We start from the raw sequence: 132,492 nt of genomic DNA on the forward strand, positions 1-132,492 counted from the left end.
TCCAAGCCAAGCCAGCCAGAGTCTTGGGGAAGGAATGCATTTAAAGTTGCTTTGTTTCCACCTCTCCCTCCTTCCCAGCATCTATTTCCCTTCCTTCCTGTCTTGCAGCTCTGAAACACTGGATGTGCATGTCTGGCGGCTCTCAAACATCGGACATTTGTTCTATGCTGCTCTTACTTAAGCAGGTATGGCCACTCCAAGTTAAAGTTGCTTTCTTCCCACCTCTCCTTCCTTCCCTCCCACAATCTATTTTCCTTCCTTCCTTCCTGCAGCTCTGAAACATTGGATGTGCATGTCATAGAGCCAGTTTGGTGTAGTGGTTAAGTGCAGGGACTCTTATCTGAGAAAACCCGGTTTGATTCCCCACTCCTCCACTTGCAACTGCCGGAATGGCCTTGGGTCAGCCATAGGTCTTGTAGGAGTTGTCCTTGAAAGGGCAGCTGCTGTAAGAGCTCTCTCAGACCCACCCACCTCACATGGTATCTGCTGGGGGTGGGGAGAAGGTAAAGGAGATTGTGACCGCTCTGAGACTCTTGAGTTTCAGAGTATAGGGCGGGATAGCAATCCAATATCATCATCATCATGTCCGGCGGCTCTCAAACATCAGACATTTGTTCCATGCGGCTCTTACTTAAGGTTTGGCCGCTCCTGTTCCAAGCAGGGCATTTGTATTCCCAAGCTCCTAAAGGCGAAGCGAGTACAAGGCGCGAAGGCGCTGGAGACATCCGCGAGGCGCGGCCAGGGCCCCCTGCGCCTTTAAGGCCTCTCCCTGGGCTTTCCCCCGCCCCCTCGGAGCGGCGCCCTCGCTCTCCCCGCCCTCGGGAGCGCTGACATCAGCCTTCAAAAGGCCAGCCTTGGGCGTGGAGCGGGACGCCAGACGCAGCTCGCTTGCTTGTTTGGGCGCCCCGGCGTTGCTAGAGAGAAGCAGCCCTCGCGGTGTCTCAGGCGAAGGTAAGCAGAGGGAGGGGCGGCGGAGGGGCTGCCTGCCGGCTGGCCTCCCTTCCTTCCCCGTGTTGGACTCCTTGGGCCGGCTGCGCTTTCGGAATGCAACCGGCTTTTGCACGTGTTCGGAAAACTTTTGCAAAAAGTTCCTTTGGAGCGGGTTGGCGGCGGAGCGCCGGAGGGTTTTTCTTTTATGTGCTTTTATAATAATTTTTTTGTAGGTGGGGGCTTCTTTCGGTGCATCAGCCCCACGTGGGGATCGAGGGTATGTGTGTGTGTGTTAAGCAAGGCAGTCTTCCTCCACGCTTTTCCAACCGCCCCCCTTCCCCGACACTCTTGTCTTCTTTCGAGCTCTTCTTTATCGGGTAGCTTCTTGGGTGGTCGCGGGGAGGGGAGGAGGGGGGTCTTCCGGCGGGGAACAGCGCGGGGTCAGACACGAGGGCCTGCTCGATCCGGCATCCGGTTTCCCACAATGGCTGCTCGGATGACCTCAGCCTGCCCGAAGCCGCCTCCCGCCCCTTCTCGCACTCGCTCCTCCAAGCAAGCCGTAGTCTAAGATACACCATCTCTAAACGTGGAGGCTCTCCAGGTCGCTACAGTGGGGCCTGGGAGGGGCCAGGCCCATCCTTCCAACCCCCCCCCCTCCAACTATATGGCCCCTCCATTGGAGGACCTCTAATCTGTCCCCTTTGCTCACCGCCACTCTGAACAAGTAATAGCATCGTTGCAGGTCTTTTTGCTTTTTTCTCTCCCCTTCCCTAACCTTGGGGAGGGACGGTGGCTCAGTGGTAGAGCATCTGCTTGGGAAGCAGAAGGTCCCAGGTTCAATCCCCGGCATTCCAAAAAAGGGTCCAGGCAAATAGGTGTGAAAAACCTCAGCTTGAGACCCTGGAGAGCCGCTGCCAGTCTGAGAAGACAATACTGACTTTGATGGACCAAAGGTCTGATTCAGTATAAGGCAGCTTCATATGTTCTTGTAGAGCAAGGGGCGGGGGGGGGGGGGGATAGAGGTCTCTATCTCTCTGAGAGAGGGGCACATAAGAAAAGGGTGGGGGGAGCAGAGCTGCTGTGACTGTCCAGGCAAGAAGGGGGGTTAGCTTGTGGAACTCAAGGCAGCTTACAGTTTTGAGAGCCCTGGGCTGCCAAACTGGGTGGCCCTCCCAGCCCACCCCCGCAAAACAAAATCCTGGCTGCGGCCCTGAGGCTCTCTGCTGTTAGGTTGCTTTTCCATGTGTGTACTCATGGGGTCCCTCATACAGCTGACCTAGGGGGTTTTGGGGCAGGGAGTTCCCCAAGCTCTAGAATTGTGTGGAAATCCCTTGCCCTGGGCAATACTCCCTCTAAGCTGTGGAGTCTTGTCAGCAAAAAAAGAAAATGCTGCTTTGTGAGCGAGTGGCGTGAAAGTGGGTGAGCTTCTGCGTGAATTTTTGCGCTCTGGGGCCGTTTGTCCTGAGCCGAGACAAAAATGTGTGAGCTGGAAGCTAAAAAAAAAGGGTGAGCTAGCTCACACTGACTCAGCCTAGAGGGAACACTGGTCTTGGGGTGTGACCCGATGCTAGGTTGGTGTCTGTATTCACTGGCGTAAGCCGCCTCTACTTAAAGGGAGGGGGGGCTGTGTTGAGAATAGCCTGATGAGACAAGAACCAGTGGGGGAGAAACTGCTCTGACAGTGCTACGTGTGTGTGTGTGTGTGTATATAGCTGTCTCCTTGTGATGGATGGAGTCTTTATGAGTAATTGTCTGCCTGTTCGAGTGTGGGGGGGAACCACTTCCAAGCTGCCCCTCTCCTGGATGTGGGTCTCTCGCAGACAGAGCCGAGGCGTGTCCTCAGCTGATCTCTGGCGGGCCTGGAATGCAGCTGACGAAACCTGGGGAAGGGGAGAAACATGTTTTTTGGCTCTGCTTCCTACTGCAGAGAGAGAGAGGCAGGACGGGCCCTAGACTGTCTGGTGCCCTGCCCTGATAATGTCACTGAGTCACCTGGGGGGGCACCCAATTCAGTGCCCCCCAGAAGTCTGGCACCCTAAGCAATTGCCTAGTTTGCCTAGGGATACAGCCGGCCCTGGAAAGAGGACTGAGCTGTTTTGGTCAGCGGATGACTAAAGCCAGAGGGCTTGGAAACGGCTGCAATTCTGCAAATTGCTTTAGGGCAGGAGGTAATGTGAATATTTGTGGTTGTGGCTGGGAGAGCTTATGGAACTCGCGGCCACAAGATGTGGTTGAGATGGCCGACTTGGCGTGGCGGTTAAGAGTGCGAGCGGAAGTTCAGGTGGGCAGAGCTTTTTCTGACCCCCATCGGGGCTGAGAAGTTGCCCCAGACGCTTGAGAGATAGGTGGTCTGTCCCTGTCTGTAAAATGTGGGGATTAACTGTGAGGGGCCTACCTCACAAGAGTGTGGCGAAGGTGTCGAGAATGGTTCCTACAGAATGTAGGAATTGTAAGTCATTTAGAAAACATTTTATTTTTTGTTTTATTGTTTGACTTTCTCACTGGGACTCAAGGCAGATGACACTGAACGAGACAATACAATTGGCATTCAGTGAGCAATACAGTAGAATTAGAGTTGTAGAACCAACCGAAAAAAATCTAAAAACAGAACTGAAACAAAGCATAAGTCTTTACACACATTAAATGATGTGGAAATTACATAGTAGGATCCTCGTTTTGGCAAGCTGAACGCAGTCGTACAAACCACACTCCCTAATAATTTTTCCAAATTACTTTGTGACTCATTTCGCACAGTGCAACTTATTGCCTGTGTAGAAAAGCCCTCTTGAGTAATTCAGATTTGCATGGCTGATGGAAAGCCAGGAGGGGGCAGCCTTCTCAGGCTGGTTGTTCCACATGACGGGGGCCACCACAGAGAAGGCACCTGTACGGGCAGCTGTTGATTTTGTTCATTTGAAGAAGAAGAAGAATTGCAGATTTATACCCCGCCCTTCTCTCTGAATCAGACTCAGGGCAGCTTACAATCTCCTTTATCTTCTCCCCCCCCCCCCCCGCAACAGTCACCCTGTGAGGGGTGAGGCTTTCAAGGACAACACCTACGAGAGCTATGGCTGACCCAAGGCCGTTCCAGCAGGTGCAAGTGGGAAATCAAACCTGGTTCTCCCAGATAAGAGTCCACACACTTAACTACTACACCAAACTGGCACCTGCAGAAGTCCTTGCACAGATAAGTGAAGCTGTCGCGGCAGTACATGGAGGAGAGGGGGTCTTACAGATATGAGGGCCCAGGACCATGCAGGACTTTGTGTATGATGGCCACTGCCAGTATCTTAAATTGGGCCTGATAACTGGGCATGGGTATAGGTTTAGCCCTGGGCATTGACTATGGCAAACTATGAAGCTTTCTTGATTAGGGCAGTATATCTGATGCCAAGGAGGCAAAGGGGCAGCCTGCTGCCTGGTGGGGGAAGGGTGTCTAACAGGGCAATTGCTAAATGCTTTAGCTTTGCATAATACCTTGTCTCGGTTTGAATCTGCCGCTGAGTCATGCAAAGTGGCTTTCAGATTTCAGCTGTAACTGTCTACCGTGCACTCGTTTGGAAGCTGTAATTATCTGGAGTGTTCTCTCTTCAGCCGGTATGCAAAAGTTCACCTCTGCACGGTGCAAAACTGTCTTGGTTGCTTTCTTTCTAGCCTTGGCCCTGCCCATTTGCAGTATGGAGCCCACCTTACGGAGGAGTGTTACGGAGATTGCTGCAAGGACAGGAACAGAGTATTCCGAACATGAAAAGCAATAGGCGTCCCACTTCTGTGGGATGCTTTGATCTTGCTCTCTTTGATTGATTGGTAACCCTAGACCAGGGGTGGCCAAACTGTGGCTCAGGAGCCACGTGTGTGTCTTTCACACATATTGTGTGGCCCTCAAAACACCCAACACCCGTTGGCTAGCTTGGAGAAGGCATTTGTCTCTTTAAATCACTTCTCCAAGCCAGCCAGCAGCTTGGAAAATGCATTTAACGTTAAAAGTTGCTTTCATTCCACCTCTCCCCATCTATTTTTCTTTCTTTCTTTCTTTCTTTCTTTCTTTCTTTCTTTCTTTCTTTCTTTCTTTCTTTCTTTCTTTCTTTCTTTCTTTCTTTCTTTCTTTCTTTCTTTCTTTCTTTCTTTCTTTCTTTCTTTCTTTCTTTCTTTCTTTCTTTCTTTCTTTCTTTCTTTCTTTCTTTCTTCCTTCCTTCCTTCCTTCCTTCCTTCCTTCCTTCCTTCCTTCCTTCCTTCCTTCCTTCCTTCCTTCCTTCCTTCCTTCCTTCCTTCCTTCCTTCCTTCCTTCCTTTTATTCTTTGTGACTCTTGTGTTAAAAAGATTTGGCTACCCCTGCCCTAGACTGAAGGGAAGAATTTCTGGACCCCTTGCACCTGATGCGAGTTCTGACCTTAAATTGCTTCTGTAGGGTATACTGGGGGTCGTTTTGTAGAAAAATAGGTGGTGGAGCTCATTAGCATAAATCATTAGCATATGCTCCCCTCCCCCAGCCAAAAGCAACCCAATGCAAGAAAGGAGAGATCCAGCCCAAGCAAGCCTCGTTTGTTTGGGGCTCTCCTGGGCTTTCCCCACCCCAGTCAAAAGGCCAGCAAGCCACCCTCCTCCTAAAATTGTATAAGAAGTGGAGTAAGAGTGGTGCGGGCTTCTCCAGGAGTCAATGAGGGCTGCTGCCGGTGTTGCAAAGCCCCTGGTGGCTGGCTGGCTGGCTGCCTGCTCTCCTAATCCAGGGATTGTTATGCTGCTGCACCTCCTATTCAGTGGACAAGGGAGGGGAGGGGGAGCTGTGCTCCTGGGAGCTCCTGAATCTGAGGCCTGCTGGTAGCCTTCTGGTTAACAGGACAAACTTAACATCTCTACTCTTCTGGGATTACTTCTCTAGTATGGAGAAGATGGCTGCAGAATTAGCACTTGGATGCTCCTATTGCTCTGCGGTTTGGGCTGAAGGCCTTTTCCTCCTCCTACTTCGTGCACAAGTCCACGGGTGGGCCTGGGCCATGCTGCGGATAAGCGCACAGCCAGGTAGTCCGGATTAATGCACGGCAAGTAGGTGCAAAGCCCCACTGGATGGGAGTCTTTGCCTCCACCCTCTTTGCAAACAGTGTGTTACGGGGCCGCCTGCTCGCCATCAGCTGCCACTGCTCCAAAGTAAATATATTGCTTACTAAATGGGGGTTGCAATTGAGTGGCTGCAGTAGAAGCGCTTCCTGCGGAACCGAGCACCTGGCTTTTCTGGTCTGTACAATCTCAGGCTGGCTGGTTGCAAGTCTGAATGCGGTTCTGTGTTTGGTCCATGGGAATGGGGCACATGGAAAGCCTACTTGCAAGGTAGAAGGTGGGATCTTCTTCTTACAGTGGCTTCCTGCATGCAGGGTCTTATTTAGGCATGCAGTGGTGGCCCCTCTGGCTTTCGTGAGTTACTGCTAATTTAAGTTCATCCCCTGCCCCAAATTTTATTAGTCTTAAGGTGCTACTGCATTCTTGCTCTACTGATAGTCAGTCTGTTAACATGGCTACTCACAGGGGTGGAATTCTAACAGGAGCTCCTTTGCATATTAGGCCACACCCCCTGCTGTAGCCAATCCTTCAAGAGCTTACAAGGCTCTTTGTTGTAAGCTCTTGGAGGACTGGCTACATCAGGGGTGTGTGGCCTAAGATGCGAAGGAGCTCCTGCTAAAGTTGCATCCCTGGGTTACTCATCTTGATTTAACCCCAGAATTAGGTCATCTCTGTGCCTGGTGCTTGATGGGTAGTTGTATGCCAAAGGTCTCTGCCCCCACACCGTCTACCCTTAAGGTTTCATTTTTACTGAAGCAAAATACTTAATTGGGTCCTTTGGCCAGGGCTCTGGCAGCCCAGCACTGCTGAGAAGTTGGGGTTCTGTTGGTTTGAGTTGCCAGCCAGGCTGAATGGAGTCACTTCAGATTGATTTCTACAAGAGTAGACCTCTTCAAAATGTAGCCTGGCGCTGCGAGGCAGAGTGCTTCCTGTTTTTGGTCACTGTTTCCTTATCTACATCTCAAGGTGGAGTTTGGGAGGTTGTGTTTACATGCCAACCATACACTCAATCTTGGCTGGAGGAAGCGGTAACTTTGCAAAGGGTGGAAGGTAGAAGAATGCGCCTTTTCAGGGTGGAGTGCTCTAAGCATGTACAGAGTTCTCTTCCCAAGAGCATAGGGCTTATAGCAGGGGTGGCCAAATTTGCTTGAAGTAAGAGCCGCATAGAATGAACGTCAGATGTTTGAGAGCAGCAAGACATGAACATCAGATGTTTGAGAGCCACAAAAGGAAAGAAAATGGATTGGGGGAGGGAGAGGTGGAAAGAAAGCAACTTTAAATGCTTTCATCAACCTGCTGGCTTGGAGAAATGATTTAAAGAGACAGATTCCTTTTCTAAGCTAGATGACAGGGCAGTTGGGGCTTTGAGAACCACACAATACATGTGAAAGAGCCACATGTTTGGCCACCCCTGGCTTATAGGCATGTAGCCTATACCATCTGCCCAGTTTATGACAATCTCTGTGTCTCTCTGCCTTCTGGTCTTGAGTAATTGCTTCTCTAGAGGTCCATGGGAGATGCAGCACATCCTTTTTGCCACATATAGTCAGAGTGCAGGTGTGTGCAGTGACATCATAGGTTTGTACCTAAGCAAGCTGCAACAGCTCTGTTGGCTTCCTTTTCCTGGCACCAGATTCTGGCAACAGGTCAACATGATTGAAAGTGCGTTACCTGCGTGCTTTGGGTGGCAGCCCAAAGATCTAGATCATGGGTGTCGAACATGCAGCCTGGGGGCTGAATTAGGCCTCCAGAGGGCTCCTATCAGCCCCCCCCCCCCCCCCCGAGCAACTGGCTGTCTGCTTCCTTCTCCCTCTCTCTTACTTCTTTCTGCATCACAACTTGCTTTGCCAGGCTTGCTCAGTTGCGCAGGAGCTACAGAGCAAAGCCTATGTTTTCTCCATTGGCTGAGGCTCCTTTATTAGAGAGGAAGGGGGGAAGGCAGAGCTTGCTTTGCCAGGCACTCTCAATCGCACAGCACAGCTACTGTGTCAAGCCTCTCTTCCTTCTATTGGCTGAGGTGCCTCCCCCGCCTGGTCCCCTGGGGAAGGAAGGAAAGATCCAGAGCTTCATTTGCCCAGTTCCCTGGATCCCATGGGAGAAATACAAAGAAAACACCTGTAAATTAAGATCAATGAGTGCTAATGTTTTAAGTTTTTTTTTTTAAACCCCTTTAATTGTGTTTGCATCCTTTGTAAAGTTTATATCTCTGCTACCTAATCTTGAATAGGTACGCACATGGCCCGGACAAAAATGGCCGACCCTACAAGGTTTCATTTATGTCAGATCCGTCCCTCATAACAAATGAGTTTGACACCCCTGATCTGGGCAAACTCCTTTCCCCAGCTTGGCCACCTTTTTGTAGTGACAGTTAACTCAATGGAACTTCCATGTTCGGGAGCACCATGCTGCAGAGTGTTTGATGCAGGCACGAAGACAGGAAGTTGGCTGCCTTCGTGCCTGGCCGGTGACCCTCCCTGGAGTCCGTGTGCTGCCGTTGAGAACAGAGTTCTGGACTTGACAGTCTCTTGGTGGAGCCAAGTAGTTCTCAGGCAATTATCGCAAAGAACAGGTCGGGTTGCTAAAAACAATAGCGTGTGTAAATCAAGAAATAACTTCTTTTTTCCCCCTTGCTTCTGGCTTTGGCGGCCTTCCACATCGCATCTTCCTCATCTCCCCGCTCTCCCCACCCCCCCCCCCACGTCTTTTGGCAAACCGTCATTGCGGTTAGAAAACTGTGTGAAGGGAAGAATGACGACTTCACCCTCTAAAAACTCTTGTTCTTTTACTCCCCTTGCACTTAAAAGGGAAAAAATGTAGCAGCTTTTTGGGAACTGGGCCAGGATCATCTTCTGCCTCTGACTGCTGGGACACGCAGGCAGCCCCCGCCTCGCCCACCTCCCTGAAATCGGTTGCGCCCATAAAAATAACCACCTAATAAAGGCCTTGCATGCCAGGTTGCTTTGACCCTTGTGCTAGAGTGTGGGCTCTGCCCCACTTCTCTTCAGGGCCGTGGGTGACTTGGAAGCTGCCGCTGAAGAGCTGCCTGTAATCCTGAAAGCTTTTTCACAAAAACAAAAAGCAAATGTATATTTTTAACTTGCCCCATCCTGAGTTGTTGTGTAATCTCTTGAAAAGGAAAAATATTAGAGCAGAGCTGTTTGTTGTGAGGGCCAGATATGACATAAATGAGAACTTGCCGGGCCATGTGTGTGATGAAATGTAATGCCAGGTAACCGACACAGACAAACACAATTCAAGATTTTTTTAAAAACTTAAAATAAAACATGCTTTAAAACATTAGCACTCTTGCAATATTGTGTTTATTTAACAGTCTCTGATAACTGACACCTCTTGTTCTGAATTATTGCATCAAAAACTGGAGGCAATGTCTGTGCTGTAGCAATCTTGGGTATGCTGTTCAGGTGTGTCTCTGTAAATTGTAAACCTACTTTTGATTTGCTTGTGGGCCTGATCCGGCCCCTGGACCACATGTTTGACACCTTATATTAGAGCCTTGACTCCAAGGATCTGAGTTTGAATCTCCCACTTTAAAGCTCTCTGAGTCGCTTCAGGCCTGTCCCTTTCTGCCTTGCCTACCTTGCAGAGGGGGTTGGGGTCAGGGGAGAGGCACAGCTGTGTAGTCCTGAACCCTTCAGAGAGAGGCAGATTGAAAACAGAGTGGTTCCGACAGTAATGTGAACTAGGAGATCTGCGGTTTTCTTGGAGGAAGGAGGGGTGTGTCTTTTCTAAGTGGTTTATAGGCTGCTGTTCTGGGTTTTTTAAGAAACCTCAAAGCTTGCTGTATGCAAAAGCAGCACAGATGAGAAGCAAGGAGGGCCAGCGGATTTCCAAGTGATTTTTACCTTTGAAATCCATAAGTAGTTTTAAAAGGCGGCAGAATAACTCAGCTGCTAAACGGGGGTGAGGGTGGTTTTGATATCAAACATATCCAAGTGGGCGGCCGTGTTGGTCTGAAGCGGTAGAACAAAACAGGAGTCAAGTTGCACCTTTAAGACCAACAAAGTTTTATTCAGAACGTAAGCTTTCGTGTGCTCCAAGCGCACTTCATCAGACGAGGAATCGGGTACAGTGAGCAGAGCTCTAGGCACAGATCTCCTGGCGGGTTTTAAAACGTCAATTTCAAGCGGCCGATGGAGTTTTTAAAACCGCTGGGGACTAGGGTTGCCAGCCCCCAGGAGAGTTGGCACCTGGAGATCTCCTGCTAGAACTGTTGGCCTCCAGACGCAACATCAGTTCTGCTGAAGGAAATGGCTGCTTTGGAGGGCAGATTGTATGGCATTCTAGCTCCCTGAGCCCCACCATCCTCCACCAACAAAATCTCCAGCTATTTCCCAACCCTAGCTGGGAACTCCTGGCAAAGGGGTGGCCAAACTTGCTTGATGTAAGAGCCACATAGAATAAATGTCAGATGTTTGAGAGCCACAGGACAGGGAGGGAGGGAGGAAAACGGATCAGGGGAGAAGAAGAAGATATTGGATTTATATCCCGCCCTCCACTCCGAAGAGTCTCAGAGCGGCTCACCATCTCCTTTATCTTCCTCCCCCACAACAGACACCCTGTGAGGTAGATGAAGATATTGGATTTATATCCCGCCCTCCCCTCCAAAGAGTCTCAGAGCGGCTCACCATCTCCTTTCCCTTCCTCCCCCACAACAGACACCCTGTGAGGTGGGTGGGGCTGAGAGGGCTCTCACAGCAGCTGCCCTTTCAAGGACAACCTCTGCCAGGGCTATGGCTGACCCAAGGCCATTTCAGCAGGTGCAAGTGGAGGAGTGGGGAATCCAACCCGGTTCTCCCAGATAAGAGTCCGCGCACTTAACCACTACACCAAACTGGCTCTCTGGAGGGAGGGGAGAGGGAAAGAAAGCAACTGTAAATACATTCCTCAAGTCGCCTGGCTGGCTTGGCTTGGTGAAGTGATTTAAAGAGACAAATGCCTTCTCCAAGTCGGCCAGTGGGGTGGTGAGGGCTTCAAGAGCCACACAATGTGTGAAAGAGCCACACATGGTTCCTGAGCCACAGTTTGGCCACACTTGTCCTGCACTTAGCCTGGGCCTTCATAAAATTCTGACTTGGTGTTCCAGTGGCATCTGTGTGGGTCTCTGCCACCCACACACATTGCTGGTCTTCTGGGCCACAGAGGTGGGTCGAGGTAGCAAGGCCCCCTGGCAAAGCAAGCTCTTTCTCCCCACCCTTCCTCCCCAAGGGAGGAGCCTCAGCCAAAGGAGAAAATAGAGGCTTTGCTCTGTAGCTCCAGTGCAATTGAGCAAGCTGTGATGCAGAAGGAAGCAAGAGAGAGGGAGAAGGAAGCAGATGCCAGCCAGTTGCTCGGGGGCCTGTTTTGGCCCCCAGGCCACATGTTTGACACCCCTGAATTAGTGGGTTCTAGATAAAATCAAGCCTGATCTCTCTCTTGGAGTTAAAAATGATTAAAATGACAAAACTGAGACTTAACGAACATTGGTCACATTATGCAAAAACAAGAGTTGCTGGAAAAGACAATAACGCTAAGGAAAGCTGAAGAGGAAAGAGAAAGGAGGACCCAACGTGAGATAGATTGTCTCCATAAAGAAAGGCACTACCCTCAGTTTGCTAGACCTGAGCAAGGTTGTTAATGATAGGGACATTTGGGGGGTCATTAACTGATAGGTAAAGGTAGGGCCCTGTGCAAGCATCAGTCGTTTCCAACTCTGGGGTGACGTTGCTTTCACAACATTTTCACGGCAGTCTTTTTACAGGGTGGTTTGCCATTGCCTCCCCCAGTCGTCTACACTTTCCCCCCAGTAAGCTGGGGACTCATTTCACCAGCCTCGGAATGATGGAAGGCTGAGTCAACCTCGAGCCGGCTACCTGAACCCGACTTCCGCCAAGATCAAACTCAGGTCGTGAGCAGAGCTTAGGACTGCAGTACTGCAGCTTTACCGCTCTGCACGATGGAGCTCATTCATTTAATTCAGGGATGGCCAACGGTAGCTCTCCAGATGTTTTTTGCCTACAACTCCCTTCAACCCCAGCCATCAGCCATGCTGGCTGGGACTGATGGGAGTTGTCGGCAAAAAACATCTGGAGAGCTACCGTTGGCCAACCCTGAAAATTAATAGGGTCACCATAAATTGGAAGCCACTTAATGGCACTTGACACATTCACACACACACACAAAACGGTAGACATATGCCTTCTTTGCATAGAGGTCTTGGAAGCATCCTTTAGCGTGCTAACGGTCCATTTCTCAGGTGGCATAACTGAGGCTGATAAAGACTTGTCCATTGTAACAAATTCAAATATCTGCTTGGCCTCAGCTTGTGATGCCGTTAGGCTCTGTTGCCAAGAGTTACCAACAAAACAATCACTGTTGGCATTTTTTTGAGCTGTAAAGCAGGATACACATTAACTTGCCTTTTATCTGTGGCCTGGTGAACATTAACTGGGTTAGCCCTGCCCATGGATCTTGCCAGAATCGGGAGTTCCATTGAGGTGGAAGGAGGAGGGTCAAATGGCTTGGCTTGTGAGCCCAGGGCGGGCATTCCCCCCCCCCCCCGGCAGTGTTGCCAGGTACCTAAGAGTCTTGGAGTCATCTGACACTCTGTTGGCAGGCCAAAGAAGAAGATTGGATTTATACCCCAATTTATACTTAGCTTACAGTCTCCTTTCCTTTCCCCTCCCCACAGCCATGGCTGGCACATGGGAGTAGGCGAGGTAGGTGGCCGCCTAGGGCGCCACCTCGCCTACGTGTGCACTGTTGGGCACCCCTCCCCCCGCCCTGCCGCTCTCTGCTTCCTGGGCTGCAAACCTGGGAAGCTGAGAGCACTGGGACAGCTCATGGCTACGTGCTCTCCAACGACCCCAGCTTCCCTCACAAGGGAAGCCAAGCTCAGAGGAGAAGTGCCCCGCCCGGCTGCTGTTGCCTTAAAGGCGAAAGCAGTTGGGCAGGGCATCGGCATGGCTTCTCTTAGCCGAGCTCAGAGGAGAACGCTCCCCTCCGCAGCCCCTGCTCAGCCTTCTCGGGTCTACCCGAGGCTCTCCAAGACCGCACTGCACAGGGGCCTGCCCAGACCTCTGCTGCACCGCTGTGCTCACCCTCCCTGCAGGTTGGGGTGCAGCAGCAGGGCAGGCTTGGGGGCATGGGGCAGATGCCGGCCTAGGAAACCCAAGGCCCTAGAACCAGGCCTGCCTACAGCAGACACCCTGAGACAGAGGTGGGGCTGAGAGAGCTCTTCAAGAACTGCTCTTGAGAGAACAGCTCTGACAGAGTCGTGACTGACCCAAGATCACTCCAGCAGCTGCTTGTGGAGGAGGAGTTTGGGAATCAAACCCGGGTCTCTCAGATAAGAGTCTGCGCACTTAATCACTACACCAAACGAACTGGAGCAGCAACCCTAGTGAGGCTAGCAAGTCTCAAGAGCTGGCAAGTAGGCTTAATAGGTGGAGGCAACTGGATTTCTCTGCTTCGTTGCTATTAACTTAGCGGGAAATTCTGGGTTTTGCACCTTCTTTTACTCTGCTCTCTTAAGCAGTACATCTAGATCTCACTCAGGCTTGTAATGGGCCTGGTCCACAGACGGAAGACAGCGTTGCTTTGTTCCTAGTCCTCAGTGAGGATTTTACTTTTAGGAAGTGGTTCCTCGGTGGGACAGGCTTCCTCGGGAGGTGATGGGCTCTTCTTCTTTGGGGGGTTTTAAGCAGAGGCTCGATGGCCTTCTGACAGCAGTGCTGTTTCTGTGAATTAGAGGGAGGGCAGGGGAAGATAAGCAAATGCTCAGTTCTCATGGGCCTTTCTTGCTTGCCCAGGATAGTGCCAGTTGCCCCTTAAGGCTCTGTTTCTGTTATTCCAGGTGTGTTCACACTATGTTAAATAACGTGTTTTGCAGGTGGATTTTTACTGTATAAGAATAGCAAAAATCTACAGGCAAAACACATGATTTCATGTAGTGTGAACACACCCTCCGATGCATTACGTTAAGTGTGCAGATTAGAACTGTAGAATTGCTAGAAGTGGGGAAGCCACTGCAAAGGCAGGAATTGGTGTGTTTCCCCCATAGAATCTTCTGAAAGCGCCATCCTATGCTGAGAACATGGCCGCCATGCAGTTGTTTGTGGAGTGGGGTGAACACTGTCATCTCTTCAGAGAGAAACTTTAAAATGGGCAAATATTGGGGCGCTGGGGGCTCTCAGGGCGAGGGTTGACCCCCAGGTCGAAGAAGACACAGCGTGGCCTATTCAGTGACCTCCACGCCCCCAGATGAACAGACCTTCAAGAGCCTCATCCCCCATCCTGAAGAATTTGAAATGGAGCAAATCCTCCCCCGCCCCCATTTCCCCTGCCACTCTGGAAAGAATCGAGGCCCTTTCTTGCGGGGTAGACCTTTTTGGGCCCCACCCTGTATTGCCCAGGCTAGCCCAATCTCGTCAGATCTCAGAAGCTAACCAGGGTCAGCTCTGGTCAGTATTTTGGATGGGAGACCACCAAGGATTGCTACCAGGGTTGCTACAGAGAGGCAGGGAATGGCAAACCTCCTTTGTCTCTTATCCTAAAACCCCCACCAGGGGTCCCCATAAGTCAGATGTTACTTGATGGCAAAAAGGCTTTTGCGGATGCTCTTTTGGACTGCCTTAGAACCTGCCTCCATGACCGAGTTGGCCCAGGCTAGCCTGTGGTCCTCGTTGGCTCTTGGAAGCTAAGCAGTTGGTATTGGATAGGAGACCACAAAGGAAGCAATGTGGAGGCAGGCAATGACAAACTACCTCTCAGTGTCTGTTGCCTTGGAAACCCATGAGAAGAAAATATTGGATTTATATCCCGCCCTCCACTCCAAATCTCACAGTCTCAGAGCAGCTCACAATCTCCTTTCTTTTTCTCCCCCACAACAGACACCCTGTGAGGTGGGTGGGGCTGAGAGAGCTCTCCCAGAAGCTAAGAACATAAGAGAAGCCATGTTGGATCAGGCCAATGGCCCATCCAGTTCAACACTCTGTGTCACACAGTGACCAAAAAAAACCAAGTGCCATCAGGAGGCCCACCAGTGGTGCCAGGACACTAGAAGCCCTCCCACTGTGCCCCACAAGCACCAAGAATACAGATCATCACTGCCCTAGATAGAGTTCCAACAGTATGCTGTGGCTAATAACCACTGATGGACCTCTGCTCCATATGTTTCTCCACTCTCCTCTTGAAGCTGTCTATGCTTGTAGCCGCCGCCGTCTCCTGTGGCAGTGAATTCCATGTGTTAATCACCCTTTCAAGGACAACTGCGAGAGCTATGGCTAACCCAAGGCCATTCCAGCAGCTGCAAGCAGAGGAGTGGAGAATCAAACCTGGTTCTCCCAGATAAGAGTCCGCGCACTTAACCGCTACACCAAATTGAGGAGTTGCTGTGGGTTGGCTGTGATTTGACGGCCATTTCAACCACCTCCATAGCCCATTTTGCTTCCTCCTGCTCTCTCAGCCTCTTTGTATCGAATTCAAAAGCAGCTTCTGGAATCGGCCGCAACAGGCCCCGGCCTGGCCTGACTTTACTGCTGGAGCCTTACATTAAAAGGGGCCTGTTCTCTCGCTTCCCTCCCCAGCAACCTATTAACAAGCTCTGCAGGCAGGCGGAGATCAGAGGCTGGGAGGATATTTTTACGGGCAGCTTTGATTGCCACTGAATTGTGGGTCGCCGTAAAAAGCATAACGGCTAATAAAAATCGCAGCAGCTGCACTTTTGTGCTTCGTCCAGATGTTCCCCAAAGGGCCTTGGGAGGAATCTCTCTCCTCTCGTGGACGGGAAGAAGAAGAAGAATCTGGCGGAGGCAGCCTCTTGCCTTTCTGTGAGGGCTCCCGAGGCACCCAAACGGCCAGCTACATCTTGGCTTCTTCAAACAGGCTACTTGGCCCCCTGGACTTCAGAAAATGAGGGTCCAGCAGGCGGTGGTGCTGGCTGCACAAGCCATAGCTGATTAAAGCTTCATGAAGAGCAGCTGGGTTTTGTCCTGTAGAGCAGCGGTCCCCAACCTCCGCTCCGTGGACCGGTCCCGATCTGTGGCCTGTTAGCAACTGGGCTGTGAGTGGCATAATTATTTCGTTATATATTACAATGTAGTAAGAAGAACCCATTGGATTTATATCCTGCACTCCACCCCGAGTTTTAGAGTCTCAGAGCAGCTCACAATCTTCTGTCCCTTCCTCCCTCACAACAGACACCCTGTGAGGTAGGTGGGGCTGAGAGAGCTCTCCCAGAAGCTGCGCTTTCAAGGACAGCTCTGCCAGAGCTATGGCTGACCCAAGGCCATTCCAGCAGCTGCAAATGGAGGAGTGAGGAATCAAACCTGGTTCTCCCAGATAAGAGTCCGCACACTTAACCACCACACCAAACTAATAGAAATAAAGTGCACAATTGTATCATCCTGAAACCATCTCTCTCCCACCCCTCACCCCTGTCTATAGAAAAACTGTCTTTCACAAAACCGGTTCCTGGTGCCAAAAAGGTGGGGACCGCTGTTGTAGAGTATGCTTATGTACCCAGGTGCTGTACATTCTCTTCCTTGAAAGGTGTAGAGCAGGGGTGTCAAACATGCAGCCCAAAGGCCAGATCAGGCCCCCAGAGGGCTCCTATCAGGCCCATGGGCAACTCACTGTCACCTGCTTCCTTCTGTCTCTCTCTTGCTTCTTTCTGCATCACAGCTTGCTTTGCCAGGCTTGCTGAATCACACAGGAGCTACAGAGAAAAGTCTCTATTTTCTCCACACTGGCGGACCAGCACACAAAGCAGCTTATGTACAAAAGCTCGCAATGCCCAGCCATTTTGTGTTTTCCCCTGGGTCTTAGGCTCAAAGCATTGACTGTGAGATTTCTGTAATGAATGTCAATAAATCCAAAGTAGGTTTGCAGCTTACGGGCACACACTTGAACATCACCTAAACAACCTACTCGAGATGGCTACAGCACAGGCATTGTCTCGAGTTTCCATTACATTTTATGGCATTACATTTTATGGCACACATGGCCTGGCCCGAGAACATCCAATTTATGTCAGATCCAACCCTCATAACAAATAAGTTTGATACCCTTGGTGTAGAGCAGGGCTCGGGAGCCACACGTGGCTCTTTCACACATACTGTGTGGCTCTCAAAGCCCTTGCCACCCCATTGGCCAGCTTGGAGACGGCATTTCTCACTTAAAATCACTTGCCAAACCAAGCCAGTTAATGGCTTGAAGAATCCATTTAAAGTTAAAGTTGCTTTCTTCCACCTCTCCCTCCCTCCTCCCTCCCTGTCTTGCTGCTCTCAAACATTTGACTCTTCTGTTAAGCAAGTTTGGCCACCTCTGGTGTAGAGCTTGGTTCATGGTGGCATAACTTCTGACCCAAGAAAAGCTAACTTGGCACCTATGAATTGGCAAAACATTTTTTTTTTAATGCTGTGAAGTTATGATGACCGAATGCGGTTTGCAAGGTGAGAGGCAAGCAGTGGTGGTTTGCCATTGCCTGTCATAAGAACATAAGAGAAGCCATGTTGGATCAGGCCAATGGCCCATCCAGTCCAACACTCTGTGTCACACAGTGGCCATAAGAACAGAAGAGAAGCCATGTTGGCTCAGGCCAGTGGCCCATCCAGTCCAACACTCTTTGTCACACAGTGGCCATAAGAACATAAGAGAAGCCATGTTGGATCAGGCCAATGGCCCATCCAGTCCAACACTCTGTGTCACACAGTGGCCAAAATTTTTTTATATATACACACACACACTGTGGCTAATAGCCACTAATGAACCTCTGTTCCATATTTTTGTCTAAACCCCTCTTGAAGGTGGCTATGCTTGTGGCCGCCACCACCTCCTGTGGCAGTGAATTCCACATGTTAATCACCCTTTGGGTGAAGAAGTACTTCTTTTTATCCGTTTTAACCTGACTGCTCAGCAATTTCATCGAATGCCCACGGGTTCTTGTATTGTGAGAAAGGGAGAAAAGTACCTTTCTCTACTTTCTCCATCCCATGCATTATCTTGTAAACCTCTATCATGTCACCCCGCAGTCGACGTTTCTCCAAGCTAAAGAGTCCCAAGCGTTTCAACCTTTCTTCATAGGCAAAGTGCTCCAGCCCTTTAATCATTCTAGTTGCCCTTTTCTGGACTTTCTCCAATGCTATAATATCCTTTTTGAGGTGCGGCGACCAGAACTGCACACAGTACTCCAAATGAGACCGCACAGCAACCCTGGATGTCCTTGGTGGCCTCCTATCCAAGTACTGACTCCCATCCTTGGGCTGACCCTGCTTGGCTTCTGAGATTTGGCAAGATTGGACTATCTCAGGCTCTTCAGGTCAGGGCAGAGGGGCATACACTTCACATAAGTCCTCCTTCTACTGAGGGTGGAGTTACTAAGGTGCTGTCCTCCAGTGTCTGGAAAGCCTGTTTATTTAAACTTTTTTTTTTAAATCCGCCTTTCCTCTTGGCCCAAGGTGGTTCTGGTTCTGTTCTAATAATGGAACTGGTATCATCGCAGTTACTGCCCAGTTGCTGAATCCTTAAGGACTAGGTAAACAGGGGTAGCAAACTTGTTTAACGTAAAAGCCACATAGAATAAACGTCAGATGTTTGAGAGCCACAAGACATGAACGTCAGATGTTTGAGAGCCGCAAGGCAAGGAAGGAAGGCCAGATAGGGAGGGAGAGGTGGAAAAAAGCAAACTTTAAATGCATTCTCCAGTCTACTGACTGGCTTGGCTTGGAGAAGTGATTTGAAGACTAATGCCTTCTCCAAGCTGGCCAACAGGGCGTTGGGGGCTTTGAGAGCCACAGAATACGTATGAAAGATATATGGCTCCTGAGCCACAGTTCCGCCAGCCCATAAACTGAGATTCAATCTAGTCTTCCATGCCAGTTTTGACACTCTAAGGTGGGGTCCCCAACCTTTTTGAGTCACCTGGCACCCCTGGAATTCTGGGTGGGTGAGCACAGCCACAAAATGGCTGCCACAGGAGGCGGAGACAGTTGTAGCGTGCTGCTGGAGAAGGCGGAGCCACACACAAGGAAATGTTAAAGTGCCAGAGTAAAGAAATAATTTTTGAAAATATGCTGGGGGAAAAACCCAGGAGCTTGAGAGCCTAGAACCCCAAACTGTTGTGGCAGCTGCACTGAAACAACAGTTATTTTAATCTGCAAGGTCAGTCATATCTCCAGCGGCCTCTCAGAAGCCGTGCTGAGGTAAGAGCCGCATTCGGACCCACCCGTTTCCTAAAAAATACTTGTGGACTCCAGGAAAGGTATGGATGGGTACCCACAGGCACTGTGATGGGGACCCTGGTTTTAAGGTATATTCTTTATCACAGTGTTGTTCAGCTTGCCTCTGAGGCCCGACTTCTTACTCAGGGATTCTGCTTTTAATATGCCTGAAAGCAGCCACTTAAAAATGGGCAGAGCTAAATTCTCCCGCAACTTACGAGCCCATAAACATGGGTCAAGCTCTTCAACCAGTACATGGCTAGGTTTGTTTGTTCCACGTCAGTACTCTGAATGGAAGAACACTTCCTGTTAATGGAAGCTTCTTTGCTTGGTCACCTGGAAGAGACATGGAAGAAAATAAGCTTATTTTAGAAGCACAGCCTTGTGGTGCAGAGTGGTAAAGCTGCAGTACTGCAGTCCAAGCTCTGCTCGCAACCTGAGTTCGATCCCTATGGAAGCTGGGTTCAGGTAGCCCGCTCAAGGTTGACTCAGCCTTCCATCCTTCCGAGGTCGGTAAAATGAGTACTCAGCTTGCTTGTGGGGGGGCGGAGTGTACACGACTGGGGAAGGCAATGGCAAACCACCCTGTAAAAAAAAAAAAGTCTGCCGTGAAAACGTGATGCAATGTCATCCCAGAATCGGAAACGACTGGTGGTTGCACAGGGGACGACCTTTACCTTTTTATTTTAGGAGCAGACTTTAGATGCCTTCTGGCTGGAACATCTGTGACTTTGTTTCAAAGGTCAGATCCCTAGTTCTGTGCTCTTCTGTTAAGAGTTGCCAATCTCCAGGTGCAGACAGAGGATTCTCCTGGTTTGGAGGGCGCCCCCCCCCCCCGCTTCAGAATCATCAGAAAGCAGGAGGGGGAAATGTCTGCTGGGCACTCCATTATTCCCTATGGAGACCAATAGGATGTCTGTTGTGGGGGGTGGGGGGAGAGAAGATTGTAAACTGCTGAGACTCTGATTCAGAGGGAAGGGTGGGATATAAATCTACAGTCTTCGTATAAAAGTGTGACTGATAGTCTAATGGGAGCAGTCCACAGATTGGGGTCACACAGGTGCTAAACAAATTTTTCTTTAAATGTAGGAGACTCCCCAGGTTTGCATAAAAATCTGAAATCAAAAATAAAACATGTAGAGAGGCTTAAATCTCCCCACATATGCCAGCCGTAACCTAGGTTGAAGTGGATCATTACCAGAAGCAGTGCCTTTTCCGTTGTGGCACCCCAGCTGTCAAACATTCTCCTCCACAGTTGCTTCCCACATGCTTGAGCATCTGGTGCTAGATGAAGGTATACTTGTTTTCTGAGGCTTGTGTTGAGGGAGTTGCTCACCTGTTTTTGATTTGTTATAAGTAGGGCTTTTTTGTAGCAGGAACTCCTTTGCATATTAGGCCACGCTCCCAATGTAGCCAATCCTCCAAGAGTTTACAGGGCTCTTAGTACAGGCCCTATTGTTAAGCTCTGGGAGGATTGGCTACATCAGGGATGTGTGGCCCAATATGCAAAGGAGTTCCTGCTACAAAAAAAGCCCAATTGTAAGTCTTTGTTTTTAATCTTTCATAATGTGTTTAAAAAGGTAAAGGTAGTCCCCTGTGCAAGCACCAGTCGTTTCTGACTCTGAGGTGACGTTGCTTTCACAACGTTTTCACGGCAGACTTTTTTACGGGGTGGTTTGCCGTTGCCTTCCCCAGTCATCAACACTTTCCCCCCAGCAAGCTGGATACTCATTTTACCAACCTCAGAAGGATGGAAGGTTGAATCAACCTGGAGCCGACTACCTGAACCTAGCTTCCGCCGGGATCGAACTCAGGCCATGAGCAGAGCTTAGGACTGCAGTACTGCAGCGTTACCACTCTGTGCCTCAGGGCAATTCATAATGTATTAGAGGCCTGTTTTTAATTTTGGTTTGAATTTGTGTAGGAAAAAAGGAGGAAAGGTCCCCTGTGCAAGCACCAGCCGTTTCCGACTCTGGGGTGAGGTTGCTTTCACAACGTTTTCATGGCAGACTTTTTACGGGGTGGTTTGCCATTGCCTTCCCCAGTCATCTACACTTTCCCCCCAGCAAACTGGGTACTCATTTTGCCGACCTCGGAAGGATGGAAGGCTGAGTCAACCTGGAGCCGGCTACCTGAAAACCCACCTTCCTGCAGGGATCGAATTCAGGTCGTGAGGAGAGTTTAGGATTGCAGTACTGCAGCTTTAACACTCTGCACCACGGGGCTCTTGAATTTGTGTAACCCTGCTTCAAATGGAATTTTTCTTAGTAGTGTTTATGGGGATAGACTACTACTGTACATGGAGGTTGAGGATTGTAGCAGTCTTTGACTTTCGTCATGCATTTATCTCCATGCTAAACCACTTCCCTCCAGCCCTTCCCTCTCAGCGAAAGGCTCAAGGCTTACAGAGTGTCACCTATCAGAGCATCTAAGGAACTCATCCTGTTGTGAATGCAGACCTTTTCCTCCGTGACTCCCACTGCTGTGTGGACTTCCTGTCTCAGAAGTTGATCTTAAATGGCCCACTTCCAAATGTCTAACTATAACTCCATGAGCATTGAAAACTTTTCCTTCGGTAGGCTGGGAGTCATTGTGAAACGTGTATGGTGTGAGGGGGAGGATCTACCTCCTTCTGCAAAGGGAGTCCCTTGTGAGCGTCTCTTCCTCTAAAACCGGTTCTAGGAACTGTCCCCGTGCGTAGCCTCTTTTGCTTCCGGAATCTGGGAGTGGCCCAATGCCTTGCTGCAAGGAAGACTTTCTTTTGGGCGGGGGGAGGGGGGGGCTTCAGATCTCAAACACCGATTGTGATATGTCCTGCTAGAGCAGGGGTGGCCAAACTTGCTTAATGTAAGAGCCACATAGAATAAATGTCAGATGTTTGAGAGCCACAAGCTGTGAACATCCAGGGGTGGTTTTGTAGAAAAATAGGTGGTGGAGCTCATGACGTTGTTGATGTTCATTCGCGCAGTCAAGTCCGACTCTGCGACCCCACGAACAAAGTCACGCCAGGCCCCTTCTGTCTTCCACTATCCTCCAAAGCCTGCTCAGATTCGTGTCTGTTACCTCAGTAACGCTGTCCAGCCATCTCATCTTTTCCGTCCCCTTCTTCTTTTGCCTTCTGTCTTTCCCAGCATCAGGGTCTTTTCCAGTGAGTGCTCCCTTTCCATTGGGTGGCCAAAGGATTTGAGCTTCAGCATCTGACCTTCCAGGGAACGGTCAGGGTTGATTTCCCTCAGGACTGACTGATTGGATCTTCTTGCAGTCCAAGGGACTCTCAAGAGTCTTCTCCAGCACCGCAGCTCAAAAGCATCTATTCTTCTGCGCTCAGCCTTCCTTATGGTCCAACTCTCACAGCCATACATTACTACTGGGAATACCATCACTTTGACTATACAGACTTTTGTTGGCAGGCTTATTACATTACTCATTAGCATATGCCACCCCGCCTTCTAGCCAAAAGCAACCCTATGTAAGAAAGGAGAGCCCTGGGCAACCCAAGCCAACCCAAGCAGGCCTCTCTTGCCTGGGGCTCTCCTGTGCCGCCCCTGCCCCAGTCAAAAGGCTAGCAAGACACCCACTGCCCAAAATCACATAAGAAGTGGAGAAAGATTGGTGTAGGATTCTCTAGGGGTTAAGGAGGGCTGCGGGGGGGGGGGGGGCGTGGCAAAGCCCCTGGTGGCTGGCTGGCTGGCTGCTCTCCTAATCCAGGGATTGTTATGCAGCTGCACCTAGTATTCAATAGACAAGGTAGGGGAGGAAGAAGGCGAACTCTCAGAAAGGTTCAGGAGCTGTGCTCTTGTGAGCTCCTGCTGAATCTGAAGCCTGTGAACATCGCATGTAGGAAGGAAGGCAGACAAATAGATGGGAGGAGAGAGGGAGAGATGGAAAGAAAGCAACTTTAACTTTAAATCCATTCTCCAAGTTGCTGGCTGGCTTGGTTTGGAGAAGTGATTTAAAGAGACAAATGCCTTCTCCAAGCCAGCTGACAGGGCAGTGGGGGCTTCAAGAGCCACACAATATGTGTGAGAAAGCCGCATGTGTCTCCCAAGCCACAGTTTGGCCACCCCTGTGCTCAGGTGTTCCTGCCAGAGGTTCATCTTTCTTGTGGTTTTGCCCCACCTGGGTCTTGTTAACATTGGCCTTTCACTGGTGCTCGAAGTGGAAGGCAATCTGAGCGCTTCTGGTTCGGAGGAGAGCGCTTAAATATTTGTTTTCCCTAATCACCTGTGGCATGCACGGATTAGCTCCAGGCGACCAGGCAGGGAATTTTTTTCTTCTCAAAATCAGTTGGCTGTCTTTTATTGTGACCCTCTAGGCATTTGCAAGCTGAAAGGAGGAGGCTGGAATAATATTAGCAGGAAGTTGTGGAAACGTTGCCCCATCTATGTACAAGTTTCCTTTTGAGACTAGGGCTTGGAGTGGGGCTGCTGTTAATTGAGAGCCACCTAGCTGCGAACAGCACTGATTGGTCAGTGCCTGTGTCTGCTGAGGAAGAGAACTCGCCTCTACTGGAGGCAGCTTCCAGATTCAAAGTTTCAGGGGTGGGCCCCGGTGCCACACCACGTTTGGGCCTGGAGGTGAGGGGTATGGAGTACCCCCAACCCCCCAAACCAGTGGACCGAGGGATGAAGCTGAAAGCAAAGCTCAGACACAGATGGGTTAGGTGTCAGGGAGGGCAAGCCAAAAAAGAAACAGGAAACCTGCCCCAAATTTGTGGGGAAGGGAAAGTCATGCTATTTTTGATTCTCAGCTAGGGCGGCCAGCCTCCAGGGGTTTAGGTTTATTGGGTTTATTTCCTGCCCTCCCCACCGGAGCAGGCTCAGGGTGACTCACAACTGGTAAAAGCAAAACAATCACATTACTTACATTATAAATTAAAAATTATGGCCAGGAGATCTCCTGGAATTACAGCTGATCTCCAGCCTTCAGAGATTACTTCCCCTGGAGAAAACAGCTCCTTTGGATGGTGGAGTCTTAATTGCATTATATCCCACTGAGGTCCCTCCCCTCCCTAGGTTTCATCCCCAAATCTCCAGGAGTTTCCTAACCCAAAGTTGGCAACCCGTTTGGCAGCTGAGGGTGAGAAGCAGAGCTTCTCCTCATCTTTTCAGTAGGGTTGCCAGCTCTGGGTTGGGAAATACCTGGAGGTTGGGGGGGGCGGAGCCTGGGGAGGGCCTGCAGCAGGGTATCATTCTTCAGAGCCCACCCCCTAAAGCGGCCATTTTTTTCCAGAGGAATTGATCTGGGCTGCCTGGAGATCCACTGTTAATAGCAGAAGATCTCCAGGTGCCACCTGGAAGTTGACAATGCTACTTTTAAGGTATATTTGTCTTTCCCAAGTGTAGACAGATTTGGCTTCAAACGTATTGAGGGCTAGCAACTTGGAGCCGTGTTTCGCAGCGCTGTTTGAAAATGTAACCCCAGGACACTAATTTGCTTGTCTTTTGAATCTGAGCCACCGCCTGCGATATCTTTGGTGGGGAAAGGCGCCCTTCACATGATCAGGTTCCCGATGTTTGCTGAACCTGAAAGTGGGGAGATCCCAACTGGGCATCGGTGTAGTGCAGGGGTGGCCAAACTTGCTTAATGTAAGAGCCACACAGAATAAACATCAAATGTTTGAGAGCTGTAAGACATGAATTTCAGATGTGGAAGGAAGGAAGATGGGGGGAAGGTGAGGTAGAAAGAAAGCAACTTTAATTTTAAATGCACTCTCCAAACTTCTGTTCCGGAGAAGTGATTTAAAGAGAGAAACAGGGGTGGCCAAACTGGCTGACAGGATGGTGGGGCCTTCAAGAGCCGCACAATATATGTGAAAGAGTCACACGTGGCCCCCGAGCCTCAGTTTGGCCACCCTCGCCGTAGCATGTTCTTGGCTTGGGAAGAACATTCCCTAGCAAGTCCATGGTGTCTGGGGCGGGGTGGGGGAGCTTCACAACGCCAACCTTTTATATAACCGCTGGTCCTTTTTCTTCTCCCCCTCCCCACAGTTGTGGGGCGGGGAGAGAAGGAGGCTGGAAGAAGACAAAGCCAGGCAGTGTTGTCTGGAGAGGTTCCCACAAAGACCTCCCGGGGGTAGTTCTGTCGCCTCTTTGAGAGCCGTTGGAAGGGTAGAAAAGGAGGGAAGGCTAAGGGCCCTGTCAAGGGGCACATTAGAATGGTCCTGCTGCCACTCGTAAAACTTGGTGGAAGGCGTTCACATTTGTACCAGGCTGAAGCCACAGAGGGTAGCTGGCCAGCCCCCATGGGGGAGTGTTCCCTGTTCGTCCTTTGTCAGCTTCTCGTACTGCTTCAATATGCGTTTGTAAGAGCTCGGTGGTTTCTCACAGCCAAGGCCTGTGGAACGGAATTGGGAGGCAGCCTTCCAGTTGCTCCCAAAGGCTTGCTTTTTTAGACTACGGGGCGGGGGGGGGGGGGGCGAGATCTGACCTTGGAAAGGAGCTCTTTGCCTGTTTCTGCATTAGTGGCTGTTGTGAGTGCACCTTAGGACTCTGACCTGAAGCAGTGACTCACTCAGGGGTGCAACAGGCAGTCTCCTCAGGGCAGGAAATTCTGTGGCATCTCTGTCGCTGGATGCCTAAGGCTTGGTGGAAATTGGTGTAGAGCAGAGGTGGCCAGTGTAGCTCAGGAGCCACATGTGGCTCTTTCACCCATACTGTATGGCTCTGGAAGCGTCCACTGCCCTGTTGACCAGCTTGGAGAAGGCATTTCTCTCTTTGGATCACTTCGCCAAGCCAGTCAGCGACTTGGAGAAAGCATTTAAAGTTAAAGCTAAAGTTGCTTCCTTTCCACCTCTCCTTCCCTCCTTCTTCCCTATCTATTTGCTTTTCCTCCCTTCCTTCCTCCCCTCGTGGCTTTCAGACATCTGACATTTATTCTGTGTGGCTCTTACATTAAGCAAGCTTGGCCACTCCTGGTATAGAGGTACCGAAAGTTTCCGACCCAGAGCCCGGGTGCAGCAGGGAGTCTCCTTAGGGCAGGAAATTCTGTTGCATCTCTAACTGGATGACTAAGGCACTGTGAACGTAGCATGGGAAGCTCGGTGCAGAGGTACAGAAGAGGCTGCTTTTCTGCCTGTACTTGAAGCGTCTGTTTCTCAATGCACCCCAATACGAACCAGTGCAGATACACTTCCTGTTCTACAGAAGAAAATTCATGCTGTCTTCAGAATTCCCAAACAGCTCGATGTGCCTCCATCTTCTGTATTCAGCCACTGAGCTTCTAGGCTGATTCCCAAGGCTGATGTGTAAAGCCTAGTAATTTCAGCATCTATCAGTTTTTTATTTATTGGTACCCTGCATTCTCTCACCACTAGGGACCCAAAAATGGCTTACGCAGTTGGGTCTTAGCATTTTTATTCTCACAACAACTCCGTAAGGGAGGTTAGGTTGAGTGTGTGACTGGCCCAAGGTTACCCAGCCAGCTTCCATGGCACGAGTGAGGATTCTAACCTGGGTCTCCAAGATTGTCGTCCTAACAGCCACTGCACCACACAGGGCCTGGGCCTGTGCAGCCATCCAAAGCGCATGTGACACGATGCGGCTCTGTCTCTTGGTATGGCAATAGTAGGAACAGAGACCAGGATGACGAGGAAAATCTTGAATGCCAAGGCAAAACTGCATGGGGGGGGGGGGGGGGGAGAGAAGGAAGTAAAAAAACCCACAACCCAAAACTCCCCAGTTCGCTTGTGACTGTTGATCATGATGAACTGTTTGCAAACTGGGTAGGCTTCACTAGGGAGAAAAGTAGGCATTGGTACACTTTAATGGTCCAGGGCATGGGGCGCCAACGTGGTGCATTATGGTGCCCGCCAATACCCTTCCTGGTGCCCACCCAGTGGGGCTAGGTAGGGCCTTTGCCCGGCAAGGCTTCTGATTGGCCGTGCATATTTTTGCTTTGGCAGCAGCTGCCGGAGCAACACAAGAAATCTTTGCTGTGAGACCGAAGCTAAACTGTTGGAACCATTTTGTGGCTGGCTCCACCTCCTTTGGCAGCCATTTTGTGGCTGTGTTTACAACACCGTGTCAGAATTCCAGAGGACCCCTGGTTTAGGGAAGTATGGTCTCAGTTGCTGGCTTAACTCACCTGCAGCTGAAGTGAAGTGCATTGGTTTGGGGAGGGGTTTCCCTGTCAATTTACTCCGGTGCCTAGATCACTCTAGTCCAGTTGGGGTTGGAATAGATTGTCCTGGGGGTCCCTTCCAACTCTATGATTCTAGGCCCCCTTGGCTAGCATATCTGCATAGCTGCTGGCAGGCTAAAGGTAGAGGCCGCACATCCCTGAGGTCATTCTGCCTATGCTTTGGAGTACTGTGTCCTCTTTCTAATTCCAAATAGCAGGCTTGAGTACCAGGCTTGTATTGTGTATGTACAGCAACATAGAAGAAAGGAGAGAAAGAAAAGCATCGGGGCTAGGGAAGGTTAAAAGCAAGCTTCCTCTCTGCTCACCTGGAGGCAATTTCCACTCACCCCAGGTGAATATCTGTTTGCAAGTCTGGTAGTGCCAACTGGGCCTCTGCCATGTCACTTCTTGGCACAAATGCCCTGCAGGCCATGGAGAGAGCTAGGGTGTGCCAGGACAACAAATGGCGATCTTCCCCACCCACTTGTAAAAGGAGTCCCTCAAAGAAACGCATAAGCCCCAGGGGAAAAGGGGCGTTTAACCGCTCCCATAGAAACCTCCCATTTTTCAAAACCACCGTGTTAGTAAAATGCATTACTGGGCTGGTGGACTGCAGCCATTAAGGGTATTTGTGCACATGGGCGTGTTGCACAGTTGTGGACTAGCTTCTGACCTGGCTTAAAACATGCACGTTTTATCTGTCTGCTGTTTTCACATTAGGCCTTTGCTTTCCCCCCCCCCTCCCTGGGCTATTTTTGGTGGAAGGGTAGCCGCTTGAGGCTAAGGGCTAGGAAAGGAAGCTTTCCACGTTTGCTCAGCCAGTTCAGAGTTTGCAGCATTTGATAGGAAACTTCCCGGGGGCTGGATAAGCCAGCTTCTGCAGGAAGAGGCAGGCGCAGCCTCTCTGCTGTGGTTTGGGGCCGGAATGGGGCTTCCTAGGTCTGGATTAAACTAGCAAATTGGTACAAAAAGATCTTCCCTGTGTCTCGATAGGGTTATGTTCCTGTTGCCTGTCTCTGGGGAGAGGCTGGTCCAGTGTCCTGCTAAGATAGGATGAGAAATCTGCTTGAAACTCGACCTGGGGCTTATTTTAGGTCCCTTTCTGCATTCTCTAGGCCAGCAGTCCCCAACCTTTTTGGCACCAGGGACCAGTTTTGTGGAAGACAATTTTTGCAGGGACCAGGGGGTGGGGTGGATGGTTTTGGGATGATACAATTGTGCACTTTATTAGTTTGGTGTGGTGGTTAAGTGTGTGGACTCCTTTATCTTCTCTTCTACTGAATTAAGATCTATTAGCACCTTAATGTTAATTTTAATGTAACTGCATATTAATTTTACTGTTTTATGTGATTTTATTATATTGTATTGCATTCCTATGTTGTGAGCCACCCTGAGCCTGCTTGTGCGGGGAGGGCGGGATACAAATAAAAAGTTATTATTATATTATTATTATTATTATTATTATTATCATCATCATCATCATCATCTGGGAGAACTGGATTTAATTCCCCATTTCTCCACTTGTAGCTGCTGGAATGGCCTTGGGTCAGCCATAGCTCTGGCAGAGCTGTCCTTGAAGGGACAGCTTCCGGGAGAGCTCTCTCAGCCCCACCCACCTCACAGGGTGTCTGTTGTAGGAGAGAAACGTAAAGGAGATTGTGAGCTACTCTAAGACTATGAAATTTGGAGTGGCGGGCAGGATATAAATCCAATGTCTTATTATTATCATTACATTGTAATATATAATGAAATAATTATACTTGCTAACATTGTAATATAATGAAATATAATTGCTAACAGGCCACGGACCGATACTGGTCCACAGATCGGGGGTTGGGGACCCCTGCTCTAGGTTTCCGATATACAAAACAGGCACTGCACCCCTGAGCCACAACATCTTGGACCCAAGAAGAGACAGAGCTTGGAGTCCAACAACTGAATTCTGAACATGGTGGGGATTACATACATCGATGTACCAGAGCTCTCAGAGGTGGTCCCTGAAAAGGCGACTTTAGGGCACATGGTTTTGAGTCTCAGAAAGTGTATTAAAGGTTTGATATCACAGGTAGCTTTTTTTTTTTAACCTGCCTACATCTCTGTTGCTATGGCTCTGTGGAAGACCTTCAGCTTGGCATGCAGAAGGTCCCAGGTTCAGTCTCTGGTATCGCCAGCAGGAGCATCAGGCTGTAGGTTGTTTGAAGACCTCTACCTGAGACCCTGGAGAACCGCTGCCAGTCAGAGTGGGGCATGGCTGTTAAGTGAGGGGGCCTGGCCTCAAGATGACCCACCTTAGCTACGGGTCCAGTCAAGACAGATCTTAATGGACCAATAGTAGGCTACAGTATAAACAGGGCTTTTTTTGTAGCAGGACTCCTTTGCATATTAGGCCCCACCCCCTGATGTAGCCAGTCCTCCAAGAGCTTACAGGTCTCTTAGAACAGGGTCTACTGTAAGTTCCAGGAGGACTGGCTACATCGGAGGGTGGGGCCTAATATGCAAAGGAGTTCCTGCTATTAAAAAAGCCCTGAGTATAAGGCCGTTACATCCATGTTCATACACATTCATCACTGGTGTTTGGGAATCTGGAGCTATCTAATGGCGGTTCTCTGTGTCTCTCTAGCATCACTTCTACAGACATCTACACACACCATGGCAAACAGAGGACCAGCCTATGGCCTCAGCCGGGAGGTTCAGCAGAAGATCGACAAGCAGTATGACCCTGAACTGGAGCAGATCTTGATCCAGTGGATCATGGCACAGTGTGGCCCAGAGATCGGGCAGCCGCAGCCCGGCAAGGATGAGTTTCAGAAATGGCTGAAAGATGGCACAGTAAGAATTTTCCTTTGCTAGCTTTGAAGGGTTAGCAGTGCCGTGGGAGGTTTGGGGGGGGACGTGCCTTAAATCATCCTCTTGTGCGTAAAAAGCAAGGACTTACGGAAGGTTTGAAAGACAGGTTTCCACTCTTTCCACTCCCTTTCCAGATGTTCAGGGAAAGTGCTGCCAATTTGCAGCTGACTTACGGTGACCCATAGGGTTTTCTAGGCAAGAGATGTCCAGAGGTGGTTTGCCGTTGCCTGCCTCTGCACAGCGACCCTGGGCTTCCTTGGTGGTCTCTCATCCAAGTGCTAACCAGGGCCAACTCTGCTTAGCTTCTGAGAGCTGGTGAGCTTATAGATCCAGAGGAGGTAGCCGTGTTAGTCTGTTGCTACAAAATAGTGAAGAGACCAGTAGCATAAAAACACAAGAGAAGCCATGTTGGATCATGCCAATGGCCCATCTTGTCCAACACTCTGTGTCACACAGTGGACAAAAACCCTAGGCTCCATCAGTGGGGCCAGGACACTAGAAGCCCTCCCACTGTGCCCCCCAAGCACCAAGAATACAGAGCCTCACTGCCCTAGACAGAGAATTCCATCTATACCCTGTGGCTAATAGCCACTGATGGACCTCTGCTCCATATATTTCTCCAATCCCCACTTGAAACTGGCTATGCTTGTAGCATCATTAAGACTTAACAAATTTTGTTGTAGCATAAGTGTTTGAGAATCACAGCTCTCTTCATCAGATGCATCTGACAAAGAGACCTGTGATTCTCGAAAGCTTATGCTGCAACCAAATTGGTTAGTCTTAAAGGTGCTACTGGACTCTTTATCAATGAGATCAGGCTAGCCTGGGCCACCCAGGCCAAAGCACAGACTTGGTAGTGTTCCAGAAAACCTTATATGAGCAGAACTAATGGACTAAACTTCTAGGTTAGCCTGATTTTGTCTGATCTCAGAAGCTAAGCAGTGTCAACCCTGGCCAGCCTTTGGAAGGGAGACCACCAGGGTCAGGACACCGAGGCAGGCAATGGCAAGCCACCTCTGAACGTGTCTTACTTTGTAAATCCCATAAGGTCACCTTAAGTCAGCTATGAGTTGACAAGCAAAAAAAACAGAAAAAAGGACTAAAGATGGTTGCATATGCACCAAGGGTAGTTTCTCAAGCCACTGTTCAATCTTCAAGTGCATGCAGCCAATTAAAAAGCTCCTTTTCTGGAAGTAGGGGGATATGTCACGGATCAGTGGACTTGGTTTGTTACAGCCCCAAAAACCCATAGCTGAGGCCTGCTGCCGTATGAAATGTGCATTCGCCCTGCATAGCAAACAAACAGAACTAGGAAAGTCTGAATCCCTGCCCGCAGACCTTTGTGGTCTGCCAAAAAAGAGCTAGAAAACTTGCATTTGATTTTTACTGCCGTTTAGCAATCATTCTTAGAAACATCATTTCATACGGCCCTGTCGTAAGACGCAGGTTCACCTGCATGCGCTCTTGTGAGTCATAAATTCTTTCCTGAGATTATGCAAGTGGAATCGAGTGCCACGATGCTCTTGCTGGCTCCAGCAAGGATGCAGTAGAACACACCCATTTGCCTTGGCTACGCTTTCCCCGTGCAGAGTTTTATCTCCCTTTTTGTCTGGTGGAGCCTCAGAAGCAAATGTTGGCACATTGCTAGCCATGAGGACTGGAAACCCTAATGCCCTTCTAAATAAAACTTCCAGCTGTGTCGTGGTACTAATTTGGTATAGTCTTTTAATGCAAGAGCCCAGTGGCGCAGAGTGTTAAAGCTGCAGTACTGCAGGCCTAAGCTGCTCACGACCTGAGTTCGATCTCCGGCAGAAGCTGGGTTTTCAGGTAGCCGGCTCGAGGCTGACTCAGCCTTCCATCCTTCCAAGGTTGGTCAAACGAGTGCCCAGCTTGCTGGGAGGAAAGTGTAGACGACTGGGGAAGGCAATGGCAAACCACCCCGTAAAAAGTCTGCCGTGAAAACATTGTGAAAGCAACGTCACCCCAGAGATGGAAACGACTGGTGCTTGCACAGGGGACCTTTCCTTTCCCCTTTAATGCAAAGCACACACGGCAACAGCTGTGTCATTGGCGACCAAGATCAAGTTAACTTATGCCATAGTATTCCCCATCGCTTTGTATGGGTGTGAAAGCGGACAGTGACTCAAGTTGACAGGATTGCTTTGAAATGTGGTGTTGGAGGAGAGTTTCATGGATACCTGGGACTGCCAAAAAGACAAATCGGTGGATTCTAGATCAAATCAAGCCTGAGTTCTCCCTAGGAACTAAAATGAATAAACTGGGGCTTATTCTACTTTGGTTACATCACTGGAAGAAAGAACCCGCTGTCAAAAATACAGTAATGCTAGGGAAGGGGGAAAGTAGCAGGAAAAGACCAACATGAGATGGATGGGCTCTTTAAGAAGCCAGGGCCCTCAGTTTGCACACCTGAGCAAGGCTGTTAAGGATAACATGTTTTGGAGGCCATTAATTCACAGGGTCACCTTGTCATAATTGATTTGACAGCACATAATGCACGCGCACACACCCACGCAGCCCTATTTCGCTTATATGGTTAGGTGGCATGGGTCATTGCGGAAGGGACTTAAATTCTCTGAGTGGGTGTAGTAGGGTCTTGCCTGGCTGCCAGCAGGGGACCATAGAGTTTTTTCTTTAACCAAAATGCTAGAGCGTCCCCATGTAACGTGCCTGGTGTGATTACATCACTTCCAGGTGATGTAATCGTGCCTGGCATGTTGGGTGCTGGTGGAGCTCTTCGGGGGTGGGGCTCAACCCGCCGGCCAATCCCGTGCTGGGGAGGGGGGCGTTGGAGGCCCTGAAATCGGGGGGACCCCTGCTCCCAGCGGGAGGTTGGGAACCCTAGTGTAGGAAGAGGGGCAAAGGTAATGAGATGGAATGGCAGCCTCTCTGAATCCCTGCCCAGGTGCTGTGTAAGTTGATCAACAGCCTGTACGCCAAAGGCCAAGGCCCTGTGGCCAAGATCCAGCCTTCCACCATGGCCTTCAAGCAGATGGAGCAGATCTCGCAGTTCCTGAAGGCGGCAGAACATTACGGCATCCTCGCCACCGACATATTCCAGACGGTGGACCTGTGGGAAGGTAAGGCCAGCTTTGGGGGAAGGGAGAATCCAAGCCATCTAGAGCAGGGGTGTCAAGCATGCAGTTCAGGGGCTGAATCAGGCCCCCGGAGGGCTCATATCAGGCTCCAGAGCAACCGGCTGTCATCTGCTTCCTTCTCCCTATATCTTGCTTCCTTCTGCATAACAGCTTGCTTTGCCAGGCTTGCTCAATTGCACAGGAGCTACGGAGCAACGCCTCTGTTTTCTCCATTGATTGAGGCTCCTCCCTTGGGGAGAAGGGGGAAAGGGAAAGCTTGCTTTGCCAGGCTCTCTCAATCACATGGCGGAGCTACTGAGCCAAGCCTCTCTTCCTTCTATTGGCTGAGGCTCCTCCCCCTCCTGGTCACCTGGAGAAGGAAGGAAAGAGCCAGAGCTTCCTTTGCCCAGTTCCCTGGCTCCCATGGGAGAAATACAAAGAAAGCATCTTTAAGATCAATGAGTGCTAATGTTTTAAGCATGTTTTAATTTTAATTTTTAAAAAAATATATATTTGTGTTTGTGTTCTTTATAAAATTTATATCTCTGCTACCTAATCTTAAATAGGCCTAGCCCGACATGGCTTGGCCCAACCCGACATGACCCGGCCCAATAAGGTCTCATTTATGTCAGATCCGGCCCTCATAACAAATGAGTTCGACACCCCTGGTCTATTGAACTCTGAAGGGACAGCCCTGTTAAGTTTATTCCAGCACGAGCTTTTGTGAATCACAGTTCCTGTCTTCAAATGCTGTGAAAAGGAAATTGTTCTGCAAGTTTTTTAAAGAAGGAAATGACCTAGGCCTTTAAAAAATCTTCAGAATTATTTCCTTCCATACAGTTTGAAGGAGTGAGCCCCTGGCTTGCAAAATCAAGATCGGAGGGAGAGGCCATCCCGACTGTCCCAGCAATCAAAGATTTGGTGGGTAGGAGAGGAAGGGCCTTTTTGCTGTCTGCCCCACATTTTTGGAACAGCCTCCTCAGGGATCTGCTCCTGCCCCCCTCACTTCCAGTCTTCAGAAGACAGCTGGATGGTTTTATTTAAGGCTGAATTTAGCTATATTTACTAGCAGTCCCGAGTTGTGATTTTAAATTTTGGGGGTTTTAATGTTTTTAATGTATTTTATTCTGTTCTTTTTTAAAAAAATATGTAAGCTGCCTTGAGCTCCATAAAGAAGAGAGGCAGCTGATGCTTTAAGTAAAGAAACATACATGCTGGAATAGATGTTGGTCTTTAAGGTGTCCCTGGACTACTGTTTTCTTTTTTGGGACATGGTCCAAAGAATGCCTCTGTACTATGGTATTTTGAAGACTTCAGAGGTGAACTGAGAGGGCCAGTTTGGTGTAGTGGTTAAGTGTGCGGACTCTTATCTGGAAGAACTGGGTTTGATTATCCACTTCTCCACCTGCAGCTGCTGGAGTGGCCTTGGGTCAGCCATAGCTCTCGCAGAGTTGTCCTTGAAAGGGCAGTTTCTGTCAGAGCGCTCTCAGCCCCACCCACCTCCCAGGGTGTCTGCTGTGGGGGAGGAAGAGCCAGTTTGGTGTAGCCAGTTTGGTGTAGTGGTTAAGTGTGCAGACTCTTATCTGGGAGAACCGGATTTGATTCCCCACTCCTCCACTTGCACCTGCTAGCATGGCCTTGGGTCAGCCATAGCTCTGGCAGAAGTTGTCCTTGAAAAGGCAGCTGCTGTGAGCCCTCTTTAGCCCCACCCACCTCACAGGGTGTTTGTTGTGGGGGAGGAAGGCAAAGGAGATTGTGAGCTGCTCTGAGACTCTTCGGAGTGGAGGGCGGGATATAAATCCAATATCTTCTTCATCTTCTTCTAAAGGAGATTGTGAGTTGCTTTGAGACTCTGAGATTCAGAGTGGAGGGCAGGATATAACTCCAATATCATCATCATCAACTATGTGAATCATTGCTGATGTGCTTGCTTGTTCAGAGTTTGCATTGACATGTGGAGGCCCCAATTTGAATGGGTAAAAGGAGGCTTAAGTCACTCTCCCGTGTTCTTTCCCTGTTGGGAGATGTCCCCAGGAGCTGCTGTTCATCCTAGGGGGAATTTGCATTTTATTCCAGCTCAACATTAGGAGGAACTTCCTGACCGTTAGAGCGGTGCCTCAGTGGAACAGGCTTCCTTGCGAGGTGGTGGGCTCTCCTTCCTTGGAGGTTTTCCAACAGAGGCTAGATGGCCATCTGACAGCAACCCTGTGAATTTAGGGAGAGGTATTTGTGAGTTTCCTGCATTGTGCAGGGGGTTGGACTAGATGACCCTGGAGGTCCCTTCCAACTCTATGATACTATGAGTTTAAACCTGCTTGGAATGGCTCTCCCCCGTTTCTAACCTCTCCTCCCTCAATGAAAGCCCCCTGAATCCCTGAATAGGCAGCACTTTAGCTAGATTCCGTTTGTTCCATGACCATAGACAGTCTTATTGCTTATCACTGTCTCTGATGGAACAATCAGGCAGGTTTGTCATTTTGCTGACGTCTGTTTGCCCATTCAAGGTTACTGGAACTGGATGTCTGCCTTTCAGAGCTGGTGAAATTGGCTACCCTTTCACTTTGTGAATGGCTGGAAGATGGGTAGGGGTGTGTAGGGTAGCTAATGCAGAAAGGGTGGGGTATCTTTAGTGAAAATGCTGCTTTGGTTCAGTGGAAGGGTGATATTGGCTAGTATGTGGCAGAGGGTAGCCAGTGGGCTGTCCTTGGCTAGGGGTGTCAAACTCATTTGTTATGACGGCCAGATCTGACATAAATGAGACCTTGTCAGGTCAGACCATGTGGGGCTGGGCCGTGTGTGTTCCTATTGAAGATTAGGTAGCAGAAATAGAAACTTTATAAAGGACACAGACAAACAGAAGGGGTTTTTTAAAACTTAGAACATGTTTAAAACATTAGCACTCGTTAAAGGTGCTTTCTTTGTATTTTTTCCATGGAATCCAGGGAACCAGGCAAAAGAAGCTCTGGCTCTTTCCTCCCTTCCCCAGGGGGACCAGGAGAGAGCCTCAGCCAACAGAAGGAAGAGAGGCTTGGCTCAGTAGCTCTACTGTGCAGTTGAGAGGCCTGGCAAAGCAAGTTCTGCCTCCATCCCAAGGGAGGAGCCTCACCCAATGGAGTAAATAGAGGTTTGGAAGCAGATGCTCGGGGGCCTGATAGGAGCCCTCCGGGGACCTGATTTGACCCTTGGGCCACATGTTTGACATCCCTGTCCTTGGTGCTAGCTGCCTTTCACTTGTAGAGCTTGCTGGGGGGTATGCATGTGTTTATTAAAAGAACTAGAAGAATGCGAGACTTCTCGTAAGTAGGGAGAGACTAATTTTGCAGAAGTTTCTGAAATTAAACTCTTGAATATGTGCAACGGATTGTGGCCCAAGTGATTATTGTGGAACTGCTTCTGCCAGAGGGCAACCTAAATTAGTCACTGCTAGGTTGCTCTGGTCTGATAAGGTTAATCTATTTCCTTGATTGGTAAGGTTAATCTATTTCCTCTGAATGCCCAGCCTTCACTTTAAAAGTCTCTAACCCCTTTTCCTTGTGGAGAAATAAGGGGAAAGGCAACCAGGAGTTTCTCTTAAGTCCCTACCAAAAAAGGATTGAGGAGCTCAGTAAAAATGAAAGTGTGGGGAGTCAGATGAGATAGTCAGTGCTGGAAATTGTTATTGTAGCGCAGCAAACTATGAGGAAACCCAAAGATAGGTTTATTGGGGCAGCCACCTTGAGGGTGCTCAAAAAAACAAACAAACCACTGAATGGCAAACCAAAGCAAAACCTCCAGGCAGAAGCAACTGTTGAGAAAACAGTGAAGCCTGAGGGGAGATGAGAATTTCAGCAGCCTGCCAAATTTGCTTGGTTCAGAATTAGCTGAATTTTCAATAGCCGTGGGAAGAAACCAATCTGCAAAACTTTTGCCAAGGCACAAAACCCTGCTGTATTTATCACTGGGGTGAAGATCTGCCAACAGCATAAAATTATTCTCCAGTCCAACCAAAAATGGTAGCCATTAGGCATGGTTAGCCTGCTTTGCTCCAAGACTAGATGGGCCCATCTGCTGTGACACTGGCCAGTGGAACATCCATGTTCAGAGGCAGCGTACCCTGCCCTCAGCAGCTGGTCTTCAGCTAGGGGATGTCTTGGCCTCCATGTCCAGCTTTAGGTGGCATCTGTGTGGCCAGTGTGGGAACTAGGATGCTGACTTTAATATAAAACTGGCAGATCTCTCCTAGATGGTATTGGGCTTTTGTGCTGCAGTAGTACATGGATGTGTGCTCATCTGTCTAACTTTTCTCCCTCCTTTAGGTAAAAACATGGCCTGCGTGCAGAGGACCCTGATGAACTTGGGAGGCTTGGCTGTTGCAAAAGGCGACGAGTTCTTTATGGGAGACCCCAACTGGTTCCCAAAGTAAGTGTCGATAAAGGGCTTTGCATGCAGTTCTGCGCCATCCATATTCTCTGCTGGTCACTTGTGGAACTTGCTTGAGCCCTGGTTAACTACCTATTGAGGAAAACAGTCTTGTTACCCCCATCAGGCAGTTCTGTAGCCACAAGCCCTGGAAAGGCTGTTTCTGTATTTAGTGGTCTCTAACCCTTTTTCCTTATGGAGATATAAAGGGAAAGGCAGTTGGGGTTTTTTTTCCAGGTCTCCAACAAAAAGGATTGAGGGGCTCATTAAAAATGAAAGCATGGGGAGTCAGATCAGACAGTCAATGATAGAGACTCTATGGAGTCTCCATAAATCAGCCGCAATTTGACGCCACTTGAAAAGGGCAAAAGTGTCTTGAAGTTACAGAAAAATCCTTAGCCTCAGTACGTGTAAGCCCACGCCCCCTGTTTAAAGGAATTGGGTCGGGGTTAGGGAGGCACTCCATACAGAATGACCTGAGGGGGCTGTGCTTGGGAGCCAGTTTGGTGCAGTGGTTAAGTATGCAGACTCTTATCCAGGAGAACCGGGTTTGATTCCCCTCTCCTCCACTTGCACCTGATGGAATGGCCTTGGGTCAGCCATAGCTCTCACAAAGCTGTCCTTGAAAGGGCAGCTACTGTGAGAGTTCTCTCAGTCCCACCCACCTCACAGGTTGTCTGTTGTGGGGGGAGAAGATAAAGGAGATTGTAAGTCACTCTGAGACTCTGATTCATAGAGAAGGGCAGGTATAAATCTGCAGTCTTCAGCCCTGTGAGGTAGGCCAGTGCTGCTCCCTGCATTGCTGGGGAAGGGCTGGACCTGCCCGGAACTTGCCTAAGTCATCTAGTAGACATGCAGCAGTTGCGATTAGAAACCAGAGAGTTCTTTCCATGGCTTCTCGAGCCCCTTTATATTAAACTAGTGCTCAAGCAAATTTTTTTTTCCATAGGAAAGTGGAGTTCTTTGTGTAGGTGTCTACTGACTGTTGGAGCCTCCACTAGGTTAGCAGGTGGGATTCCCGAAGCTGGGCATGCTGAACAAACCACCTGGGTGTTTACTTGGTCCCTAGGGTGGCCAGCCTCTGGGCAGGGCCTAGAAGATGATACTGGATTTGTATCCCGCCCTTCACTCTGAATCTCAGAGTGGTCACAGTCTCCTTTACCACCCCCCTTCCCCACAACAAACACCCTGTGAGGTAGGTGGGGCTGGGAGAGCTCTCCCAGAAGCTGCCCTTCAAGGACAACTGCTGCGAAAGCTATGGTTGACAAGGCCATTCCAGCAGCTGCAAGTGGAGGAGTGGGGAATCAAACCTGGTTCTCCCAGATAAGGGTCTGCGCACTTAACCACTACAGCAAACTGGCTCACCCAGAGATCTCCCAGAATTACTCCTGATCGCCAAATTACAGAGACCAAACTCCCCTGGAGAAATGGCTGCTTTGGAGGGTGAACTCGAAGGTGTTATACCCCACATTCCTGAGGCTCTGCCCCCAAATCCCCAGGAATTTCTCCAACCCAGAGTTGGCAACCCCTATTATGATCCCTTTGAAACTGAACTAAATACTTAGATTAGAAATTAAGTAAATTTTGGAATACCCTACAAACCAGTTTGAACTCTTTGCAGCATTTGGTGAGATTTGGCTGTGTGCGGTTTTTTTTTTTTTAAACTCTGGTTTTGCAAGAAGTATAAGCCCCCTTGAGAAGAGCCCCGTGATGCAGAGTGGTAAAGCTGCAGTACTGCAGTCCAAGCTCTGCTCACAATCTGAGTTTGATCCTGGCAGAAGCTGGGTTCAGGTAGCCGGCTCAAGGTTGACTCAGCCTTCCATCCTTCCGAGGTCGGTAAAATGAGTACCCAGCTTGCTTGGGGGGGAAGTGTAGAGGACTGGGGAAGGCAATGGCAAACCACCCCGTTAAAAGAAGTCTGCCGTGAGAATGTCATGATGTGACACCCAGAGTCGGAAACAACTGGTGCTTGCACAGGGGAATGCCTTTACCTTTTATAAACCCCGTGGTTCTTTCTCTCCCCCCTCCTTGTTCCTTCAGGAAGTCTCAAGAGAACCGCCGTGCTTTCTCAGAGGACAAGCTCAAAGAAGGGCAGAGCGTCATCGGCCTTCAGATGGGCACGAACCGGGGCGCCTCTCAGGCGGGCATGACGGGCTACGGGATGCCACGCCAGATCCTTTGAGCCCCAGCGCCGCTAGATCCATCCTCTTAACTTTTAAATCTCTCCAAAAGCCTTAAATGGGGGGAGGGGCGCTGTTTGAGGCGTCTTGGTTTCTTTGCGCTCACAATTGCCAGTTTGTGCCCTTTCTTAATTTCCTCTTACCTGATTCCATTAGGGGCATTTTTGACTGGAGTAAACTCTGTTTCCCCGTGATTTTTTTTTAACCCCTGGAGTATTTTAAACCACGGGTTTTTCTTTCGTGCCCCTGACCAAACCTGCTGGGACCAAGGAAACCCCTCTTCTCCCCCCCCCCCCGTCCCCCGGTCCACAGGTAATGCCAAAATGGTGGTTCTAAGGACCAAATACCTCTTGTTTGGAGCACTTCCGACCTACCGCTCACATTCCAGCATTTGGCTTCATAGCACAGGCTCCCTGTTTTTAACAGTAGTTTTGGGACCAAAATAGCTGCTTTCTGGGGCTCCAGGTTAACAGTTTGCCTTGCAGGCAAATCGGCATCTTAATATCTAGAAATCTCATTCCAGAACGCTTTAGCTAACCCTCTAAAAGGCAAATCTGGGAAGGGAGTCGAGACGGTTATCGAACTCCACTTGGCGGGGTGGGGGGGTGGAGCCAGCCAGTCAGTTGGCAAGATTGCAGAGAAGCAAAACTGTTTGGACCCTCTTGGTGCTAGGTTCAAATCCTCCCTTTTTAAAAAAAAGGCTGCTGGGGGAGGGGGAGGTATTGGCCAAAAGGGATTTAGCTAATCGGCTGTCTTTGCTCTGACATTGCCTTCAGGTTCCAGGCTGGCTGTGTTCCACTCCTCTCTCCTCCCCCTCACACCTTGGCAAACGTTTTCATTGGTCACTCCTGTGGAATTCTGGTCTTTGAGTGCTAGGCGCTGCCCAATCCCTCGTGCTTGGTGGCAGGCGGGGGGAACTGCTCCAGCGTCCCCCCTTCTTGGGGCAAAGGCACAGCTGTTAACCTGAACTCTCAAAAAAAAATTCATGTGGCATTTTTGACTGTGGAATGTGCTCTTGCCTCAAGGCCTCTGATAAGGAATAAAGATTGCTCAATCCTTGTTTATAACTCTGCACTTTTTTTAGAGGGCGGAGTGGGGAGATGACCGTTCTGAGCACTTTGCAGGATCTAGACCTCCACCGAATGCTCTAAATTGCTTTGGCAGGGTCTCTCTTTACCAGAATTGTAAAATGAGAACTAAAATGCATTGGGGGTGGGGATTAAGGATTGTATACCAAAATAGGCCCTGAAGCTAAGCAGGGTCAATGGTGCTCAGCTGGGAGACCAGTGAGACAGATGAAGACAATGGCAAACCTACCCCTGTCTGTCTCTCGCCTTGAAAATCCTGTGGCAAGGGTGGCCAAACTGTGGCTCTTTCACGCATATTGTGTGGCTCCTGAAGCCCCCACTGCCAGTCCTATCAGCCAGCTTGGAGAAGTCATTTTTCTCTTTAAATTACTTTGCCAAGCCAGCAGGCAGCTTGGAGAAGTCATTTAAAGTTGCTTTCTTTCTACCTCACCCTCTCTCCCCTCTTATCTTCCTTCTTTCCAACATCTGTTGATCATGTCTTGCAGCTCTCAAACATCTGATGTTTATTCCAGGGCTTTTTTTTGTAGCGGGAACTCCTTTGCATATTAGGCCACACACCCCTGATGTGGCCAATCCTCCTGGAGCTTACAGTAGGCTCTGCAAGAAGAGCCCTGTAAGCGCTTGGAGGATTGGCTACATCAGGGGTGTGTGGCCTAATATTCAAAGGAGTTCCTGCTACAAAAAAAGTCCTGGTTTATTCTGTGGCTGTTACATTAAGCAAGTTTGGCTACCCCTGCCCTACAGATTCTCCATAAATCAGCTGCAACTTGATGGCACTTGAAAGGGGCAAATGTACCTTAAAATTACAGAGAAATGCCCCCATACCTATTAGTCCAAGCCCCCTGTTTAAAGGACTTGGGCCAAGGTTAGGGAGGCACTTCATACAGACTCCGAGGTATGACTCCTCTCATGGGAGCGCTTTTGCTTTGTGAGGTCCTCGACCCTTCCAGAAGCCACATCCTCCTCCTCCAGGAATCGGAGGTTAATTCTGTGTTAGCATAACTCCAGCCTCTGCGTCCCTGGGAACAAGGGTTTTTGTTTAACGGAGCAGCCCGGCTTCCTGCCAAGACCTCTCCCTGGGTTGAGTAAGCAGCTGCTGCAGCAAGTGAATGTTGCTCAAGATTTCTTTGCCTCGCAGGAACCTTTTCCTACCTGGCTAGCTGTGAAATGCCAGTGCATTGCAAAGGATGCTGGGACATATTCTAGGGGCACACACTTTGGTCCCGTAGGGGGCATTGGCCAAGCCGATTGAGCATTGTGTTGGTGCTTTCCTACATATGGTTGCCAAGTCCGACTCAAGAAATATCTGGGGCCTTTGGGGGTGGAGCCAGGAGCCAAGAGCAAGGGTGTGGCAAGCACAACTGAACTCCAAAGGGAGTTCTGGCCATCACATTTAAAGGGACCACACACCTTTTAAATGCCTTCCCTCCACTCTGAATAATGACGGATAGGGGCACCTTCTTTTGGGGCTCATAGAATTGGATCCCCCGGTCCAATCTTTTTGAAACATGGAGGATGTTTTGCGGAGAGTCATCAGATGCTACGCTGCGAATGTGGTGCTTCTACCTCAAAAAACAGCCCCCCCTGAACCCCAGATACCCACAGATAAATTTTCCATTATATCCAATGGGAATCGGTCTCCATCGAGAATAATGGAGTGCCCAGCATACATTTCCCTCAACCCCCTCCCTCACACTTTCTGATGACCCGGAAGCAGGGGGAGGGCCTCCAAACGGGGGGATCCCCTGCCTCCACCTGGGGATTGGCAGCCCTATTTCAACATGTGTCCTGTTCCTCTAGTGTAGCAGCTCTAATGCAGGGGTGTCAAACTCATTTGTTATGAGGGCCGGATCTGAAATAAATGAGGCCTTGTTGGGATGGGCTATGTCAGGTTGGGCTGAGCCATGTTGAGCCGGGCCATATGTGTACCTATTTAAGATTAAGTAACAAGGATACAAACTTTATAAAGGACACGGATAAAGATTTTTTTTTTAAAAAAAACCCTTAAAATAAAACATGCTTAAAACATTAGCACTCGGTCTTAAAGAATTCTGCACCATCCCCTATATGGGGTGGCCAACGGTAGCTCTCCAGATGTTTTTTGCCTACAACTCCCATCAGCCCCAGCCAGCATGGCTGATGGCTGGGGCTGATGGGAGTTGTAGGCAAAAAAACACCTGGAGAGCTGCCGTTGGCCACCCCTGCATACGACAGCCTTGTAAGTTCTTGAAGAGGATGGTCATATCACCTCTCAGGTGCCTCCTCTCCAAGCTAAACATATCCAGCTCCAGGATCTCCTTCAACCTTTCTTCATAGGACTTGGTCACCAGACCCCTCACCATCTTCATCGCTCTCCTCTGGGCCCATTCCAGTTTATATCCTAATTAAAATGTGGTGCCCAAAACTGAACACAATACTCGAGGTGAGGTCTTACCAAAGCGGAGTAAAGCAATACCATCACTTCACGTGATCTGAACACTATGCTTCTGTTGATACAGTCCAAAATTGCATTTGCCTTTTTAGCCGCCGCATCACACAGTTGACTCATGTTCAGCATATGGTCCACTAAGACCCCTAGCTCCTTTTCACACATACTACTGCCAAGATGAGTCTTCCCCCATCCTATAACCATGCATTGGATTTTTCCTACCTAAATGCAGACCTTTACAGTTATCCCTGTTAACCCAGTTTTCCAGCCTGTCAAGATCATGTAGATGCAGTGAAGAAGAAAAAAATACCTACTAATGTCTGATATGGAAGATACCATTTGCAGGGTGAGTTCCTGGGTTTCCAAAATACAGAAGACAGCAATGGAAAAGGCGGGTTGGACCGTTATGGAGGGTTGTCCTTCAACCCAGTTTTTGGAAACACTGTTCAAGCAGCTGCAAATTTCAGAAAGAGTGTAGAAGCTGGAAAATTTGGTTCATGCTGCAGCAGAGATCACCTTCTCATGAGGAATAGCGGACTTGGAGTCCCACTCCACTCTGCAAGCACTTCAGGTACAGCTGTGCTTAAGAGGGTGGGGATAGGGATTGGATCAGCATTTGGAGCAGAGGCCTATCAGTGGCTATTGGCCACAGCATATCGTTGGAAATGTGGCCAAGTAATGCACATTGGGGCCAAGAATCCCAGCTACAAATACAAGTTGATGGGGTGTGAACTGGCAGAGACTGACCAAGAGAGAGATCTTGGGGTCGTGGTAGATAACTCACTGAAAATGTCAAGACAGTGTGCGATTGCAATAAAAAAGGCCAACACCATGCTGGGAATTATTAGGAAGGGAATTGATAACAAATCAGCCAGTATCATAATGCCCCTGTATAAATCGATGGTGCGGCCTCATTTGGAGTACTGTGTGCAGTTCTGGTCGCCGCACCTCAAAAAGGATATTATAGCATTGGAGAAAGTCCAGAAAAGGGCAAGTAGAATGATTAAAGGGCTGGAACACTTTCCCTATGAAGAAAGGTTGAAACGCTTGGGACTCTTTAGCTTGGAGAAATGTCGACTGCGGGGTGACATGATAGAGGTTTACAAGATAATGCATGGGATGGAGAAAGTAGAAAAAAGTATTTTTCTCCCTTTCTCACAATACAAGAACTCGTAGGCACTCAATGAAATTGCTGAGTAGTCAAGTTAAAACGGATAGAAGGAAGTACTTCTTCACCGAAAGGTGATTAACATGTGGAATTCACTGCCACAGGAAGGTGGTGGCGGCTGCAAGCATAGCCAGCTTCAAGAGGGGGTTAGATAAAAATATGGAGCAGAGGTCCATCAGCGGCTATTAGCCACAGTGGGTGTGGGTGTGTGTGTATTGGCCACTGTGTGACAGAGTGTTGGACTGGATGGGCCACTGTGTGACACAGAGTGTTGGACTGGATGAGCCATTTGCCTGATCCAACATGGCTTCTCTTATGTTCTTAACTCTGATGCTCTATATTCTTGGTGTTTGGGGGGGGGCAACAGTGAGAGGGCTTCTAGTGTCCTGGCCCCACTGATGGACCTCCTGATGGCACTTGGGGTTTTTTGGCCACTGTATGACACAGAGTGTTGGACTGGATGGGCCATTGGTCTGATCCAACATGGCTTCTCTTATGTTCTTATTTGTTAGGGCAATCAGTGCATTAAAAATACCACTCAGTTCATGGGCAGGGCATGGCCACTCACGTATGCCTTTTTTGGTTTTTTTGGCAGTGCAAGAAATTTTTTATTTTTATATTTTGAAAGTACATCAGTAAATGACATTATAAGAATTAACCAAATAAGCAAATAGCTGCCACTTGAGTCACATAAATGCAAGGCTAACTATGATCTAATATGCCAGGTGCAATGATGAAATATCTTGCTGCTATGAATACGGGTATATTAAAAAAAAAATAAAGGCAGAGAGCACGCTGCATGCCATGAAGTAAACATGAACAATCTATAACCAAACGAGAGTACAAAGAATAGACCAAAACAAAAGCTTAACAGACCAAGAAGAGACAAGGAGATCAAGCAGGTGAAAATAATCAATGTACAGCTAATAGAGAGATTCCTCCCGCGGGAAAATAGAAGAGTGGGGAAAAGAATCAAAAAACTCCAACACAATAGTGGTTCCCATTTGTGAAGGAGGAAAGAACCTGGCTTTGACAGTGAAAGGGAAGGCTGAGAACTCACCAGCGTATCTAAGATAAAATAGTCCCATAGTTTGGATGCCCAAACCTGAATAGAAGGGGGGGATCAGATTTTCTCCACTTTAACGCAATAGCGTATTTAGCAGCAGTGAATATGAAAGAGACGAGTTCACTCTGAGGCTTGGCAATTGGTAGGCCTTTATATTGAATCAGACCCTTGGTCTGTCAAGGTCAATAGCCTACTCGGACTGACAGAAGGTCTCCAGGGTCTCAGACACAGATCTTTCACACTACTTGATCCCTTTAACTGGAGATGGCAGGGATTGAACCGGGAGCCTTCTGCATGCAAAACAGAGGCTCTGCCACTGAGCCACTGGCCCCTCTTCTGAACCAGCTTCCCATATAAACACACATGAAGCCGCATTATATAGAATCAGACCCTTGGTCCATCAAGATTGGTATTGTTCACTCAGACTGGGAGTAGGCCTCTAGAATCTCAGGCCAAGGTCTTTTAATCCAAGGAAATCCATTGGTTAAGTATGCGGATGGGAGAACCAGGTTTGATTCCCCACTCCTCCACCTGCAGTTGCTGGAATGGCCTTGGGTCAGCTTTAGCTTTTGCAGGAGTTGTCCTTGAAAGGGAAGCTTGGTGTAGAACCAGTTTGGTGTAGTGGTTAAGTGCGTGGACTCTTGTCTGGGAGAACCTGGTTTGATTCCTCACTCCTCAACTTGCAGCTGCTGGAATGGCTTTGGGTTAGCTGTAGCTCTGGCAGAGGTTGTCCTTGAAAGGGCAGCTGCTGTGAGAGCCCTCTCAGCCTCATCCACCTCACAGGGTGCCTGTTGTGGGGGGAGAAGATATAGGAGATTGTAAGCCGCTCTGAGTCTGATTCAGAGAGAAGGGCAGGGTATAAATCTGCAATTTTTCTTCTTCTTCCAGGAGAGCTCTTTCAGCCACACCTACCTCGCAGGGTGTCTGTAGTGGGGGAGGATGATAAAGGAGATTGTAAACTGCTCTGAGACTCTTGATTCAGAGAGAAGTGTGGGATATAAATCTACGGTCTTTTATAGGACCTGGTTCTTATTTAGATAGATGTCAGGGATTGAACCAGAGACCTTCTGCATGCAAAGGACAGGCTCTACCACTAAAGCCACAAACCTTACCCCGTTGGTGCTTTTGAGAATGCCACAATACACGTGGGATGGAGTGGACACGTGGATGGCAAGCACCCCACCCCACACACCCTCTGGCGAGAGCTATCAAGTGATGGAGTGCATTTGCAGACATTGGAGTTCAGCAATGTTGGCTTGCCTGGGCAGCTGACTGCTGGGATATGGCTTGACTCCTGGCTTGCCAACCTCCAGGTGGTGGCTGGAGATCTGGTGTTACAATTGGTCTCCAGGGGACAGGTTTCTCTTCCCCTGCTCTGCTATGTGAAGAGAGCTGTTTGCAAGAGACTGAACTGGGGGAAATCCACTGGCCCGAGACCTCTTAACGGAAGTGAGCCTGCTGTTGCATTTACGCATGGCTAACTGCTCTGTGACTTCCACCCAGGGGCATGTGTCCTTTCCCGCAGAAGGTGTGTCCGTATTTGTCTTCTGTAGGTGTGTGTGTGTCTCATGGGCTGCGCCCCTGTGTTTGCGCATGGGATGTGTTTAATTTTGTTTAAATGTGAGGCGTACCCAGTTGTTGCAGTGACTTCCTGAGCACACTGCAAAGGGGTGTGTCTTGGCTAGGGTTGCCAAACTCCAGGTGGTGGCTGGCGATCTCCCAGAACTACAATTGATCTCTCAGCAACAGAGATCAGTTCAGCTGGAGAAATAGAAGATGACGACATTGGATTTATACCCTCCCCTTCGCTCTGAGTCTCAGAGGGGCTTACAATCTCCTCTACCTTCCTCCCCCACAACAGACACCCTGTGAGGTGGGTGGGGCTGAGAGAGCTCTCACAGCAGCTGCCCTTTCAAGGACAGCTCTGCGAGAGCTATGGCTGACCCAAGGCCTTTCCAGCAGGTGCAAGTGGAGGAGTGGGGAATCAAACCCGGTTCTCCCAGATAAGAGTCCGCGCACTTAACCACGACACCAAACTGGCTGTACACCAAAAAGAGTCTAGTAGCACCTTAAAGATGGAATAAAATTTGTGGCTCAGTTTGAGCTTTCGTGAGTCACTGCTCATTTCTCCATCTTTTGTTGTTGTTTAGTCACACAGTTGAGTCTGACTCTTTGCGACCCCATGGACCAAGTCACGCCAGGCCCTCCTGTCTTCCACCATCCTCCGAAGTCTGCTCAAATTCGCGTTAGTTACATCAGTAACTCTGTCCAGCCATCTCATCTTTTGCCGTCCCCTTCTTCTTTTGCCTTCTGTCTTTCCCAGCATCAGGGTCTTCTCCAGGGAGCGCTCCCTTCTAATTTGGTGGCCAAAGTATTTGAGCTTCAGCTTCAGCATCTCCGTCTTAATCTATGCCCCTAGAAATGCGGCTACATTGGAAGGTGGACTGTATGCGGCCTTATACCCTGCTGAAGCCCCTCCCCTCTCCAAACCCCACCCTCCCCAGACTCCATCCCAAACATATTCAGGTGGGGAGGCCAGCCTCCAGGTAGCACTGAGGTATCCCCTGGAATTACAGCCCATCTCTGGACTGCAGAGATCAGTTCCCCTGGAGAAAAATGGATGCTTTGGAGGGTAGTCTTATGGTTCCCAACCACCAGGTGGTGTCTGGAGATTTCCTAGGATTACAACTGATCTCTGGAGGACAGAGATCAGTTCCCCTGAGGGAAACAGCTGCTTTGCAAGACATGATACCCTGCTGAGGTTCCTGCCCTCCTCAGGCTCCGCCCCCAAATCTCCAGAAGTTTCCCAACTGGGATGTAGCAACCCTCTCTCCTATCAGTGGCCAGGGGAAACCTGGCAGCCCTGTCTCCAGGCATTTCCCATCTGGAATAAGGTTGCCAGCCTCCAGGGGGGGCCTGGGGATCTCCTGCTTTTACAACTGCTCTCCAGCTGGCAGAGATCAGCTCCCCTGGAGAAATGGCTGCTTGGAAGGATGGACTCATGGGCATTGCACCCTGCTGAAGCCCCTCCCCTCCCCTGGCTCCACCCCCAAAGCTGCCAGGTATTTTCCAACACAGACCTGGCAACCCTAGCTTTTATAACCGATCTCCAGTGGGCAGAGATCAGCTCCCCTGGAGAAAATGGCTGCTTTGAAGGGTGGACTCTATGACAGGGGTGGCCAATGGTAGCTCGCCTGATGTTTTTTGCCTACAACTCCCATCAGCCCCAGCCATCATGGCTGATGGCTGGGGCTGATGGGAGTTGTAGGCAAAAAAAAAATCTGGGGAGCTACCGTTGGCCACCCCTGCTCTATTGGACCCTGCTGAGGCCCCTCCCCAAACCGCGCCCTCTCCCGGATCTACCCCCAAAGTCTCGAAGTATTTTCCAATACAGACTTGGCAGCCCTAGCTGGGAACCCTAATTTTCTGGCCTCTTCGGGACTAAATCTTTAGGCTGGTTTCAACTCTGGAATGTGTAAATGTGGACTCTGGGTGAATGTGGATTTCCACATACAGTACATCCCCAGAAGGGGTGAGCAGCTGGTGCTAGAATGAGATTGGCGTTGTGCGGCTGCAGCCTGATGATGAAATCTTGGCTTTTAGTGACACAAAAGCTGCAGGGAAGGATGTGAAACCCTGTCTGCATGGTGAACCGCAATGTAAACATTTATAATACATGGCAAAGGCTCCTGTCTCGAGGTGCGAAAATATGATAAGGGCAACCTTAGCCCAGGATGGGTGAAACTGCGGCACCCTTAAGTGTGCGCAGTGCGCCTTTTTCTTGCCTGTTCCCACACACCTGCCAGTGAGGGACAAAGCTTCCACGTTCGAGGATGTGGTTTCTGCCACCAAACTTTATCCTTTTTGACAAACCAGCCACTCGCAAGGAAGCCCTTTCTGAGCTGACGGAGCGTCAGTCGAGCTCTGGGCCCGGTGCCAAGATGGCTGCTATCCGCCGGCAGTGAAGATTGGCAGGGGAGGGGACCCAGCCTTCCTCATGAGTCACTTCCCTCCATTCACAGAGTGGAAAATTACAGGAGAGGGTTTGGTTTGGCCGTTTGCAGTGAGAATTGGGGAGCCGCCTCTGCTGTGAGGAGAGAGAGAAATGAGGCAGGCTTGCGAAATTCCAGTCAGGAGTGATAGGCAGCTGTTTGGGAAATGGCCTTCTGGGAGCTCAAAGATGGGCTCCCGTTCTTGGTAATTCCTAATCAAGCAGCCTGACCCCAAACTGGATTTTCCAAAAGAAACAACCATGTTGCCAGTTTGGTAGAATGAGAAACAGGGAGGGCTTTTTAAACATTTTGTCTTTCCTTTAGAGCTAGGAAATTCATGGGGCAGCTTCTGTAGGGTCATTTTTCTCTCAGCGAGCCTTACGATCACTCAGGGCTCTCACATATAGCCAGGGCAGAATTCCCTCTAAGCTGAGTTAGTGTGAGCTAGTTCACATTTTTTTGTGAGCTAGTGTGAGTTTCCAGCTCACACATTTTTGACTCAGCTCAGGAAAAATGGCCCTAGAGCAGGAGTGGCCAACGGTAGTTCTCCAGATGCTTTCTGCCTACAACTCCCATCAGCCCCAGCCAGCATGGCTGATGGGAGTTGTAGGCAAAAAACATCTGGAGAACTCCCGTTGGCCACCTCCGCCCTAGAGCAAACTAATTAATGCAGCAGCTCACCACTTTAATGCCAATAGCTCACAAAGTAAAATTGCTGCTCATAAGACTTCACAGCTTAGAGGGAACACTGAGCCAGGGTGGTAGTTGGCAAGCATGTTGGCCTGGGTTCCGGACCGTCAGATTTAGAGTCACCGGCTCCCCATCCCGTCCTCAGCATGGCCACCAGCATGGGATGGGGGTTTAGGGTTGCCAGATCTAGGTTGGGAAACGCCTAAAGATTTGGGGATGGAGCCTGGGGAGGACAGGGACCTTAATGGGGGATATAATGCCTCAAAGTCCACCCTCCGAAGCAGCCATTTGCTTCAGAGGAACAGATCTCTGCAGTCTGGAGATGAGCTGTAATTTTGGGGGATCTCCAGATCCCACCTGGAGGCTGGCATCCCTGCGAGTCAGATTCAAGTAATTATTCGTGCATAGCTGCGCACTCATCTTTGCGCTTTGGGGCGTGCATCAAGAACTGGATTTATACTTTGAATGGATTCTTTGGATGGACCCTTTATTTCATCGGAGTTATTTTTGTATGTAAACTGGGTTTGCACACCATCGTTTACATTCCTTGCATTAATTGAAAATGGATGTGTTATTGTGAAAGCATTTTCAAACGTTTCCTTGACTTCAGAAATTACAGGTATGTCTTTTTCGGTTGACTCAGCCTTCCATCCTTCCGAGGTCGGTCAAATGAGCACCCAGCTTGTTGGAGGGAAAGTGTAGATGACTGGGGAAGGCAATGGCAAACCACCCTGTAAAAAAGTCTGCTGTGAAAACATTGTGAAAGCAACCTCACCCCAGAGTCGGAAACGACTGGTGCTTGCACAGGGGACTACCTTTACCTTTACTTATTTTTTCCAGTATCTTTGATTGTCATTGAGGCTGGTTAGCACTGAGTCTTTGGGTTACTTTCTTATCCACCTGGGGACTGGCAACCCTATTTCAAAATGCATAAATGGCAGTGGTGTTTTTTTAAAAAAATGGATACTGGACTGAAATAATTAAAAATAAGCAACATGTCAGGAACAGTTCCCTCTAAGCAGAGGTAGCATGATCTAGCTCACAGATTTTTAGCCTCCAGTTCACACATTTTTGTCTTAGCTCAGGAAGGATGACCCCAGAGCACAATAATTTATGCAGTAGCTCACAGCTTTAATGCCAGCAGCTCGCAAAGTAGAATTTTTGCTCGCAAGACTCTGCAGCTTAGAGGGAACATTGGTCAGGATCTGAAGCCAAAACCCTAACGGTTGTAGCAACCGGCTCTGAGATTCTGGCTAAAAATGTTGGGGTGGAGGACTGTTATGCAAAGCCGTAGGAAGAGAATGGTTCCCCAAGAACCAAAACTTTTGGCCTAAGGAAGGGCCTGCAAATCTGTCCCCAGGTGACCCTCTGTGGATGGAGGCACACCACAGTCTTGGTACCAGGACAGAAAATGCCCTGTTGGCAATGCTCAGCTATCTGGCCTCTAGGAGGGGCAAGATACATTGAAGGTCTCTACATCTCTTAATGGCTAGGCAGGCCTGTATGGGGCGATGTGCCCCCCAATTTCTGTCTCACTACAAACCTATGAGGTAAGGTAAGGTAGTCCCCTGCGCAAGCACCAGTCGTTTCCAAATCTTGGGTGACGTTGCTTTAGCAACGTTTTCACGGCAGACTTTTTACGGGGTGGTTTGCCATTTCCTTCCCCAGTCATCTATGCTTTCCCCCCAGCAAGCTGGGGACTCATTTTACCGATAGGTTAGCACAATTGCCAGCTCCAAGTTGGGAAATACCTTAAGATTTTGGAGGCGGCACCTGGGGAGAGGTATAATGCCATAAAATATCAGCAGAATATAATGCCATAAAGTCCAGCCTCCAAAGCGGCCATTTTCTCCAGGGGGACTGATCTCTGTAGTCTGGAGATCAATTGTAATAGTGGTAGATCTCCAGATTGGCAGCCCTCACCTTTTGATGTGTGAGAGAAAGCAACATTAAGGGCTTTTTTTTTTTTTTAGCCGGAACACAGTTCTGGCTGGCTTAAGTGTTGGGATTGGGGTGTGGCCCAATATGCAAATGAGTTCCTTTTGTGGAAGAAGCCCTATGCGAAACACTGGTGACATTAGGGGGTGTGGCCTAATAGGCAAATGAGTTCCTTGTGGGCCTTTTCCACAAAAAGCCTTGTGTGAAGCAATGGTGACATCAAGGGTGTGGCCTAATATGCAAATGAGTTCCTTGTGGGTCCCCCCCCCCAAAAAAGCCCTGTATGAAACAATGGTAACATCAGGGAGTATGGCCTCATATGCAAATAGGGGTTCCTGCTGAACCTTTTCTATTAAAAAAAAAACCTCTGGCAATGCTTATTGGGTGTTTAAGCTTTGCACATGCCCAATGAGGCTCTGTCAGGTTTCCTTGACAGCAGCAACAACTTCCAGGACTGAAACCCAGCCTTCCGCAACAGCTCCTGTCTCAATCTTCTGTTCAGGGCCTGATGGATCATCTGTGGGGAGGCAGGGGGGCTATCACAGATACTTCCCTCAGCTCCTGGGAAACGGGGTCGATGCTGAGCCACTGTGAGAAAAGCGAGGAATGCGCCGGCAGCTGTCCCAGCCTGGGCTGCTATGGTTTCATAACGGCTTAAGCACGTTTCACGCTGGCTGTTTTGGCACCGGTTAAGCGAAAGTTTTGTCCCTCTCTTTGGGGCTTCAAATTGAAGGGTCAGGCCCGGGATGGAGGGGAGTAAGTTGGGTTGGTTACCAGCCCCCCAGTCACAGGTGGGATGGCAGAAACAAAGAACTGTGCAAAAAAAAAATTAATACAAATGTATATATTCCTAATGCAAAATACAAAATAATCTAATGTTCAGAATACAAAATGTTCAAGAATTATGCAAAATTACATAAACAATCCATCAAAGGAATAGCACACATACAAACTGAAATGCTGAATCCAGTATGACGTACTGAGTATGTGATAGGACGTAACTTCGCGACCTGTTTGAGGAAATTCCACTGTTCTCTCCAATTAGTCCCTGAAGCGAAACATCCACCAGTCAAAAATTTCTATCTGTAGCAATCAAACTTCCTTGGAAGTTTTCAAACAGAGGCTAGATGGCCACCTGACAGCAATCAGGATCCTGTGAATTTAGGGGGAGGTATTTGTGAGTTTCCTGCATTGTGCAGGGAGTTGGGCTAGATGATCCTGAGGGCTCCCTTCCAACTCTGAGAGCCAGTTTGGTGTAGTGGTTAAGTATGCGGACTCTTATCTGGGAGAACCGGGTTTGATTCCCCACTCCTCCACTTGCACCTGCTAGCATGGCCTTGGGTCAGCCATAGCTCTGGCAGAGGTTGTCCTTGAAAGGGCAGCTGCTGTGAGAGCCCTCTCCAGCCCCACCCACCTCACAGGGTGTCTGTTGTGGGGGAGGAAGGTAAAGGAGATTGTGAGCCGCTCTGAGACTCTTCGGAGTGGAGGGCGGGATATAAATCCAATATCTTCTTCTAAGATGGATTCTCACTACACACCCCGCTCACATACCGCTCAATACTCCCACTAGCTTGAAGGCAGTGTTTCACATAGCAGGCTTTCTCAAGAGTAGACCATCAGCATCCCAACAAACATAATACAAAAAAACCCCTTATATAGCATCGCAAACACTTGATTGTTGCCCCAAAGAAAAATTAAGACAAGGCAACACACCATAACGATTCCCAATTGCTCACACGGTCAGATTACTCTGGCATACACTCTAGCAACAAAACTCCTCAGTCAACATTCCTTCTGGCCCACGCTCACATTGCCCTGACAAGCACTGGTTTTAAGGGAACAGTCAGGTGCATCTCATTACATTTTTACAGGTGCCATCCCAATATCAATTCAGTGGACCTTCAGACTACAGCGATCAGTTCCCTTGAAGACGATGAAAGTGTCAGAAGGCAAACTCTATGTTACACCATCGATTCTAGCTGAAATCCCGCCTCCAATTTTTCTCTCTACGGACAGCCCCCACACCAAATCTCCAGTGTTTCTTAGGCTGGAGATGGCAACCTGATATTTATCCCAGAAGCCGTACTAATGGGAGAGAGAAGAACCCTGCTTGTCTTTGTTCTGTGGCGGATTAGGCCTCCTTTTCCAAGAATATGCACATAGCATAGAGTTGCCAGTTTTGGGTTAGGAAACATCTGGGGACTTGGGGGGTGGGAGCCTGGGGAGGGTGGAGGGACCTCAGCAGGGTATAGGGTTGCCAATCCCTACGTGGAGACAGGGGATTCCCCTGGTTTGGAGGCCCTCCCCCAGCTTCCGGGTCATCAGAAAGTGGTGACAGGGGGAGGGAAATGTCTTCTGGGCCCTCCCATTATTCCCTGTGGAGACTGATTCCCATAGGGTATAATGGAGAATTGATCCATGGATATCTAGGGCTCTGGGGGGATTGGGATTTTTTTTAGATAGAGGCACCAAATTAGCAGCATAGCATCCGATGCCTCTCCTCAAAAGACCCTCCAAGTTTCAAAAGGATTGGACCAGGGGGTCCAATTCTATGAGCCCCAAAAGAAGGTGCCCCTATCCTTCCTTATTTCCAATGGAGGGAATGCATTTAAAAGGCGTGCAGTCCCTTTAAATGTGATGGCCAGAACTCCCTTTGGAGTTCAATTATGCTTGTCACAACCTTGCTCCTGGCTCCACCCCCAAAGTCTGGCTCCACCCCCAAAGTCCCCAGATATTTCTTGAATTGGACTTGGCAACCCTAGCAGGGTATAATGCTGTACTTCCACAGCAGCTGCTTTCTCCAAGGGAACTGATCTCTGTGGCCTGGCCAGGAGATCTCAAGCAAACACCTGGAGGTTGTCAGGCCTAAGGAACAGAGGGATGGCTACTAAAAAAAAACAACCCTGGGATCATTTCAGAGGGCAGCTGTGTTGGTCTGCCATAGAACAGTTGCTAATGGGCTTGAATTTTTAAAAACTGAGCTACTTGCCTTTATGATTCTACTACTCTTCAGCAATTGGGTTGAAGAGGTTTAAGGGAAGGGAGGGGAGGGGAGAGACGCAGATTTCTTTTTCAAGACCTGCTTCCAGCTGGCCCACAGTTCTAAGCAAGAAATCAAAGGGGTTTTTCTGGTTCGGCTAAATGGGCAGATTAGGTGCTGCTTCAAACGTCAGGAATTTTGTACGAGTAAAATGCCACAGCTGGGCTCCTGTATCGTCTTGGAGCTGCGGAGTCCGTATCTGGAGGCTGTGTTTATTTTACTGTATTTTTATCATACAAGTGAGTCTTAATCTCTTAACCTTTCTTCTCCGACCCAAAGAGAAAGTACAAAATGGCGGCAATGTTACAGCATCATGGGTGGAGGAGTGGTTAAGTGTGTCAGACTAAGAAATCAGAGACCCCAGTTCAAATCCCCGCTCGGCAAATGAAGCTTGCCTGTTTCCAGGTGGTAGCTAGAGATCTCCCAGAATTATAACTGATCTCCCGACAATTCAGATCAAATCCCCTGAAGAAAATGGCTGTTTGCCTTGGGCACCAGGAGGGAGGGGGGAGCCCAATTCAGCGCACCCCACCTCCAGGCGCCCTAGGCAACCATCTAGTCTGCCTTGTGGGCGAGCCAGCCCTGAATGTAAGCCAGTTTGAGGAGAAAAAGAGAATATAGATGAACTAGGGTTGCCAATCCCCAGGTGGGGGCAGGGGATCCCCTGGACTGGAGGCCCTCCCCCCCGCTTCAGGGTCATCAGAACATGGGGAGGGGAGGGAAGTGTCTGCTGGGAACTCTATTATTCCCTATGGAGACTTATTCCCATAGGGAATAATAGAGAATGGATCCATGAGTATCTGGGACTTGGGGGGAGGTGTTTTTTGAGGTAGAGGTACTGAATTTTCAGCATAGCATCCACCACCTCTTCCCAAAAGACCCGCCAAGTTTCAAAACGATAGGACCAGGGGGTCCAATTCTATGAGCCCCCAAAGAAGGTGCCCCTATCCTTGTTTCCTATAGAAGGAAGGCATTTAAAAGGTGTGCAGTCCCTTTAAATGTGACAGCCAGAACTCCCTTTGGAGTTTAATGATGCTTGCTCCTGACTCCACCCCCAAAGTCTCCTGTCTCCACCCCCAAAGTCCCCGGATATTTCTTGACTTGGACTTGGCAACCCTAAGATGAACTAAAATAAATTGAAAGGTCACACCAAGAGGAGGAGGAGGAGATTGGATTTACACCCCACCCTTCACTCACAGTCCCAGAGTAGCTTACCATCTCCTTCCCTTCCCTTCCCCTCCCCACAAGACACCCTGTAAGGTAAGTGGAGCTGAGAGCTCTGAGAGAACTGTGACTGACCCAAGGTCATCCCGCTGGCTGCATGTGAAGGAGGAGTGGGGAATCAAACCTGGTTCTCCAGATTAGAGTTTGCGCTCTTAACTGCTACACCAAACCGGTTCTATAATCTCTCTGGAAGAAAGAATGTGCTATCGATTTGCAGCCATCTCAGGGCGACCCCATCCGTGGATATTCCAGGCAAGAGACCATCAGAGAGAGTTTGCTGTTGCCTTCCTTCACAGGTCTCCCATCCAAAGATTAACCATGGCCAGCCCTTCTTACTTTCTTAAGAGGCCCGTGGCGCAGAGTGGTAAAGCTGCAGTACTGCAGTCCTAAGCTCTGCTCACGACCTGAGTTCGATCCCCGGCGAAAGTTGGGTTTTCAGGTAGCCAGCTCGAGGTTGACTCAGCCTTCCATCCTGCCGAGATTGGTAAAATGAGTACCCAGCTTGCTGGGGGGGAAAGCATAGATGACTGGGGAAGGCAATGGCAAACCACCCCGTAAAAAGTCTGCCGTGAAAACGTTGTGAAAGCAACGTCACCCCAGAGTCGGAAATGACTGGTGCTTGCACAGGGGACCTTTCCTTTCCTCCTTCACAGGTCTCCCATCCAAAGATTAATCATTAAGCCCTTCTTACTTTCTAAATTCTGATGAGCTCGGGCAAGCTGGGCTATTGGGAAATTGAGGGCCAGACCTGGTAGAGTCATTACATACTTCCACACTTGTTTCTACCTAAGGTTGCCAACTCTGGATTGGAAAATTCCTGGAGATTTGAGGATGCAGCCTAGGGAGGGCAGAATTTGGAGAGGAGTTGGAACACTTTCCCTATGAAGAAAGGTTAAAACGCTTGGGGCTCTGTAGCTAGGAGAAACATCGACTGAGGGGTGACATGATAGAGGTTTGCAAGATTATGCATGGGATAGAGAAGGGAGAGAAATAAGGACTTTTTTCCCTTCCTCACAATACAAGAACTCGTGGGCACTCAATGAAATTTCTGAGCAGTTGGGTTAGAACAGATTAAAGGAAGTCCTTCTTCACCCAAAGGGTGATTAACATGTGGAATTCTCTGCCACAGGAGGTGGTGGCAGCTACAAGCATAGATGGCTTCAAGAGGGGATTGGATAAGCATATGGAGCAGAGGTCCATCAGTGGCTATTAGCCACAGCATATTGTTGGAACTTTCTGTCTGGGGCAGAAGATGCTCTGCATTCTCAATGCTTGGGGTGGGGCAACAGTGGGAGGGCTTTTAGTGTTGCGACCCAGTAGTGGTTCTCCTGATGGCACTTGGGATTTTTGGCCACTGTGTGACACAGACTGGATGGGATATTGGCCTGATCCAACATGGCTTCTCTTACGTTCTTATGTTCATTTTCTTCAGGGGAACTGATCTCTGGAGTCTGGAGATCAGTTGTAATTCCAGGAGATCTCCAGGCCCCACTTGGAGATTGACAGCCCTGTTTGTAACTAAACCCTATTCATAACTAAAAATACACATAGTAAATGTGTATGTTTTTTTTTTTTTATGGACTGCCAGAGCGTCTGGCCAAGGGAAACTAAAACCTGCTATTCACCCTTATCTCCCTGCATTCTATCGCTGCAAAGATTGTTTTCCCCTTCCTGGTTCCAGGGCTGGTTCTCCTGCCAAGCCACTTAAGCATGGCACAATGACAAAGGAGGGTGCCAATGCTCTCCCACAGGGGCTCGGATCACTTCCAGCCCTCAGTGGCAGAGCAGGAGACTGGCGAGACCCAGCTCCAACCCAGGTGGCATTGCTGCACGGTTTTAATTTTGGCCCAGTAGGTGGGGACACAAATGCAGGAGGTGACAGATGTACCTCACTGGGGTGAAAAGATCTCTTGAACTGGCTCCATTTCATGAGGGAGAGATGCTTTAAGATGCCCTCTGTGTAAAAAAACAAAAAACTCGTGTTCATCACCTGCTGATGTGACCTTGAGTCCGTCGCAAGTTCTCAGAGAGCTGTTCCTCTCAAGAGCAATTTCTGTCAGAGCTCTCTCAGCCCCACCAACCTCACAGGGTGTCTGTTGTGGGGAGGGGAAGGGAAGGAGATTGTGGGGTAAAAATCCAATCTCCTCCCCCTCCTCCTCTTTTTCACAATGTGTAAGGTTGCTAGTTTTTAGGCATTTGGGTATTATCTTGTTTGGGTTTGGGTATTATCTTGTTGAATAAAGCAGAAATTTTGAAGCGAAGGTTTAAAATTTGCTTTCCGAACACATGGTTACAGTCTACTCAAAATGTGAAAATGGCCGGCCCTTGATCAAACCCCGCTGGGACCTGAGGCTTGGGAATCCCAGCAGTAGGTGAAGTGCGAGACCTCTGCCTGAGGCCCCAAAGAGCTGCTGCCAGTCAGAGCAAGCAATAGTGGCATTAATGGACCAATAGTCTGACTCTGTATAAGGCAGCTTTCTTTGTGTTCATGCATATGTATTAAGAAGAAGATGATATTGGATTTATACTCTGAATCTCAGAGTCTCAGCGGCTCACAATCTCCTTTACCTCCCCCCCTCCCCCACAACAGACACCCTGTGAGGTAGGTGGGGCTGAGAGAGCTCTTACAGCAGCTGCCCATTCAAGGACAACTCCTACAAGAGCTATGGCTGACCAAAGGCCATTCCAGAAGGTGCAAGCAGAGGAGTGAGGAATCAAACCCAGTTTTTCCAGATAAGAGTCTGCATACTTATCCACTACACCAGACTGGCTCTCGAGGGCTATAGGTCAACAGCATCTGCTTGGCATGCAGAATGTCCCAGGTTCAATCCCTAGCATCTCCAGTTAAAAGGACCAGGCAGGAGGTGATGGGAAAGACCTGCACCTGAGACCCTGGAAAGCCACTGCCAGTCTGAGTAGACAATAATGACCATGATGGACTAAATGTCTGATTCAGCACAAGACAGCTTCATGTATTCATATAAACCTCCCTGAGACCTTTGGAAGAAGGGTTGCATAAAAACGGACAGATAGATGCTAGTTTTCTATAGGCAAGGATTGTTGGTGGAAGCTTGGCGAGAATGGATTCCTGGCAGCTCACTTCTCTTGTAACTGCAGCCCAAACTGGAGGGGCTGTAGCCCAGTGGCAGAGCATCTGTTTGGTGCACTGAAGGCCTCAGGTTCAATCTTTGGCATCTCCAGTTGAAAGGAGCAGGTAGCAGGTGATGAGAAAGACTTCCCTCTGCCTGAGACCCTGGAGACCCACTGCCAGTCAGAGTGGACAATGATGGACCAAGGGTGACGAAGATGGTGAGGGGTCTGGAGACCAAGTCCTATGAAAAAAGCTTGAAGGAGCTGGGCGTGTTTAGCCTGGAGAGGAGGCGGCTGAGAGGTGATAGGATCACCATCTTCAAGTACTTGAAGGGCTGTCAAATAGAAGATGGTGTGGAATTGTTTTCTGTGGCTCCAGAAAGTAGGACCAGAACCAATGGGTTGAAATTAAATCAAAAGAGTTTCCGGCTCAACATTAGGAAGAACTTCCTGACCATTAGAGCGATTCTTCAGTGGAACAGGCTTCCTTGGGAGGTGGTGGGCTCTCCTTCCTTGGAGGTTTTTAAACAAAGGCTAGATGGCCATCTGACAGCAATGAGGATCCTGTGAATTTAGGGGAGGTATTTGTAAGCTTCCTGCATTGTGCAGGGGGTTGGACTAGATGACCCTGGAGGTACCTTCCAACTCTATGATTCTATAATTGTTTTCTGAGGTCCCAGAAGGTAGAACCAGAACTAACGGGTTGAAATTAAATCAAAAGAGTTTCTGGCTCAACATTAGGAGGAATTTCCAGACAGAGAGGTTCCTCAGTGGAACAGGCTTCCTTGGGAGGTGGTGGGCTCTCCTTCCTTGGAGGTTTTTAAACAGGCTAGATGGCCATCTGACAGCAATGCCGATCCTGTGAATATAGGGGGAGGTGTTTGTGAATTTCCTGTGCAGGGGGTTGGACTAGATGACCCTGGGGTCCCTTCCAACTCTATGATTCTAAGGGCCTAAGTGACTAAAAAGCAGCTTCGTTACTATGAAAACACAAACCTCTGAAGAGCAGGGTGAGAACCACAGCTGGGAGGTTTTGGTGGCTTCCTTCGGAAGCCTCTGGCAGCTGTGGGGATGGCAAAGGGGAACAAAGTTGGCAGGGTTTCTGGCCGCGCAGATGCCCAGCTGTTTTACGCATTCCAAACACCCTGGCATCTGAAAGGCTGGGGGAAAGGTACCAGGAGATGGCCCTGGCATGCGTCAATAGCTCAGTTCAGCATTGGTGTGTGGGAGGAAACCGAGTGAGTGAGAGAGGGAGGAACATGGATTTTCTCCCCTTGTCAAAATTAAAAACAAACAAACACCAAACACTTGAAATATTTCTCCCCCCCCCCCCCAACGAGTGTGCAAATGTATTCAACCACAAGCGTGTGAGAGGTATGCCATCTTGTGACCATGGGAAGAACTGAACGATTCTAAGCCATAAAAACTTGTGTTGGAATTAGAGTTGCCACTGGGTTGGGAAATACCTGGAGATTTTATTTTTATTTTTTTTCTTATTAAATTTAATTTTATTACATTTGTATCCCGCCCTCCCCTGACAGGCTCAGGGTGGCTAACAACAGTAAAAACAACAATGCTAAAATAAAATTACAATAAGATCATTAAAAACATTTCATACAATTTCAGTTTCATTCCCTAAAGTCCAAGATGGCATGGTTAGTTCTTATTGAGCACTACATGTAATAATGAAGTTAGGTGTTGTTTAGTGCTCTACCTTTATATTGGGATGGGTTCAAATACCAATGCTGTGGGATGGTAGAATAGTTGTCGCCTACCCATTAGATATTAAATGCCAGCCTAAACAATTCTGGCTTGCAGGCCTTGTGGAATTGTGGCAAGTCCCGCAAGCCCCTGATGCTTTCGGGGAGGGCGTTCCACAGGGCAGGGGCCGCCACCGAAAAGGCTCTAGCTCTAGTGGTGGTAAGTCAAGCTTCTTTTGGCCCAGGGATCATGAGATTTTGTGAACTTGATCAGAGTGCTCTCGAAGGCTCATATGGGGAGATTTTGTGGGTGGAGTCTAAAGAGAGCAGTGTTTGGGGAGGGGCCTCAGCAGGGTACAATGCCATAGAGTCCACCCTCCAAAGCAGCCATTTTCTCCAGAGAAACTGATTTATAGTCTGGAGGTCAGTTGGCGATCTCCCTAGCTAGAATACCACCTTAGCCAGAATACAAACTGGTTAGGTTAGAAGGCACCACCACAGCCAGTGTGGTGGAGTGGTCAGTTTTGGACCAGATCCTGAAAGAGATGGTTTCAAACCCCCACAAAACTATGAGTCTCGATTGTGGAGGAGAGGTCCATCAGCGGCTACTAGCCTGGGTGTCTGAAGGAAACTTCCATGTTCAGAGGCAGTCAGCCTCTGGATGCTGGACTTCATGGACCAGAGTTTCTGATCCAGCACGGCTCCCCTCATGCTCGTACCTTGGGCCAGTCGCTCTCTCTCTTACTCTAACCTACCTCTGAAGGTTGTTGTGAAGACAAAGGTTGGGGAACCACATCTGCCACCCAAACCCTGCCCTCCTACCAACTCTTCCAAGCTGGAATTTCTTCTTTGCTATCCCTTCATCAACTGACATAGGCAAACAACAACCTCTGTCTCCCCTCCGCATCTTCAACCTTCTCTGGAAGGGAATTGTAAAGACTGCAACCATAGATAACAAGCGAGCGCTCGAAAAAAGCTCTGCAAAGGCAAGGGGTGCCTATTTGAAGGGGAAGGGATGGGAGGGTCGCAGTGAAGAATAAGGCCAGGAAGTACAAACGTGTGTATATGCGTTTTTGTGCGCGGAGGGCCACTAAGTCGTAGCTGACTTACAGCAATCCTGCAGGGTTTTCAAGGCAAGACACGAACACTGGTGGTTTGCCATTGCCTGCCTGTGGAGCAACCCTGGGCTTCCTTGGGGAGGGGGCTTCCCAGCCAGATAACTACCCACGGCTGACCCTGCTTAGCTTCCAAGATGTGATGAGATCAGGCTGCCCTGAGGTCACGGCCCAGGAAGTACAGACTGGAGATTTTTTAAAGTGTCTAAAAATCCAAATTTAAAAAATGCTTTGCGCTGCCCTGGCCACAGTTACAAATTATCCCGCTCCCCCCCCGCCGAAAAAAGGTAAAAGTGCAAGCGCCAATCATTTCTGACTCTGGGGTGAAACCACATCATGACAATTTCACAGCAGACTTTTTACGGGGCGGGTTGCCATTGCCTTCCCCAGACATCTACACTTTCCCCCCAGCAAGAGAGCCAGTTTGGTGTAGTGGTGAAGTGTGCGGACTCTTATCTGGGAGAACCGGGTTTGATTCCCCACTCCTTCACTTGCATCTGCTAGCATGGCCTTGGGTCAGCCATAGCTCTGGCAGAGGTTGTCCTTGAAAGGGCAGCTGCTGTGAGAGCCCTCTCCAACCCCACCCACCTCTCAGGGTGTCTGTTGTGGGGGAGGAAGGTAAAGGAGATTGTGAGCCGCTCTGAGACTCTTTGGAGTGGAGGGCGGGATATAAATCCAGTATCTTCTTCTTCTTCAAGCTGGGTCCTCATTTGACTGACCTCAGTAGAATGGAAGGCTGAGTCAACCTGGAGCCGGCTACCTGAACCCAGCTTCCGCCGAGACCGAACTTGGGTCACGAGCAGAGCTTCAGCTGCAGTACCACTCTCACCCATGGTTGAAAGAGAAATTGTAAGCTCCTCAGGGCAGAGAGTGGGGGGGTGGTTGTTGTAAGTTTCTTTGTAAAAGACTGGGTGATCACATACTCTGGGTCAGTCTGAAGCAACAGCAGATTGCGGAAAGCCTTGAATAATTAAACAAAGAACATATTAATTATTACAATAAATAACAAGAGTTCTAGGTTTCAAACTGTTTAGCTGGGATTCAAGCACCTTTTTTTCAGTAGGTGTGGCACTGTGATGCTATTGAATCACTGCAGGAAGGAGACTCTTATCTTCGCCCTGACTGATTTGTATCTGTACAGTGGCTCAAATACTGCTGTTTGAGCTCATCCTCAACATGGGAGGGGCCGTGGCTCAGTGGCAGAGCATCTGCTTAGCGTGCAAAAGGTCCCAGGTTCAATCCCTGGCATCTCCAATTAAAGTGACTAGGTGATGTTGAAAGACCTCTGCCTGAGACCTTGGAGAGCTGCTGCCAGTCCGAGTAGACAATGCTGACCTTGCTGGTCTGATTCAGTACAAGGCTGCTTCCTGTGCTATCTATAAACCAGGGGTCAAGTGGCACCTTTAAGACCGACCGATTTTTAATCCGAACGTAAGCTTTCGTGTGCTCTCTAAGCACACTTCATCAGACGAAGGGATCAGGTATAGTGCGCTGAAAGACATGCAGTTTGTTGATTAAGAGGGCAAACTGACGGTGATCGCAGTGAGGCTTGATAGTCTGCCTTTCTTGCTGAGACCGGAGGCAGACGACACAATTAAAAATGCGACTGAAAAAGTGTATCGGAACAAGCCGTCCATGTTGGCAGTCGTTTGCATTGAACCCGTGAAACGAAAAAGACTCTTAGGCTGATAGTAGACTCTTCAAGCTGCCCCAAAGAGAGCTGGCTGGAAATAGAGCGTCCGGGAGCTTCCGGATGGCACTCGGAAAAGGGGCGGGCCGTGGGCACCCAGGGAGCATCTGGAATGCTCACGTGTCCTGTCCGCGGCTCCCCAGGCGCTCTCCGGGTGCTTCCCGGCCTTCCAGACAGCTGGGGAGGGGCCTTGGAGGAGCCCCAGTGAAAAGGCACCACTTTCAAAGCGGTGCCTTTTCCAGCTGGCTCCCGGCAAGATGTGGGTGGGACAGGGGCAGGAGGCAGTTGTGCACGTGTGAACGTGCTTTTTTGGTCCACCTGCCTCCCGCCCGCCAGGTGGCTTTAAATGCCCATCTGTACTCAGCCTTAGTGTCTTATCACACTGGGAAATTGGCATGATATTATCTCGGCTCCAAAAAAGCAGCTTGAGTTTGGTCCATTTCCGGGCTATCAGACAGCCGCCGCTGAAGCGGCAGGATCACAACAGTGGTCCATGGTTGGCCATTCACACTGTGAGTGTGCCTCAACCATAGATGCACAGCAGAGAAGAGTCCCCCCCGGTGTGTGCACTCAAGCAGAGAAGTGCACAAGTGCTTCTCAGAGCAGGGTTAGGGGAAAAAACTAAATGTACCGGAAACAGCTTGGCATGATCAAACTGCTCTTCCACTTATGAGACGTGCGTAGGCGTTCAGACAGACAGCAAATATGCGACCTAAATGCAATTCAGGGGGAAACCACTGGGAAAATCCAGATTTTTTTTAATCTGGATAGGAGGCATCTGGAGACGGGATTATTATTATTATTATTATTATTATTATTATTATTATTATTATTATTATTATTATTATTATTAACTTTTATTTCTATCCCGCCCTCCCCGCCTAGGCGGCTCAGGGCGGATGAGAGCAGGTGCGGCTCGGAGGGCAGATGGGCTCATGTGATCATGCACATTAAATCCGAATGGGAGGCCAGGCTCTATCGGGCCAAAACTCTTGTGTGAGAAACACCCTTATGGAGAATGACAGCTGCCACCACCAGCCCAGTCTCCCGTGCAGGGCATCATGTCAGACTAGGATCTGGGAAACCCAAGATCAAATAAATGCCTGCTCAACCATGGAAGCTGGGTGGGTGACCATGGGCTAGGAGTTCTCTTTCAGCCGAGCCTCCCTCACAGGGTTGTTGTGTGGGTAAAATGGAGGGAAGAAAAATTGAGTGGGCCACTTTGCGTCCCTATTAGAGACAAAGACAGAGTATTATAATAATATTTGGAGAGAAAGACAGAGTATAATAATAATATTTGGAGAGAAAGACAGAGTATAATAACAATAATAACTACAAAACAACAATCATAATCATCATTATATGGCATTGCATGTAAAATAGCCCAGAGATCCTAAGATTGCCTGGCAGCCAGAAGTTCTAGCTCTTTTTTTTGTCATGCACCTCTAGGTGGCAAGCTAGACTTGTTTTTAAAGCAAGAGATGTGTCAGAGGTGGTTTGCCTTTGCCTGCATATAAATAAGGATTGATGAAGGACTGCATAACTAAGGGTTAGTGTTAATTGAGACAAATAGCAGCCCATCTGTTTCTTCTAGCCTGATCTATATCTTCCTCCTCCAACAACCCATACAGGAGCAAGCTTAGAGGGAACATTGCTTCAGGTAGTGAAGAGTGGTGTATAAAATCTAACTCTTCTTTAAATTTATTTCAATTTTTTAAAATTAAAACATTTCACTCAGCCTTTCCTGATGGTTCGAGTCAATTTACAATTATACTTAAAACACTGCCAATAAAAATAAAATAACAAACCCCAAATCTCTACACCCCCTCCCCCCCGCCATTTTTTTTGCCTGCCTCTTAAACTCTATGAAATTAAAAATATAGATGGACTTCTATTTTATTCGGCAATAAATTTATCCTTATTAAGCTATAGAAAACAAATGCAGAGCCACTCTATTATTAGAGTGGCATCTTCTATCACCCCCAGGGTCGCTCTAGGACTTCACATGCCTATTTTGTTAAGTGTGAGGAAACCAGTAAGAATGCGGACCGGAAGTGCCTAAAGAACGGCCCACGGTAAGCCGCTCTAGCCTTTCCTTACCTCTTGCCTCTATGTTCAAAGAAGTGACGAGCCCTTCCTCCCGAGGTTGTCAAAGGGACTACGAGGCGAGCGCGAGGAAGGCGGGAGGTGAAACGTCACTTCCGTTCCGTCGTGGAACGCCCTCCCGTTGCCCCGGCGAGACGTTGAGCGTTCTGGTTGCTATGGTGACGGGTCAACAATAGCCGAAGAAGACGGAGACGCCCCTGGAGCCGCGTCCAAAATGGTAAGAGGGAGGTCGGGCTTCTTCCCCCAACATAAAACCAGGAGCCCTCAAAAGACCCTCTGCCCATGCCCAGAGGCATCAATATTATCATCATCACCTTGCTTTATTGTTATTATCATTGGCAATAATAACAATAAAACAAGAGGGGCTCAAGAGTTGGGCCGTTTGGCTTTGCCAATGTGGGCATTCCACAGGGAGGGCACTCTGCGTATGCTCAGGGGCATCATCTTTACAATAACACTAACAGTTCATAATAATAAGCAGAGCTATCGTTGTTAGTTGGTCACCTGGGCTTAGGTCACCTGAGGGACCCCTATGCCTGTGTCCATGTGGCCAGCCCACCAGAGAGGCTGAAAGGCACTCTGCCCGTGCTTAGATGGGTTAGGTTTGTATCCCGCTTTTCAGCGAAAAGATGGCTCCTCAAGACAGCTCACAAGTTGCACTGTAGCGTTTTCAAGGCAAGAGATGTTCAGAGGTGGTTTGCTACTGCATTCCTCTACATAGCAACCCTGGACTTCCTTAGTGGTCTCCCTTCCAAATACTGACCAAGGCCAACCCTGCTTAGCTTCCAAAATCTAATGTGATCAAACTAGCCTGGACTACCTTGGTCAGGTCAGTGACTGATTATGGATATTTAAATGAGTTAACTTATATTAGCAGTTGCTTGTGATGTTGCTTCCTGATTTTCTGGTATCTCTCAGTGCTTCTGGCCATGTGCAGAATCCCCAGCAGAATAAAGTGTGTGTGCGTGTGTGCATACTACATATGATTGACCCTATGGACAATATTTATTTAGTTAGTTCCAAAAGAAAATCCCACCTGCTTGATGCACCTTGCAATTAAGGCCCTCAATTAGCAACTACATATTAACCTAGATCCAAGTAGGCAGCCGTGTTGGTCTGAAGTAGTAGAACAAAATAGGAGCTGATTGCACCTTTAATAATAATAATAATTTTTATTTATATCCCGCCCTCCCCGCCGAGGCAGGCTCAGGGCGGCTCACAGACATGGAAAATGCCATGATTACAGCAATACATTATACAGTAAAATACATTAAATAAATAAATAAATTAAAACCATTTCAATCAAGGTGCTATACTACAAGACATATCAGATGTATATCAGATGGCTGGATGTCATTTCAGGATTCAATCTTGAAGGCCATTTGGAAAAGGATGGTTTTGCAGGCCCTGCGGAACTGATTATAAGACCAACTTAGTTTTATTCAGAACGTAAGCTTTTCGTGTTCCTCGCCTGATAAAGTGTGCTTAGAGAGCACACGTAAGCTTACGTTCTGAATAAAACTCAGTTGGTCTTAAAGGTGCAATCGGCTCCTATTTTGTTCTACGTATCAACCTGTTTAAGGTTATTATCGCAACAGTAATGTATCACTGTGGTCTATTAATATTAATAACGAATACACAGGTAATATAATGCTACAATGACCCTAGCAGCTGTGTGTCTGAGCAAGAGTAGCGTGCCCTTCACATGCACGCTGACACGCATGAAGTAATTTGTTTGGAGTGCTGGGATGACTTCTTCTTCATTTCAGGCACTGAATATGAATGAGGCAGTAATGCCTGATGAGTGAAGCAAGAGAAGGTGTTGTGTATGTGGCGGTAGCCTGAGCGCCAATGCAGAAAGCAGTTTCAGTGGATAAAGCTGGAGGAAGGATACAAATGTAAATTGGGTGCAAAAAGTCAAGTCCAGGATTGCAGCATTTCAAAGGCGACCCTACTGGGTTACCATAAATCAGTTGCACTTTGATAGCAATTCACACACACACACACACACACGGTATGACTGTGTGGGTGAAGTGTCAAGTCACACTGTAGGGTTTTCAAGGCAAGAGATGTTCGGAGGTGGTTTGCCACTGCCTTTAATAGCAACCCTGGACTTCCTTAGTGGTCTCCCTTCCAAATACTGCCCAGCTTAGCTTCCAAAATCTGATATGATCAGACTAGCCTGGACGACCTTGGTCAGGTCAATGACTGATTATGCATAGTTAAATAAGTGTTGCAACTTGCAGTCACTTATATTATAGGAGGTGGTGGGCTCTCCTTCCTTGGAGGTTTTTAAACAGAGGCTAGATGGCCATCTGACAGCAATGAAGATCCTGTGAATTTAGGGGGAGGTATTTGTGAGTTTCCTGCATTGTGCAGGGGGTTGGACTAGATTACCCTGAAGGTCCCTTCCAACTCTATGATTCTATGATATTGCTTGTTGTGCTGATAATTTTTGGTAGGGCTGCATTCCCCCCTCCCCAGCTTCTCCTTTCCTCCCCATTGCCAGCGAGGTGTAGTGGTTAGGAGTGGTGGACTCTAATCTGGAGAACCGGGTTTGATTCCCTACTTCTCCACATTTAGCCTGTTGGGTGACCTTGGGTCAGCCATAGTGCTCTCAAAGGTCTCTCAGCTCCACCTATCTTACAAGATGCCTGTTGTAGGGAGAGGAAGGGCAGGAGATTGTAGGATGCTTTGACACTCCTTAGGGGAGAGGAAAGTGGGATATAAAACCCAACTCTTCTGTCATTTTCATTATAAAAATGTGGAAAATCATTTCCTGCTTGTAACATCTGAAGAAGTCAGCCCTGACTCAGCTGATGCTGGAATAATATGTTTTTAGTATTTCGGTTGCTGCCAGACTTCAGTTTTATTTTGTTACAATAGACCAGGGGCGGCCAAACTTGCTTAGAGTAAGAGCCATGTAGAAGCGTAAGAGCCCCGTGGAGCAGGGTGTTAAAGCTGCAGTACTGCAGTCCTAAGCTCTGCTCACGACCTGAGTTCGATCCCTGGCGGCAGCTGGGTTTTCAGGTAGCCGGCTCGAAGCTGACTCAGCCTTCCATCCTTCCGAGATCGGTAAAATGAGTACCCAGCTTGCTGGGGGGGAAAGTGTAGATGACTGGGGAAGGCAATGGCAAACCACCCCGTAAAAAGTCTGCCGTGAAAACATTGTGAAAGCAACATCACCCCAGCGTCGAAAACAACTGGTGCTTGCACAGGGGACCTTTCCTTTTTTTCCCATGTAGAATAAATGTTGGATGTTTGAGAGCTGCAAGACATGAATGTCAGATGTTTGAGAGCCAGGAGGGCGGGAGGGAAGGAGGAAGAAGGGAGAGGTGGAACGAAAAAAACTTTAACTTTAAATGCATTCTCCAAGCTGCTGACTGGCTTGGCTTGGAGAAGTGATTTAAAGAGAGAAGTGCCTTCTCCAAACTGGCTGACAGGGCAGCGGGGTCTTTGAGAGCCGCACAGTATGTGTGGAAGAGCCCTATGTGGCTCCCGAGCCACAGTTTGGCAATAGACTAACACAGCATCTTCTGGAATTAGGTTGGCAGTTGCTTGTGATGTTGCTGCCTGATTTTCTGGCACCTCTCAGTACCTTCGGCCATGTGCAGAATCCCCAGCAGAATAAAGTGTGTGTGTATACTACGTCTTTTGGGTCTCAACCTGATTGACCCTATGGACAATATTTGTTGAGTTCCAAAAGAAAATTGCACCTGCTTGATGTAGCTTACCGTTAAGGCCCTCAATCAAACAAAGTCATCCAAAAATCAAGCCAACGTCATTAGAACAAGCCACTGAAAACAAGCATTTGAGTCTCGAGAACCCCTTGTGGGTGCCAGCTGTAGCCCAGTCTCATGACATCGTGGAAGTTAAGCAGGGCTGACCCTGGTCAGAACTTGAATGGGAGACCCCCCAAGGAAGTCCAGTGTTGCTGTGCAGAGGCAGGCAATGGCAAACCACCTCTGAACATCTCCTGGCTTTTGGAAACACTACGGGGGTCACCATGAACTGGCTGCAGACTGGCGGCGCTCTACACACAGTGGGTGCCGTCAAAAACATGACCGCCTGGCGCCGAGGAGAAGTGCAGCCCGCTACAAAATAGTGGGAGGTCAGCGTTGTCCTACGCTGGCAGCTGTTCGTTCTGAATGATTGCTTCCAGAAGACCTAAGGGTGATGCTTCCAGGACTTCTCTAAAACACTTCCTGGTAAGTTAGGCAGAGGAGAACCAGGAAGGAATCATTTGCGTTAGGAAGAGATTCCGCAGGAAGGGAAAGAGCAGGCATCAGGACTCACATCAGCAAATGTCAAGGCGCCCATGGATGCCAAGTTCGAGATCGCTGTCCAAATAGGCCCTCGAGACCACCTCGTCCCCATGTTTCCAATATATCATCAGGGATCCAGCGAGGAGGCCATCTCTGTGTTGGGTACAGATGGCAAAGACAGAAAGAGATGTGTTCTTGATGATTCCTTTGTTTCATTGCAAGACCTCCAGGGTGGCTTTTAAGGTGCAGGATTAAGCTGGGGAAATGCCTTGGTGTGGCAGTTTGGAGTCTGCTTGTGCTTTATGCATACGTACTACACACATACCTCAATACTTACGAGTCACCTTTGTAAGAGTATTCTGTTTATGGCAAAATCTCATTCCTTTTTGTGCTCCTTTGGAGCTTTCTGGGTGTGGCAGGGAAGACCAGTCTCAAGAAACCAAGGGCCTCTGAAGTCCTTGAACCCTTCTGCAGTGTCTTAACTCTTCAGGGGCCCTGCTTCATGCGCCCCCAACATCTGAGGCTAGTCGAGGAGCAACCTGAGAAAGGGCCTTTTTGGTTGTAGCACCAAAATTACGGCATTCCCTCCCCAGGGAGACTGATCCATTCCCTTCAGTCCTTGTCTTCTGCCAGGAGGTGAAATTTTTTTTCTTACAGACCCTTCTTTCTTGTTTGTCTTTAATTTCTGGTTTTGTTCATGTGTACTCCATGTGGTAAAGCTGCAGTACTGCAGTCCGAGCTCTCTGCTCACAGCCTGAGTTCAATCCGGTTCAGGTAGCCGGCTCGAGGTTGACTCAGCCTTCCATCCTTCCGAGGTGGGTAAAATGAGTCCCCAGCTTGCTGGGGGGAAAGCGTAGATGACTGGGGAAGGCAATGGCAAACCACCCCGTAAAAAGTCTGCTGTGAAAACATTGTGAAAGCAATGTCACCCCAGAGTCAGAAACGACTGGTGCTTGCACAGGGGACTACCTTTACCTTTTTACTGCGTATAAAGTTGATTTTCAATGTTTTTTTTTAAAAACTGTTTGCTGCCTTGAGGGCAGAAAGGTGGGGATGCAGATGTTTTACACAGAATAAAACCCAGATCCACCATTACTTACCAAACTTCTGCTTTGTCCTCTCTCCTCCACAGCCAGGCAGCGAGGCCGGGTCGCTGAGCGCTTCATCCAATGCCTCCAGCAGGTCCCGCTCTCACGTGCGCTACAGAAGGAAGGCCTGTAGTTCAGAGGTAGACGAAAGCCTCTTTGGGATGGCCAAGGTGAGGAGAAGAGAAGAGAGGGTGGCTTTCCTCCCCCGTTACCTTTTGTACTGCTAAAATAACCACTTTCTCTTTTTGAAATGTTCAGTGGCATTCTCTTGAATGTCTGCCACCTTAGAATCATAGAGTTGTAAGGCACCTCCAGGGTCATCTCGTCCAACCCCCTTGCACAGTGCAGGAAATTCTCCAATACTTCCCCCATGCGCACGCACAGTGACACCTACTCCATGCCCAGAAGAAAAATTGGGCTGGAGAAAAATTGCTGCCTGATCCCAAAGTGGCAAACAGCATTTCCTTGGTCGTTTAAGAAAGGGCCTGTTGTCTCTTTGTTCTTCTTGTTCCGGCAATACTACCCACATAGAAACTGTTACTTGCTGGAATTTGCTCCTGTGCCTCTTTTTAAAATGCCACCCTTGAAATGCTTACCCTGTCTTTTACTTTCCTTACCATTTGTCACTGTTTCTCATTTCAACTCTTGCTATTCCCTCTTTTTCACCAAATGCCTCTGCTTTAATTTTATTTTTAGTCTTCTGTTGTTTGTTTTCTCTTTCATTTCATTTTTTTCTTCTTTCAAATGTGTGAGATTTGTGGGAGACAGATTTGGGTTTCTTCAGTACCGGATAGCCCTCAGTTTTTTGGCGTTTAATAAGCATTATTAAACGTCAGCGGCATGAACCAACCAAAGTGGCATACTTTTGCATTTCATGTCTGAGGGCCCTTTGAAATGCTTTTTTTTTTATTTTGCCAAATGCGTTTGTTACTTTGATCTCAGGGCTTTGAGGCTTGCTTTTGTGCAAGATTAATTTTCTCTTTTTAAATTTGCCTAGCATTAATGGCTGGGCATGCCTGTCGATCAGCAAAAGGAGTTTGAAAGAACTGATTACATGGATGGTTTTTAAACTCGCTCAGTTCCACAGCTTCTTTGCTTCGCCACCTATCAACACAAGTTCTTGAAATGACAAATCCTCTGCAGACGTTCCACCCAATGAATAACTGTTTCAAAATGAGCCTTTGGTGCTCTCAGCCACCAGTCATTAGGTTAATTAAAATGTAATTTAATAGCACGTGGTTATACATTTTTAATTTTTATTCTTGTTTACAGGAAGCCACCCCAAGTGCTTTGACTTTTTAGAAAGCAATTGCATAGAGTGTTTCTTTCTTGCTTAACTACCACAGGATGGAAGGTGAGGCAAGAGTGAATAGCTAATGGTTAGATCCCGCAATCCACAGATCTTTCACAGGAATCACAGACCTTTCCTTTCCACTTTCCAGTGGAGGGAAGGCATTTTTCCAGTGAAGGGAAGGTGTGCGGTCCCTTTAAATGTGATGGCCAGAACTCCCTGTGGAGTTCAGTTGTGCTTGTCACAACCTTACTCCTGGCTCCACCCCACAATGTCTCCTGGCTACACCCCCAAAGTCCCCAGATATTTCTTGAATTGGACTTGGCAACGCTATGTCCATCAGCTTCATTGGATGCCCTTCAGTTTGCCCTCAAGTTTGGGGAGAAGATGGAAAATTTCTTTTTGTCAACTCTCTCCACCCCATGCATAATTTTATAAAGCTCTAGGTGGACAGCTGTGCTGGTCTGAAGGAGCAGAGCAAAGTTAGAGCTAAGAAGGATTAATTAATTAAGAAGGATACCTTTACACATCTGTCTCCTATTTTGACATTTATTGCTACACAATCCCCCCCCCAAATAAATCCAAAGAAATGATGAACAGGTGACTGTATAAAAGTAGCTTGTTATTGCTGTTTGTCCAAAAATCTTCATCGAGTAGTATGTTAAATTTGCTGTTCACCAATGTAGAGCAGTGGTCCCCAACCTTTTTGGCACCAGGGACCGGTTTTGTGGAAGACAATTTTTCCACGGAGGTGGGGGTGCTGGGGGTTTTGCTGCCCCAGGCTGCCCCCACACCCCATCCCTGCCACCCATGGGGGTCTTTAAATGAGGGGTAGGTGCAGTTCACTGCCACGCTGCCCCTTCTGCCTGCCCGAGACCCAAGTGAATGAAAGAGGTAGTGCTTTGGAGCGAGGCTGCGCTGCCTCTTTCGTCCTCCTGGGACCCAGGCAGACGAAAGGGGCAGTGCGGTGCCTCTGCCTCACTCCACGGCCCGGTTGCTAACAGGCCACAGACCGGTATCGGTCCACAGCCCAGAGGTTGGGGACCCCTGATGTAGAGGCATCCGTCTGGATATATGAACTGTTAACTTCCATTTCAGTTCATTCGCTTCCACACAAAAGCTCATACCTCGAATAAAACTTCATTGGTCTTAAAGGGGCCACTGGAGTCTAACATTATAAACCTTTATCATGTCCCCCTCTGAGTCGTCTCCCCAACTCTTCAGCCTTTCCTCATAGGGAAGGTGCTCCAACCCCCTAAGTATCTTGGTCACGCTTCTCTCTACTGTTACTCTCCATGGGTTCTATAACTCTGAGAATCAGTTTCCCCAGGGTCAGAAAGGCCGGCCAAGGGCAGGACGGGGCATGATGAAAGATCCTTCACCATCAGTGCTTCTTGCTTTTGAGCACAGGCAGTGGTAATATCCAGGGAAGCTGCTTTCACTATAGAAGAGGGATGGAATTGTGCCTCCCAGCCATCGGCTTCAGTTAAAAGCAAGGCTTTTTTTTGTAGCAGGAGCTCCTTTGCATATTAGACCACGCCCCCTGATGTAGCCAATCCTCTGAGAGCTTACAAGGCTCTTCGGACAGGGCCTACTGTAAGCTCCAGGAGGACTGGCTACATCAGGAGGGCGTGGCCTAATATGCAAAGGCGTTCCTGCTACCAAAAAAGCCCTGGTTAAAATAACAGAGCATCCTGACTCTAGCAAGAGCAAACCCCAAAAGGCAAGGGCAGCGGGCACATCAAAACAGAAAGAGAAAGCCAAAGTCTTCTTTTGTCCCCTACGAAATACACTGCAGCAGCATTGCAGAGACTTGAAACAGCTGCTGCGTAAATTGTTCGAGATTTTCAATTCCTTGGCTCATGGTCATCCGAAAGGCAGACTGCAACCAAGAAGAATCCAAAGGAGACTGAGATGGGAAAGGGCAGCCGTGAAGGTGTGTGGAAGTTGGACAAGGAAGAAAGCCGACTTGAAGAAGATTGATTCTCTTGAAATGTGGTGCTGAAGGAGAGTTTGATGGATACCGTGGATTGCGGCTTTTTTTTGTGGCAGGAACTCCTTTGCATATCAGGTCACCCCCCCTGTGGTGTGGCCGCCCTGAGCCATCCGTGGGAAGGGCGGGATATAAATCCCAAATAAATAAATAAATAAAATAATCCTCTTGGAGCTTACAGTAGACCCTGTAAGCCCTGTAAGCTCTTGGAGGATTGGCTACATCAGGGGAGTGTGGCCTAATATACAAAGGGGTTCCTGCTACAGAGCTGCCTGGGACTGCCAAAAAGATAAATCAGTGGGTTCTAGATCAAATCAAGCCTGAACTCTCCCTAGCAGCTAAAAGGACTAAACTGAGTCTGTCATGCTTGGTTCATATGAAGCTGCCTTCTTCTGAAGAGCCAGTTTGGTGTAGTGGTTAAGTGTGCGGACTCTTATCTGGGAGAACCGGGTTTGATCTTCTTCGTGGTCTCTGTGCAGTCCCACACATGGGTCTTGCCGCAGGCAATGAATCCATTCCTCGGAGTTCCAATAGCTCGCCTATAGCGCTTTTGGCGCGCTCCCCTCCCGCTCTGGGGAGCAGGCAGCGACCGCGCATGCCTGGAGTGGGGGGGGAGCGCCCATTCCACTCAGTTTCTTCCTTTCCGCCGCCCGGACAACAACGGCCTGGGCCTCTTTCATGCCTCTACTGATGAGGTCTTGTCTTCCGTTGACGACGGTCGTAAAAGGGCCAAGCGCCTAGGAGTATCCCAACCAGCTTCACAACCGTTCATTCGCAAACAACCTTGGAAACCATCTTTCCAAAGACGCCAACGTTCCCCTAAGCAGACTGAATACTGGAAAAGAAGACCTATACAACAAAAGCCTTCTTTCCAACAAAGGCAGCGCTCTCAGCAGACCAAAAAATCATCCCTCCCTGCCAAGCAGTCTCTTTGACTTCCCCATACAGTCGCCCTACCCCACGCGTCTCTCCCCATTCTACAGGACTTGGAGCTCTATTACCACCGACTCCTGGGTACTCACCATCGTACGCCTGGGGTACGCAATCGAGTTCGCTTCACTACCTCGCCACCACTACTTTGTCACTACCCCCCCATCCCATCACCTCCATCAGGAGATTCTGGACTTGCTCCAGAAAAAGGCCATAGAACCTGTTCCCCCCCAACATCGGGGAACGGGGTTCTACTCAAGGTACTTCCTGGTCCCCAAGAGGGATGGAGGCAAGCGTCCGATCCTAGATCTTCGGAAGCTAAACAAATTCATCGAGTACAGGAAATTCAGAATGATCTCGCTGCAGTCCATCTTGCCCTTGATTCCAAAAAATTCCTGGATGGCTTCCCTAGATCTTCAGGACGCTTACTTCCATGTGACAATCCGACCTCAACATCGAAGATATCTCCGGTTCGCGATGGGCCAACATCACTACCAGTATGTTTCCCTATCATTCGGCCTCTCCACTGCACCCAGGGTTTTCACCAAGTGCATGGCGGTGGTGGCGGCTGCTCTACGGATCCGAAACATCACAGTCTTCCCGTACATAGACGACTGGCTCCTCATTGCACCAACACCAAGTCAGCTCGAGTCCAATCTCCACGCAGCCCTTCTCCTCCTGTCTTCTCTAGGCCTGAGGGTGAATGTCACCAAATCGCACTTCACCCCCACTCAGCATCTCAACTTCATAGGGGCTCATCTCCGCACCTCTATACACCGCGCCTTCCTCCCCGAGGACCGCGCTCTGACGATCATCACCCTTGCCAGGCTGGTCCAGCTACAACCTATCCAACCGGCCCTCACTATCCAACGCCTTCTCGGCCTGATGGCCGCTACTACAGCAGTCCTCCTCTTCGCCAGGCTACGAATGAGACCACTTCAGCTCTGGTTTGTACGTGCCTACCGTCCTCATGTGCAACCTCAGAGCACCCTGCTCACCGTTCCCAGGAGAGTCCTTCCTTCTCTCACTTGGTGGACCGTCCTCGACAACCTCCTCGAGGGCATGCCGTTCCTACCAACTACTCCAACGGCTACCGTGACAACAGATGCCTCCATGTGGGGGTGGGGAGCCCACTTAGAAGGCAAGACTGTCAGAGGTCTCTGGACTCCTCAGGAGAGGACCTTGCACATAAACTGTTTAGAACTGATTGCTGTACACAGAGCTCTCCAATCGTTCCTTCCTCTCATCGGGGGTCAACACATCCAGATCTCCACAGACAATATGGCAACAGTCTTCTATGTAAACAAGCAGGGAGGCACCAGATCTCTTCGACTGTGCCGCATAGCCATACTGCTCTGGGAATGGTGTATCAAGCACAACATCCATATGACTGCAATCCACCTCCCAGGCGTGGACAATGTTCTGGCCGACTCACTAAGCAGGCTACGCATAGACGACCACGAATGGTCCATCAATCTGACCTACCTTCGTCGGATCTTCACGTGCTTCGGCACCCCCAGGGTGGACGTCTTTGCCTCCAGGGACAATGCCAAATGTCATCGCTTCTACTGCAGGAAGGGCAACGATGCCTTCCTACACCTTTGGAGAGGTCCCCTCCACTACATTTTTCCTCCAACCCCCCTAATGACATGGGTGTTGACAAAGGTCGCACGGGATGGCACGGACTGCATCCTTATCGCACCGTGGTGGCCACGGCAACCGTGGTTCACCAGACTTCTACAAATGTCACAACACACTTACCGCCGCCTTCCGATTGTGGGAGATCTCCTATCGCAGGCGAACGGCCAGGTACTTCATCACAACCCTCGGGTTCTGGCCCTCACTGCCTGGAGGATACACTCACCTGCCTCTCCACCGAGGTAACCAATATCCTTCTCAACGCAAGGAAGCCTTCCACCAGACTTTCGTACCAACGCAAATGGAAGCGCTTTTGCTCCTTCGTCACACCCTATCATCTAAGACCAGAGTCAACACCTCTAAACCTGATTCTAAATTATCTCTTATCCCTGCAAAAATCAGGCCTGTGCTACTCTTCACTTAAAGTACACCTCTCTGCCATCTCGGCATTCCATAACACCATTGATGGCAAGACGGTTTTCTCTCACCCCTTATCCAAATCCTTCCTCAAGGGAATGCTACACCTACATCCACCTGTTAAACCGTTCGTTCCAACGTGGAGTTTATCCCTTGTTCTTTCCTGTCTAATGAAGACACCCTTTGAACCCATGGCGACAATACCGCTCAACCTTCTTTCCTGGAAGACAGCACTACTGATAGCCCTTACCTCTGGTAAGCGGGCAAGTGACTTATGTGCCTTCCGACATGACCCTCCTTACACCATCTTCCATAGGGACAAGGTTGTCTTACGACCAGATCCTGCGTTCCTCCCTAAAGTTGTCTCCAAGTTTCATCTGTCTACCTCCACCTCGCTACCAACGTTTTTCCCTAACCCAAAAGACCAAGGGCAGCGGTCACTACATTCTCTGGATGTCAGAAGGGCGTTAGCCTTCTATCTGAATCGTACACAACCTTTCCGTAAGGACCCTAACCTGTTTGTGGCCTACGGTAAACCTCGCAAAGGACACAAAATTTCTACCCAGAGACTTTCTAAATGGGTAGTTAGTGCCATCAGGTTGTGTTACGAACTGGCTAAACAGCCTCCTCCCGAAGGCCTTAAGGCTCACTCTACTAGAGCAGTCTCGACGTCTTCGGCCTTTCTACAGGGCGTCTCTCTAGAGGACATCTGTGCGGCTGCATCGTGGTCCTCTCCTTCCACGTTCGTCTCCCATTATGCCTTGGACGTTCGTGCGAGACGAGACGCTTCCTTCGGCCAAGCAGTCCTCCGATCCATCTTCCACTGAAGTATGGTGAGTGCTTTTTGCTTCTGCCCCTAGGTCTTCGAGTATGATGTGGTATTTTTATGTGACTAACTATCTTCTTTTACCAGCACCCTCCTCCAGGTTACTCAGCTGGCTAGTCACCCATGTGTGGGACTGCACAGAGACCACGAAGAAGATAAACAGGTTGCTTACCTGTAACTGATGATCTTCGAGTGGTCATCTGTGCAGTCACACACGCCCACCCAGCCTTCCCTGCTGCTGGCCTCTTGTAATTGTTATCTAACTTTGTACAGTGTCTGTGTCAGCGGCGGCTGGAAGAAACTGAGTGGAATGGGCGCTCCCCCCCCGCTCCAGGCATGCGCGGTCGCTGCCTGCTCCCCAGAGCGGGAGGGGAGCGCACCAAAAGCGCTATAGGCGAGCTATTGGAACTCCGAGGAATGGATTCATTGCCTGCGGCAAGACCCATGTGTGTGACTGCACAGATGACCACTCGAAGATCATCAGTTACAGGTAAGCAACCTGTTTATTCCCCACTCCTCCACTTGCACCTGCTAGCATGGCCTTGGGTCCGCCATAGCTCTGGCAGACGTTGTCCTTGAAAGGGCAGCTGCTGTGAGAGCCCTCTACAGCCCCACCCACCTCACAGGGTGTCTGTTGTGGGGGAGGAAGGTAAAGGAGATTGTGAGCCGCTCTGAGACTCTTTGGAGTGGAGGGCGGGATATAAATCCAATATCTTCTTCTTTTTCTTCTTCTTCTGAATCAGACCCTATTCCATCAAAGTCAGTATTGTCTACTCAGACCGGCAGAGGCTCTCCAAGGTCTCAAGCTGAGGTTTTTCACGCCTATTTTCCTGGACCCTTTTTAGTTGGAGATGCCGGGGATTGAACCTGGGACCTTCTGCTTACCAAGCAGATGCTCTACCACTGAGCCACTGTCCCTCCCAACATTACATTACGAGAATACAAGACTTGCCAGAAAAAACACTTATGCTAGAAAAGCCGAAGGCGGCAAGAAAGAAGGAAGACCCAACCTGAGGTGGATGGACTCAATCAAGGAAGCCTCAGCCCTCAGCTTGCAAGACCTGAATGAGGCTGTTAACAATCAGATGTTTGGGGAGGACAGCTGCTTTGTTGTCCATTGGGGTTGGATTTTAATTGGTGGCCTGTTTTGGAAGTACTCCGGTGGAAACTTGGCAATAAAAAGCTCATTGAGATAACATACTTAAGCAATCAAAGCAGCAGCAAAACAACATGATATCTGTTACCGGCCTTCTTCTTGGTTTCTGCGGTTGTGCGTTTATAGGTTTCTGTTGCATTGTTTATAATACTTTATTTTAAGGGTCAAAACTGTTTTAATGTTCAACGTTCACTGCCTTGGAGACCCTACTTGGGGAGGAAAGCAGCAAAGAAATGTGTTCTAAACATGGGTTGTTTTATAGAAAAATAGGTGGTGGAGCTCATTAGCATAACTCATTAGCATATGCTCCCCCCCCAGCCAAAAGCAACCTGATGCAAGAAAGGAGAGCCCTGGGCAAGCGAGGCCTGCTTGGGCTGGCTAGAGAGCCAGCCAGAACAAGCAGGCCTCGCTCGCCTGGGGCTCTCCTGGGCCGCCCCCCCTAGTCAAAAGCTCAGCAAGCCACCCACTGCCCAAAATCACATAAGAAGTGGAGAAAGGGTGGTGTGGGCTTCTCCAGGGCTTATGAGGGCTGCTTGGGGGTGTGGCAAAGCCTCTGGTGGCTGGCTGGCTTCCACTCTACTAATCCAGGGATTGTTATGCAGCTGCACCTACTATTCAACGGACAAGGTAGGTGAGGAGGAAGAGGGGGAACCCTCAGAAAGGTTCAGGAGCTGTGCTCCTGTGAGCTCCTGCTGAATCTGAGGCCTGGTTCTGAATGAAATAAATGTTGGAAGGAGACACACGTTTTGATCCCTAAGAGCTTCCCAGCACAGCATTGCTTAATAGTATGGTTTTATCTGACTGCTGCTTTCAAATGCCCTCCTTCTTAAAGGCTATTGGGAGCATGTTCTGGCAAACCCAGGGCTTTTTTTGGTAGCAGGAACTCCTTTGCATTTTAGGCCACACCCCCTGATGTAGCCAGTCCTTCAGGAGCTTACAGGGCTCTTAGTCCAGGGCCTACTGTAAGCTCCAGGAGGATTGGCTGCAGCAGGGGTGTGTGGCCTAATACGCAAAGGAGTTTCTGCTACAAAAAGAAGCCCTGGGCAAACCATTTCGCAGCTCCAGGGCCACAGCAAGAAAAGACCTTGCTTATGTAATGGTCCTCTTGACCTCATGCAGCAATAGCATTCAGAGCAGGGAATCTGAGGTGGGTCGTATGAGTCAAAGGAATGTACATGAAGCTGCCTTACACTGAATCAGACCCCTGATCCATCAAGGTCAGTATTGTCCACTCATACTGACAGCAGCTCTCCGGAGTCTCAGGCAGAGGCCTGTCACATCACCTGCAGCCTGGTCCTTTTAACCGGAGATGCCGGGGATTGAACCTGGGACCTTCTGTCTGTCAAGCAGATGCTCTGCCACTGAGCCACGGCGGGGAAGAGCCATGGTGGAGGAAGTGTTTCTAGGGTGCTCAGGAGGGGTGGGCGATGTACGTAGCCGAAGAAACCCCAAGGGAAGCAGCGTGTCCTTTTCAGCTGTCCTGAGCGTTTTTGTCGTTCCCTGCAGAAGCTCCACCTGCCCCGCATCGGCAGCCCCATTGTGGTCCTCCAAGACATCCACAAGGCAGGGAAGTCCCTCGGCTGGGGGCAGAAGCCCGAGACAATCCGCATCATCACCAGGGACCTGATCCGGGACCTCGTGTAAGGCATTCCTCCTTCCGCTGCCCTGCTGCTCCGTCGTTCCATCATTTCCCCTCCGCCTCTGTGGCTTCCCGCTCAGAAGTGCGATTCCCCACTAGCCTCCTCGGTGGGGCCAAGCCAGACGGAACTGTGTTCCTGTGCATTCCTGCTCAAAAAAAGCCCTAATTTAAATAAAACTTTGGTTGACCTTAAAGGTGCCGGGGGACCCAAACTGTCCCACCTTTCATATAGCTGATTGTATTTTTACCACCACCAGGGGGCGTCATTTGACTTTTCAATCTTAGCCCATGGAAACATCGTGCTAGGCAGGGGCTCTTTTGCTTCCCAAGGGGCCCGTTTTCACTTTTCCTTGTCATTGGTATAACATTATTTTAAAAAAAAACAATACAGTATTGTCTCGTTTACCTTTAAGTATGCCAGGCCATATATATTGTCTGCTTTTTTCTTTAAAAAAGACAATCCCGTTTCTCTCCAGAGAAAGCTGAATCTTGAGCTGCATCAAGCAATTCTTGTAATTTCTGGGGTTTTTTGTTTATTTATTTACATTGTTTATAGTCTGCCTTTCTCACTGGGGCTCAAGGTGGATTACGCAGAACAAGTCAATACAGTCAACAAGATGGAATGCTCAACAAATCATTGAAATGGGTTTTCTCATTTACGCGCATCATTTAATCTAGTTCATAAGCACCAAGAAGGGCAGGGTGTGATATGAGATGCTAAAGCCCCATGCCTCTAAGGAACGATGTGGAGCTCTAAAGCCCCTCCCCTAAGGAACGATGTGGAGCTCTGAAGCCCCGCACCAAGGAACAATGTGGAGCTCTGAAGCCCCTCCCCTAAGGAGCAATGTGGAGCTCTAAAGCCTCTCCCCTAAGGAGCTATGTGGTGCTCTGAAGCCGCTCCCCTAAGGAGCGATGCGGAGCTCTGAAGCCCCTCCCCTAAGGAGCGATGTTGAGCTCTGAAGCCCCTCCCCTAAGAAGTGATGTGGAGCTCTGAAGCCCCTCCCCTAAGGAGTGATGTTGAGCTCTAAAGCCCCTCCCCTAAGAAGCTATGTGGAGCTCTGAAGCCCAGCCCCTAAGGAGCGATGTTGAGCTCTGAAGCCCCTCCCCTAAGAAGTGATGTGGAGCTTTGAAGCCCCTCCCCTAAGGAGTGATGTTGAGCTCTAAAGCCCCTCCCCTAAGGAGCGATGCGGAGCTCTGAAGCCCCTCCCCTAAGGAGCGATGTTGAGCTCTGAAGCCCCTCCCCTAAGAAGTGATGTGGAGCTCTGAAGCCCCTCCCCTAAGGAGTGATGTTGAGCTCTAAAGCCCCTCCCCTAAGGAGCTATGTGGAGCTCTGAAGCCCAGCCCCTAAGGAACAGTGTGGAGCTCTGAAGCCCCTCCCCCAAGGAGCAATGTGGAGCTCTGAAGCCCCTCCCCTAAGGAGCTATGTGGAGCTCTGAAGCCCAGCCCCTAAGGAACAATGTGGTGCTCTGAAGCCCCTCCCCCAAGGAGCAATGTGGAGCTCTGAAGCCCCTCCCCTAAGGAGCTATGTGGAGCTCTGAAGCCCCTCCCCTAGGCATGTCCCCTCTGGTTATTTCTGTTATTTCTTCAGGCATTGCCTGCAAGTGTACCTTTGCAACCATAAGGGCTAGAAACTTAAAATTCCATGAAAACTGAGATCCTTGACCAGTTACCCCATGCCACACTTCTGCAGACCCCTCCAGCTTATCCCCAGCCGTATGTATAGTTTGACCAGTGATTGCTGTAGCAGGTGAAGGGACAGTAGACGCCTTCGCAGTAATCTTTCCACCCTACTCTATCTCCCAGTGTGCCCAAAACCGACCCTTCAGGGGAATCGCTAATCATAAGCCCCGAAGACTTTGCGCGCATCAAAGATGCATCCCGTGTCTTCACCAAAGAGGAGCGAGAAGCGAGGGAAGCAGCCATCAAGGCAGAGCGAGAAGCCATCATAGTACGTAACGATTCTAAATATTTGTTTGCGTTTCTGACTCTGAGTTAGGGCCTGCGAGCACATCGGCCTCCTTGCCCACTTGTGCCAGTCCCGGCCAGAGACAACCCACGTCAAAGTGCTGAGCAGTGTTTACAGTTTGGTGTAGTGGTTAAGTGCACAGACTATTATCTGGGAGAACCGGGTTTGATTCCCCGTTCCTCCACATGCACTTGCTGATGTGACTTTGGGTCAGCCACAAGTTCTCGCAGAGTTGTTTCTGTCAGGGCTCTTTCAGCCCCACCTACCCCGCAGGGTGTCTGCTGTGGGGGAGGAAGGTAAAGGAGATTGTAAGCTGCCCTGCTGGGTATAAATCCAATATCATCTTCTACAGCACTACCTGCTCTCTTGGTAAGAGAATGGGTGAGCACCGCTTAGCAGGCCCTCCTTAATAACTCTGGCTGGGGAAATATAACAGCTTGAGCCTGAAAGAGGAGGGAAGAGTTTGTGCCTGATGTGGGTTCTTTTTGTCTCTGAATCAGAAATAGTGGAAAGTGCTTCCCCTGGCAGTGGGAAGCAAGGGACAGTTGAGGGCCTAAAAGTGAAAAGGATCCACCAATCTCTGTCTGGTCACCTGGAGCCTATTTATAATTCACTCCTGGCCAGGGCCCTTTGTGTAGCAGGAGCTCCTTTGCGTATTAGGCCACGCCCCCTGATGTAGCCAATCCTCTGAGAGCTTACAGGGCTCTTTGGACAGGGCCTACTGTAAGCTCCAGGAGGACTGGCTACATCAGGAAGGCATGGCCTAATATGCAAAGGCGTTCCTGCTACCAAAAAAGCCCTGGTTAAAATAACAGAGTATCCTGACTCTAGCAAGAGCAAACCCCAAAAGGCAAGGGCAGCGGGCACATCAAAACCAAAAGAGAAAGCCAAAGTCTTCTTCTGACCCCTACGAAATACACTGCAGCAGCATTGCAAAGACTTGAAACAGCGGCTGCGTAAATTGGACTAAGAGCTTACAGGGCTCTTAGTCCAGGGCCTACTGTAAGCTCCAGGAGGATTGGCTACATCAGGTGGGCGTGGCCTAATATGCAAAGCAGCCCCTGCTACAAAAAAAAGCCCCGCTCCTGGCAATCAAGCGAGTAGCTGTTCAGAAGCCTGCGCGTCGTGGTCGGACAAAGCCTTCCAAGACTGCGGCTTCTCTTTCCCCCATGGCGGCTCCAGGCGTGCGCACCCAATCCTAGCTAAGTGGCCGCGCCTGCCCCAATCCTTCCCTCCCCAGGTTGCGGTGAACGAGCGGAAGAAGTCCATGATGCAGAAGGAGATCTTGCGGAGGAAGAACGAGAAGCTGAACGACTTGGAGGAGGAGGCCAAGGAGCGGGCGCAGTACCTCTTGGAGCGGGCCAGCAACCTGCGCATGGAGCAGGAGGATGAGATCAAGAAGCTCAATGAGGTGAGGGCAGAAGGGAGAGGGGAACAGGGGTGGCATTTCCCCCTCTGCCGATTCAGGGTCGTGCCGCCACCGAGGCGCGTCTTGTGCTGTGCAATGGGCACTCGGAAGCGAGGAAAGCTGCAGTTCAGAAGAGCCCTGCAGGATCCGGCCAAAGGTCCCTCCAAACCGGCATCCTGTTTCCCAGGGTGGCCAAGCAGGTAACTCCAGGGAGCCCCCAAGCAGGGCATCAACAACAGCCCTCCTGCCAGAGAACCAGTTTGGTGCAGTGCTTAGGTGAGCAGACTCTTACCTGGGAGGACTGGATTTGAATAAGAACATAAGAGAAGCCATTTTGGATCAGGCCAGTGGCCCATCCAGTCCAACACTCTGTGTCACGCAGTGGCCAAAAAACCCAGGCGCCATCAGGAAGTCCATCAGTGAGACCAGGACGCTAGAAGCCCTCACACTGTTGCCCCCCCCAAGCACCAAGAATACAGAGCATCACTGCCCCAGACAGAGAGTGCCAACAATACGCTGTGGCTAAGAGCCACTGATGGACCTCTGCTCTATATGCTTATCCACTCCGTATGATTCCTCACTCCTCCTCCACATGCAAGTGCCGGTGTGACCTTGGGTCAGCCACAAGTTCTCTCAGAGCTATTCTGTTCAAGGGCAGTCCTCTCAGAGCTCTCTCAGCCCCACCTACCTCTCAGGGTGTCTGTTGTGAGGAGGGGAAGGGATAGATGATTGTAAGCCGCTCTGAGACCTCTTCGGGTAGTGAAGGGCAGGGTATAAATCCAGTTCTTCTCTGTTTACCTCCCAGCATCAGGTATCCTACACATGGATGCAGAGGTTCCATTTTACCATCACCACTAAGAAATGGTGGTTAGGCCAATCTTGCTCTCTCTGTTTCTCTAAATGCGCTGGCAAATCAGTAACCATTGCTACAGCTTTGTGGTGGCAAATCTTAAATCAAAGCCCTGAAAACCAGAAGAGAAGCGTGACGGATCCTTCTGGTTGGAAGGCACTTAATCACTTCAGATCCTTCCCCTCCTCCCAACACTCCCAAGGGAAGTGGGACCTGTGTGGACCAATAGCCTCGTGTCTGCACTGTGAGAGGGGGAAGGGGGCGAAATTGCTCCTCCTGGCTCTTCCATCAGTGGCTCAGGGATCTCTGGCTCCAGGCAGGTACAAGGAAGTTACTTTCACTGGAACAAACTGAGTGTGTTTTGGACATGAAGTTCTCCTGCAGAGGACTGTTGGGTTGTTCTGCAGTAGAACAGCGAGATTCGAGTCCTGTAGAATCTTGGAGACCAACAAGATTTTCGGGGTATGAACTCTTGAGAGTCCCAGCTCCTGAGCCACGACCCTCAAAAGCTTAGTCCACGAAAACCTTGTTGGTCTCTGAGAGTCTACAGGACTCGAATCTCGCTGTCCCCTTCTGAGCTGGTATAGCCTAGTGAGACATTGAATTGAGGAGTCCTCAGTTCTTTGGTGTATGACCAGTTTGGTGTAGTGGATAAGTGCACAGACTCCTATCTGGGACAACCGGGTTTGATTCCCCACTTCTCCACTTGCAGCCGCTGGAATGGCCTTGGGTCAGCCTTAGCTCTTGCAGAGCTGTCCTTGAAAGGGCAGCTTCTGGGAGAGCTCTCTCAGTCTCACCTACCTCACCGGGTGTTCGTTGTGAGTCAGAGTGAAGGCTGGGATATAAATCCAATATCATCACCATCTTCTTCTTCTTTGTCACAAACTAAGCAGGTGGCCTTAAGCACACCTTTCTCTCTCCCAGCTTCCCCCCCCCCCCCCCAGCTTTGTAGTAGTGCTGTACTCCTACCTCATAGGACTGCCGTGTAAGAATTTCAATGAGTTCGTGGGTGACAATGAAGAGAAAACGCCTTTTCTAAAATGTGGCAGCAGTTTGTGGCGTTTATAAATACATTAGAATTAAGAGGATAGGGTTGCAGTCGTTTGGGTGTGGAACGGTACGATACAGCCTGATCTTCTCAGATCTTAGCGGCTAAGCAGGGTCAAGACGGGGGACCACCAAGGAAGACTCTGCAGGGGAAGCTAATGGCTAGCCACCTCTGCTTCTCCCTTGCCCTGAAAGCCCCTGGCTGGGTCATTATAGTTTGGAAGCTAAGCAGGGTCGGCACTTGGATGGGAGACCACCAAGGAAGGGTCTGCAGGGGAAGGCCATAGCAAACCGTCTTTGCTTCTCACTTGCCTTGATTGCCCCTGACTGGGGTCGTTCTATGTTGGAAGCTAAGCAGGGTCAGTACTTGGATGAGAGACCACCAAGGAAGGCCATAGCAAACCACTTCTGCTTCGCACTTGTCTTGATAATTCCTGACTGGGGTTGTTCTACTTTGGAAACTGAGCAGGGTCGGTACTTGGGTGGGGGGGCCACCAAGGAAGGCTCTGCAGGGGAAGGCTATAGCAAACCACCTCTGCTTCTCCCTTGCCTTGAAAGCCCCTGGCTGGCGTTCTGCTTTGGAAACTAAGCAGGGTCGGTACTTGGGTGGGGGGGCCACCAAGGAAGGCTCTGCAGGGGAAGGCCATGACAAACTACCTCTGCTTCTCACTTTATTGATGTATTTTATTTATTTATTTTGGTAAATTTGTATCCCGCCCTTTCCCAAGTGGGCTCAGGGTGGATTACTTCCAAGCAAAATCAGTCAGATACAATAAAACCAATAAAATGCAATTAAAAACAAAACAACACAATACTATATAACAAAGGTGGGCGGGCTCATTGCCCCTGACTGGGGTCATTCTGTGTTGGAAGCTAAGCAGGGTCAGTAGTTGGATGAGAGACCACCAAGGAAGCCTCTGCAGAGGAAGGCCATGGCAAACCACCTCTGCCTCTCACTTGCCTTGAAAGCCCCTGGCTGGGGTCACCACAAGCAATGTTCCCTCTAAGCTGCAGAGTCTTGTGAGCAAAAATTCTATTTTGTGAGCGATTGGCATTAAAGTTGTGAGCTACTGCATCAATTATTGTGCTCTGGGGTCATCCGTCATGAGCTAAGACAAAAATGTGTGACCTGGAGGCTAGAAATCCGTGAGCTAGCTCACGCTAACTCAGCTGAGAGGGAACACTGACCACAAGTCAGTTGCAGCTTGACTGCACGTAAGTACACGTTGCAGCCATTTGGTAGGTTTGCAGTCAATCTGATCTGTTAGATTACTGAACGTTTCCACCTTAATTTAAGCCGTTGCTTCTGAATAAGGACAGGAGGTTGCAAAATCTTCCTCCTCTGGGAGGCAGATCCATGCTAGTGCTCCGAGTGGTCCGCTTCGGTCATTCCCTGGGCAGAGCCTGTGAGCACATGAGAGGAGGTCTGGGCTATCCTACGGAAGCTGCGCTGTCTCAGCACTCAGCTCCACTCCCCTCTTCACAGGTCATCCTGGAAGCCAAATGCCATGCCATCCGCGATGCTCAGATCCTGGAGAAGAAGCAGATCGAGAAGGAGATGAACGAGGAGGAGATGCGCCTGGCCCGGATGATGGAGGCGGAGAGGCAGAAGGCCAACAAGATGCAAGAGGAGCTGGAGCATAAAAGGAAGGAGGAGCTATTCAGGTCAGCCAAGACCCCAGCACTCCACAGGGAGGAGGCCTTGGGCTGATCTTTGATCTTTGAAAGACAGTTTGGTGTAGTAGTTAAGTGTGCAGACTTTTATCTGGGAGAACCAGGTTTGATTCCCCACTCCTCCACTTGTAGCTGGTGGAATAGCCTTGGGTCAGCCATAGCTCTCGCAGAGTTGTCCTTGAATGAGCAGCTCTCTCAACCCCACCTACCTCATAGGGTGTCTGTTATGGGGGGAGAAGATATAGGAGATTGTAAGTCGCTCTGAGACTCTGATTCAGAGAGAAGGGTGGGCTATAAATCTACAGTCTTCTTCTTCTTTGTAGTCACAGGATGCTACAATAAAACAGAGACAAGCAATAGCCTCCCCACCCAGCCTGACCCCGAGAGTCAAAGGAAGGTTGAGAGAAGGGTCACTACTTGGGATGTGTGTTTGCTATATTCTGTCTTTATCTCTGGCCAAACAGGCATTGCAGATTTTAAACATTCTTTCAAAAACCTGCAAAGCCTTTTTGACCAGAGGCAACGGTACAACCAGACCGCCCCCCGCCCCCCCCCGCCCTCAACTTTGCATTCATCATGGTGAAGCAACATCTCTCTCACACCACTTTCCGGTATCTCAAAAATGGTCCACCTTTCTCCTTTGGTGCATGTCTTCTTACAAAAAAAGTCAGACAAATTCTTGAGGGAAGATACATATGATCACGGGTGGCTAAATTTGACCTGTGTGCTAAATGGATCCTCCATGTTTGGGTGCAGTCTGCTTCTGAATGCTAGAAGCTGGAGGCAGATAACAGGGGAGGGAAGTTTCCTTGTAAGGTTTCCAGTGGCCGCTGCACCCAGCTGTCTGATAACTAGTACTGGAGGAGACAGTTCACGCATGAAGCTGCCCTTTCACTGAGTCAGACCCTCAGTCCATCGAGATCACGATCGCCTACTCAGATTGGCAGCCGCTGACCAAGGTCTCTGGGTGGAAGTCTTTCACATTACATTCTACCTGACCTTTTCAACTGGCGATGCCCAGGCTTGAACTTCTGTATACCAAGCAGATACCACTGAGCCGTAGCCTCTCTCCTTCCTCAGTCCGATACAGGAAGACTGTTCCCACCTGTGCGGCTTTGGTCTAAGTTCACCATGTGGTCTCTGAGAACACCCTGAATGCCGTATATTGCTTCAGATGAGGCTGCCTGATCTTTGACTGCCAACTTCCGGCAATACGTTGAAAGTCTGATGCTCTTGTCTACTGGTTTTCAAGCTGCGTGTATGCTTCCTACCCTCCCCTGTCCCAATAAGACCAAAGTGATAGGATCCCATCATAGTTTGGTGTAGTGGTTAAGTGTGCGGACTCTTATCTGGGAGAACCGGGTTTGATTCCCCACTCCTCCACTTGCACCTGCTGGCATGGCCTTGGGTCAGCCATAGCTCTCGCAGGAGTTGTCCTTGAAAGGACAGCTTCTATGAGAGCTCTCTCAGCCCCACCCACCTCACAGGGTATCTGTTGTGGGGGAGGAAGATAAAGGAGATTGTGACCACTCTGAGACTCAGAGTGAAGGGCGGGGTATAAATGCAATATCTCCTTCCTTCCTTCCTTCCTTCCTTCCTTCCTTCCTTCCTTCCTTCCTTCCTTCCTTCCTTCCTTCCTTCCTTCCTTCCTTCCTTCCTTCCTTCCTTCCTTCCTTCCTTCCTTCCTTCCTTCCTTCCTTCCTTCCTTCCTTCCTTCCTTCCTTCCTTCCTTCCTTCCTTCCTTCCTTCCTACACAGGTGGGAAAATGGCCATATATCTTCTCCTTTCCTGTCCAGCTCTGCTAATGAAAGAGGCAGACAGGGAAATGTTGTCCCTTTCCCAGTAACCCCAAGAATAATCTTCCCCGGGGTTGGAAAGGCCCAGTTCTCAGAATCGTCATGGTGACTGGGTCGGATTCTGCATCCACAGGGTTCTCTTTGCAAGGCAGGGGCTGCATTCTGCGTCGGTTTCAACGACTCTCCGTGGAGGAGAGCCAGTTGCGCCAAAGTTGGCTGGGAGGGGGGGAGAATTGGGGCAGTGTGGGCCGTGGTCCCCCTTGGCCCTAGTAAGACCCTTCCCACCACCCGATTCCCAGGGGAAGGCGGCATATCATTGAGCAGATCGAGAAGAACGAGGAGCTCCGTGCCATGAAGGCAGAGCAGAGGGACCAGGAGGCCCAGGAGATGCTCGACTATCTGGAGCGCCTGCAGTTTGAAGACGAGAGGGTAAGGGGCACTGCGGGGAGTGGAGGTGGGGAGGCAGAAGGGTGCCGAAGCTGGAGGACTCAGGTGGCAGCCCTGAAAGGGAACAAGTGCCGGAGTTATTTTAAAACGAGGAACCCGGTTAGAATGCCTCAACTCTTGATGTCAGCTCGTCACAAGGACCCCCAACCTCAGGCTACCCCAACAGTTTCCAGCCTTTTTGAGCCTGCGGACATGTTTGGAATCCTGACATGACTGCAACAAAATGGCTGCTGCAGGAGGCAAAGCCGGCCACAAAAGGATTGCCATCGCTTAACTTCAGTCGCACAGTGTAGATCTTTGTGCTGTGGTGGCAGCGGCTGCCAAAGCGACGTTTTAAAGCATCCGCACAACCAAAGAGATCTCCAGTAGTGGATCAGAAGTGAAAGATCTGCCTGGTCCCACCCACTTCCTTAAAACACTTGGTGGGTGCCAGAAAAGATGTCAGTGGGCCTCATGTGGTCCAAAGGCAGTGTGGTTCTCAGAAGCTCAGCAGGGTCAGCACGGGGTAGTACTGAGATGAGAGACCACCAAGGAAGTCCAGGTTTACTACACAGAGGCGAGCAAGAGCAAACCACCTCCGTTTATCTCTTGCCTTGAAAACCCTACAGGGTCACTGTAAGCTGTGGAATAGAATCATAGAAGGGACCTCCAGGATCATTTATTTATTATTTATTTATTTATTTTAGTATATTTCATTCCGCCCGTTCTCCGTAGGGCTCAGGGCAGAGTACAACATAGGATAAAACAATAAAATACAATAAAAACATTTCATAAACAGACAACTCAACAGCATTCAGAAAACTTTACCATATCATCATATATTGGCCAGCCTGGCTGTCTCACATCATGATATCTCATAGAGATGGCAGATGTTATTCAGTTTTATAGCACAGGGGACAGTGCCGGCAGGGGAGGCCAATCCGATCAAGAATAGACGCCCGCAGCCTCAACTAAAAGCCTGGCAGAACAGCTCTGTTTTACAGGCCCTACAGAAGGCTAATAAGCCAGGTAGGGCCCAGATCTCTGTAGGGAGCTGATTCCACCAGATCGAGGCCAGAACTGAAAAAGCCCTGGCCCTAGTTCAGGCAAGGAGGGCATCCCTTGGGCCAGGGACGGCCAACAGATGTTGGGAGGTGGAACATAACGACCTCCTGAGCATATATGGAAGGGGTACTGTCCAACCCCCTGCACAATGCAAAAAATTCACAAATACAAAGGTTAGAAGGACTTCTTTAAGCAGTGGAAAGCTAGTCCAAGTGAGATTAATAAAAGGGTACACAACCTGTGGCAAATCAAATGCAAGACTGTGATCAGGCAGGCAAAAAGGAACTATAAGGAGCATATTGCAAAAAACATAAAGACCAACAATAAAAATTTCTTCAAATATATTAGAAGCAGGAAACCAGCCAGGGAGGCAGTGGGGCCCTTGGATGACCAAGGGGTCAAAGGATTACTGAAGGAGGATAAGGAAGTGGCTGAGAAGCTGAATGCATTTTTTGCCTCCGTCTTCACTGTGGAAGATGAGAAGTGTTTGCCCACTCCAGAACCACTAATTTTGGAAGGAGTGTTGAAAGATCTGAGTCAGATTGAGGTGACAAGAGAGGAGGTCCTACAACTGATTGACAAATTAAAAACTAATAAGTCACCAGGTCTGGATGGCATACATCCAAGAGTTCAGAAAGAACACAAAGGTGAACTTTTGGATCTCCTGACAAAAATATGTAATTTTTCATTGAAATCTGCCTCCGTTCCTGAGAACTGGAAGGTAGCAAATGTCACCCCCATCTTTAAAAAGGGTTCCAGAGGAGATCTGGGAAATTACAGGCCAGTCAGTCTGACTTCAATACTGGGAAAGTTGGTAGAAAGCATTATCAAGGACAGAATGAGTAGGCACATTGATGAACACAAGTTATTGAGGAAGACTCAGCATGGGTTCTGTAAGGGAAGATCTTTCCTCACTAACCTGTTACAGTTCTTTGAGGGGGTGAACAAACATGTGGACAAAGGAGACTCAATAGATGTTATTTACCTTGACTTCCAGAAAGCTTGATAAAGTTCCTCATCAAAGGCTCCTTAGTAAGCTTGAGAGTCATGGAGTAAAAGGACAGGTTCTCTAGTGGATCGAAAACTGGCTAATTAATAGGAAGCAGAGAGTGAGTATAAATGGGCAGTCTTCGCAGTGGAGAACGGTAAGCAGTGGGGTGCCGCAGGCCTCAGTACTGGGTCCCATGCTCTTTAACTTGTTCATTAATGATTTGGAGTTGGGAGTAAGCAGTGAAGTGGCCAAGTTTGCAGATGACACTAAATTGTTCAGGGTGGTGAGAACCAGAGAGGATTGTAAGGCACTCCAAAGGGATCTGTTGAGGCTGGGTGAGTGGGTGTCAACGTGGCAGATGAGGTTCAATGTGGCCAAGTGCAAAGTAATGCACATTGGGGCCAAGAATCCCAGCTACAAATACAAGTTGATGGGGTGTGAACTGGCAGAGACTGACCAAGAGAGAGATCTTGGGGTCGTGGTAGATAATTCACTGAAAATGTCAAGACAGTGTGAGATTGCGATAAAAAAGGCCAACGCCATGCTGGGAATTATTAGGAAGGAAATTGAATACATATCAGTCAGTATCATAATGCCCTTGTATAAATCAATGGTGCGGCCTCATTTGGAATACAGTGTACAATTCTGGTCACTGCAGCTCAAAAGATATTATAGCATTGGAAAAAGTGCAGAAAAAGGCAACTAGAATGATTAAAGGTTTGAAACACTTTCCCTATGAAGAAAGGTTAAAACGCTTGGGGCTCTTTAGCTTGGAGAAACGTCAACTTCGGGGTGAGATGATAAAGGTTTACAAGATTATGCATGGGATGGAGACAGCAGAGAAAGAAGTACTTTTCTCCCTTTTTTCACAATTCAAGAACTCGTGGGCATTCAATGAAATTGCTGAGCAGTCCGGTTAAAACGGATAAAAGGAAGTCCTTCTTCTCTCAAAAGGTGATTAACGTGGAATTCACTGCCACAGGAGGTGGTGGCGGCTACAAGCGTAGCCAGCTTCAAGAGGGGATTGGATAAAAATATGGAGCGGAGGTCCATCAGTGGCTATTAGCCACAGTGTGTGTGTGTATATATATATATATATGTATGTATGTATGTATGTATGTATGTATACACACACACACACACACATATTTTGTCCACTGTGTGACACAGAGTGTTGGACTGGATGGGCCGTTGGCCTGATCCAACATGGCTTCTCTTATGTTCTTACCTCCCCCTCACACTCCCAGTGACACCTTACCTGCTCCATGCCCAGAAGATGGCAAAAAACCTCCAGGATATCTGGCCAAACTGGCCTGGAGAAAAATTGCTTCCTAACCCCAGTTTGGTGTAGTGGTTAAGTGTGCTGACTCTTATCTAGGAGAACCAAATTTGATTCCCCACTCCTCCACTTGGACCTGCTGGAATGGCCTTGGGTTAGCCATAGCTCTTGTAGGAGTTGTCCTTGAAAGGGCAGCTTCTGTAAGAGCTTTCTTAGCCCACCTACCTCACAGGGTGTCTGCTGGGGGGTGGGGGGAGAAGGTGAAGAAGATTGTGACCGCTCTGAGATTCAGAGTATAGGGATGGGATATAAATCCAATATCTTCTTCTACCACCAGTCATGAGGACTTCAGGTTTAAGATATATAAATAAGGGTAATCCAGAGTTGCAAAAATGTCCATCTGGAAAATTCTGAGTTCAGATCCAAAACGGCGATCACTTTATGACCTCCCAGATGGAAGTGCTTGACAGGTCATCTCAGCTTCTTCCCCATGGATCTATTCCTGTGAGCCATCTTGTGTGCTCTCTCTCTCCCCCACCCACCCAGGAGATGGACCGCAGGAGGCTGGAGCAGCTGAGGATCCAGGCTGAGATCAAACACATCAACGACGAGAACCAGAAGCGCAAGGAGGAGCGACTGGAGCAGGAGCGGCTGGCTGACATGCGAGTGCTGGAGTACCAGAGGCAGAAAATGGTTGGTGGCCTACTCTCCTCAGGCAGCCGCAGGGGTGCCGCCACTGGGAACAACAAAGTGGCAGAGCTGAGAGATGTCAGGCACTGTAGGGAAGCTTCACACCCACCCTGGGGATTGTCCCAGGGGTTTCCTGGGCAGCAACTGCAAGGCCACATGGGTAGGGATGTGGGCCATCGAGTCTCTTACCTCCAGATTAGACTACTGTAACTCGCTCTATGCTGGCCTGCCCCTGAGCCTGACCCAGAAGCTCCAGTGGGTCCAGAATGCAGTGGCACGAGCGCCGTTGAGAATGCCACAAACGGCATACATATTCTACCTGTGCTGTGCCAGCTGCACTGGCTGCTGATTGAGTCAGATGCAAGGTTTCGGCTCCGACCTTTAAGGTCTCGAGCGGTCTGGGATGGACGTATCTACAGCACTGCCTCCTCTAATACGTCCCCGGAAAGGCGATACGCTCCAGTGGTCGAAATCTGCTGGTGATCCCTGACCTGAAAGAGGTCCAGCTGTCCTCAACAAGGGCCAGGGCCTTTTCAGTCCTGGCCCCGACCTGGTGGAACGCTCTGCCAGAAGACATCAGGGCCCTGCGGGAACTTTTAAAGTTCTGCAGGGCCTGTAAGGCAGAGATGTTCCACCAAGCCTTTGCATGAGGACAGCGACAATTGCCGTGCTGCCACCTTCTCACCCCCTGCTCGGGGAGGGGGGGGAATCCCTCCCCCATGTAATGACTGGAAATTGAAATGGAACGATATCGCTTTAAATGAGACGCCATCGAGGTTTATGATTTCCTTTTAATGTAACTGATTCTATTGATGTCAGTATTTTGTTTTTATGTTGCACATCGTCCAGAGCCTGCCACTGGCCGGGATTCGTTGTTAAATAGTAAGAATAAGAATAGGGCGGAAGCTGCGCTGCTGGAGGAAGTAGCCTCTGCTAAGCACAGGGCCTCCCTCTGGGAAAAGAGGCTCTCGGGAAAGCTCCTTGCACCAGAGAAGAGCTGAATGGATGCAGTCTGGCCCAGCTGGCTTCTGTGTACCCAGAAGGCCTCCGAGGGGCCCACTGATCCTTGCCTAGGTGCTGATTGGCGGAAGCAGAGGCCGTTGGTCCTCTGTTGCCCCTTCCCACGCATGTTTCTCGATGCTTAGCAGCATCAGGCAAGAGTTTGGGATCCCGTCGCCCTTCCCATCTCTGCTTGTGATGGGCCGCTTCCCCCTAGCCAGGAAAAAACTGGCAACTAATTGGTCCCCCCCCCCCCCCCCCAGGCCCGGGAGGCTGAATTTGAGGCCGAGCAGGAGAGGATCCGCCGGGAGAAGGAGATGGAGACAGCCCGTCTGCGGGCTTTGCAGGAGAAGGCCCAGGACCATCAAGCGGAGCAGGTAGGACCCAGACCCTCCGCCTCGTGGCTGAGTTCATAAAATCCGGCCGTTCTCACTAGAGGAAGGAGGCAGGCGATTCAAACTCAGGACCCGAGAACCAACCCAACCTCTTCAAAACAGCCTGGGCTGGCAGTGGAGAGGGGGTTCCTTTTCAGAACGAGAGGCAAAACGGACGGTCAGAATACTAGAGCCCATTCCTTTTCCTCGATAGCGAGCTGGGATTTCCCACTCGGCTCCTGCAGGATCTGGCGCTCCGGCCCGCGCTGCCCTTGTCTTGCCCCCTCCCTCTGTAGGACGCCCTGAGGGCCAAGCGGAACCAGGAGGCGGCCGAGCGGGAGTGGCGCCGGAAGGAGAAGGATGCCACTCAGAAGAAGATCCAGACGGAAGCCATGCTGAAGCAGAGCCGCCTGGAGCAGGTGGCCAAGAAGGAGCACGACCTGGCCGTCCAAGTGCAGCGGGACAGGGCCGAGTTCGAGAGGATCGTGAGGTAAGAGGCTACGGCGGGAAGGCAAGTGGTGCAAACAGACCCTTGCACATACATTCCTAAGGAGCGGATCCAAGAAGAATCTGGAAGATTCCCCCTTGATGAAGCTGCAGGTGAAATGCATACAGCAGGGGTAGCCAGACTGCAGCTCGGGAGCCACATGTGGCTCTTTCACACATATTGTGTGGCTTTCGACGCCCTGTTGGCCTGCTTGGAGAAGGCATTTGCCTCTTTAAATCACTTCTCCAAGCCAAGCCAGCCGGCAGCTTGGAAAATGCATTTAAAGTTAAAGTTGCTTTCTTTCTACTCTATCTCCCCCATCTTCCTTCCTCCCTTCCTGCCTTTCTCCCTTCCTTCCTTCTTTCCTCCCTCCCTTCCTGCCTCCCTCCCTCCTTCCTTTCCTTCCTCCTTTCCTCCCTCCCTCCCTCCCTTCCTCCCTTCCTGCCTCCCTTCCTTCCTTCCTCCCCTCCCTCCCTCCCTTTCTCCCTCCTTCCCTCCCTCCCTTTCTCCCTCCTTCCCTTCCTCCCTTCCTCCCTCCTTTACTCCTTCCTTCCTTCCTTCCTTCCTTCCTTCCTTCCTTCCTTCCTTCCTTCCTTCCTTCCTTCCTTCCTTCCTTCCTTCCTTCCTTCCTTCCTTCCTTCCTTCCCTTCCTTCCCTTCCTTCCTTCCTTCCTTCCTTCCTTCCTTCCTTCCTTCCTTCCTTCCTTCCTTCCTTCCTTCCTTCCTTCCTTCCTTCCTTCCTTCCTTCCTTCCTTCTTGCCTCCCTCCCTCCCTGCCTGCCTGCCTTCTTTCCTGCTTGCAAACATCTGACATTTATTGTGCATGGCTCTTATATCAAGCAAGTTTGGCCACCCCTGGCATAGAAATTATACAATCATTAAGGATTCTTTCCTCTGCAACATGTGTCTTCCCACCATTGTTTTGCCTCGGTGCCACCCCCCCTTTTCCAAAGCCAGCATCGTTTCTCCACCTGCAAGCTCCAGCTGACCAGCAGGCCAGAGACTTTGCCTCTTGCTCCTCCCCAAAAAAACTGTTATGGGAACTGCAGATTGAATACCAATTAGTCAACAGTGTGGTATGGCAGCTAGAGTGTGGGAGAGGCTCTGAGAGACCTACGTTCAAATCCTCTTTTGAGCCAGTGTCTCTTGGCCTAACCCACCTCACAGTTTTGTTGTGAGCATGACATGAGGTGAAGAGAAGCCATCTCCGTATTGCCCCAAGCGTTGTGGAGGAGGAGCCAGGTGACAATGTGGTCGGCTTCACAGGACAGTGGAGAGCCATGAAGTGTGCAAAGGGTCACCTAGTTCACCCCTCTTTCCCTAAAGACATTGGCTTCTATAAAATGCACATAGGTCTTACGTTGTTCTCCTCTCCTCCGTTTTATCCCCTCAACAACCCTCTGAGATAGGTTAAGCCGAGAGGGTGTGTGACTGGCCCAAAGTCCCCCAGCCAGTTTGGTGTAGTGGTTAAGTGCAGACTCTTATCTGGGAGAACCGGGTTTGATTCCCCACTCCTCCACTTGCAGCTGCTGGAATGGCCTTGGGTCAGCCATAGCTCTGGGAGAGGTTGTCCTTGAAAGAGTAGCTTCTGGGAGAGTCCTCTCAGCCCCACCTACCTCATAGGCAGAGTTCCCTCTAAGCTGAGTTAGCATGAGCTCGCTCACAGATTTTTAGCCCCCAGCTCACACATTTTTGTCTTAGCTCAGGAAGGATGACCCCAGCGCATACTAATTGATGCAGGATGCAGGAGCTCACAACTTTTGTGCCAGTAACTCACAGCTTTGATGCCAGTAGCTCATAAAGTAGAATTTTTGCTCACAAGGCTCTGCAGCTTAGAAGGAACATGGCTCACAGGGTGTCTGTTGTGGGACAGGAAGATAAAGGAGATGGTGAGCCACTCTGACTCTCTGAGATTCTGAGTGGAGGGCAGGATATAAATCCAATACCTTGGAGCCAGTTTGGTGTAGGGGTTAAGTGTGCGGACTCTTATCTGGGAGAACCGGGTTTCTCCCCACTCCTCCACTTGTAGCTGCTGGAATGGCCTTGGGTCAGCCATAGCTCTGGCAGAGGTTGTCCTTGAAAGGGCAGACTCTTATCTGGGAGAACCGGGTTTGATTCCCCACTCCTCCACTTGCACCTGCTGGAATGGCCTTGGGTCAGCCATAGCTCTGGCAGAGGTTGTCCTTGAAAGGGGAGCTGTGGTGAGAGCCCTCTCAGCCCCACCCACCTCACAGGGTGTCTGTTGTGGGGGGAAAAAGATAAAGGAGATTGTAAGCCACTCTGAGTCTCTGATTCAGAGAGAAGGGCGGGGTATAAATCTGCAGTCTTCTTCTATATTTCCGCTGGCTGGCCCCTGCCAGTCACCACGATGCTGCCTACATCCCTCCGAAACCTTAGAGCTACATCTAGGCTCAGCGGAGGGGTGCCCATCTGATCCCTCCCCCTGTGGATGCCAGCAGGAAGTGAGCTGTGGGGTGGGGGGTCCTGAGTCGGAGCTGGCCCCAGGCGCCGCCTCCCGACTCAAAAGGTCTCCCTCCCTCGCAGGATCCAGCGGGAGCAGATCGAGAAGGAGCGGAAGGAGCACGAGCGGCGTGTGGCTCTCCAGCTGACCCACGCCGACGAGATCCGGCGCCAGGTGCGCGAGCACCAGCAGAAGCAGGTGCAGGAGCGCATCTCCATCTTCGAGGAGGGCAAGCGGCTGAAGGAGGAGGGGCGCCGGCGCAGCGAGCGCCTCAACGAGATCAAGAGGAAGAAGCTGGACGAGCTCCGGTGAGGCCAACCCCCCCCCCCACCGTGCGCTCCCCCCGCCCACCGTGTGCCTTTGCTTCCCCCCCTCCCCCCAATTGGAATTCTGCTGCTCTTAAATGCCTGGACAAACTCCCGGAGGGATGGTTTCCCTTGGGTAGGGGGTGTTCTTCCAGATGCTCCCACCTTTCTCACCACAACTGGTGACTTTACTCCAGAAGGGGGAAAGATTGCATTGCCCACGAGGGATTCACCATGACCAGTTTTGCGCTAGACCTTTAATCCTGGGTCAGCTCTGTCCCCAAACTGACATTCTACATTAGAATCACAGAATCAGAGAAACCAACTCTATGGTCTCCGTGTAGAATGATCCAAGAGGGCAGCCGTGTTGGTCTGAAGCAGTTGAACGAAGCAGGAGTCGCGTTGCAGCTTTAAGACCAGAGCACACGAAAGCTTACATTCAAAATAAAACTTTGTTGGACTTAAAAGGTGCGATTTGACTCTTGCATTGTTTGGTGTAGAATGTCAGCTTGGGAACAGGGCTAAGCCAGGATTAAACGTCTAGTCCGAAATTGGTACATATCTATCTCTGTTCACCTTAGGCCCAGACACTCTCCAAAACAGGCATTTTTGCAGAGGGCAAAGGGTTTTTACAACACGGGTGTGTGCGTGTGTCTGTCGTTGGGGAGGAGACAGTGCACGGCGATTATGACCTCGTTTTCACTGGAGAGGTTGCCCTGCACGCAAGCTCGACCGTTTCCAGGCAGCAGGCAAGGGTTTGGGCAGCTTGTCATGCCTTTGTACAAAAAAAAAAAAGAATTCCCCACATGCAAGATATCCAGTGCCTGGAAGGAAGATCCTAGTTCATGCTTCTCCCTGAGGTGCTAGATTTCTGCATGGAGGGAGTCTTGGCAGAATCAAGGCGTTTTCAGCCACAAGACACATGCCCACCCCTGCACAGCCTGGGGACTGCTGCTGTAAAAACAAAGCCGTTACTTCTGCACCTGCGCTCGCCCTTTGGTGACCAGCCTCTCCTTCTTCTTTCCTTATTTGCAGGGCCGTCGGCCTCCCCGAGAAGTACTGTGCCCAGGTGGAGCGGAAAACCTACAAACTGACAACCTCGGTGCACTGAGCGGCGAAGGGGCTCGGCCCCGTAGACTCTCCACCCATACTCTAGATTTCTATTTTCATACTTTCTCAGAGTATTTTACGAATAGAGCTATTTCTGGATGTTTTGGCGTAAGTCCTTTATTTCGTCCCCTCCCCCAGTCTGTTAACCCTGTACAACCCAGAGCTCTGCTGTAGTTGCGGTTGAGACCAAGACTGTGTGTATCCCACCGTGCCGTGCCGTCAGTTTTATCAGCTGTGCGAACTGGACGATCCTGAGAACGTCAGCATTTGGGTAACTGTTTTGGAAAAGCAAGTTCTAGCCACAGAGGGCGGCTTCAGAACTGCACGGATGGTGCTTGGTGGAATCTCGGAAGCCAGAGGCGATGCTGCAAACAGTTTCCACCAGGGTGTTGTGGTTAAGAGCAGCAGACTCTAATCGGAAGAACTGGGTTTGATTCCCCGCTGCTCCTCCCAGTGAAGCCTGCTGGGTGACCTTGGGCCAGTCACAGTTTCTCTCCGAGCTCTTTCAGCTTTGCCTGTCTCACAAAGGAGACTGTTGTAGGGAGAGGAAGGGAAGGGAAGGGAAAGCAACTTTGAGACCTCTTGAGAAAAGAAGAAGAGATTGGATTTCTACCCTGCCGTTCACTTGGAGTCTCAGAGCAGTTTACAATCTCCTCTCACTTCCTTTCCCCACGACAGACACCCTGTGAGGCGGGTGGGGCAGAGAGAGAGCTCTGAGAGGACTGCTCTTGAGAGAACAGCTGGGATGTGAGGGCGATCTGGCTGCGACATCTGTCACCCCATTGATTCGGCTGATCTGGCTGGCTAGGCGGGCGTCCCCCTACCTCCCTCACCGCTCCATGTGCGTCCCTCCTGAAGCTGTGTGGAAGAGGATGACCATCCCAGATAGAAGGAGCATACCATTCTTCGGTCAAGGGTCTACAATAGCCGCACTCCCCTGCTAGAACCTCTAAACAAGCTCAAGGTCCACTTGTAGGAGAGAACAGCAGTGAGAGAACTATGACTGACCCAAGGTCACACCAGCAGCTTCATGGGTATGGCAGCTAACTGTTCTTCTTCTTCTTCCACTGGTGGAGGGTGGGGACAGATTCCTTCCTCATGCCTGGCAGAAGCGGAGTGAATTGCGCAGATTAGTTTGCAAGGCGTATACCCGAACTGGCCGTTCCGCCAACAGTGGCTGAGGGGCTGGAGTTGTGTTTTTGAGGTTGAACATTAAAATGGATAAGATCCCTTACCACGTCTTGAGGGCAAATTTCCTTTTCTTCACGGGTGAAACAGGCGAGGAGCTTTCAACCACACCCTTGGTTTACAAGCTGGAGGCTAGCCAGGAGTCGGATGGATGGGCTTGGAACCTTGACTGTGGGCCGCCTGACTGTAGGAACCGGCATTTTATGGAGTCGGACCACTGGTCCATCTAGCTCTGATAGCAGTGCCTGCTCTGATTGCCAGCAGCTCGCTCACCTGGATCTCAGGCATAGAAAGCTTTTTGTTTGTACAAGGAATGCTTTGAACTGGGGATGCTGAGGGTCGACCCCAGGGCCTTCTGCGTGCAAAAGGCAGCACACGGTCACAGAGCTGCAGCCCCTCCATATATTGTACTAGAACTGAACATGTTTTAACCTCGCCCTTTTGGTGCAGTGGTTAGAAGCGGCAGACTCTAATCTGGAGAGCCGGGTTTGATTCTCCACTCCTCCACATGCAACTAGCTGGGAGACCTTGGGACCGATTCCCCACTAGCCTCGTTCCAGCGTCGCTCCCCCCCCGCCCCCCCCCCCCCGCCGCTTCTGGTCGATTTTGCGCAAGCTGCCCCACGGCAGCAACTAGGCCCGCCTCTTTCCCGCAGCGAGCAGAAACCGGTTTTCAGAGAATCTTGCTTGCCGCAGGAAAGAGGCGGGCCAAGTCGCCGCCGCGGGGCAGCTTATGCCAAATCAGATGGAAGTGTCAGGGGGGAAAGAGTGACGCTGGAACAAGCCTAGTGGGGAATCGGTCTGGGTCAGCCACAATTCTCTCAGAGCTGTTCTCTCAAACAGTACTTTCCGAGCTCTCTCAGCCCCACCTACTCACAGGGTGTCTTTTGTGGGGAGAGGAAGGGAAGGAGCTTGTGAGCTGTTCTGAGTCCCTGGGTGAAGGACGGGGTATAAATCCAATCTCTTCTTCTCCAAGAAAACCCAGGGTGGCAGATGTAGCTCCCATTTTATCCTTACAACAGCCGTGTCAAGCTGAGAAAGATCGTTCACTCAGTTAGCTTCTTGGCTAAGCAGTAATTCCAGATGGGTAGTCTGTGGGAGCGAAACAAAAACAGGAATCCGGTGGCACGTAAGAGGCAAAAGAAAAGAAACTAGAACGCAGCTACATGCACAGTGCTAATACACACACTCTCTGAAATATCATTTGAAAACCACAATCCTGGGGTCCTGCATATGTAGAAAATATCCACCCCCAGCACTTCATCAGAGCTTTGAGCACTGCGGATTAGGCTTAAGTAGATCCATGGGGCATAGGAAGTATTGTACATTTTGATGAGTTCTCCATGTTGCATCTCAAGAATAATTATCACCAGGGCTGTTTTTTTTTGTAGCAGGCGCTCCTTTGCATATTAGGCCACACACCCCTGATGTAGCCAATCCTGGAGCTTACAGTAGGCCCTTGTGAAAAGAGCCCTGTAAGGAATTCTAGCAGGCGCTCCTTTGCATATTAGGCCACACACCCCTGATGTAGCCAATCCTGGAGCTTACAGTAGGCCCTGTGAGAAGAGCCCTGTAAGGAATTCTAGCAGGCGCTCCTTTGCATATTAGGCCACACACCCCTGATGTAGCCAATCCTGGAGCTTACATTAGGCCCTGTACAAAGAGCCCTGTAAGGAATTCTAGCAGGACCTCCTTTGCATATTAGGCCACACGCCCCTGATGTAGCCAATCCTGGAGATTACAGTAGGCCCTGTACGAAGAGCTCTGTAAGCTCTTGAAGGATTGGCTACATCAGGGGTGTGTGGCCTAATATGCAAAGGAGTTCCTACTACAAAAAAAACCCCACTTGTGCCACAGATAAACATCTCAGTGTAAGGTCCAGTCTGCGTATGATGATATATATATATATATATATATATATATATATATATATATATATATATATATATATATATATATATATATATATATATATATATATAAAATTTATGGAGTACTTAGTTTGAACTTTACCACAGAGAAAGGCTTTTAGCAGAAACACATTTGGTATTGGTTCTTGTATATGGATATAATTTGCACTTTTTAACCTGTATATGATTGGACATTTGTCTTTATATTAGAGTTTGATACTCATATGCAGAACCATAGGACTGTGGTTTTAAAAATGATATTTTAGCACTTTTGAATGTATAATTATATTTGATATTTTGTACATTAGAACTGCATGCGTTTTCATGTCTTTCTTTGTATCAGACTTTTTGTTACCTTTCTCATGTCAGGTTGTGCTTCTCCCCCCCCGCTTTTCTGGGGGTGGCACATAAGAAGAAACTTGGTGGATTAGACCAGTAGTCCTTCTAGTGCATCATCTTGACTCACACAGTGACCAATCAGTTCCTCTGGACAACCAACAACAAGACAGAGAGGCTGAGGCCTTCCCCTGATGTTGCCTCCTGGCTCTGGGATTCAGAGGATTCGTGCCTGTGAAGGCGGGCGTTCCCATCAGCTACCATAGCTAGTAACCATTGAGAGAATTATCATCCATTAATTTATCTCATCCCCTTTTAAAGCTGTTTATTCCTGTGGCCACCGCTACATCCTCTGGCAGCAAATTCCACACTTTAATCACTCTCCATTTAAAGCAGTATTTCCTTTTGTCTGAAAAGACTAACAGAATTTATTCCTCCATAGGTTTTTGTGAGTCAGAGCTCCTTCCATTCCTTCCAGTAGTTGCATGAAGTTGAATTTATGTTGGACTAATACATAAACACGTGCATTTGTATTGGCCTAATATATAAATAAAATGTATGTGTAAATAAAATGTATCTGATGAAGCCAGCCCTGACTCACAAAGGCTTATGCTGGAGTAAGTTCTGTTATTTATTAATGCGTTAGCCCAATATAAATGCAGTGGCCTGATGGACCGTCCAGCAGTTCAGCTACCTGGGGTGCATCATCTCCTCAGATGCCAAGATCGACAAGGAGATTGACAACAGGCTGGCAAAGGCAAACCGTGCCTTTGGCCGACTGCACAAAAGAGTGTGGAGCAACAAGCATCTGAAAAAAGGCACAAAGATCAATGTTTACAAAGCGGTTGTGATGACAACCCTCATCTACGGCTCCGAATCGTGGGTTTTATACCGTCATCACCTGCGACTCCTTGAGCGCTTTCATCAGCGCTGCCTTCGCACCATCCTCAACATCCACTGGAGTGACTTTGTGACCAACACTGAAGTCCTCAAGAGGGTGGAGGTTACCAGCATCGAGGCACTGCTGTTGAAGACGCAGCTGCGCTGGGCAGGGCATATTTCTAGGATGGAAAACCACCGCCTTCCCAAGATTGCCCTGTATGGCGAACTCTCCACCGGCCATCGAAATAGAGGGGCACCAAAGGAGAGGTACAAGGACTCCTTGAAGAAATCCCTTAGCACCTGTCACATCAACCATCACCAGTGGTCTGACCTAGCCTCAGATCGCAAAGCATGGAGGCACACCATCCACCAGGCTGTCTCTTCCTTTGAGAACGCACGCATAGCTGGTCTTGAGGACAAAAGGAGATTGAGGAAGAATCGCACTGCTACAGCACCAACCCCAAATCAGACTTTTCCCTGCAGCCGCTGTGGCCGGACCTGCCTGTCCCACATTGGTCTTGTCAGCCACCAGCGAGCCTGCAGCAAACGTGGGCTATTGCACCCTTCTTAAATCTTCGTTCGCGAAGCCAAGCCGAGAGAGAGAGAGGGCCTGATGGAGGTACATTCCAGCACACCTGAAAAGCGTGAGCCCTGGCTTCAAAAAGCTGACGCTGGAATAATTTCTCTTTGTTGCTAAGGTTCCAGTAGACTTCTGATTTATGTAGCTGAGTGAGGATTTGGAAGTCGTAAGAACATAAGAGAAGCCATGTTGGATCAGGCCAATGGCCCATCCGGTCCAAAACTCTGTGTCACACAGTGGCCATAAGAACAGAAGAGAAGCCATGTTGAATCAGGCCAGTGGCCCATCCGGTCCAACACTCTGTGTCACACAGTGGCCATAAGAACAGAAGAGAAGCCATGTTGGATCAGGCCAATGGCCCATCCGGTCCAACACTCTGTGTCACACAGTGGCCATAAGAACAGAAGAGAAGCCATGTTGGCTCAGGCCAATGGCCCATCCGGTCCAACACTCTGTGTCACACAGTGGCCATAAGAACAGAAGAGAAGCCATGTTGGATCAGGCCAATGGCCCATCCGGTCCAACACTCTGTGTCACACAGTGGCCATGAACATAAGAGAAGCCATGTTGGAACAGGCCAATGGCCCATCCAGTCCAACACTCTGTGTCACACAGTGGCCATAAGAACAGAAGAGAAGCCATGTTGGATCAGGCCAATGGCCCATCCAGTCCAACACTCTGTGTCACACAGTGGCCAAAAAAACCAAGTGCCATCAGGAGGTCCACCAGTGGGGCCAGGACACTAGAAGCCCTCCCACTGTTGCCCACCCCCCAGCACCAAGAATACAGAGCATCGCTGCCCCAGACAGTTCCAACAATACACTGTGGCTAATAGCCACTGCAAAGGAGTTCCTGCTACAAAAAAGGCCCTGGGCCACACCCCCTGATTCCAAGCCAGTCAGAACTGGTGTTCTGGAATTGTGTTCTGTTGTCTCAGAAAGTCAGACCAGAACCAGTGGGTTGAAATTAAATCAGAAGAGTTTCCGGCTCAACATTAGGAAGAACTTCCTGACAGAGCGGTTCCTCAGTGGAACAGGCTTCCCCAGGAGGCGGTGGGCTCTCCTTCCTTGGAGGGTTTTAAACAGAGGCTAGATGGCCATCAAGAGCCCCGTGGCGCACAGTGGTAAAACTGCAGTACTGCACTCCTAAGCTCTGCTCACGATCTGAGTTCGATCCCGGCGGAAGCTGGGTTCAAGCAGCCAGCTCCAGGTTGACAGCCTTCCATCCTTCCGAGGTCAGTAAAATGAGTACCCAGCTTGCTGGGGGGAAAGCGTAGATGACTGGAGAAGGCAATGGCAAACCACCCCGTAAAAAGTCTGCCGTGAAAACGTTGTGAAAGCAACGTCACCCCAGAGTCGGAAATACTGGTGCTTGCACAGGGGACTACCTTTACCTTTTTTTAGATGACCATCTGACAGCAATGAGGATGCTGTGAATTGAGGGAGGGTATTTGTGAATTTCCTGCATTGGGCAGGGGGTTGGACTAAATGACCCTGGTGGTTACTTCCAACTATTATTCTATGATTCTATTAGCTATGCTAACTAAATGGAACCCCCAGGTTCGAGAGAGGTCTGCCTCTAAGTACAAACTTGTAACAAATACTAACCGTGATCTCACAGTGAGCCTCTCAGAAGCAACTAGCTGTGGGAACCGGATGGGCCTTTGGTCTGATAGCGGTCTCACACGTATTGTTTTCCTGGCTGGGTCAGAATCCATTTGAGCTGGTGGAGTTCGAAAGGACAAACAGCCAAAGGGCAAAGGACACTGGCACAACCTCCCATGTCTGGCTTTTCATTAAGGACAAAAACCGGTTGCATTCAGCCCTTTGCAAGCCGCTATCTTTCAGCCTCATCTTTCCCGTCTGCTATATAGGAACAATCACCCTGGATAAGGATAATACCGCATCAGCTAACAACCTTGTACAGATTAGCAGGGATTACGTCGGAAGGGCCTCGAGCATTTAGGAAAGGCAATTCAGAGGCATGGAATGCAATTATTAGAAACTTCAGGTTGGCATGAGCTGCAGAAGGAAGACACCCAATGGCAGAAAGCAGGAAGGAGAAGCAAAGATTCACCTTTGGAGTGATTTTTTTAAAAGAGCAGTTCCCTACAACAGGAGGGCCACACCTTGAGGGAGTGTGAGGCATCAAATGTGATCAGGTTGAAGGGTGTGAGGAGCAAAAGGAATGTCCTGGAAAAGAGAGAGAAGCCAGGCAGAAATCGGAAGCGTTTTGATGAGGCATGATTTGTGAACACGGTAGAACATGAAAAACTTGCTTTGTGCGGGACTCTGAGCCAGACCCGGTCTCTGCTTTTTGAAAGGATTTTGCCGGCTTGAGTGACAGAAGCACACGTCCTGTGAGGAAACACATTTGGAAATTTATGGCACAGGGAAAACCAGGTTTGATTCTCCACTCCTCCTCCACATGCCGCCTGGAGTGACCTTGGGTCAGTCATAACTCTCTCAGAATGTTCCTCTCAACAGCAGTTTCTGTCAGAGCTCTCTCAGCCCCACCTGCCTCAGAGTGTCTATTGTGGGGAGAGGAAGGGAAAGGAGATTGTAAACCACTCTGAGACTCCTTCGGTTAGTGAAGGGTGGGGTATAAACAAACTCCTCCTCCTCTTCTTAATAAGGAGAGGGGCTGTATTACGTTTTATGAACAGTGTTCTAATAGCTTGAGCGATTTCATACAAACACATAAAGCTGCCTCTGGTTTTGTCTTTCCCTCTCTGGAGGGCAGTGGCTGCCCAGGGCCTCTGGCAAAGAAAGGTCTTTCTTCACAGCAACTGCCAGAGATGCCTTTACTCAGGATCGAACCTGGATCCTTCCTTATACAGAGAGAGGCTCTGCTACTGAGCCAGTTTGGTGTAGTGGTTTCCTGCGCGGACTCTTATCTGGGAAAACCGAGTTTGATTCCTCACTCCTCCACATGCATCTGCTGATGTTACTCTGGGTCAGCCACAAATTCTCTCAAGGCTGTTCTGCTCAAGAGCAGTTCTGAGAGAGGTCTCTCAGCCCCACCCACCTCACAGGGTGTCTGTTGTGGGGGAGGAAGATAAAGGAGATTGTGAGCCGCTCTGAGATTCGGAGTGGAGGGCAGGATATAAATCCAATATCTTCATTTACCTCACAGGGTGTCTGTTGTGGGGGAAGAAGGTAAAGGAGATTGTGAGCCGCTCTGAGATTCAGAGTGGAGGGCAGGATATAAATCCAATATCTTCTTCTTCTCTGAGACATCTTTGGCTAGCGAAGGGCATGGTATAAATCCAATCTCCTCCTCTTCCTCCTCTTCTTCTCTCTATAGCCGTTTAGCTCCAGTGTGGTTAGAGTGTCAGGCTAATGAGATCTGGTTCAGATTCCCTCCTTGGCCAAAAAGGCTGACCGAGTCACCTTGATCCAGTGACCTCTTGGCTTGGCCTACATTGCAGGGTTGTTGTGAGGAGGAAATGGAGGAAGGGAGAGCCACGTGTGCTGCTTTGAGCTCCAGGAGCAAATGAGGGGTGTGGAAAGGGGGGGTGGGCTTTATCTCTCTCTCCTCTAACACTGGAATATAACATTCTATGTCAAGAGGCTGATGCATGTCAGAGGGAAGACGTTTCTTCACTCGGCGTGTAATTAAGTGAAGGAATTATCTCCCTTGAGGTGCAATGGTGGATCCTCCAGGCAATTCCCTAGTAAAGGAAAGAAGGAGGTGCCTTGAGCTAGAGGAATCCTCCACGCTTAGCTGAGCACCATACTGCTAGAATCCAGCCCCATGTGCCCAGGGCGTTTTTTGTAGCAAGACCTCCTTTGCATATTAGGCCACACACCCCTGATGTAGCCAATCCTCCAAGAGCTTTCAGGGCTCTTCATACAGGGCGTACTGTAAGCTCTTGGAGGAATGGCTACATCAGGGGTGTGTGGCCTAATATGCAAAGGAGTTCCTGCTACAAAAAAAAGCCTGGCGTGGGCCAATCTTCCCGTGTACATGCATTCACAACTCCCCCACCGCAAAAGAAAAATCAGGCGAGTGGTTTTTCAGCTTTTGCGACAGAACTAGATCTATTGATTTGTTTACGTTATTTACGCTTGTCTTTCTCACTGAGCCCCGTGGCGCAGAGTGTTAAAGCTGCAGTCCTAAGCTCTGCTCACGACCTGAGTTCGATCCCAGGCAGAAGCTGGGTTCAGGTTGCCGGCTCGAGGTTGACTCAGCCTTCCATCCTTCTGAGGTCGGTAAAATGAGTCCCAGCTTGCTGGGGGGAAAGTGTAGACGACTGGGGAAGGCAATGGCAAACCACCCCGTAAAAAGTCTGCCGTGAAAACGTTGTGAAAGCAACGTCACCCCAGAGTCGGAAATGACTGCTGCTTGCACAGGGGACCTTTCCTTTTTTCCTTCTCACTGAGACTTCGGGCAGATTAGGCAGATTAGACATCCAGTTGCTCACGACTGGTTCGATGTGGCTGTTAACCAGCATGCAAGGCCCTGTGGGCACAGCGATGAAGGACCACACAGAAAGGATGTTGAAGCCAGGGCTTTTTTTCTGCCCATAGGAGCGGAGCTCCTCCCAGGCTGGCCAGGGCTCTAGCTAGGGTTGCCAAGAAATATCTGGGGACTTTTGGGGTGGAGCCAGCAGACTTTTGGGGTGGAGCCAGGAGCAAGGGTGTGACAAGCATAATTGAACTTCAAAGGGAGTTCTGGCCATCACATTTAAAGGGACCACACACCTTTTAAATGCCTTCCCTCCATTGGAAATAATGGATAGGGCACCTTCATTTGGGGCTCATAGAATTGGACCCCCTAGTCCAATCATTTTGAAACTTGGAGGGCATTTTGGGGAGAGGCACTGCTATACTGAAAATGTGGTACCTTTACCTCAAAAAACAGTCTCCCCCAAAGATGAAAAAGAAGATATTGGATTTATATCCTGCCCTCCACTCCAAAGAGTCTCAGAGCAGCTCACAATCTGCTTTCCCTTCCTCCCCCACAACAAACACCCTGTGAGGTGGGTGGGGCTGAGAGGGCTCTCATAGCAGCTGCCCTTTCAAGGACAACCTCGGCCAGAGCTATGGCTGACCCAAGGCCATGCCAGCAGGTGCAAGTGGAGGAGTGGGGAATCAAACCCGGTTCTGCCAGATAAGAGTCAGCACACTTAACCACTACACCAAACTGGCTCTCCCCCAGAGCCCTACATACCCCCTGATCAATTCTCCATTATTTTCTAAGGGAATGAGTCTCCATAGGGAATAATGGAATGCCCAGCAGACATTTCCCTCCCCTTCCCCAGCTTTCTGATTACCCGCGGGGAGAGGGCCTCCAAACCGAGGGATCCCCTGCCCCCACCTGGGGATTGGCAACCCTAGCTCCAGCTGGTTTGACCCGCCAGGTGGCAGCCATTTGCTCCCAGGCCAAGTGGTGTGACCTAATATGCAAACAGGCCTTTCCTACAGAAAAAGGACTGGTTGAAGCTATTGCACATACTGTTGTATGAATGAGATGGAATGCAGCAGTAGTGGGTGCACGATCTACTTAGCAGAACTGACACTAGAATTTCTTCGAAGTAAACCAGAATGCTACACAGTGCAGAAGAGACAGACGCACACATATAGAAAAGGGGGGAGGGAGAGACTGAGACAGAGATTCTGGAACAAAAAATGGATCTAAAGGAGAAAACTTGTCCACTTTTAGCTATGACTCAGAATAACTAAATGAGCTATTAGCTAAATGAAACCTCAATTTTCAGAGGCATTCCAATCTCTCAATACGAGATGATGAGGCTAAGCAGGAAGGGATGGCGTTTTCTTCCTGGACGCATCTGAATCAACAGAATTCCAAAATGGATCAAGAGAATTCCAAACTGGAAGGCGGTGGCATTTTAGTCAACAGGTTTTACTCCCTGGAGAGTGTTCTTAGGATTGTAGCCAAGAGCGCTTTGTGCCACTAAGAGCTACCTGACAATAAGGAATTCTGTATTCTGCTCTTCTGGTCATGGAGCTGGGGTGGAGAAAACACTTGTTATGAATCCATGCAGTTTGGAGGGAATGGAGCCTTGGTCTGGAAAGAAGGAGGCATCGTGAAAGTTGCTATTTATATTGACACAGAAGGCAGATTGAAAGAAAGTTGGCTTGCGGTTTCTAATGATATTTTAACTTGAGAGGAAAAAAAGAGGCAAAATTAGGAGAGTCCTGAAGATAGTGTGGTCCTACACCACAGCCAGTCTGGTGTAGTGGTTAAGTGTGTAGACTCCTATCTGGAAGTGCCGGGTTGGATTCCCCGCTCCTCCACGTGCACCTGCTGGAATGGCCTTGGGTCAGCCATAGCTCTCACAGAGCTATCCTTAAAAGGGCAGCTTCTGGGAGAGCTCTCTCGGCCCCACCGACCTCACAGGGTGTCTGTTGTGGGTGAGGAAGATAAAGAAGATCGTGAGCCACTCTGAGACTCTTGAGATTCAGAGAGAAGGTCGGGGTATGAATGTGTGGTCGTCTTCTTCTTCTTCTGTCAGAGAACGAGATACAGCAATACACATCAGAGGAACAGGACGCTTTCCTTCTGGTTCATAGGAAATATTTATGCAATCCCAGATTGTAACTTTGAGCTTAATTGCATGGAGATTAAAGAGCAGGCATAACAAAAGAAAGCAGATCCAAAGAGAGAAAATCTGTCCGTTCTGAGCCATATTAGCTAAGTGTTGTTGTTGTTGTGGTGCTTTTAAGTCACTGCTGACTTACGGCAACCCCGTAGGGTTTTCGAGGCAAGAGACGTTCAGAGGTGGTTTGCCATTGCCTGCCTCTGCGCAGCGACCCTGGTATTCCTTGGAAGTCTCCCGTCCAAATGCTAGTTGGAGCCAGCTCTGCTTAGCTTCTGAGCTCTGATGAGAGCAAGCCAGCCTGGCCTATCCAGGTCAGAACAATAGCTAAGTAGAACCTCCATTTTCAGAGGACTTCTGTCCAGGGGTGGAATTCTAGCAGGAGCTCCTTTGCATATTAGGCCACACCCCTGATGTCGCCAATCCTCCAAGAGCTTACAAAAAAGAGCCTTGTAAGCTCTTGAAGGATTGGCTACATCCCAGGTGTGTGGCCTAATATGCAAAGGAGCTCCTGCTAGAATTCCACCCCCTGCTTCTATCTCTGAATATCAGGTGGTGGGGAGAAGCAAAAAAGCGTGACTTTTTCTTCCCGGGCTTCCTGACTTTTTCTTCCTGGTAGACTGCAACTGACAACAGAATTCCAAATGGTTCGCTTGTTTTCCTTTTTGGAACACAGAACTCAGTCAACCGAGAATGACTAATGGCTGTAATGGCTAAACGAAACCTCCACGTGCAAAGGCAGTCTACCCCTCAATGCAGACACCTCCATTCCCTGTTTGTGAGCTGGGCAGGAGTAAAGAAACCCAGGAGAACTCAGAAGTAAATAAGCCTGATCCTGCAAAGTTGTTATTAACTCTGATGACTTCCATTTGCCAAATGGTGTCACCAGATCTTTCCACCTATTTCTCAGAAGCAGCTCCCCAAACAGATATTTTTTTTTTAAAAATGAAGAGTTAGCTACTTAGTAGCTTTGTCCAATTATATTTCCCCCCTCACCTAAAATGCTTCAACCGGGAAGGAAGGCAGCATGGTCTAGCCCAGGGATGGCCAAGCTTGCTTAATGTAAGAGCCACATAGAATAAATGTCAGATGTTTGAGATCTGCAAGACATGAACGTCAGATATTTAAGAAGGAAGGAAAATGGAGAGAGGCGGGAAGAAAGAAACTTTAACTTCAAATGCATTCTCCAAGCTGCCAGCTGATGACTTGGAGAGGTGATGTGAAGAGAGAAATGTCTTCTCCAAGCTGGCCAATGGGGCAATGGGGGCTTTGAGAGTCACACAATATGTGTGAAAGAGCCACATGTGGCTTCCAAGCCACAGTTTGGCCACCCCTGGTCTAGCCCAAACTCGCTAGATCTCAGAAGCGAAGCAGGGTTGGTACGTGGAAGGGAGATCTCCAAAGAAGACTACCCCTGCTGCTCACTTGCCCAGAAAGCTCCTACTTGGAGTCACCGTAAATTGGCTGCAACTTGATGGTGCTTCACACACACACACACGAGATGCTTCAGCAAACAATAAATGTATTCTGTACTAATTTTCAACCTGCCTCGTTTTTCCTAAACTGGGATAGGTTGCTCTTTATCACTTGCAGGAAGCCAGATTTATTTTTTTTTTGGGGGGGGGGTGGCTTTAGCTGAGCCAGTTTGGTGTAGTGGTTAAAAGCACAGACTCTTCCCTGGGAGAACTGGGTTCGATTCCCTACTTCTCCACATGCAGCTGCTGTTGTGATCTTGGGCCAGTCAAAGTTCTTGCAGAGTTCTCTCAAGAGCAGTTCTCTCAGAGCCCTCTCAGCCCCACCTCCATCACAGGATGGGGAAGGGAAGGAAAAGGAGATTGTAAGCCGCTCTGAAACTCTGAGTTAAGAGCTAGCCATTAATCCCACGTCTCCTTCTTCTTCTTCTCCCCCTCCTCCTCCTTCTCCTTCTTCTTCCTCGTGTATCAGCTGCAGATAGGGTTGCCAAGTCAAATTCAAGAAATATCTGGGGACTTTGCGGGGTGGAGCCAGGAGACTTTGGGGGTGGAGCCAGGAGACATTGGGGTGGAGCCAGGATCAAGGCTGTGACAAGCATAATTGAACTCCAAAGGGAGTTCTGGCCATCACATTTAAAGGGACAGCACACCTTTTCAATTCCTTCCTTCCATAGGAAATAATGGATAGGGGCACCTTCTTTTGGGGCTCATAGAATTGGACCCCATGGTCCAATCTTTTTGAAACTTGGGGGGTATTTTGGGGAGAGGCACTAGATACTATTCTGAAAATTTGGTGCCTCTACCCTAACCCCCCCCCCACGAGCCCCATATACCAATTCTCCATGATTTTCTATGGGAATAAATCTCCCTAGGGAATAACAGAGTTCCCAGCAGACATTTCCCTCCCCCCCCCCCCGCTTTCTGACGACCCTGAAGTGGGGGGAGGGCCTCCAAACCGGGGGATCCCCTGCCCCCACCTGGGGATTGGCAACCCTAGCTGCAGAGCCCTGGCTTTGTTCAGGAACGGAGCATTGTTCAGCGCTTGCTGAAGCTAACAGCTCTCTGACTGGCTTGACTCCAAGTTCTAATTAAAGGCAGACTTTAATTAAAACTTACTCCATGATGTAACGACTGGCATTTGTGGTTGGTGCTCGGGAGCACCAGGTTGTCCTTCCAGAAAGACTGGAACGTCGACTTCCAGGAAGGAGGGCTGCCAGCCACAACCGTGTTTTGACGGGTTGCACCGTGTTTATTCACTGCCTTGATCATCTTGGGTTAGACAGCCCCGGAATTTGGCAATTGGGGAAGAATTCTTATGCTACGAGTGTGAAAAGTGGCAGCTGAGGGCAGAGGGGAAGTGCATCCAAATGCTCAGTGTCAACAAAGCCCTCTGTTTCCTGTTGAGGACTAGAGACTCTACCGTGGCCCAGAGCTGACATAGAAGATTCCTGTTTTCTCGTTTCCCAACCATGGTTAGGAGATCAGGATCTTGCGATGAGCTCACGCACTTCCATCTTCCTTCTCTTCCTGGGGATTTTCCATCACTATTTTTGGAGCTTGCTATGATCGATATTCAGTGTGCAAATGAGAATTCACAGACTCACACTGGCCCATGTGGCTAACCATGGATTGCAGCTAGTTGTGGTTTCCCATAGCCCTAGCTGGGCAACTAGCTGGGCCTGTGTCAGATTCTAGTCCAGGGGTGGCCACACTTGCGAAACGTAAGAGCCACCTAGAATAAACATCAGATGTTTGAGAGCTGGAAGGCAGGCAGGCAAATAGATGGGGGGAGGGAGAGACGGAAAGAAAGCAACTTTAACTTTTCATGCATTCTCCAAGCGGCCAGCTGGCTTGGCTTGGATAAGTGGTTTAAAGAGATAAATACTTTCCCCAAGCCAGCCAGCGGGGTGATGGGGACTTCAAGAGCCACAAAATATGCATTGCCGGATTAAACCCCGTGGAGGCCCCTGGGCAGTTGAAATCTTGGGGGCTCCCTCAGAAATTATCTCGGAGTCTGAGCACCTGCCCCACCGTCCACTGCCCATGGCCCCTGCAGGCACCTTCTTAAAAAGCCTCTTTTACTAAGCTGCAGGGGAGAGGCAGAGAGAGGCAAACTTGGCAACAATGCCAGCAGCAGCCTCACCAGGCAAGTCAGGCAAAGAGTGGCTCAGTTGCTGGCTGCGCATGCAGTCTGGGAGGGCTGCAAGCAGGGAGAAACCAGGGGGGAAAGCCGCCACAGGGCCCCTAAAGGTGTGGGAGCCCATAGGCCAGTGCCTATTTGGCCTAATTGTTAATCCAGCTCTGGAAATGTGTGTGAAAGAGCCACATGTGGCTCCCGAGCCGCAGTTTGGCTACCCCTGTTCTAGTCATTTTAAACACGGGTGTGCTGCCCTCTCTACGAAAAACATCCCAGTTTGCCAAAAGGAAGAGTGCAACCAGGAAATCAGGAGGAGACCGAGACTGGGAAGGGCAGTCACGAAGGAGCTAGAAAAGATTCCCAATCCCAAGTGTAAGGATGTGTCGCCGGTGACCGAAATCGAGTAAACTCTTCCCATCGTTTTCCCCATTGCTATATATGGGAGTGAAAGTTGGGACAATGAAGAAAGCTCTCAGGAAGAAGGTTGATTCCTTTGAAATGTGGTGTTGGAGGAGAGTTTGATGGATATCGTGGACCACCAGAAAGGTTCTAGATCAAGTCAAGTTTGAATTTTCCCTAGAAGCTGAAATGACTCAACTGAGGCTATTGTACTTTGGTCACATGACGAGAAGACAAGAGTCACTGGGGAAGACAACGCTGCCGGGAAAAGAGGAGCAGGAAAAGAGGAAGACTCAACAGGAGATGGGTGGACTCCATCGAGGAAGCCACAGATCTCCTTTTGCAAGACCTGAGCAAGGCTGTGAGCAATAGGCGTTTGGGTGGTCACTAATTCATACAGTCACTGTAAGTCGGAAGTGTCTTGACAGCATTTCACACACCTATTGCAACAATAGAACCGATGGTGAGTCTGGCAGCAACTTCAAGACCAACAAAAGTTTCTTCACCGCACAATTCTGCAGACCTGAGGAAGTGTGCGTGCACATTGATGCTCATGCCTTTAAACGTCGACTGCGGGGTGACATGATAGAGGTTTACAAGATTATGCACGGGATAGGGAGAGAATTCACAATATGAGAACTCGTGGGCATTCGATGAAATTGCTGAGAAGTCAGGTTAGAACGGATAAAAGGAGGTCCTTCTTCACCCAAAGGGTGATTAACACGTGGAATTCACTGCCACAGAAGATGGCGGCTACAAGCATAGACAGCTTCAAGAGGGGAATGGGTAAGCATATGAAGTAGAGGTCCATCGGTGGCTATTAGCCACAGCGTATTGTTGGAACTCTCTGTCTGGGGCAGTGAAGCTCTGTATTCTTGGTGCTTGGGGGGCATAGTGGAAGGGCTTCTAGTGTCTTGGCCCACTGGTGGACCTCCTGATGGCACTTGTGGGGGTTTTTTTGCCACTGTGTGACACAAAGTGTTGGACTGGATATGCCATTGGCCTGATCCAGCATGGCTTCTCTTATGTTCTTATGGCCACTGTGTGACACAAAGTGTTGGACTGGATGGGCCATTGACCTGATCCAACATGGCTTTGCTTATGTTCTTATGTGACACAGAGTGTTGGACTGGATGGACCATGGGCCTGATCCTACATGGCTTCTCTTATGCTCTTATGGCCACTGTGTGACACAGAATGTTGGACTGGATGGACCATGGGCCTGATCCTACATGGCTTCTCTTAAGTTCTTATGTTCTTGAATAAACTTTTGTTGGTCTTCAAAGTGGACTCAAAATCTGTTCTACTGCTTCAGACCAACACAGCTGCCCACCTGGATCTATATTATGACACTGTACCTGCATAAAAGGGTGAAAACAAATCTGGACGGGAGCAGAGACTAAATCTCAGGCCTCAGAAAAAGAACAGAATGATTCTCAAAGAGACCAGTTGCACTAAAAACGTAACATTACTATCAATGCCAAAAGAGGGAAGCAGAGACACCCTAGCAATAATCAAAAGGAGGGGAAGCGGTGTGGTATACCCTGATCTGATCTGCTCTCAGCAGGGCTTTTTTTTGTGGAAAAAGCATAGCAGGAACATATTTGCATATTAGGCCACACCCCCTGACATCACCACTGTTTCTCACGGGGTTTTTGTAGGAAAAGCCCAGCAGGGACTCATTTGCATATCAGGCCACACCCCCTGACACCGTCAGTCAGAATTGCGTTCCTGTGTGTTCCTGCTCAAAAAAAAAATCCCCGGGTCTCAGAAGCAAAGCATGGTGGGTACTACGATGGGTGGCCACCAAGGAAGGCTCTGCAGAGGAAGGCAGCCGCAACCCACCCCTGCTAGTTCTGACTTGCCTTTCAAGTCCCTTGCTGGGGACAAGAAGTCGGTTGCACCTTGACAGTTATGTGCATATGTATTTACGCAGCAATACTTGGGGAGACACAAGCCCTAACCCTAACCCTCCTCGAAGATGGAGATGCGCTCCTGCACCTGCTTCTGCTGGTGCTCGCACACCTGGCGCCGGATCTCGTCGGCGTGGGTCAGCTGGAGAGCCACACGCCGCTCGTGCTCCTTCCGCTCCTTCTCGATCTGCTCCCGCTGGATCCTGCGAGGGAGGGAGACCTTTTGCGTCGGGAGGCGGCGCCTGGGGCCAGCTGCGACTCAGGACCCCCCAACCCACAGCTCACTTCCTGCTGGCATCCACAGGGGGAGGGATCAGATGGGCACCCCTCCGCTGAGCCTAGATGCAGCTCTAAGGTTTCGGAGGGATGTAGGCAGCATCGTGGTGACTGGCAGGGGCCAGTCAGCAGAAATATAGAAGAAGGGACGGTGGGGAGAGGGATAGTGGCTCAGTGGTAGAGCATCTGCTTGGTAAGCAGAAGGTCCCAGGTTCAATCCCCAGCATCTCCATCTAAAAAGGCCCCAGGCAAATAGGTGTGAACCCCCCCCCCCTCAGCTTGAGACCCTGGAGAGCCGCTGCCAGTCTGAGAAGACAATATTGACTTTGATGGACCAAGGGTCTGATTCAGTATAAGGCAGCTTCATATGTTCATAAGAAGAAGAAGACTGCAGATTTATACCCCACCCTTCTCTCTGAATCAGAGACTCAGAGCAGCTTCCAATCTTCTATATCTTCTCCCCCCACAACAGACACCCTGTGAGGTGGGTGGGGCTGAGAGGGCTCCTACAGCAGCTGCCCTTTCAAGGACAACTCCTGAGAGAGCTACGGCTGACCCAAGGCCATTCCAGCAGCTGCAAGTGGTGGAATGGGGGATCAAACCTGGTTCTCCCAGATAAGAGTCTGCACACTTAACCACTACACCAAACTAGTATGGTATAATGGTTAGAGTCTCAAAATAGGATCTAGGAGCGCCAGGTTTCAGACCCCTACTCGGCCTTGGAAGCCTTCTGGGATGACACAGAGAACAACTATCAGAGTTTTAAATAGTATTTATTACAAAGAAAAAGTGTAGACGCATACTTTGCACAACATTGGACAGAGCAAGGGACACACAAAAAAGTGTCAACATGCATTCTCCTGTCACTCAATTCTGTATATGCCCTAGCTGGATGTAATCTAAGGCAGGTGCTGTAAATTTAGAAGTTACAGTGTTCTAAAAGTTTACCATTACCTTGGAATCTTTCTGCAGGCAGTCAGCTCTTTCTCTGCTCCACATTGCCCCAGAAGGTCAGACCAGAACCAACGGGTTGAAATTAAATCAAAAGAGTTTCCGGCTAAACATTAGGAAGAACTCTCCGACAGAGCAGTTCCTGAGTGGAACAGGCTTCCTCGCAAGGTGGGTGGGCTCTCCTTCTTTGGAGGTTTTTAAGCAGAGGCTGGATGGCCCTCTGACAGCAATGCTGATTCTGTGAACGTAGATCATGAGAAGGAAAGCAGGAAGGGCGGCATCAGTGCTGAGTTCTCGCGGCCCCTTCTTACACGTCCAGGGAAATGCCAATCGCCACTCTGGGATCAGGAAGCAATTTTCCTTGAGGCCAGTTTGGCCAGGGGGCATGGAGGTTTTTTGCCATCTTCAGGGCATGGCGCAGGGGGCGCTGGGGGTGTGGGGGGAAAGCATTTGTGAAGTTCCTGCATTGTGCAGGGGGTTGGACTAGATGGCCCTGGAGGTCTCTTCCAACTCTGTGATTTTATATGGCAACGGCAGCTGTCAAGACAAAGCCCAGGTATGATAACATCTTTCTCTGCCAGTGGCAAGGGTGTCAAACATGGGCCAAATCAGGCCCCTGGAGGGCTCCTATCAGCCCCCCGAGCAACTGGCAGGGCAGGACAAAAAATGTGAGGGATAGAGCGGCAACGTTTTTGTGAATTTCCGTCCCAGCTATCACCCTGCAAATTCAGGGGAGGGACGGTGGCTCAGTGGTAGTGGTTCAATCCCCGGCATCTCCAAAAAAGGGTCCAGGCAAAAAGGTGTGAACAACCTCAGCTTGAGACCCTGGAGAGCCGCTGCCAGTCTGAGTAGACAATACTGACTTTGATGGACCGAGGGTCTGATTCAGTATAAGGCAGCTTCATATATGTATTCTCCCATCTTGGAATTGTGGAGTCAGTCAAACCACAGATTGTCAAACCAATTTATCTATTTATTTATTTATTTGGAATGTTTTCCGACGCCCCATATTTCTCTGGGGATAGTCAGGGGCCCAAGGCAGGAGTCAACCGTAGCTACCATGCAAATATCATCGTCTATTAAATTAAGACAGGTAATTAAAAGCAGGCAATTTAAACAGACAATTAAAACGGTTGAGCCACAGCCTATTCACGCTACCCCATGGGCTTTTGGAAATACTTCTATTTGATGGCCGCGCCGGAAGGCCCCTAGGATGGGTGCCGGCCTCACCCCTTCCGGGAGGCTGTTCTACAGCAGCCGGGCGGCTTCAGAAAACCATCATGGACCGTATCCCTGAGACCGTGAGGACTGTTAGGAGACTCTGTTGGGAGGAGCACAATTGCCTAGTCCTTAGCTCGTTTTTTTGCCCAGCCTAGCCTGATCTCATCAGATCTTGGAAATTAAGCAGGGTTGATCCTGGTTATTATTTGTATGGGGGACCACCAAGGAAGTCCAGGGTTCCTACGCAGAGGCAGGCAATGCGAAACCACCTCTGAACGTCTTTTGCCTTGAAAACCCCAAAAGGGGTTGCCGTAAGTCAGTTGTGACTTGACGGCACTCTCTACCACCAACAACCTTGGTTTGTACTCTTTGGTTTGCAGCTGACCCCACTTGGCATTCAGGTGTTCTGAGTGAGTCTTGCCAGGTTAGGCAAATTCAGGGAGAAGACATCTGTTGGTAGCTATTACCAATGAGAAATGGAACCTCCTTATTCTGAGGAAGTGTACCTTTGAGGGCGAAGGTCAGCAATAGGAGAGGGCTGTGGACTTCTTTCTCTGTGCATGGATTCTCCTAAGGCTACTTAGGAAGGAAGGAAGGAAGGAAGGAAGGAAGGAAGGAAGGAAGGAAGGAAGGAAGGAAGGAAGGAAGGAAGGAAGGAAGGAAGGAAGGAAGGAAGGAAGGGAGGGAGGGAGGGAGGGAGGTCCCACCTGGAGGTTGGCATCCCTATCTAGTGGGCACTGAACCTGCCCCCCTGCATAGTTCCTTTGGCCATTAATTGCCTAGTACAGGGGTGGCCAAACGTGCTTAATGTAAGAGCCACACAGAATAAATATCAGCTGTTTGAGAGCCACAAGACTTGAACACCAGACATTTGAGAGCCACAAGAGAAGGAAGGAAGGGAGGGAGGGAAGGAGAAAGGGAGGGAGGGAGGGAGGAAGGAAGGAAGGAAGGAAGGAAGGAAGGAAGGAAGGAAGGAAGGAAGGAAGGAAGGAAGGAAGGAAGGAAGGAAGGAAGGAAGGAAGGAAGGAAGGAAGGAAGGAAAAGAGATTTATGCCCAGCCCGTCACTTGGAGTGTCAGAGCAGCTTACCATCTAATTTCCCTTCGTCTCCCCAAAACAGACATCCTGTGAGGTAGGTGGGGCTGAGAGAACTCTATGAGAACTGTGACTGACCCAATGTCACCCAGCAATTGCATGTGGAGGAGTATCAAACCCAGTTCTCTCAGATTAGAGACAGTGCTCTTAAACATCACACCAAACTGACTCAATATAGGGTTGCCAGCTCCGGGTTTGGAAATTCCTGGAGATTTGGGATTGCAACCTGGGGACAGTAAAGTTTGGGGACTGGAGGGATTGTGCAGGATACGGTGCCATTTTCTCCAGGGGAATGGGTCTCTGTAGCCTGAAGACCAGTTATAACTCTGGGAGATCAACAGGCTCCACTTACAGGTTGGCAGCCTGGCCCATAGAACTGATCCCAGTTGTTTGTGATGGAATCCAACATCCTTATACAATCTGGGCCTTGAGACCCTAATTGCAGCAACTCCGGCAACCAGGTCAACAGCAACCCCCGGCTGCTTCTTATAAGACTCTCCCAGGAGGCAGATGGCCTCTGTTCCAAACAACTGATTCTCCCTGAACTGTTCATACTTTGTAAGTATTTACCATACTTAGAAACAGGCTATTGAGCTAGATGGACCTTTGGTTTGATCCCATAGTACTCTGGGTTCAGCTGTGAGGGTTACTAAGAGATTGTGTGTGTGTTGAGTGCCGTCAAGTCACTTCAGACATGATGACCCTAAGAATTAATGTCTTTGAAGGCATTCTATAGTTAATAGCTTTGCTCTGGTCTTACAAACCGAGGGCTCCGGCTTCCTTGAGTCAGTCAATCCATTTCACTTTGAGGCTTCCAATTTTCCTGATTGATGCCTTCGATTTTTCCCAGCATCAGGGTGTCGTTGCCGTTTTTTAAGCAGGCACCTGGGTTTTGGCCACTGTGTGACACAGAGTGTTGGACTGGATGGAACATTGGCCTGATCCAACATGGCTTCTCTGATGTTCTTATGGCCACTGTGTGACACAGAGCGTTGGACTGGATGGAACATTGGCCTGATCCAACATGGCTTCTCTGATGTTCTTATGGCCACTGTGTGACACAGAGTGTTGGACTGGATGGAACATTGGCCTGATCCAACATGGCTTCTCTTATGCTCTTATGTCTGAGGCAGTGATACTCTGTATTCTTGGTGCTTGGGGGGCAAGAGTGGGAAGGCTTTTGGAATTCTGGTCCCACTGGTGAGCGTCCTGATGGCACCTGGATTTTGGCCACTGTGTGACACAAGAGTGTTGGACTGGATGGGTCATTGGCCTGATCCAACATGGCTTCTTATGCTCTTATGTCTGAGGCAGTGATGCTCTGTGTTCTTGGTGCTTGGGAGGCAACAGTAGGAGGGCTTCTGGAGTTCTGGCCCTGCTGGCGGACTTCTTGATGACACCTGGGCTTTGACCACTGTGTGACACAGAGTGTTGGACTGGATGGGCCATTGGCCTGATCCAACATGGCTTCTCTTATGTCTGAGGCAGTGATGCTCTGTGTTCTTGGTGCTTGGGGGGCAACAGTGGGAGGGCTTCTGGAGTTCTGGCCCTGCTGATGGACCTTCTGATGGCACCTGAGCTTTGGCCACTGTGTGACATAGAGTGTTGGATTGGATGGGCCATTAGCCTGATCCAACATGGTTTCCTTTATGTTCTACATTTCAGACGGTAGCTATCTCCAAGGTGTTAAGAACACAAGAGAAGCCATGTTGGATCAGGCCAATGGCCCACCCGATCCAACACTCTGTTATAGAGTGCCCAATAAAAACCAAAACACCAGGTGCCATCATGAGGTCCACCAGTGGGGCCAGGACACTAAAAGCCCTCCCACCGCTGCCCCCCCCAAGCCCCAAGAATACAGAGCATCACTGCCCCAGACAGAGAGATCCATCAATACCCTGTGGCTAATAGCCACTGATGGACCTCTGCTCCAGAAGTTTATCCAATCCCTTATTGAAGCCATCTATGCTTGTGGCCACCACCACCTCCTGTGGCAGTGAATTCCATGTGTTAATCACCCTCTGGATGAAGAAGAACGTCCTTTTATCCGTTCTAATCTTACTGCTCAGCAATTTCATTGATTGTCCACGAGTTCTTGCATTGTGACAAAGGGAGAAAAGGACTTCGTTCTCTACTTTCTCTATCGCAGGCATAACCTTGTAAACTTCTATCAGGTCGTCCCTCAGTTGACATTTCTCCAAGACTTGAATCTAGATCTGCATCTAAAAGGACCAGGTGATATGAAAGATGTCCACCTGAGACCCTGGAGAACCACTGACAGTCTGAGTTAACATGATTGACCTTGATGGACCAGTTCAGTATAAGGTCCCTTCATGTACTCATGTCTATCCCCTCCAACGTTTCACAGGTGAAAATAGACACCTGCTTATAGCACCTGTTTTTATGACATGTAAGCCAGGTCAGCATTGTCTACTCAGCTTGGAGATGGTGGGGATTGAACCTGGGACCTTCTGAATACAAAGCAGATGCTCTTTGACTGAGCCACAGCCACTGCTCTGCCTGATAGAAATTCTCCAGGGTATCAGGCAGTTCTTTCAGATCTGCTCCTTTTTAACTGGAGATGGCAGGGATTGAACCTAGGACCTTTTGCATCCAAAGCAAATGCTTTGCCACTGAGGCACACCCTCTACTTGACAAGGATCACTGCTGGAACTCCTCATCCCACAATTGTTTCTTGTCAAAAGCTGTCCCCTCACCTGCTGTATCCGTTTCCCTTGCAACTGCCTCTCCTTCGCTGACTTAAAATCGGGGCGGGTATTTTGTTCTTTTTGGTTTTAAAGCTAACGCTTGGGAAATCATAATTGTCCTCCCATCTGTCGCCACCCTTGCAGAACATAAGCAGCTGCAGGGGATGCAAAATCGGGCCACCTGCTGTGCCCTCCTCCGTGCTCATGTGCACGCACGTATGTTTGCGCAAAGACTAAATGCACCCTATTCTTCACAGGGCACTCTGACTCCCAGGGGCCCAGGGGAGGGAGCGGCACCCTAGAGGAGAACAAAAGCTCATAATTCCAGCTTGCAAAGTTTTAACAAGGCATCTCCAGAAGGCATAAAATAGAGGCGCTGCTATACCAGGGCCAGGGATCGGAAAAGGAGGTACAGTCTCAGATCAACAGGACGAGTCAGCATGCGCAGCACAAATATGGATGCCTGGACATCTTGTTCATCCCTCGCCCCACTCTGCTTTTCCCAGGGTTTGACTAAGCGTGGCTTTTTCAAGGCTACCTTGCTCACCTTCAGGACTAGAAACCTGCTTGAAAAAAAGTAAAACAACAGTAAAAAATATTGGAACCACGGGAGTAACAAATCCATAATATCAAGTAAACTTACCGTGTTAGCAAATTATTATGTCTATTAAATAGTATACAATTCTTTACAGTTTTATAAACACCTCAATATTTTACTGGAGATGAACTGAAATTCTGGGAGATCACCAGGTTCCACCTGGAGGTTGGCATCCCTATCTAGTGGGCACTGAAACCTGGCCCTCTGCATAGTTCCTTTGGCCATTAATTGGCTAATACAGGGGTGGCCAAACTTGCTTAATGTAAGAGCCACACAGAATAAATATCAGCTGTTTGAGAGCCACAAGACTTGAACACCAGACGTTTGAGAGCCGCAAGAGAAGGAAGGGAGGGAGGGAGGAAGGAAGAGGGGGGGAGGGAGGAAGGGAGGAAGGAAGGAAGAAGAAGATTTTGGATTTATATCCCTCCCTATACTCTGAATTTCAGAGTCTCAGAGTGGTCACAATCTCCCCTACCTTCCCCCCCCCCCAACGAACACCCTGTGAAGTAGGTGGGGCTGAGAGTGCTTTTACAGCAGCTGCCCTTTCAAGGACAACTCCTACAAGAGTTATGGCTGACCCAAGGCCATCTCAGCAGCTGCAAGTGGAGGAGTGGGGAATCAAACCTGGTTCTCCCAGGTAAGAGTCCGCGCACTTAACCACTACACCAAACTGGCTCTCTACACCAAACTGGAAGGAAGATCGGGAGGAGGGAGAGGTGGAAAGAAAGCAACTTTAAATGCAATCTCCAAGTCGCTGCCTGGTTTGGCTCGGAGAAGTGATTTAAAGAGAGAAATGCCTTCTCCATGCCAGCTGACAGGGCAGTGGGGGCTTCAAGAGCCACACAACATGTGTCAAAGAGTCGCATGTGGCTCCTGAGCCACAGTTTGGCCACCTCTGGCCTAGTATATCCTGGTGGGTTCACTGATGAAGGTGACCGGAATGAGATTTATACCCGGGATTCTCCTGTAGACTTTGGATCAGTTGCTGACGATGAATTGAATTGGTGCAGTATAAACTGAATTCTGAGGACTTTGATATATGATGCACTTCTGTGAATGGATGAATTTGGACAGGGGTGCTGCATACGTGCTTTTAAGTATTGTATGGTTTACAAAATATTTGACATAATATACTTCATATTTGGTACTGATTAGAGTTAAGAAGAAGGAGAAGATATTGGATTCATATCCCTCCCTTCGCTCTGAATCTCAGAGTCCCAGAGCGGTCACAATCTCCTTTACCTTCCCCCCTCCCCCCAACAGACACCCTGTGAGGTAGGTGGGGCTGAGAGAGCTTTCACGGAAGCTGCCCTTTCAAGGACAACTCTGCGAGAGCTGTGGCTAACCCAAGGCCATTCCAGCAGCTGCAAGTGAAGGAGTAGGGAATCAAACCCAGTTCTCCCAGGTAAGAGTCCGCGCACTTAACCACTACACCAAACTGGCTCTCTCATCAAGAAGTGACTTTAATTCTTAGGGTCGTCATGTCAGAAGTGACTTGACGGCACTTAACACACACACAATCTCTTAGTAACCCTCTCATCTGAACCCAGAGTACTATGGGATCAAACCAAAGGTCCATCTAGCTCTACAGCCTGTTTCTAGGTATGGTAAATACTTACAAAGTATGAACAGTTCAGGAAGATTCAGTTGTTCGGAAAAAAGGCCACCTGCCTCCTGGGAGAGTCTTATAAGAAGCAGTTGGGGTTGTTGAGCTGGTTGCTGGAGTTGTCGCCATCATTTTTCTTACAGCACAAATATTTTTCTGTATTGCTTTGGCCCACCTGGAAGTTGGCACCCCAACCTAATGGGCACTGAATCTGGCAGTGGCACACGACCCCTACAAAAGCCCATGTCTCACCCCCGAGCTGCAGTTTCTCCCCCAGGATCCTGAACCCTGCCTTCAATATTTGAGCAGGAGGATTTATTTATTTATTTATTTATTAAAAAATGCATTTAAATTTATTCATGTATTTATCAGCCTTCGTTCTCTGCAATCAACGGATTGAAGAGCCAGGCTTGTAAACAGCCATTGGCCTGGTCTTTGGGAGGTGAGTTGGAATAGCCTGCAGGTGAGGGGAAGCAATTTTGACAAAAATAAACACACACACACGTCTTTCCTTCAGGCTTCTCAGCTAGGCTTGCCAATCCCCAGGTCCCAGCGGGGGTTCTTCTGCTTTCCCAGGCTCCTTCCAGCCCCCAGTCAGCTGGCCAGGGGGGGGAGCCCCGCCCCTGCCCCCATGTGCCTTTTCCCCTCCGGAGGCTCCAGTCTCCAATTGGAAAGGCTTCCTCTTGGGATGGTGTGTCTGTGTTACTTGGAAGAAGATGGCTGCAACTTGTGAGTGGAGAGGCCAATCCCTCGCTTCAGAGTCGCCAGAAACCGGGGGGGGGGGGGGACGTCTGCTGAGCACTTCATTATTCCCTATGTGGAGATCAATTCTCATAGGGTATAATGGGGAATTGATCTGGAGGTTTCGGGGGCTCTGGGGGAGCTGTTTTTTGAGGTAGAGGCACCAAATTTTCAGTATGGTATCTAGTGCCTCTCCCCAAAGTACCCCCAAGTTTCAAAATGATTGGACCAGGGGGTCCAATTCTATGAGCCCCAAAAGAAGGTGCCCCTATCCTTCATTATTTCCTATGGAAGGAAGACATTTAAAAAGGTGTGCTGTCCCTTTAAATGTGATGGCCAGAACCCCCTTGGAGTTCAATTATGCTTGTCACACCCTTGTTCCTGGCTCCGCCCCCAATGTCTCCTGGCTCCACCCCCAAAGTCCCCAGATATTTCTTGAATTGGACTTGGCAACCCTAGTCTCAGCAGGCCATACGTTAGGAACCTGAGCATGTCTGGGCGGGCAGGCTGAATTATATACGAATCATCTGTGGATTGGTAACGACACATGAGGTTAAAGAACTTTTACCCAATGGAGTGTCAATTAAATTTAAGCACCTCCGCATTTGGCCAGGGCTTGAACTTTGTGCCGAGCGGGAGCTCATTTAAAAGCAAAAGAGGTTGTTTGTTGGCAGGAGGCAATGGGCAGTATTAATCTTTTTCTTGTATAAACTGAAACCAAAATAGCTACTGCAATTTAAGTGAGCACGCCTTTTAAATGTCGGCTTGATCAAAATTGACCATTGCTCATTAAATAAGGAAACCTGCTGTCCTAAAGCAAGCCTTCCTGGGAGAAAGCCCCACTGCAGTAAGCAGGATCTTTTTACACCTGAGTAAGTATGGCTAAATAGATTTGCCCTGTTCAATTTTTTCAAAGTCACTATATCTAGAAATCTATTGCTGTCTACCAGAATGCCACAAGAGGTGGCGTTGGTGAGAAGCACACACAGCTTCAAGAAGGGACTGGATAAACATCTGGAGCAGAGGTCCACCAGTGGCTATTACCACAGGTGTATTGATGAACTTTCTGTCCGGAGAAGTGATGCTCTGTATTCTTGGTGCTTGGGAGGCAAGAGTGGGAGGGCTTCTAGTGTCCTGGGCCCACTAGTGGACCTCCTGATGGCACCTGAGTTTTGGCCACTGTATGACACAGAGTGTTGAACTGGATGGGCCATTGGGCCTGATCCAACAGGGCTTCTCTTACATTCTTATTTTCTCTTAGCCACAAAGTATAGATGGAATACTCTGTCTGGGACAGTGATGCTCTGTATTCTGGTGTTTGGGAGGCAACAGGGGGAGGGCTTCTGGAGTTCTGGCCCCACTCCTGATGGCACTGAGTTTTGGCCACTGCGGGACATAACAATGTAAGAGAAGCCATGTTGGATCAGGCCAGTGGCCCATCCAGTCCAACACTCTGTGCCATACAGTGCCCCCCCCAAAAAAAGGTGCCATCAGGAGGTCCATCAGTGGGCCAGGACACTCGAAGCCTTCCACTGTGCCCCCCCCCAGCACAAGAATACAGAGCATCACTGCCCCAGACAGAGTTCATCAATACGCTGTGGCTAATAGCCACTGATGGACACAGAGTGTTGGACTGGATGGGCCACTGACCTGATCCAACATGGCTTCTCTTACATTTTTATGTTCATTTTCAGCAAGGTGATAAGGCTCCATCTAGGCAGCACTATTTAGAACTACATGGGAGGGACTGATGTGATGAAAAGCTCCTACAAACAAACGAACAAGCAAAAAGTATCATTTCCTATACATAGAAATTCAGCATGCGAAGGAGGACGCTGGACAATTGCTACTTCTCTATGCAGAGCGTATGTTTGTGAGAAAGAACAGTCAGTCAAATAGCCTTATTGGTCTGAATTGGAAACAGTCCGACTGCCTCAGCAAAAACTAGGTTTGAGGAAGTATCTCTATAGAAAGTTTGTATGGATGAATTCACATGATGGAATGTTCCGGCAGCCTCTTAGCTCATGCTTCAATACATTGTAAGAATTTTAAGTTTCCACCCCACTGTAATTTGCCCTATACATTTTTAAAAACCATAGAAAAGTGGTGTGTCAGGGGAAAGCTAAGCGGGAACCCATTTCCTTGACAGGCTGGTTTTCTGCATGCAAAGCATCTGAGAGCCATTTTGGTGTAGTGATTAAGTGTGCAGACTGTTATCTGGGAGAACCGGGTTGAGTTCCCACTCATGCACTTGCAGCTGCTTGGAGTGGCCTTGAGTCAGCAATAACTCTCGCAGAGGTTGTCCTTGAAAGGGCAGCTTCTGGGAGAGCTGTCTCAGCCCCACCCACCTCACAGGGTGTCTGTTGTGGGTGAGGAAGTTAAAGGAGACTGTGAGCCGCTCTCTCTGAGATTCGGAGTGGAGGGCAGGATATATAGATCCAATATCATCATCTTCTTCTTCTTCTTCTTGAGTGCCAATCTACACAAAAAAACCTTTGCAAAGAGAAATCCACCCTGTTGGTGAAAAGAATTTTTGCTTAACCTTCTCCTTGATACTCTGCTTTTCTGCATGCAGGGATTTTTTTTACATGGAACAGCATTCGGTCATGCAAGACCCTGCCTTCAGCACAAAGTGCTTTTGCTCAGATGCAGATTTACCACCTCAATGTAAATAGACCTTATCCTCCAGGTATTGGGGAGAGGGGCTATGGTTTTAAGAACAAGACCTCCCTCACCCCTAGGCAGGACATTGTTCCATAGATTGCTAATGCTGCCCTGCAGGGAATGTACTTCAGGGTGGACGCACCACCCCAAATCATTCCAGGGAAGGAAAGGAACTCCAGGCTCATATGACTGGATGTGGCTGTAAACAGAACTCCCTGCCCAGGACAGAGAGAACTAGCCTCTCAAGGCTGGGCACTCTGATTGAAACCTGTCCCTGACAACTAGCTTTGTGCGTGCAGGAGGGAAAAAACCATTTTTGCTCAGAGGAACATTCTGTTATACAAGACCCCACTGGCAGCCTGAAGCAGTCCAGCACATACAGGTTAACTAGGGCTGCCAACCCTCCCCCCCCAGGGTCCGGGCAGGGAATCTCCACATTGGGCCAGCAGGGGGAACCTCCCCCCCGTGTTGCTGGCTATAGAGTTTTGACCTCACAAATGGCTAGAGCGGCTGGGAAAACCAAAGAGTTTCTCCGGAAATGCCTAGAGCAGCCTTGCATGGGTGCTGCCATTTTGATGACATCACTTCTGGGTGACGTCATTTCGTCGTGCGGTGCACGCACAACTGTCCCTCGCTGGGGGATGAAGAGGACTTGGCAACTCTAAGGTTAACCCCACAAGAACATCAGAAGAGTCCTGCTGGATCAGACCAGTGAGGGTCCGTCTAGTCCAGCATCCTGCCTCACACAGTGGCCTCAACCAGTTCCTCTGGAGGGCCAACACCAGGGCAGAGAGGCTAAGGCTTTCCCCTCATAAGAACATCAGAAGAGCTCTGCTGGATCAGACCAGTGGTCCAACTAGTCCATCATCTTATCTCACACAGTGGTGCCAACCAGGTCCTCTGGAGGGCCAACAACAGGGCAGAGAGGCTGAGGCCTTCCCCTCATAAGGACATAGGGTTGCCAAGTCCTCTTCATCCTCCAGCGGGGGACAGTCGTGCGCGCGCTGTGTGCTGCGCGATGAAATGACGTCACCCAGAAGTGACATCATCAAAATGGCAGCGCCCATGCAGGGCCGCTCTAGGTGTTTCCGGGAAAACTCTATGGTTTTCCCAGCTGCTCTAGCCATAAAACTCTATGGTAGAGCCCCGTGGTGCAGAGTGGTAAAGCTGCAGAACTGCAGTCGGAGCCCTCTGCTCACAACCTGAGTTCATAAGGGTCATAAGGTCATAAGGTTGAAGCAGCTGGGCATGTTTAGCCTGGAGAGGAGGCGGCTGAGAGGTGATAGGATCACCATCTTCAAGTACTTGAAGGGCTGTCCTATAGAGGATGGTGTGGAATTGTTTTCTGTGGCCCCAGAAGGTAGGACCAGAACCAATGGGTAGAAATTAAATCAAAAGAGTTTCCAGCTCTACATTAGGAAGAACTTCCTGACCGTTAGAGCAGTTCCTCAGTGGAACAGGCTTCCTCGGGAGGTGGTGGGCTCTCCTTCCTTGGAGGTTTTTCAACAGAGGCTAGATGGCCATCTGATCAGCAATGAGGATCCTGTGAATTAAGGGGAGTGTTTGTGAGTTTCCTGCATTGTGCAGGGGGTTGGATTAGATGACCCTGGATATCCCTTCCAACTCTATGGTTCCATAAGGGTACCCAACTTTCCTGGGGGAGTTCTCTTCTGACATGTCTTGGCAAAGGATGAGGCTCCCTTCCCCACCCCTAATCAGGAAGGAAGAGAAGAGAGCTGCGACTTCTAATTAGCTTTGCTCCTGGCTGCGAGTGGGTGATGACTGTTCCCCAGACTCGACTTGCGGTGTGGTTTATGGGGGGAAGGGTGCCAGCATGCAGGGCAGGGCGCACGGCTCAGGGATACCCCACATTTCACAGGACTGCCAACTTGCAAACTGGCCAAGCTCGCCTCTGCTGAAACTGAAGCCACCCTGGCTTGCGAAAGCGCTCATGGAAAAGGACTAATAAAAACATGCCCCTTGCATTTATATGGTGCTTCTGGACTCAAGCTGGACAATGGCCCTGGAAGGGGACTGGCATGGAGCACCAGTGGGAAGAGGCCGTGGCTCAAGGTTAGAGCATCTGCTTAGATCCAGGGGGGCAGCCGTGTTGGTCTGAAGCAGTAGAACAAAGTAGGAGTCAAGTAGCACCTTTAAGAAGTTAAGTAGCACCGTTAAGAGCCAGTTTGGTGTAGTGGTTAAGTGTGTGGACTCTTATCTGGAAGAACCGGGTTTGATTCCCCACTCCTCCACTTGCACCTGCTGGAATGGCCTTGGGTCAGCCATAGCTCTGACAGAGGTTGTCCTTGAAAGGGCAGCTGCTGTGAGAGCCCTCTCCAGCCCCACCCACCCCACAGGGTGTCTGTTGTGGGGGAGGAAGGGAAAGGAGATTGTGAGCTGCTCTGAGACTCTTCGGAGTGGAGGGCGGGATATAAATCCAATATCTTCATCTACCTCACAGGGTGTCTGTTGTGGGGGAGGAAGGGAAAGAGATTGTGAGCCGCTCTGAGACTCTTCGGAGTGGAGGGCGGGATATAAATCCAATATCTTCATCTACCTCACAGGGTGTCTGTTGTGGGGGAGGAAGGGAAAGGAGATTGTGAGCCGCTCTGAGACTCTTCGGAGTGGAGGGCGGGATATAAATCCAATATCTTCATCTACCTCACAGGGTGTCTGTTGTGGGGGAGGAAGATAAAGGAGATTGTGAGCCGCTCTGAGACTCTTCGGAGTGGAGGGTGGGATATAAATCCAATATCTTCATTTACCTCACAGGTTGTATGTTGTGGGGGAGGAAGGTAAAGGAGATTGTGAGCTGCTCTGAGACTCTTCGGAGCGGAGGGCGGGATATAAATCCAATATCTTCATCTACCTCACAGGGTGTCTGTTGTGGGGGAGGAAGGTAAAG

At 49.4% G+C, this 132,492-nt stretch overlaps 2 protein-coding genes and 1 non-coding gene across 3 annotated transcripts; all 3 read left to right on the forward strand.

Annotated features, from left to right (window-relative positions):
- Positions 1 to 841: 841 nt before the first annotated feature.
- Positions 842 to 40,910, forward strand: TAGLN2 (transgelin 2). Its single transcript, XM_060254999.1, has 5 exons — positions 842 to 951; positions 29,944 to 30,152; positions 33,094 to 33,268; positions 37,561 to 37,663; positions 39,704 to 40,910. Exons 2-5 carry the CDS (start codon positions 29,973 to 29,975, stop codon positions 39,843 to 39,845), a joined length of 600 nt encoding a protein of 199 aa, XP_060110982.1. The 5' UTR covers positions 842 to 951; positions 29,944 to 29,972; the 3' UTR covers positions 39,846 to 40,910.
- A 22,657-nt stretch (positions 40,911 to 63,567) lies between these two features.
- TRNAA-AGC (transfer RNA alanine (anticodon AGC)) lies at positions 63,568 to 63,636 on the forward strand. Its single transcript has one exon. It is a non-coding gene; the product is annotated as a tRNA-Ala (tRNA).
- A 2,611-nt stretch (positions 63,637 to 66,247) lies between these two features.
- Positions 66,248 to 100,446, forward strand: CFAP45 (cilia and flagella associated protein 45). Its single transcript, XM_060254990.1, has 12 exons — positions 66,248 to 66,395; positions 71,576 to 71,701; positions 81,289 to 81,422; positions 83,225 to 83,369; positions 84,628 to 84,798; positions 88,179 to 88,357; positions 90,462 to 90,591; positions 94,470 to 94,616; positions 95,876 to 95,989; positions 96,283 to 96,476; positions 99,016 to 99,240; positions 100,273 to 100,446. Exons 1-12 carry the CDS (start codon positions 66,393 to 66,395, stop codon positions 100,346 to 100,348), a joined length of 1,644 nt encoding a protein of 547 aa, XP_060110973.1. The 5' UTR covers positions 66,248 to 66,392; the 3' UTR covers positions 100,349 to 100,446.
- Positions 100,447 to 132,492: the final 32,046 nt, after the last annotated feature.

Source organism: Heteronotia binoei, chromosome 1, assembly GCF_032191835.1.
Source record: "Heteronotia binoei isolate CCM8104 ecotype False Entrance Well chromosome 1, APGP_CSIRO_Hbin_v1, whole genome shotgun sequence".
NCBI lineage: Eukaryota > Metazoa > Chordata > Lepidosauria > Squamata > Gekkonidae > Heteronotia > Heteronotia binoei.

Coding starts and splice junctions, on each gene's coding strand:
- TAGLN2 (XM_060254999.1), top strand. CDS start 29,973: ATGGCAAACAGAGGACCAGCCTATGGCCTCAGCCGGGAGGTTCAGCAG. Junction 33,269..37,560: donor GACGGTGGACCTGTGGGAAG/GTAAGGCCAGCT, acceptor TCCCTCCTTTAG/GTAAAAACATGGCCTGCGTG. Junction 37,664..39,703: donor GACCCCAACTGGTTCCCAAA/GTAAGTGTCGAT, acceptor TTGTTCCTTCAG/GAAGTCTCAAGAGAACCGCC.
- CFAP45 (XM_060254990.1), top strand. Junction 94,617..95,875: donor AGTACCAGAGGCAGAAAATG/GTTGGTGGCCTA, acceptor CCCCCCCCCCAG/GCCCGGGAGGCTGAATTTGA. Junction 96,477..99,015: donor GAGTTCGAGAGGATCGTGAG/GTAAGAGGCTAC, acceptor CCTCCCTCGCAG/GATCCAGCGGGAGCAGATCG.